At 39.0% G+C, this 130,130-nt stretch overlaps 2 protein-coding genes across 8 annotated transcripts; both read right to left on the reverse strand.

Moving 5' to 3' along the window:
• Positions 1-1,517: 1,517 nt before the first annotated feature.
• LOC311096897 (transmembrane protein 132D) lies at positions 1,518-31,684 on the reverse strand. The gene is made up of 9 exons (XM_084136312.1): positions 31,328-31,684; positions 27,243-28,116; positions 19,914-20,060; positions 17,241-17,415; positions 15,134-15,277; positions 9,933-10,138; positions 8,486-8,756; positions 8,093-8,284; positions 1,518-3,239 (listed from the first exon to the last, which is right to left on the reverse strand). Exons 1-9 carry the CDS (start codon positions 31,368-31,370, stop codon positions 1,824-1,826), a joined length of 3,468 nt encoding a protein of 1,155 aa, XP_083992438.1. The 5' UTR covers positions 31,371-31,684; the 3' UTR covers positions 1,518-1,823.
• A 6,012-nt stretch (positions 31,685-37,696) lies between these two features.
• On the reverse strand, positions 37,697-113,540 carry rimbp2a (RIMS binding protein 2a). 7 transcript variants are annotated; one of them, XM_084137682.1, is made up of 26 exons: positions 113,322-113,540; positions 102,828-102,956; positions 97,402-97,545; positions 76,115-76,198; positions 69,338-69,427; positions 67,831-67,953; positions 65,983-66,087; positions 64,285-64,335; positions 63,772-63,792; positions 61,120-61,297; positions 60,226-60,374; positions 59,262-59,341; positions 58,682-58,791; positions 54,957-55,757; positions 53,572-53,723; positions 52,129-53,019; positions 50,536-50,664; positions 50,261-50,407; positions 50,059-50,167; positions 49,108-49,233; positions 46,097-46,266; positions 45,843-46,011; positions 44,919-45,016; positions 43,317-43,388; positions 43,089-43,238; positions 37,697-41,449 (listed from the first exon to the last, which is right to left on the reverse strand). In XM_084137682.1, the coding sequence occupies exons 2-26, from the start codon at positions 102,951-102,953 to the stop codon at positions 41,261-41,263; spliced, it is 4,464 nt and encodes a 1,487-aa protein (XP_083993808.1). In that variant the 5' UTR covers positions 102,954-102,956; positions 113,322-113,540; the 3' UTR covers positions 37,697-41,260. The 7 variants fall into 7 exon arrangements, with proteins under 7 accessions (XP_083993808.1, XP_083993807.1, XP_083993809.1 ...); XM_084137681.1 differs by having other exon boundaries at positions 102,828-102,959; XM_084137683.1 differs by lacking the exon at positions 63,772-63,792 and having other exon boundaries at positions 102,828-102,959.
• Positions 113,541-130,130: the final 16,590 nt, after the last annotated feature.

The following is a 130,130-nucleotide window of genomic DNA, read 5'->3' on the forward strand; positions in this document are numbered from 1 at the left end:
ACTTATCGCGAGAGAAAAAAAGACGTTTTAGTCGCATAACATCGGTTAATGGAAACGCCGTCATTTCGCAATAGTTTTTTATCGATATTTAGATAATAGCGCAAAACATTTGCGCAAATCTGTAATGGAAACGCGGCTATTGTTTACTCACCCTCAAGTTGTTCCAAACCTGTATGAGTTTCTTTGTTCTGCTGAATACAAAGGAAGATATTTGGAAGAATGTTTGTAACCAAACAGATTTCGGTCCCCATTGACTACCATAGTATATATTTTTTCCTACTATGGAAGTCAATGGGGACCGAGATCTGTTTGATTACAAACATTCTTCCAAATATCTTCCTTTGTATTCAGCAGAACAAAGACACTCATACAGGTTTGGAACAACTTGAGGGTGAGTAAACGATGATAGAATTTTCATTTTTGGGTGAACTATCCCTTTAACATTGACATAAAAATATGTTTTTATTTGTTGTTTTACAAATATATTTTACTCCCTGCTAAAAGTAAAGAAATTTCTCTACACTATCCCCATTAGCACAGAACTGCAAGTCATTTTTGGTGAAGAACAACTCCTAATGTAAAACTTTAACATTTAATTTGGCTTGCAATATAGAATAATTGTTAAATGCCAATTATGCTGTGAAATTAGATGCATAACACAAAGGTAACATGTTTGGTGGTGTACTTCCACTGTGGAAGAAATGTGTGGCTATTTTGGAGATGACTCCCTCTAATCTACAAATCTACAACAGTCCTGAGGTGCCTAGTCCAAGCTATTTCTCCACATGCAATGAGGGGAACGCAATTTCAAGATTTGAAGCAGTGTTCACTTGGTGAGAGATAGCGGTTCTTTTGCAGTGGAGGATGATGGCAGTCATTGCAAAGCTGGGGTTGGTGGTCTCACAATAAACCAGAGAGGTATGTTTGCAGCAGAGTTTTTCTTCTTTTCACTCCAAGCTGTCACTGATGAACTGAACCACAGCACGGGTCAAAGACTAGATAAAGGCCTCCGAACCAGGAAACAATCAGAAGGCGTGTGGAGCATTATAAGGAGCTGTACTGCTGCAATGATAAAATGGATGAAAACACATATTAATACAAAGAGGAACCCTATGCGTCAGCGTTAACGCATAGAGGATGTGATATAATGAGCACAAATCAATGTGTCATTAAAGACAACTACAACAATAGAAATCTTCACAGTTAGACACTTTATTTGACAAATTCATAAAAGCAAAAAAACAAAACAATAGTTAACACTGAAAATTGGGGCTATGATTGGCAGTGCAGTTATACTCAGAAGTAAAAATGTAATTTATTCTTATTTATTATTAAATAAGCTCAATATTATACAAGTTTGTATTTTTATAATACATTTCAATCATTATACATTTCAATTATTTAATTACATGTATTTGCTTGTTTAAACACAATAAGGGATTCACAATATAGAACAAATTTCATAATATATTATCAGCAGTTTTATATTATATATATATTTTTTTTAAATATTTGTTGTGATCTGTTTCTAATGATTTTAATAATAATACAAATATACAAAAGCAGGAAAGTAAAAACTTTGCAGAAATATTTACATCAAATTTAGAGAAACTTTTCAGACACGCATACACATAAGCAGGACCTTATTTGTGAAAAACCATTTCTGTGTTAAATTGTTCATAAAACATTCGCATATAAACTGTCGTATTCAGTTCAATGCAGCAATTTATGTAAGAATGGATTTCTAGACAATTTACACAGAATGCTTGTGTTTCATGAACGAGGCTAATAGAGCTTTTGTATAAACACAACCCTGTCCTGTGTCACACTTTTGACAATGGTGTAGCCACAGGCCATGGACCTTCTGGAAGAAAGCCATTGGACTCTGTGGATTCCGATGTCTGACCGAACACTTCCACTGGGCTGCAAAAATGTACATGATTGACTCTTTCGGTCTTGCCATTTAACCCACCCTGGCCGATACTGGCAGCCTGAAAACCTCCAGCCGGTTGGCTGTCCCAGCTGAAGTTCTGGCCGATCTTCTTGAGAGCAGCCAGATTTTTGATGTCTAGAGTAGCGAAGGTTGTGAACTGGACTTGATTCCTTTTACTTGTGGGAGAATGTAGAGGTTCGCTACGAACGGGCCTTGCCAGCAGGGTGGCTGATCTGACAGCCATTGGAGCCATATGAGCCATCGGATCCCGCTTTAGAGGAAGTGTGTTGGTCCTTCGTCCCAGAGTTGCAGTTCTCTCCTCACCTGCAATGGCTGGGATCTCCCTCGACTGGTTCATCTCTGGGCCTTTGCTATTTTGCATCTGAATGGCTCTTTGCATCTCCACAGCAGCCTGCATGTCCTGCTTGGAGGTTGTTGCAATCGGCGCAGCTCTGCTTTGCTCTGCAACAGTACCCAGGCGTACCCAGTGATGTCTGTGCTGGGATTGACCCTGGCACTGAAGCGGAGACTTCTTGCTGCGTGATCTCGCACTGTTAGTGGCACAGTGAAGCAAGACGCTGATAACGGCCAAGCAAACTAGTCCTACTAGCGTGTAGATGCAGACTTCTATGTCTGTAAACACGCTAAACATCTGTATCAGATCGGTCTCCACTAGGGGTGGTTCTCGCTTGGGTTCCTCCGGTGGTAGCGGGAAGTTGGGGTTCTCAAGAAGGTTTCCATAACCATTCTTTATTGGACTTCTGGGGCTTATGGTGACTAGTGCTCTGTCCGCGACGGGCTTGGTAATGAGATTTTTTTCCATACTGTTTATTGACTTAATCGTGGATACGCCACCTCCTATTGCTTCTTGAAGATTGGGTTTGGTCGCCGTTTTGATCGCACTTGTGGAGCTCTCTTGGATAATGGTGTGTTGAAGCATGTTCAGAGTGGATGTAAGGACCAATTTGGAGTTATCATCATTGGCCTGGTCGCTCTCTTTCTTGCCAGTCCCTGCAAGCTGTTCATCCGGCGGGAATTTCACCTTCACCATGCCTCCGCCCACAGCTAGTTTGCTCTTGCGTTTGGATTTCTGACAGGCCTCACAGATAGCAAGCTCTGCTCTGACCAGTAAGCCCTGTCCCTCGGCTTCAGCGACCACAACAAAGACAGACCCCGGTGTCTTCCGCACAGATGCTACCCTTGTGTCCAATGAAGAAATAGTGAGAGAATAACCACTGGGATCGTACAGATCAAGAGGAGTCTGGGAACCATCACTGAACTTCAACCAGCAGCCAACCACCGCCTCCTGTTGTATAAAGTTAAAAAATATTACTTAAACGTTACATAAAATTGGAACAAAATTGAAACCATCAAAGCTGGTAAACTTGGAAATAATTCCCAGTTAGCATGATAGCTTGCACAGTATCTCAGAGACACAACCATGTTCATTTAAAATTAAGTAGCCCTTTGGCAGGATGTAGTATATGGCCTAAAAAACTCCATGCATGGAGGTCCATTTATCCAAATGGATCAATATTTATGTGCTTGTGTTCAAAACTCAATTTGCTTAGCCACCAGTGCACAGTGTAGAGTAGGGCTGCTCGATTATGGAAAAAATCATAATCACGATTATTTTGGTCAGTATTGAAATCACGCTTATGTAACACGATTATTTCACATGACTTTGGGAACGTGTTGCATTTATTAAAAAGACACGGTAACACTTTACAATAATGTTAATTAGTTAACATTAGTTAATGTATTAACTAACATGAACTAACAATGAGAAATACATTTGTTACAGTATTTATTAATCTTTTTTAATGTTAGTTAATAAAAATACAGCTGTTCATTGTTTGTTCATTTTAGTTTACAGTGCATTAACTAATGTTAACAAATACAACCTTTCATTTTAATAACGTATTAGTAAATGGTGAAATTAATATTAATTATTAAGTATTGTTCATTATTAGTTAATCTTAACAAAGGTAGTTAACTAATGCTAATTAATGAACCTTATTGTAAAGTGTTACCAAAGACACCTTTCAACAATTCTTAAAAAAATCGAAATTTGAACATTGATTGTACTTTTTGAACTATTAAAATAAATAATATATGACAGATAATACTTCAATGAGTATTTTAATAATTCCCGCTGGTCTACCACTTATAATGCGGGAAATTCCCCCGCAAACATTGATTCACTTTAGCATGTAGATTGTATGAGTAGCCTAAATGAATCCACACAGATTATAAAATCAAATCAATCATTTTAAAACTTTCTCCAAGACGCAATTTCACAAACTGCGTGAGTGTTCAGCGGTGCTGCGTCTTCTCTCTCTCTCTGTCTCTCAAAATGCGCTGGACAAGGCAAGCGTCGAAACTACACATTCGCGTTTAGGAGTCGGGACATGATGGAATTGTCACTTATACAATCGGGCCAGCATTGCATTGTAACTAAAGTTTATCATTTTCACTTCTTTTTAAGTTTTATTAGTTTAGACATTCAAGCTGAGAGAGTTTATGGCATCGGGAGGGACGGATGTGCGCGTGCGCGTGTCATTCAGAACACAAGACAAAATAAGAGCATTCTTTCAAAACAGAACATGGCACAATAATCGTTTTTACTCGATTATACTATTTTGGTGATCGTTGGGAGCAAAAATCGAAATCGAAATCGAAATTCAATTAATTGCACAGCCCTAGTGTAGAGTATTTACAACAACGAGCTGTGGCACAATAGCCCAGAGCTGTTGGCTTATAGCAGGGGTCCTCAAATAGCGGCCAGTGGTCCAGTTCCAGACCATGGCTTGGTTCCAACTGGAGCAACTGTTTTATATTACATAGGTTGTTTATGGTAATGATCTATCGGCGCTACATCCTCTAATATTTTTATAAAATGAGAAAATAAGAATGCAGCAAATACAATTATTTTATCTGTCATATATGACTTTTGATCATATACAGATAATTTTTTCCATCAACATTTAGCATTATTTATTTATTTTAAGACAAATAAAACTTTGAAATTACTAGTTAACTTGGTTTTCTGCTCATGATGAGAACGTTTTGATTATGTACATTGTTTGTTTGTTTTAAGTAGATACTTATTTTAAGCATAAAAACAGGAAAACTCTGAACCCCCATACGGTATCTTTTCTGTCACGGTATGGCCTTCTGCCTTACATATGTATCTAAATGTAAAAATAATAATAGCCTGATAAAACATCTGATCTTATCGTTTAATATTCAGACCGGACCTCTTGGAACTTTAATTGAAATTCTCTGGCTTATACAGTATAAGCAAATGCCACAGAACTGTCCTATATTCTGGGGTGAAATACATTATACATTGCCTGAGGAGCACTGCTTGCAAAGCCCATCACAAGACAAATGAGGCCTCTCGCTGAGTACTAATAGTTTGATATTGATTGGACCATGTTATGCCAATCAGACATGGCACTGGGGCTAGCAGTCATATAAAGGAATTTAGAGCACTGCTGAACCCAGTGTTCTCTTGTTCCTTATACCTAATAATGTGTCTACACCGGACGCGACCGCTGTCGCAACAGCTAGAAGCCATCACTAGAAGCGACAAATTGGCCGTTGCAAATTAATTTGTCCTTCTTAGTAGAAGTATGTCAGAAATAAAGCAGGGCATCATGTTACTGTCTGGAATTAGGGGCCAAGCACCAAAGGTGCGGAGGCACCTATTGTATCTGTTCCCGTTCTTCTTCTTCTTCTTCCGCTCTGGGAGTCTATGGCAGCCCATAGAACCGCTTGCGGGAAAGTTATGAAATTTGGCACACTGATAGAGGACAGTCTGAAAAGTCACCATAGCAAATTTGGTGTCTTAAAACCAATCCCTCTAGCGCCACCAACTGTCCAAAGTTTCACTCATGTTTATGCTAATAACTTTTGAACCCTAAGGCCTATCAACAAAATTCTTTTGTCCATTTATTCCCTGGCTCAAGACGATTCGATTGTACCCTATGAAGTCATTTTCCGTCAGTGAAATTTTTCCGCCATTTTGGATTTTCCGAAAAACCTACTTTTTCTAACTCCTCCTAGGCCGTTACTCCGATTTTCACGAAAATTGAACCAGATCATCAGGTTATGGAATTCAAGTTGATTCGCTTAACCGTTTTCAATAAACGCACGAATAAATTTTACGTAGCGCTAGGAAAAACAGTTGTAAGGCTGTATCTCCGCAACGGTTTATCGTATTCAGACCAAACTTGGTACATGTACTCACAAGCATGACCTGAGGCAACATGCTGCGTTTCGGCGCAGCGCCACGTACTGGTCCGGAAATATGAAAAATGGCTATTTTTGCTTTTAACTTCTGAACAGTTTGTCCAAAAATCATAAAATTGGTCTCGTTAGATTCAGGGCAACATGTCGAGTCGACTGATGTCCAATTTTACCATATCGGCCATTTTGACTGTCGGCCATTTTGAATTATGTGCTAAAATGCTGTATTTTATGAACGCATGAACGGATTGTTACGAAACTTGGTATGGGTAATCAGCATGATGTCCTGAAAGAACCTGAGAAGTTTCGAAACAGTGCCACCTAGTGGTGAATTTTTTTTTTTAAATGCTTATAACTTTGGGTGTGGTCGACTTATTTTAACGAGACTCATCTAATTAGACTCCTGAATCCTTGCCGAGTCCTACGATCCCAAACATGCTAGGTTTCGCCTTACGGTTTGTGTAGCGTTGTGATTTAGCGCTTAAAAAACATTTGGCTATATCTTCGAAACCGCTAGTCCGATCGAGACGAAACCACAGTCAGAAGTTTGTAAACATAGGTCGATAGCTAGATGCCAATGCCCAAATGCGAAAATATTGATGTTTAGGGTTAGTAAATTCCAATCAAAGTCATGTGTCAGTCATTTTTTACGTGTTTTTTTCATATAAATGTCTATAACTCTAAAGTGAATTGAGATATTTTCACCAAAATTGACACACATATGTATGGGCTCACTCTGAGGACGGATAAAAAAATTGTGGGACTGAGCGTCTTGGTGGCGCTATAATAGAACAAAACATGAAATTCCCATTGACTTCTATACAGTTTTGTGAAATAAAATGCTATACTTAACAAAAGCATTGGTGTAATATTACGAAACTCAGAATGTGCCATCAGCACCATCCCCTGAAGGTACCCAAAATATTTCGAGACAGTGCCACCTAGTGGTCAAAAGTTATAACACAATTTCCAAAAAGGCTAATAACTTTTGAATAAATCTGGCTATTGAAATGCCACTGGTCTTAATAGATTCCTTGGGTCAAGCCGAGAACATAGATACCAAGTTTTCCTTATTTGGCCGAACTTCCTGTCCGCCATCTTGATTTCAAGTCAAAACCTACTTTTTCGAACTCCTCCTAGACCGTTTGTCCGATTTTCACCAAAACCGAATCGTATCATCTCCAGAACGTGCTGACTAAAAGTTATGGATTTCGTGTCGATAGACGAAACGGTTTTCGTATAGCGCAGCAGCAAAGTTGAGGCATGATGCTAATAGCACTATTCAGGCTTTATCTCTGCAATGCCTTGACATATTGACACCAAACTTTGTATGTGTCATTGTCACTTCACTCTGACCACATTACATCAGTTTTGTAACTGCGCCACCTATTGGTCGAAAGTGATAATCCATCAAATCATATTTTTAATTATTGTTTCTATGATTTTTCAGGCATTTTGCCTTAAATCCTCTTTAAATGTCTTTAATTGCTCATTGTTGCAGTTGGTCTGACACTTTCACACATGTTGGCATGTCTTGTCGTCTTATTCTGCTTGGCCCCGGTAATGGCTGCTTGCAGCTATATTTTGTTCTGTTTTTGTAGCGTCGCTCGCGTCTGGTGTAGACACGGTGTTAATGGTCAGTGCTTACTGTAGATAGTGAATAACAGGTACCTGAGACTAAAGATACTAAAACAACTTAATGGGTTATGCATTTCTTTAGTAGCTAATATGCCAGTGATAAGCTTATTTTCAATGAAATGGAAATAAACAATATATTGACATATTATTCTATTACATTTTTACTTGTCAACTCTTATATAAATGTATTTATTTGCATTTTGATTGATCAGCATATAGTTCCATTAATAAGATTGACAGCCAATGTAGCTACAGTACATGAATTACCTGCTTGGGGTAGTGTATGATCTCCTGTGTAGTTGTCTTGGCAACGATGGCCCTGTTGCTTCCTGGGCTGAGCTGGAGGTTCAGGGAAAGGCCAGAGACCAGCTGCACACCCAGCTCTGTTATACTGACTTTATCATCCAGAACCCGGATTATCCTCTCAGCCAGAACCGAGTCGGACAATGGAGACATCACCTGGACAACAGAAACCAAACCTAGTATGACATCGTATGACATTTATTTGTTTTACAATAAAAAATAAAAAAAACCAATTCATCTACAAGCTGTCTGTATTGTCACTGATAATAAACACACACTAAACTTTATTGTCTTAATGAATAATGAACATGGTGTAACACTGACAGCAGCGGGCGGCGCTGTCATTATCAGCATTACCTGCACAGTGGTGACTCCCACAGCCTTGCCTGTCAGAACACTTCCTGCCTGCAGGCGTGCAACACTCGTATCCTCAACTCTCAGAAAGTAGCGCACCAGCCACGTCACATCCACCTGCCAATCAGAGCCGAGGAAGTATGTGGGAGATGGGCTGCTTGGATCTGGCGAGTCTGCGGTGAAGACCGTAAGCACTCGAATCAAACTGTGCTGATACTGCAGCATGCAGCCTCGGCCCTTCCTCTCATCCTCTTCCTCTGTGTCCCAGCTCACCCTGAGAAACATGCAGAGAAAAGATGAACAACTCTTTCCCTCACTCTCCTGCTCTCAATATATTTTTTCCTGCTATCTGCTATTTGACTAGGCTCAGCAATCGCTCATCTCTACATTATAATGAAATTCTCTGCAATGTCATAAAAAACTGCCAGGATATCTCTGTGGAAAACATTCTCTATAGTAATCAGAAAAAGTGCTAGTAAAAAAATAAAAATAAAAATAAAATGAGAAAATAAAAATCCCACCGCAACTCAAGAATTCAAAATTCAAGAACTATTCACAATATGAATTACGCATTAAAAAACTATTAACAACACCAAAAACAAAAGACAATAAAACAAATCTTAATAATATTTTTTTTTTATAACCCATATTTATTTATTTATTTATTGATAATTATTTATAATCAATTTATAATAATCTCTCATCTCTACATTACAATGAAGGTATAATGAAAACTGCCAGGATATCTCTGCGGAAAACATTTTCTATTCTAATAAGAACACTTCGGAGCAGCTTTAAAGTGGAAAAAGTCCATATGAGGCGAAACATCCAATATTAATATTAATATTAATATTAATATCAAATAAAAGTTCTGAGCTAGTTTGAGGAACTAAAAATCACACCGCAATTAAAGAACTCAAAATTCAAGAACTAGTCACAATATAAATTACACATTAAAAAACACAATAAACAAAATAAATGTTAATAATTAAACCCTTTTTTTAAGAAAACACATTTACCTATCTATCCATCTATCTATCTATCTATCTATCTATAAAAGCAGGGTTTTAAGCTTTAAATATCTGAGATAATTCAAAATAGGAATTGCACTCAGATATTTATAATCATACTATTATGGGGAAATAAAAGTAAACTACTTCCTGAATTCCTGACTGTTGAAATACAAATAAATAATATTTATTAACAAATCAACTACTTTTTATATTTATTTCACTTATTAAATTCTCTGATACAGATTTAAATATGTTACTTACTAATATTTGTCACAATTTAAATGTATTTAGATGTACATATATGTATGTTATTGTACATTTGATCAACTGCTAAATGGTTCTAAAATGGTTAAATGTTGACAAAAAATACCAACTATGTAAACCTTATGAAGTTTGTTGGGACATTGTGTCAGATTGGAATTATACTCGTCACTTGCCTTTTGTTCCCTGTGACAGGAACTCTCCAGCCTTTGATTTGGCTGAGCTCTGGATCGGATATCTCCATCTGCAGGGGGAGTCTAGGCATCCACACGCTCACCTCCAGCTGAATGCTCAGGTAACTGTAGGTGAAGTTCACCATCGTCCGAACTCTCCCACGCGTCTCCTTGCCGTTGACATACACAGCATCACACTTCTCAGACACCTGTGTGGAAATATCATTTTAAAGGTTCCATCCATATTTTACACTTTTCTGGAGTTTTATTTTAGGTTTTGATGTCCTTAAGAATATATATTTGCGCTATAAGTACCAAAAACTTAATAATTGATAATTAATTGAAACTTAATTAAAGCTATGGTCTACGATTTCAAAGATTGTTCATTATTAATAACCTCGTTTAGATGCTGGTTATGGTTCTACAGTACAATCCTAACAATATGAAGAGAAAAAAGAATGAAAAAAATCCATTCACTCTATTGGGTGTACAGCTGCAGAGAAGTTGACCAATGTAAGCTGTCCGGCCGGACAGCTTACATTGGTCAACTGCTCTCATCCAATCCCCCGCTCCACTTGAAACTCCACGTGGCGCTCGCGTCTCCACCCCACCCCGCCCCCCTCCTGCGACATGAAATTTTGCGGGCAAGCAGCTGACAGTCTATGGTAGCTAGCAAAGTAGCATCAGCTCAGCAGTGGAGATTTGAGACTGAAAACCGACGCTGACACGGCTGACTTTTTGTTGAGCAGGTAAGCATTTATTTATACTTTTATGGTAGGCCTAGCGGGTTTCTGTTCGAGCCGATCGGAATTTGAACAAGATGCGCTGTTTACTACCGGTGATCACAGCTTGACTGAGTGACGTTGTTCTGGTCGTTTCCCGGTGGGAGGGATCAGGTAGCACAGAGGGGAGGGGTGTGTGTGTGGAGGGGCGGGATGAGTTTTTTAAAACTTCCCATCCGTCTCAGGCTTTCTCGACCGATTTTCAACATCGTAGACTACAGCTTTAATCTTAATATATTTTTACAGCTCCTTTCTCAGGAGCTCTGCTAAGAACAGGTCGATTTTGGCCTGCCTAATTAATACTCATGAGCCTCTCTTCTGATTGGCCTGTTGTTTTCTGAGTGACGCACGGCCAGGCCAACCACAGGTAACTAGGGTCATGTATGCTGTAGCCTGCTGTGGCTTGGTGATGCTCACTCACAAGTAAGGTAAATAAAACACCTGTAATGATGGACATTGCAAAGTAAAAATGTTATCTGGCCTTGCATGTTTGAGCTGGACTCAGACTCCGAATCGGCGACGACAGGAGACAACCAACAACCTCCTCAAACATGTGTACAAAAGGATGTTTCAGAATGGAATTTAATTTTTATTTTTTTTTTACTTTCGCCATTATTGTAAGAGTATCGTCACCTTCCTAAAATAATTGCCCAAGTAATTTTTTCAGGTTTCTCAGAAAACACAAAAAAGCTGAAAAATAACTTCAGAGGTTGAGTAGATTTTCTTTCTTCTTGATGCAGCTGCCATCTTGAAAAGCTTGTAAAATTGCCTAAGTCTCATTGTCTTTTGACTTAGGCAAAATAAAACGGCCTAAGTCACACTCTTGACATAGGCCATTATACTACAGCAGTAGAATTGCATGATCTGTTCAACTAAGGATGTGGGCGATTTTGAGATGACTTGTGCAAAAAAAAATCATTTTTGTCAAAAAATTACTTAGGCAATTATTTTAGGAAGTTGACGGTATTATAATTACCATTACATCAATGCTGCACGCAGATTTAACGTTAACGCTAATTTAAACTGTCTGTAAACAAACTCAGACTTTTGAAATAACGTTAAGTTACACTAAACGTACGTTTCTGTTAGCAAAACAAAAGACACAGAGACTGAGTAAACTCAATCTCACCGTCTTTAACTCAATAAAAACAACAGGGCCGGTGTCTGTAACTTTGAATATCTGTTGGAAACAAGACAAAATATGCTGTTCGTTTTCCTATCAAAGCTTGTGGCAACCATAGACTGTACAAAACAACACGCCAGCATCAACTTAGCAACAAGTTAGTGTTACAAGGTCACCACATTCAACTAGACTCAACAATTCCTTGATTTATCTGGATGCCATTACTGATTTTTGACCAGCTTTCTTTGCTATGAGCGCTTCGTGATGCCTCCTATAAAATCTGCAAGAGCATTCTGCACAGCTTCTGTTTTCCGGGCTTCCAGCATTCACAGTTAAACTAGAAATTTGTCTTCAATAAATTAATCAATAAATGGGTTTACGTTCACAGGTCTCTTCACAGTTTCTCCACTAGCTGACAATAGCTTCCTATATCACAACATCAATTTTTGCAAGTCAATGTTCCCCTCCAAACTTCTACAGTCAGAAAAAAAAATCACTTCATTGTTTCCTTGAAGCCTCATGACACCTAAATCTTTGTATCTAATATTAGAATGTTGTATTGTAGAACTTGCAGAGTCTTATATTACTGGATAAATTATTGTGGTGAGGCATATAACGCCTGCTAAAGGAATAAATGTAAATAAATATAAAAAGATAAAGATGCTTTATGGTAATGCAGACATGAGCGTCAGTGTGGTATAAGGTAATGGGCCCTGTGTACATTGTTCTGTCTCATTAGGAAAATCTATGGGCACTGTTGCATCACTGTTTCATTCATCCCCAGTACTTCGAAGACTAATTTATAAACCACAGGGCACGTGGTCTGAACTCTGTGCCATAAAAATCTTTTCAAGACAACAAAAAAGACTCCTGCACATCCCCTTTGTGTTCAAGGCAAATTAATTTATTCATGGGGTGGGTGCAGTTAAGGTGTGCATGTGTAATAAGGACACATGACAGTGCATGGGTTTGTGTGCATGTGTGCAGTCATTCCTTGTCTGTCTTTTACCAATGAATAAGTCAGTGAGTCCCTCCATTTATGTTTTAAGGCTTAACCCTGAAAAGACAAGCTCAGGGGGGCACTGGAGATTCGTTTTTACATCTTCAGAAACTCACAGTGAAAGCGCCAATGTTTTAGGTGGAAAAACTCCAGAGAATGATCCAGCAATAGTAAAAAAGAGCTCAAACTCTTCATTATAAGCATGCAAAAAAGAAGGCTGTTATCGAGGGCACAGATTAGAATAAAAAAAATAAAAAACAAGTTCAATGAGGGCTGAGGCTACGACTAAGGCTTAGGCTCTCATCTGACGAGGTTTGTTCTCACAGGTTCGATGCTACATTCAAATAATCAAATTATGTAACTACGCATATTTAAAATAGAAAAAGAATTAGGCTTACCGACTTCCAAAAGACAGGGAAATATTTCTATATCTTTTGTTATAGACGTCAAAGGTCCACTCAAACTCAATCAAACAAAGTCAAAGAGAATACATTAAATATGGGATCCCTTGCAAAAAGTACAAACAGAGAGAATGTAACCATGAAAAATGATATTTAGTTAATTTTCCTATTCAGCCTGTGTCATGCTGATAATTCTGCATATTGTTTGGCCTATGCAGATTATGGTAATATTAAAGTGCCCCTATTATGCTATTTTAAAGTTTCCTAATGTTGTTTTGGAGTCTCCTTCAACAGGTTTACATGCATCAAAGGTCAAAAAACTTTAATCTGTTTAATCTCCTCATAATATACATTTGCACATCATCACATTTTCAATGATTCTCAAATGACTCGTCAAATGAATCAATCTCTCTAAATGCCGCCTTTCCGCTAGCTCTGATTGGCCAGACAGCTCAGTCTGTTGTGATTTGTTTACCGCGTTTTTCAACCCATCGCAAGGACGACAACAAGCAGAACGTTTCATGGTGATACACTACTCAGTTTGAGGTACATTATGAGATGTTGCAACTGTAATTCCTCACCATCAGCATTAGCAAGTGCATGTCCATCAACAAACCATCAACAAATTGGAGTATTTTTCCAATTTATTGCAGTGAACACGTGGAAACTGCATCAATAACCGTGCATGTATGCATTACATTAGCCAAGCTCTAGCGTGAATGACTGACATACATGTTGTAAAACAAATCTGGCTCCATGCTTAATCTTTCCTCAAAGTTGAGAGAATGACAGACAATCTGCATTAATAGACACAGTTATAGTGGCCAACAAACTGATTAGCAGAAGTATTTCAGTAAGACAGTGATAACGTGAGTAAGCCAGTTAGCAGGAGACCTACACAATATAAAACTCAAAACTAAGTATTTTGAACACCATCTTTCAAGAGCAAGAGGTTTGCGAATCCTGCATTGAACTCTGAGATTTGAGAAGCAGTCGTCAGTGAAATAATGGGAACGCAGCAAAAGTTTAGGATTCTACTGCTGTGATATCATGGTAAAGATGAATTTTAACCACTGATTCTTCACATGCTCACAAAAAACTGGCTTTACCTTCACATTGTAGAGCACAGCGTCTTCTCGACATGATGCTATCCAGTATCCACAGGAATCAGCTGCGGGTTTGAGGTTCAAGTTTTCCCTGGTGTCTGCACGCGCAATAAGTGGGCGGGCAATATGCTAATGTTTCATCTTGACGTCACAACGAAACGGCTCATGACTCGTTTGAAAAACAATTCATTTCATTGACTCAGAGTCGACTCTTACTTTTGAAAGACAATAACTTTATATACGGTGCACTTTTAGATTTAAAACATTGCAAGATGTTTTCATTCACTTAGAGCTATGTTACACACTACATGAAAGGTAATTTTCAAAAATCCATAATAGGGGCCCTTTAATACATTTCTTTGAATGTACAGAGATTTTTGATTACTTTTGTATGATAAACAATTTTGGTATTGTGTCCAATACAAGATCTTGGTCCTGAGGCAAAACCACTTAAGAAGAACTGCCCCAGAGAATGACCTGGCAATAAAAAAGGGCTCAAGCACTTCATAATACGCAGGGGGAAAAAGACAGGTGTCTGAAGCACAGATGTGCTTTGGGTAAAAAACACAAGTTCACTGAGGGCTTTCGGGTCAACGTCTGTCTCCCTACTGGTTTTCTCTTTTTTGGTGATGAACTAGGAAGTGGTGGCCATCTAAGCCGACTCCACTGACCCTTCTCTTCCAGTTCTAATAGACATGTAATTCAGAAGCACAGTAAGGCTGCTAATAGGAAACACACAGAGTGTGAGATTTCTGAAGCTGTCAAAAGTGGCCTGACCTTGACAATCATTACCTTCAGGACATCCTGGTCTGAAGACCTGCAGCGAGAAGAGTTAGTGATGTCCGTGATGGAGCCATCAGCCTCAACGCCCAAAACTTTCACAGGCACAGAAACCCTCTTACCAGTGAGCACTGCTGTGTTGAGGAGCTCCGTGTCCTGGAAAAGCACAACAAAGAGCACTCAATTAGCACTAAAGACGTGCAAAACTACATTTTCAAAAATTACATGTTCAGAAAAAAAGGCTTAAAGTTGCAAACTTTTGATATCTGTCATGTATTCTACATTGTTGGGTTACATATTTTTTATTTATTATTGCAACGCTAATTATAGTCAACAGAATGTTTAAAAGGGACCATCAAAAAAAAGTGTTACCCACAACCCACTGTTGTTTCAAATTCTGCTGAATTGTCATAACAACATGATCTACAGTAGATGTCTAAAATATGAGATTTTGTTGAATATGCAAAAATATGATCTGTAAGAATCTAATGAAAACTACACACCAATCAGTAATGTTTGGCATATACAATAGTTTTCCAACAAAAGTGTTTATGAATTTATGGTATAATGTATAATAAATTGTGTTTGTAAATAAAAAGTAATTATAATGAAAATACAAAATATAAAAATATGTATAAATATTTGTAGCAAATACTTTGCTAAACAAAAAAAATGGAACCCATTTTTGTTGTTGGGATCAAGAAAATGTTGTCAGGGTAGAAAAAAGTATGAATATGTATGGCTGTAGTGCTTTAAAGGAGTTAAATTTGAAGAGACTGAAGAAACTGTTTAACAGCACACTAATTAAAGCATCTAAAAAACAAAACAAAACAAAAAATATATATAAACCAGTCTATCCCACTAATACATCTCACAGTGTCCCATGCCTAATTAGCACTGAAGTTTGTACATATGGAAGAAATCGGACGCACTTTAAAAATAAATAAATAGGCTAATACTAAAAACAAGCACTCTCATCATCTAATAAGCTTAATCTCCTTTTGGTGGTGAGTAAAATCTTAAACGGGTCAAAAATGTCAAGGCAACAATCGTGGATCAGACAAGCTCTGTCTGAGTTTAATACCCTAATGATTATCTTGTGCCATTGTGATGACGAACACACTAGGATGATTGGGTTTGAGCGTAGATTTAACTTCTAGACCCAACAGATGTCCACGAGCATCCTCCAAACGCAACACAACAGATGCTGACTTTGATTTGAAAAGTTACCGGCAAAATCCCACACTCTTATGGCGGTGTTATTTCAGAGACAGGGTCATGCTGTGAAATAGACTGTTCCAGTAAACAGATTTGGCAGCTAGCCGTATAATGGACGTTTGATATCAATGAATAGTCACAATCTCTTTTGGTTTTATTTGTCTAAAAAAAGCTATATTTTTATATTTTAATGAATGCTGAACTGAACTGCATGTGGATGGCTTTGGGAATTATGTGCATGTCCTCATAAAACGAATGTCAGTTTCGTTAGGGTATATTCTGCAGTAGTTTGACCAACTGTAGGGGTGATGATAGGAAGAGATCAAAGGGTGAAAGAAGTGGCACTGCGCCTCTGGACAATTAACACACGTATACACTCACAAAAACACACAGACAGAACAAAGACACATAAATAATTTATAAGGGCTGTCATTGTAGCTTTATCGTCAAAGGATTTTACACAAAGCATGACAAATACTTGTCACACCAATGTGATTTCATGTCCACGTTTCACCGACATCCTTACAAAATGTTGACCTCACAAAACAATAGAAAAGGGATTAGATCACCCAAAAATGACAATTCTCTCACTTATTCACCCTCATGTCATTCCAAGTTTTGTTCTTCACAATTGTAAAATAACTTTACATAGATCTTTCCAAACAATGATAGTTTGTATAAAAAAAATATATTTGTATTTATTTATAAATATATATTTCTATTTATGTTTTCTCTGTATAACAGAAAATTTAATTCCCAGATAACTCCAGGTTTTCTATAACTGTGGGGGGATCCTGCACTATAAACTGTCATTGTATAGAGAGATCATGCAATAATTTCTAAAAAGGTTCCATGTATTAATAACACAAGTTGATCGAAGGTAAAAACAAACATTCCCAACCGTGATCAGAGGTGCTATTCCCACATAGTCTCTCTGAATAGTGTAAATCCTCATGGTCCCTTCATCCCGTATCATGTTTCCAGGCAGCTCCAGTCGCCACGTGATCATCTGGCTCTCTAACTGGTCACTTTGCTCCTCCGTCTCAAAGTCAAGTTGCAAGACCTCCAGCAGACCTCTGTAAATAAAACATCAGAACACAGTCAGTTCCCAGTCTCTGCAACAATTGGCTTAAATTCGCTTCCTGGGACAACAGAGACATATTGAGTCAAAGAGGATGGTGTGGAATCTTAATAATGAAAGCACAATCAGTTATCAGGAGAGATGGAGCATCTCATCCACTTCAGTAGCATTAAAACACTCAGCATTCTAATGAGAGTATCAGTAGGTTCATCGCAGGAGCATGATTCAGCTCACAACAGGTCTTTCAGCTGGAATTTGCTTTGATAAAGTGCTTTTATATAACTAACAGAAAGGCAAAAATCAAACGTTTGTACAACTTATAGTTCATGCATTTCTATATGGCATGCAGTAACTCTCACAGTAAAGGAAATTTTTAAAGCATCATAAAGGGGTAAACAGCTTTTCCTCAGAGTGGACACATCCTTAAAGATTTGATTCAAAACTCCCCATACCTTTATATTATTGTCTTAAATGAAATATATATATAGACCATGTTTGAGTCATCAGGGGTGAAAGGTCAAGTGCATGAGACATGTCCCATCATAATTATGCTGTATTAAGCGTTTTCTGACGCAGTGGAATCCTCTCCATTCGGCTCTTCACTAGTTAATGTGGAGACCTCTGTTCTAATCTTGCAGATCGTGCTGGTCTTTAAGCTGGTCAAACATACTGATGCACCAAATATGATTAAAGTAAAGTGGGTCGTAAATGTAAAACGTGGAAATAAGGGCTCCGGAGAAAGTAGTCAGGAGATACCGCTTGCTGAAGGGCAGCTGGTGACAACGCCATGTTGTAAAGGGTTTGATCTATTATAGTTTCAAAACAGTGTAAAATACGATATAATCAACATAATATAATCACATGATTCAGTGAACGATTGAAATAGATTTAGCTCAGGAGATTTTGATTCTGTAGTAATTTCCTGTTAAAACGAGAAGGTGAGGCAGGATTGTGCAATACTGATACATATAAGCGCAAGATGAGTAATCAATCATTTTAGTCCATTATTGTTCCAAATTTTGGGGTCAGTAACTTTTTAAAAATAAATGGGTTTTTTTTTCAGCAAGGATGCATTAAAATTATCAAAAGTGACAGTAAAGACATTTATAATGTTATAAACGATTTCTAGTACAAATAAATGCTGTTACCCAAAATATTAAGCAACACAATTGTTTTCAACATTGATAATAAGAAGCAGTGTTTGTTGAGCACCAAATCAGCATATCAGAATGATTTCTGAGGGATCATGTGACACTAAAGTTGTTTTAAATTGTAATAATGTTTCAAAATATTTCAGATTTTACTCTATTTTTGACCAAATTAATGCAGCCTTGTTGAGCATGAGAGACTTCTTTCAAAAACATTGTAAATAATCTCATCGACCCCAAACTTTTGAACAGTGCTTCAAAATCTGCAACAAGATTATTTTGCCAACTTAATGCAGTACATTAGATGACTTCAAAGTTAACATACATTGAATAAAACTCCAATTTAAATTGAATGGGGTCTTTAAAAATAATAAAATTAACTAATAAATCAAGTATTTATAAGAGTGATATCCCTTTTGATTCCTGTAAATCTGAAACCATCTATGATAAATGTCAGGGTGGACGGAGAACTTCAATATTGACAAAAAAAAATTCTTAGTGTGCAGTCTGTTACAAGATGCTAGCTATAGAACTAGTACATACATATACAGTATGCTGCTATAGTATAGTACATGATACACACTATAATCTGCAATAATAATGACAACCCATTGCCATGGACACCGAACAAGAATCAGTGAGACCAAGAGAAATACGACACCCAGATGGAGGCTCTTATTAACAAGATGCTCACAGTTTTCAAGACTCATTTGAATTGGATCCAAAAACACTCAGAACTCTTTATATGAAATCCAAGCCAATCGCTCACCTGCTTAGATACACAGAGGTAATATGAACTCAAAGCTCATTCTTCTTAATAACAGTGGAGGAGTTATGCGTTTTCTGTGGATACCAGCAGCTGAGGTGATGAAAAGATATCACATTTTTATGAAGTTATTTTCAGTCGCTTTCCACATGAATACCTACGTTACAGAATTGATGCGTGACATTAATCATGAAATCGCAATGTGGCGAGTTTTCCTCTGAAGCTAAGTGTCTGTACAGGTTAAACGCAGTTAAACTGCACCTTTTTAACCAGAAAGAGAAGGTTTTTAATTTTCATTCAAAATACCATCCTGCGAAAGGCGAACAGGTTGCCCGAACATCTGTTAGTACCTGAACAATGAGGGGGGAAAGAAATTAGAAGAGTGGGGTTTTTTGTCAAAAACTAATTTTGCAATCTGTCACTTAACTCTCACAGTTTCAGAGGAAACAGACCCCATCTGGCAATGTGCAAGGGCAGAAAAAGCTTTTTAGCGATGAAATGCCTTTGAAATGTGAGCTAGCGAGAGTCTGCGGCTGAGTGGTTTCTAAGAAAGACGAGGGTGATGCAGCGAGGGCTTGCCTTTTGCTAGCAAATGTGCGTTTCTTCTGGCAGGACACAGAGATGGTTTGGGTGTCACTTCCTCTCCCAGGTTCCAGAGTGATGTCCCACAGGTGTGCGTCGCTGGGTCTGGCTGTGCTGAATGACATGCCTTTTCTGGATGTGGCTCTGTGAGAAAGGACACACAAACACACGGATGACATCAATGGAAAGGTCTCAGACGCCCACAGTCTGCTTAATGAACGCCTGAAGCATATTGCACACAAAAATTAAAACAGCTGGCTGAAATAGTCAGTTGCAATCTTACTGGCTGGTGCTATACAACTTGCATTAGGCAAAAACTAGGAAATGAAATTGTGTTTACAATTACACAGGTACAGTTACACCACCATTCAAGTTTAAGGTCAGTAAGAAGAATCTTTTTTTTAATAAAAAATACAGTCATATTTATTAAAATGTTTGGGGTTGATACGATTTTTTTATGTTTTTAAAATAACTCTCTTCCGCTCAACAAGGCTGCATTTATTTGGTCAAAAATACAGTAAAAACAGTAATATTGTGAAACATTATTACAATTTTAAATACCTGTTTTACATGTTAATTTATTTAAAATGGAATTCATTCATGTGATGCAAAGCTGAATTTTCAGCATCATAACTCCAGTATTCAGTGTCAAATGATCCTTTAGAAATCATTCTAATATGCTGATTTAATGCTCAAGAAATATTTCTTATTATCATCAATGTTGAAAACAGTTGTGCTGCTTAATATTTCAATACTCAATACTTAAAACTGTGATATTTTTTTCTGGAGTCTTCTTTGAACAGATTTGATGAAAACACCATTTATTTGAAATAAAAAGTATTTTCTAACCTTATACAGTAGCAATCAAAATTGTTCAACCCCCCAGAGACTGTAACAATTTTACAAATGTAAGCTTTTTTTAAAGATACCATTTTTTTTTTAAATTGCATCTATAACAGTTTAGTGGCAAATTAAAAGTAATTGAGATATATATGTCATCATTATTCAACCCCTATTCAAAGCTGCTGTTTTGAAGTCAATTATTTCTATGGTATGAAACACAATTAAGCCTTTGGAAACTCTATAACAAAACTGAAGTAGCTTGTGCTGTTACACATACATACATTTAGCCCATGCATGTGCTTAAGCTGAGTAGCAAATATGGCCAAGTCAAAAGAGCTCTCACAAAAGCTATGTTTTATTACATTAGAAAGTCTATGGCAAAAATAAGATTTCCAAAAACACTAAAAGTTCCTAGAGACACAACTGGCAGCCTTATTCACAAGTTTAAAATTTGTTGAACCAGAAAACCTTTGTGGGTGTTGAAGAAAAAACACAATATCATTAAGGGGAATAAAATGTTTGATCAGAGCAACTGAGAAAAACCCTCAATTTACTGCCAAAGATTTGCAAGATGGTCTGATGAAAGGAGGAAAAAAACATTTCAATGCAGAGTATAAGAAGAACACTAGACAAGCATGGCCTTCATGTTGGGACGTCTTGCCGAAGGCCACTCTGGACCAAGAAGAACATAAAAGGCCAAATTGAATATGCTAAAATTCATTTGGATATAGCCTACCTATGGAGTTTTGGAATAATGTTTTATGGAGTGATGTGACCAAACTGGAACTTTTTGGACCCATGGATCAGCAGTATGTCTGATGCAAAAAAAGGCAAAGCTTATGAGCAGAAGAACACCATCTCCATGGTCAAACATGGAGGTGGTCCCATCTTGATATGGGATGCTTTGCTGTTGCAGGTAGTGGAAATCTTGACTGTATGAAAGACATCATGAATTCTTTGAAGTATCAAGCCATTTTGGCAAAGATGGCGATGCCTTCGGTGCAGAGACTGAAGCTTGATGATCAATGGACTTTCCTGCAGGACAGCCATCCCAAAGTATACATCCAAATCTATTTAAGCTTGGTTCAGGGATCAGTCGTAGAATTTTCTTAAGTGGCCTGTACAGTCTTGATGGAATTTGAAGAAAGCAGTGGTAACGTGAAAACCAGAGATTATCAGTGATCTGGAAGCCTTTTCAAGCGAGGAATGGGACAAGATTGCAGTAGAGAGGTGACAGAAGCTTCTAAGCACTTACAGGCAGCGTTTATTGGAGGTTATAAAGGATAAAAGAATCTGCACTTTCTGCACAACTCTTGAGGATTCAATTTGCAAAAAATTTCCAGATTAGCAAAATTTTGAAGATTTGAAGCACAATTTATCAAATAATCTCAACATCCACGAGCAGACCTGTATATTTGGCTTTGTTTTTTAAAGGATATTTATCAAAAAAATCTGAATTTATTACTTCTGGATAAGATGCTGTACAAACTCGACCAGGGGCCAGTTGCATAAATATAGCCACTAAGTTAAGACTAGAAATTAGTTAGACCTAATCAGTCTTACTTTTCAGATTCAAATTAGGCCAATCCACCTTTTTATGTACCTAAAAAAAAAGAAAGAAAAAAAAGGCTGACCTGCGCATTGAAAGGTTGAGGTGGAAAACTTTCACCTCTCTGATGGACAGAAAATCAACACATCTCAAGCCAATCTGCACTGACATCCCTTTCCATTCAACCTGACTCATGGCCACATTTATATAAAAAATAAATAAACAAACAACATGTACAAACACGTTAATGGTTGTCGAAGGAGATATAAATCCTGTTCGTAAGACCTGATAACCACGGGTTGAGGTCAGCCGGCATGGCTCTCAATTCCGTTTCACTTGCCAGTTATAAATCTTGGCTCAATCTCTGTTGCAGAAAGCGCGATTGCACATTTAACAATGTTGTATTCATCAAGGGTGTAGAGCGAGTTTGCCGCTCTAGAGAATTTAATCTCTCTCTCTCCTTTGGCTTGGGCCAACACAACCACATGTCCACCATTCAGTTTAAAGACAGAGCCAAATGCTTCTTTTCTCCTCTGTTTTTTTCCCTGTATCTCTCGGCTTTAGCCACCAGCCAGACAGTTCGTCGGTCCCTCCTCTCCACTGATGGGACTTAGAGACCGTGGAATCTTGCCACGTGAGAATCTCCCAGACATGTGCTGGAGTCAGGCATCTCGGGAAGTGGGGCCATAGAGGAAACAGGTCACGGTGGGAGAAGTAGAATGAGAGCGGCTGACAGCGTCGTGACACACTGCATTATCTTTCCTCAACCCCTCATCTATTTCTTTTCTTTCCGTTTCACTCCACACACTTCAATTCTGCCTCAAAAACAACAGACTCTCATGCAGCGGATATGATTCATTAGCAATGTGCACAATGAGCCTGTGCAATTATTGACACATGCAGATGTGCATTTAAATGATTATTTGGTAAGACTTTACAATAAGGTTCCTTAGTTAACATGAACTAAGAATGAACAATACTTCTTCAGCATTTATTAATCTTAGTTAATATTAATTTCAACATTTACTAATACATTATTCAAATCAGAAGTTGTATTTGTTAACATTAGCTAATGCACTGTGAACTAACTTGAACAAACAATGAACAGCTGTATTTTTATTAACTAATATTTACAAAGATTAATAAATACTATAACAAATGTATTGCTCATTGTTAGTTCATGTTAGTTAATACATTAACTAATGTTAACTAATGAACCTTATTGTAAAGTGTTACTGATACTTGATATCACTGCTGATATCAGTTCACGTCGCATGTAAATCTCTAGGATGGGGCCAGTCTATCAACCCCTGGGACTTAAGGGAGAGGGATCAGAGTCTGTCTTGACCCATTTTGTATTGTCATCATCTTCAGGGTAGGCATGCAATTTTTAGAGACAGATGACGCCCTCGGTTGGATAATCCAAACATTTTTAATTCCAGGGAAATGAAGAGAAACAATGAAAGCTTGAGAGGAAAATAAGAGTAAGTGGGAAAAAAGAAACTGCAATACAGAGAGAGAGAAAAAGAAAGAAAGAAAGAAAGAGAGAGAGAGAGAGAGAGAGAGAGAGAGAGAGAGAGAGAGAGAGAGAGAGAGAGAGAGAGAGAGAGAGAGAGAGAGAGAGGGAGGGAGGGAGAGAGGGAGGGAGGGAGGGAGGGAGGGAGGGAGGGAGGGAGGGAGAGAGAGAGGGAGGGAGGGAGGGAGGGAGGGAGAGAGAGAGAGAGAGAGAGAGAGAGAGAGAGAGAGAGAGAGAGAGAGAGAAACACTGTATGCATGAGTGACAAAAGAATTCAGTCAAATCTATAATGAGGATCTTGATGGAATAAATCTCTGACACAAAATCAAAGACAGACGAATATTGATGTGGAGCTGCATGGTGCTGCCTGCAGGATAAAATACAGAATAGAACAGAATAGAATAGAACAGAATAGAATAGAATAGAATAGAATAGAATAGAATAGAATAGAATAGAATAGAATAGAATAGAATAGAATAGAATAGAATAGAATAGAATAGGTAATATTATATGTGAAATGCAATGCTTAACAGATTCATAGAATGGCAGATTTTGTTGTCTATTCAAATATATGAATGAAACATTTATCTACAGTACATACATGTACATTAATGATCTGTTAAACAGTAGAATAGAATCACTTCATATTAATTAATAAGAAATATTAATTCAGTATAATACAAATATTAACTAATGCATAACAGATTAATAGTTTGTTAAAATATATTTATAAATAATATTTTGATTACATTTACCTAATAATTATAATGAGCAATATTTTTATAAAAAATATTAATGCATATTTTTAATGCAAAAATTAAAAACAAAACATTTATAAAATGTAATTTAATGAGCAGACAACAGAATAGAAATAGAACGATTTCATAATAACATTCATTATTAGGTAATATTTTATAATACATATTAGGCTACATAATGCTTGGGTCAATAGTTTGTCTATTGAAATATATGGTAGAAACAAAACATTTCTATATAGATATATATATGAATAATACGTTAAGCAGAACAGAAAAATAACCACTTCATTGCATTCATTAATCAATAATTCTATTTTAAAAAATATTTTATTTATAGATTAATGATTTGTTGCAGAATATACTAAAATAGAATATAATAGTTTTGATAGAACAAACACTGTTCTAATAATAATAAATAACTGTGTGTATCCTATATTCTGTGTGGTGTAAAATAATTGTAAATAAAAGTTATTTTCACATGTTTTTTTGGGGGGGGTTTTGTATTAGAAATCCTGTTTGTTGAGCTGCACAGGACAAGGCACTCCATAACTTGTGATGTCTGATGGAAGTTTTAGCTAGACTATGTAGTCCTGATAGCCTCCAGTTGAAATAACTTTCTGGTAAAAAGATAGAAAATCTCTGAAGGGTTAAAGACTTCACTAATTTTCAATCAGCGTGTGGATTATCTATCATAACCTCAGGGGTCTGGACTCAATCTTGGAGAGAGTAGTGAAGTGGGGCAGAGATTTTTCCCTGGATAAAATCAATCTCTTCGGGATTCCAGCCTTTACCTCACTTTACTGCTAACACTGAAAGCGAATGTCCATTTGAGCCAGGGCCGGGGGCAAAGTAAACCCTATCAGAACCGAGCGAAGAGCCGCAAGGATATTGGGGGCTCAGGTGGTATATGGGGCTCAGCTGCCGATCAAATGTATATCTCAGAAGTAGGATTTCTCAACTACCCAAAATAACCAGCACAATTCAAAGGGAGATTTCACACTAGAACTTTTGGCCAGAGTTTGGATGATGTGAATGCTGTTTTCCGAACTCGAGTGAACACCCACGAACTGTTCCCAAGTCCGCATCAAAAAGGTTCATGTGAACTCCGGCACAGTTCACTGTTGATGTGAACCTCTATTGATGACGTCTGATTCAATAAAATTGTGTTTGTGTGCGTCTCACTCATTTTCCTGAAAAGCGTGACTGACGCACTGCAAGCAGAGAGAATGTATATGTGCTCGCCTTTAGCAGAAATGGACTCCCGCGTTCTTTAGAATATTTGCAGTCCATTCGTGGCAGATAGACGCAAGTGCCATTATGTGCTGACGATTTGAAAACAAAGCCAAAGGTTCAAAAACCAAAATATAAATGTGAGGTGAGCAATGCTATGCATTTTGCCGCCTTCTACTGCATTGTCATTACCATGCAACAGAGGTAAAGAGCTGCTGCTTTGATCATGCAAACACACCATGTTCAGTTCGGATCCAAATAACATAATATGAACACAATCCAGTGGGGGCAGGGGGAGGGGGAGCAATCGAACTCGAGTTCAGACCAGGCAATTGAACCAAGTGTGAAAGCACCCCAAGTATCAAATCAGTCTAACCATATTGTCTAAAGAAAATCTAAATTCAACTACTCTATTTGCACTAGTGCCTTACAATATGGGTCAGAATACAATTTACCTCATTAGTTCTTGAGGAAAATGCTTCCCCACAGTTTAATTTGCCTTCAAAACAAATGCAAACAAACTTCTAAGAAAAAGAAAAATACCTTTGGTCAAGAAAAACTGCCTGTAAAAGCAATTTCACTCATTTATTTGTTCTTTCTCCATTGATGTGGGGTTAGACTTAGGAAAATTTGATTGCAGTGTGTTTTGGTACGATAGAGCTCTCGCTGTGATATGTTCACTTCTGCCCAAAGGACTCAAGTAGTTATTAGGTATTTGTTTTCTTGCTCCATTAAGTTGATGCATTATTTATGGGGAGAGAAGCCACACAAACAATGCAATGTTAAGAAATGAATGCAGCCAAATAATTTCCCCATTATTTTGCCATTTATGGAAGAGTGCCTTTGAAACTCCTCCAGTTGGAAAAGTGAATTGAGCCGGCACAAGGTTATTACATTTGGGTAATCTGTATACTGAGTGGGACCGTTACATTCTGCCGGCTATAAACTGGCATGACTGTAGTGTTGCATACTTGTTAAATTCGAGCTAAGCGTCTTGGGCGTTTGACACATCTGTTGGCACTGTGCCACACTTCTATTCCAAATGGGACATCTCAATCCCCAATGCAACTCCTCTTCATCTGACCCAAAGTCTCTTCCAGGAAAACAGTTGACATTTGTTGTGCCTTCTGAGAAAACCATATAATCCTGAACAGAGTAAATCCAATTTCTTCACATTGCATTGTGTGTACAGATTTGTGGCAGAATTCCAGATAGCAGCAGTGAAATGATTATAGCCTGAAAGTCAGGTTAAATCTACCAGACATTTGTTTTTGCTATATTTTGTATATATAATCTTCTTTACTTTAAAATGCATGCACCCATTCTCATTAGAGGGATAGATCAACAAACAACCAACAAGAAGGCGAGTAAATGATTTTTAGGTGACTATCCCTTTAAATAAATTGGCAGATAAGATGAAATAAACCTACCTGAGTATGAAATGTTCAACCGGTGATGTACTTGATAGGAATACGTAGAAAGTGGCGGTGTCTGTGGTCTTCAGTGGTTTCGAGGACGTCTGGATGATTACGGCTCCTCCGAGACGCAAGCGCATAAACGCGGGGTTTCCTGGAGGTGATCGCAGGAGGTTTACAGTCCCAATCCTCTTCATGGAGGCTCCATAGATCTGCCGTCCCAAGTCACCATGCTGTGGACCCCTTCTTATTTTGCTCTCTTGCGGGACACACTGTCCACTGGGACTGGGTCTAATCTGATAGTAAAGTTCAGCAACATTTCCTCTTTGATCACCTCTCTGCTCCCAGCTCGACCTGCCACCTCCAGGGTTGAACCACGCTGGCTCAGGCTTCAGGTGCACCAAGCAGAAGCCACCATCTGCTGAGATGGAGCAGCTGTCCTTGACCTCCCTGGATTCCCAGAAGGCGTATGCTGTAACACAAACGTACCCTACTTCATTCTGCCCTGGGACGTTTTGGATCGGCCCCTCACTTATATCATCCCTATTTCCGGTCGCATAAAACAACACATACAAGGCAGGTGTAGATGACCGTACTTGACGGGCCAGTATAAACGGTCGGATCCTGGGGCCAGTGTGGATCATATGCAGTGGTATAGACTGCTCCAAAGACATGGGACCATAGCTGACATTGATTGCCGGCTGGCCATTCAGTCCAGTGAGGATGAAAGGTTGCCTTTGTGCCTGCAAGCTGGAGTTGTCCATTACATCCTGACTTGTCTCTCTGAGAAGAAGATAGTCTGCATTGATGATTTGATAGTTCACACTTGGAAGAACAGCGAGAGGGGACAGTGAACTTGGGTCATCTGACAATTCCACAACCTTCATTCCTTGAGGACACAATGAATCAAATTAGATTAGCATGGCAGAAATACATACTTATGAAGAATGAATGGTATTTATTAATGGTAAATGTTGTACACATCACATGACCCTACTGGCCTCTAGAGTGCGTATTCAAATAAGTGGTTTTAAACTGGTTTTGTTTAAGAGACCTGATTAGACATCAAGTGACGCCAACACCAATACCATAATTGTTTATCATACAACGTGAATTGCAATGTTTTTTTGCCAATAATTCTCTGCACAAAAACATTTTGGTTGGCACAAATCATGTTTATCTCCATTGCGTTTGAGGCCATACCTTATACATTTCATAGTTTTCTTCATGGTTTTAGAGGATGACGGCAAATCACACAACCTGTCAATGTTGGCATGGGCCTAATTTAGATGAAAAAATACTCATTTGAGTTAAAGCATATCTATTTTGCTATCCTTATTTTGTATGATTATTTTATTATTTGCATTTCTTCCTATCTGCAACTCTATCAAAACAGATCTGAAATGCATTTTTGAATTCACCGGTTGTGAATGACTGTTCTATAGGAATCTGTACTCTTAAAATCTTTCATTCAAAAACACTGTAAAAGCAAGGTTACTTTCACGTAATATTATGCTTGGTAAATATGCTATCAAAATGTTTTTTTATGTTTCTAGACAGCTATACCTCAGTGATCTTGCAATTGCTACATTGCAGAGTTGTATTTCGAAGAAGGTCATTTGCTATATGGCATTCCTCCCTCATTCAAATTCAGAGTAAAAAAAAAAAATATATATATATATATATATACACAATGATTGGTCTAAACCTGTCAGCAAAAACCTATCATTCTGTTGCTGTTTGAATGTGCTCCCCAATGTGCTAGTCTATAATCTTTTCAGAAAACATTTCCATAGACGTCAAGCCCACAAAATGTTTTTTGTTACTTCAATAGCAATACTTCAATAGCAAAAAACACAACATTTGCCCTCTTGGAGATGATTTGGAATAAAGCAACGCAGGGGGAGGCAAAAATAGTCAACATCACTCTGATCAGGTGTACTGTGTGTCCAGACAAGCAGCTTGTCAAATCACTCATCTTGCTTATGCTTTAACCTTTACCTTTTGACAGGCAGAAGGGGCTACACTGCCTTCTGATTGCTAAAGTGCAGCATTGAAAAGCTGAAGGTTGATCTTGACATGCTGTGCGTTTTTGGAAGAGTTTGTCAAATGCTGGTCTTTGTGTCATACGCAAATTTGATTGCTATTCTTAAAAGAAAATCTTTTTAGTGGAGCAACAACAAACCACAACAATTTGAGAAAACCTTGATTATATTTGTATGCATTTAAATATATTCTGCTGAAATAATGCACATATTGTGTTTCCATTATATAGGGTATCCGACTAGAGGCTAGTGTTTACTACGCTAACACTTAATCTGAGAAAAAGGCTTCAGGGTTTTTTGATCAAATTTTTGATTGATTTGATTTTTCACACTCTGTTTTCTCTTAATCTGAGCATAGCAGAGTCAAACCCATCTGTCACTGCACATATCGTGTCAGAGACCTGATTTTGTAGTATAGCCATTACTGTTTTACGCTCTAAAAGCTAGAAGAGACGGTATGCTATATATATATATATATATATATATAGTAATATAATAAACTAGAAAATATTTTATCGAAATAAAGTGCTAAATAAAAGTGACAAAAATGACTAATGGCTGACAAAGGGGTAACCAGAGATTGTGAAAAAAAATGTGCACTTGTATAAAAGCTCCCATGCATAACTCCCAGGATGACACTTGAAGGTTGTCAACTTCCAATTAAAAAAAGAACATATGTGACCCTGGACCACAAAACCAGTCACAAGGGTACATTTTTTGAAATTGAGATTTATACATCATCTGAAAGGTGAACAAATACGCTTTCCGTTGATGTATAGGATAGGACAATATTTGGCCGAGATACACCTATTTGAAAATCTGGAATCTGAGGGTGCAACAAAACCTAAACATTGAGAAAAATGCCTCTAAAGTTGTCCATTTATGTTTGCGATTGTGCTGTATTCACTCACAAAAATAAATGTTTTATATATTTACAGTAGGAAATTTACAAAATATCTTCATGGAACATGATCTTTACTTAATATCCTAATGATTTTTGGCAGATCACTGGGATGAAAAAATACAGTATGAATTTATAGATAACCAACCCCTCACTTCTGTCAGTAGTCAAATCTACCTTCATTTATGTTTTAGGTAACTATCACAAATCTAACTGACAATAAAGTTCAGTAAATAAATAAATAACCTACTGGTAAATTTCTTGTTTCAGCATTAATCCATGTGATAAATCATCCTACTGGCATCCAATTAACTGACTTGTATAGAAAAAAATAGGTGTCAAATAAACAATATATTTGAATCTCAGACTAGGAATCTCATGTGCGAAAGTGGTGTTTCAAAGTAGGTTAATGGCTGAGCCCAAGGGGGGAAAAGGACTAGTGTCAGTGCAGTGTCTAAGAACATTAGGCCAAACATGACTGAGTTTGCACAGCTCAAACTAGGACTGAGCCTCTGCACTGATGACAAGCCTATTTGTCAGACTCTCTCATTTTTGCTGCTTTTGGCATTACTAAAAACTCAACAGCATATCATTTTCAAATTAGGAGCTTTCCAAGTAGGGGTTTATTCAATGTAAATCAAGACAATTGAAGAAAAATTCCCTACTCTCAGTTTCACTATTAAAAACCAGGACGCAGACTTCAAAACAACTGTGATAAAGTCTGAATTCCACTATAAAATAATCCACTTAAAGTAATAACTAAGCAGCTATATTTGCATTATGCAGTTAATTATATAAGCAAATTGTAATTAAATCCATATTTACTTCTTATGCAAAGTAATATTTATAGCCATGAAGCTTAAGTAACATTTATATTAATGTGCTCAGCTGATGCTTGCTGAAGTGCACTTACAAAAAGTTACCTCCAATAAAGTTCAAAATTCAGGCTGCAATTAAAATATGCAAATAACTGATATTAATGCAAACTTATTCAGAGGTCTTTCATACTCTCACAGATTCTGAAATCATCCATGATAAATTAGAAAACATGGCTATCTGTGGCCGAACTCTACCTGGATAGTCTGATACAGGATAGTATATGAAATTATGTAGAAATGTCCAGCAGCAAGAAATGACGATGTGAAAGGTCTTACCTTCTGCACAGGATAGGCACAACGCTAGAACCATCACCAACATTGTGCTCGTCTGCACAAATCAGTCCAAACTGGAGCTTAAATGACTTAAAAAGCCTAATAATAATAATAATAATAACAGTAAAAAATAAAAGTAGAAAAATGCACATGTAAGGTTTAAAACTATTTCCAAAATCAAGGAAAGAAAGTGACCATGGTGCCCTCACATGACATGGAAAGTAAAAACAGTTGTCACGGTAGACAAGGCTAAAACTGGATCACTGATGAGTTTGAAATAAATAAATAAAAACGTGTAAAAGTTCAAGATTTGCGCTGTACCGATTCACGTGCTGCTGTTTCTGGACCTCACGTTCATCTGAGTCTGAACGATTAGATGTCACGAGCGTAATCCCCCGCAAATGAAATAGGCTACATGTGGCTTTATGGTGTCTCAATCTCGCCTGTCAATGCTCTCTTCACTGTCATGTGTGGACGAACAATCAGCAAAATCCTACTTAAAAGATGATGTTTAAACGAGCGACAGACCATTTAAATCATTTTACAGCCTAAGCAATGTTTACTTATTGTTAGGAATAAGCTACATGAATATAAATAGGTGTTGCATGGTAATATAGGCTACTGTTGCGCGTAAGTGATCCAAGAGTGAAGTGTGGGGTATAAGATTAAAAATATGTAAATATTTAATAAATTAAACTTTGTGTCCGGATGGTTGTTCAAAACGTACTTGCAGTTGTATTGTGCAGCTCACACACAAACACTTCAGTCTCTTCAGATGAGTGTTGTGGTGTAGCGCGCAAGCGGCCCCTGTTGACGGTCAAAGTAGTCGTAAGCTAAACAAATGTGTCTGGATTGGAACCTATTTTTTACAGTCTATGATTGGAACACACTTCAGCTATGCAGTACGCACAGGAAAACTGGACAGGCCAGCGCAGCGTCAGTAAAATAAAAGTAAAAGTTTGCTTAAAGTGGTTCATTAAAATAAATAAGTGTTACTTGTACTTTTGCAAATTGTGGACTGCCCGAGGCTAATTCGTGTAGGCCTAGTGGAGAGGAGACACATAGCCTACCTTAAATTGTAACATTTCCAATGTTGGTGCCAGGAAAGAAATACAGTTCGCGGGCATTTTGTTACACGAAGTTGTCACAATGGAACAGTATTGAATAGCCCAGCCTTGCCAATGTGTCTAAAACATTTTTTGTTATGACTCCCATGGTTACTGCGACCTTTTTATTATGTCAAAGAGTATAGAAGTACCTATACTCTTTGATTATGTTTGACGACGAGGATGTATTTAGGCTATTTTAAATATAATCGACGATTTTTCTTTTTTAAACATCCTAGTTCGACTAGCGACACTCACTGAACTTCAGCCAGTTGAGAAATAATAAGACAAAATCATTTAAATACTGAAAAGTCATACTTTGTTATATTTGTTATATATAGACTAGTGTTTATATTTAGCTTTTATTTTCATGAAAATTGAAACATTTGAGGGTGAATCTGGGAAACAATTGGGCTAATTAAACAGCAAAAATTAATGAGATAAATCAATGGAGATAAAAATTAAAAATTACACTACAAATATTGTCATTAATACATTTTTGAACATTTAAAATTCATACACGTGACAGCAACCTGACATTTATATATATAAATCTTATATATAATTTTATAAGAGTTTGAGGTTTTTGAAAACATTATAGGCCTACAAAACCACTGTGCTGAGTAATTGGATGTTTGACTCAAATGCTTAGTCACTGATGTATAGCCCTTGAAACAACTTATCCGTGTGACAACTATTTCTCATACAGCTTTAGTCACATATTGAAATACCTTCGGTAGAAGTCAATGCATCATTATGACATTTTAGGTTATATATTCCCCAAGAGGTATTTGTTAGCTTTTCACTTTATATTCAGAGTCAGTGTGAATGAATAAACTCCCTGTGATTTCTGACTAAAGAAGATCTCACTAAAGGGAACGTCATCAATCTCCTGTCAGTCAGAACACACAGTATAACCTGTACCTTTGCTGCTTTGTAGTGCTTGATGGCGTCTTTCACCAGTACGAAGCACGATTTTATGTCCTGCCTTTTGATAAGTGCCACAAATTCATCTGCAAGGACACAGAGTACCATCCGTTAATGCAAAGAATAAATCAAAAGGCAGCCCATGCCAAATACTGTGTGAGAGGCTCGATTTAAAAGTTACCACTTTGTGCAAAGGTACAAAGTTATGCAATGGATATTATGCATTTATCTTGTGAATTTCAACATGCAGCTGCATTTCATCTGGATTTGAATCAATTCAGTACTAGTAGATCCCTCCAGTTGTGATGCCTTTGCTGGAATGCTTTTGAAAATGAATTTTCCCCCATGGCCCAGTTTACATTCTGTTATCATATCAGCCCCATCTGCTCAGATGTCCAGATGTTAGCAGTGTGAGACAGACCACAGCCGTGATACTCAAAGGTGAACAACAGCTTAGTAGCAATAATATAAAATGGTGGTCAGTAAACTGACCCGCCAGTGAGTTTGACCCATTTTGATGACCTATTCCATTAAGATTTTTGTGTATGTGAACAAACCACATCAGCTGCACTACAATTTACTTGAGCTTTTTATCTTGATGAGGATCGTGTGATGATAGGTTGCCACAGTAACACAGAATGACAGTAAACCTACTTAGAAAATGAAATATACCACAATGGCCACATGTATATCAATCTTACCAACCCCATGACCGACTCCATGTCGCTAAATGATTATACACCACCCTTCACACATAAATCACATTCCGAGATGTCACCGCCAATATGCTGTAAGAAAACTTGCTTTTTTTTTATTTAATTTTTTATGCGCTATACAGACAAGAGCAGAATTTGGTAAAACCGCTGCTCAAGCCTCTTTAAGAAAAATTTGAGAAGTTGTATATTTCAATGCTATGCTAAAAAATCACCCAAGTTTGAGGGAATAGTCATAAAACAACAAATGTGTCACTTTTGGCAAACGGCGTCCGTCAATCGGAGCAGTGGGAACTGTCCTTTGGAAAAGTATGGAGTTTGGGAGCCTCAGTCAAAGCCTTTGTGACGTTGATCTATGGATAAAGTTGAGCAGAGGCGCTCTCGCTCAGTGTGAGTTGAATTTCTATGCAGGTGATGAATGAATGCGCTCTGCAGTGCATGTCGTGGATGTATATCACTCTGCTCCATACAGGATGGAGAGATAAGTTACTGCTAACCTGCAATGTCGTTCTACACCTTCCCTCAGGAAGGGGTCGTGAGCTCGGCTTGCTTCCATTACACAGACACAAATTTGCTGAAAGTTATTCTAGTTTTATAAAAGGTCAGCCCTGCAAATTCCCGATCAGATCTTAGGTGGCATGAGGCAGGCGTTTTCCTTCCGAGTAGAGCTGTAGAGGACATTAATTGCGAACAAAGCCTCAAGCACTGCTTCAGTGTACTTCAGTGTACAGTGTAGTCTCAGCACGGGCACTGTGGTTCATTTAAGGAGACTCTCCCGTCACAGACGACTCAGTCAAAACATATTCATGAAAAATGTGCGCCATTGTGTCCAACCCTGACCTATCCAATGAGTTACCTGCATTGAACACACCTCTGTCATTCAGGGGTCAGTTAGACAATGCTCTCTGAAAAGAAGCTGCTTTACAGCCTCTGAAATATTCACGAAAAAGCAGCAGGAAGATGAATGGGCGCCTGTGTCCCAGCTCAGGGCCCTTGTTAAAAGAAGGCGTTGATCGAGAGGTCAAAGCCGGAGAGAATTTTAAACATCCATTGGCCCAGGGCCCCCCGGGATCATTACAGCTCACTCCTGAAAGGAAGGAGAGCCGAGCCAAGAGCAAGAGAAGCCTAGCGCGGTGATATACGAGCATAATCATTTCTCGCTCTCCTCCTTTTTTTCTCTAGGCAGGGCTGGCCCTCACTTCATCCTCTTGAATTTCGGTACAGCATATTCCACTGAAACCTCTGCAGCAGGCTCAAGCACTTTCTTTTCCTCTCAGCAGTCTTTTTAAAGGGATAGTTCAACTCAGAGTTCTCTCATTACTTTTTCACCCTTATGCTGTTTCCAAACCTCAAAGTGGTTATTTTTTTCCCCATGGAACACAAAAGTAGTAATGTAAAAACGTCCATATAACAAAAGTTCAATTCACCCAAAATAAAATAGCTCCATAAAAGTAGTGGGGGAAAGTATAAGTCCGAATTTTAGCCGTTATTCATAATCTTGCCGTCCCCTGAGGGTCAGCTATTACACAATTCACAATTTAAAAATGATGCTTCTTATTTGGTTACTTCACATGCAAGATTCAATGTGTTTTGTCATCAACGCAGCATTTTTCTAATATGGACATAGATAAACTAAATAGTGTGGTAAATGTTTATGATGTTATTTTTTTAAGATTATTTATATTATTTTAATCTAAATTTAATAAAATTTAAAATTTTGGTCTCACAAAGTTATTGTTAGATTTCAGAAGACAATGAATCATATTTGACAAATCATATAGGGTACAACGGGGCTAAAGGCGCACCGGGGTAAAAGGCACATTTGATTTGATTTTCCTCTAAACCGCTATATGGCACAAAAACTTGCCGCAGCACTTTCCAAAACATTCTCAACTGGGGTAAAAGGCTAAAGGCTGTTGGGGCTAAAGGCACAATAATTAACATGATAATAAATACATTTATAATGACCATCATATTTAAACATATTTAACATAAAATATATTTTATTGTTAATTCATTACATTCGTATAAAATTATTTTCAATGCTTTAAGGATCTACTTTTTTTTTAAAAATCTGTATTTTCTAAAATGAACATATTTTAATGACAGTATATTTATTGAACAAAATGTAATTATTTTATTTATCAAAATGAACAGAAAAGAGTACAAACTTTGCTAAAGTTATTGTTTTGAACAAATATTATCTTAGTATTAAAAACATATTATTTTAGCTAAAGTATTTATATCAATACTGTGTGCCTTTTGCCCCATGCTGGTGATCCTTACCCCATGTGTGGGGTAAAAGGCCAAACTTGCCACCTCATACAATTATAAGATTTTTAAACAAAATCTGTTGCTCCATCAGTGTTCAATTCAAGCATTTTTTTTCTGCAATCACACACTATGGGAGTAGTGAAAAGCACATTTTTCTTAATGTGCACCTTTATACCCCTATATATAAATACTTTTACATTTTTTTAAAGTATTATTATTTATTTAGCTGTTTTGATGCTTGATAGACTCTGCTGGTCACTGTCGTTGTATGAAAAAAGCAGCAACAATTTTCCAAAAATATGGAAAAGTCATGGAATAGCTTTGGACTGGTTGAATTCATTTAACTCCCCATGTTTGTTTACTACGTGCTTTTAATTTTTAAACATTAGTGTTGTTGTTGAGTAACACCAGTTTGATCCTAAGAAGGAGGATGACACCTCAGAAATTGATTAACTAGATGATTATAACCCGTCATTAAGTGTGATAAATGCAGCTCTCGGATGTTGACAGAGTTGAATATGGCCTGTCAACATCAATCTTCACCCAAAAACGCAGCAATATTAATTCACTCACCTTACCCATGAAGCCTGATGGAGATATGAAGATATTGAAGCCACTGCTGCCACCTACTGGGTTGTCGCTGTATTAATTGTTGTGTTTGCTGTTGGGAGACGTGCTATGTGATTTGCCATGAAAAGTTCAAGTCCGATATTGAAAAATATCACATTTATTTTCATAGAAAATGTATATTTTACACAATTCTACACATGCACAGCCACACAATTGTCCATATCAGTAGACCAACGAGTCCTTTTTTCTCTCTTTAATTCACAGAGCGAACACAGAATTGCCGACTTGAGCATCTTTTCTTGAAGACACCAATGGATAACACTTACACTGTTGAATATTAAATTTGAAAGCACTAAAAAAGTCTGTAAATTAAGTATAAACATTTATAAATTATCTACAAATGGAGTACAAAAGAGTAACCGAGAAATGAACACATCATCCAGTTACAACGAACACTCGGGATTCATGATAATAATAGAGATATTTCTGTTAAATGAAAATATATGTAATCTCTTTTATTTATTTTTCTTTTGGCAAAATGATGTTGCAAGCTATACAAGCAGCTGAACATTTCATACATTCCTTTTTGGCTATCCAACTTTTTATTATTATTATTATTATTATTTAATTAGAATTAGAACCTTCCATGTTTTTTCTTCTATACAATAAATAAACTTAATTCACCCCAAATGAATGTCATTTTTATATATATATATGTATATGTATATGTATATATATATATATATATATATATATATATATATATATATATATATATATGTGTGTGTGTGTATATATATATATATATATATATATATATATATATACACATATATAGGCTATATTAAAATGCTTAAATACATTTAAAGCTGCAGTCCGTAACTTTTTTGGGTTAAAAATTATCCAAAATAAATTTTTGAGCAAGTACATAAACAGCCAGTGTTAAAAACTATCTCCTTGCCTTAGCTCGATTCAAAACGGTAAGCTTGTAATAATGTTTTTAATTCCAGGATGGATTTCCTGGAATGGATTTCCGCGGGAAATTCGAGCATGTCTTTGCGTCATTAGGTCACATCTGTACACATAAAGAAGGAGTCTCGGCTAGTAGGCTATATTGTGTGTGAGGATGTTGGAGGTGGAGATTTATAGCCTTTTCTCACAGCACTTGATATAATTAAACTTATCAATTTGATGGCGGATCCAGAAAGGTTCAAACGACAATCACCAGTGACAACTGGAGATTCACCCGTTGTAAAATGCAAAAGACGTCGGAGTGGCTACAGAAAAAAAGAGACTGCAACCGGGCCCATGCGAAAACAAGGATAAATATCCCAAGGGCTTTTGAAAGGTGGCGTGAACTCCGTGTTTTGAAGGGGTTCAAAACGGATGCAGAGACGGCTTTTTTTCTGCTGGACAGGTAAGACATAAGCGATCGTTAGATTTAATCAGCACGATTTACTGCAATGCTTTTTTCCCCTTAGTTGGTCAGAACAAAAGTGGATGTTACTTACTTGTTCAGATGATATTTTCTGGTGAAAATTCTTATGTTGGTCATACTTCCAAAAAGTAGAATCTGTGATTGCGACTGACAATTCTCCTCAAAACATTGGATTCATCCGCGCTGTGCCGTGCCGAGGCACAACGCACGTAAAGTTGATAATTCTGTGAATAACTGCAATTGCAGATTTCAAACAGACATGGCGACAAAGAGGGAAAACTACGGACTGCAGCTTTAAGATAATCTTTTTCAAAGATTTAAAAAACTTTCTTTTTTTCTTTTTTTTTTAAACACACAGTAAGTACCCTGGATCAAACCATTCAAGAGTGCAATCTAAACCTAACCGGCCACATTATTGAGATTCCACCAAATGTTGGCACAACTTCGCATTTCCAGTTGTGGGACAAGATGTTTTGTGTTAATGCAAAATAATTTGCCCTTAATATAAACTACTATTATAGCTTGAGACAGCTGAGCCATCATAGGTAGTTTTGCCTGAGGGTATTTAACCTGTATTTTGGTAGCTGAGAATGTGTATTATATGGTCCTCAGCAAAGAGACTATCACAAAAAGTTTGTCTACCATAGCAAGCAAAGACCCCAGGAAAAACAGCCAATGATAACAGCAGCAAGGATATGCCATTTAGGCCTATAGATGATCTCATTATATCAGCCCAACCTATTTGTGTAAACCAGTGTTAAAGGGATAGTTCACCCAAAAATGAAATTTCTGTCATCATTTACTCACCCACATGTTGTTCCAAACCTTTGCGACTTTCTTTCTTCTGCAGAACATAAAAGACAATATTTTGAAGAATGTTGTGAAGAAAACAGTTTTGGTTACCATTGACCTCAATTGTATGACAAAAAAAAAGATAATAATTTCTCAAAATGTCTTCTTTCATGTTCCACAGAAAAAAAAATGTAATGAATGAGTAAGTTATGACAAAATTTTAATTCTGGGGTGAAAAAAAAGGGCCATTCACACAGAACGCGTTCTTGCGTTTAAAACTAAATAAATAAATAAAAAAATTAAATTCCCGGGTTTTGTCTTTTAACCTGATGCAACGTTTTAAAAACGTGGCACTCATAAGCCAACACTGATAAAATACGTTCAATTTAATATGTAACATTGGAAAAAATTTCCATTGTAAAAAAAACATAGCCTTCAGAAAGTGGAATTTAAAGGATAGTTCACCAGAAATGAAAATTTTGTCAGGACCACTATCATCGAATACGATTGACAATTAGCATACAGTTTGGATTGGTGGTATGGTTCTGTTCTGGGCAAGAACTCCCTGCGCATCCATGCATGGATAAGAGCAGCAATAACCCCCCTTAGGGTAAACAGAACAGAACCAACATGAATGTATTGCAGATATCATTAATGTCAATATTTTAATATACAGCATAATTCGAGAATTTAGTCTGATTCAATGCCAATTCCTGACTGACGAGAGGAGGAGCTGGGGATGGAGGAGGGTAATTTGCTCCTGAGAAACGTGATAGCTGCTGATAATACTGAAGGAGCTTATATATGTATACAGTGATAGACGTCTATTCCTATAGGTAGACGTGGATCAGCTGAGAGTCAGCTGACGTGTGCTTGACTAACGTGACCTGCCAGAAATAACGCTACTTTTTTTTGTCATCACTTACTTACCCATAAGTTGTTCCAAACCTGTACGAGTTACCAACATTCTTCAAAATATCTTATTTTATGTTCAACAGAAGAAAGGTTCACATGCAGGTTTGGAACAACTTGAGGGTGAGCAAATGATGACAAAATTTTCATTTTTTGGGCGAACTATCCCTTTAAGGAGACACCAAGACACAATATTTGCTTAAATGTTTCTTCTTGAGAAGACGGAACCACCCTTATTGACTTTAGAAAGGAACAGAAAACAACTTGTAATTAGCAGCACGTCACATTATCACAAAAGTTTATAACAACATTTGTCCCTTTTAAGTTTAAGGGGTTGCACGAACATGGATGCAGAGGGGACACACTCCATTCACCAAAACACACACAGATTGTGCGATTTGAAAGGCAAACACAGAAACTTTCCATTGTATTTTTATAACTTCAGAGTCATTCTCGTGATAACCACGGGATAGGGAGCAAGCAAAAGAGAGAATACTTGGCAAAGACTGATGTATGGAGACATCAGATGTAGGTAATATACTGTACTTACTGAGTTTAGATGAAGGCCACAGCAATGTTTAAAAGGATTTGCTCATAGACTGTCCTGGTCAGTAATGCGTTTTTGCACATTGCCCATCTTTCTAAAATGGTTTTAAATGGAAATATATTATTTTATTGTGGTCCTTTTTGTGTTTCGGACTAATGCACTTGATATGGTCTGGAGGTTAGCATATACTGCTATTTGACGCACAACGTCAGGCCATATTTGAAGTGCTTTTTGAACCGTTTCTATTCATCACTAAATGCAATACCAAACATTAAAATCTGAGATTAAATATTTAGCTCAAAATCCAGCACTTTGATTTTAAAAATGGAAATAGCAACGGAAGTAGGCTAATTCTTTAAATATAACATCTTTTTGTCCTCTACATCACAGTATGGAAAGATGCTTTTATTCTGACAGCCAATTAGCAAACTCACTGACATGTGAGTGACATCTTTATACATGTCATTCCTTTTCATCTGGATATTAGATTTATTTCATAATGTGAACGTGGCATGTTAATGTGAAAGTGTTCTCTTTTCTTTTCTTTTTTTTTAAATCCTAGTTTTTATTGACACATTGGGGATTGGCTGTTTCCCTTTTGAGATAGAAATCTGTATGCTGTTGTAGTCATATGAATTTGAAATCAAACTCATACTTTTACTTTGAGAACTTTTGGAGCAGTTTCTTCCCCTTAGAGAGCAGACCTTTTTTCTTTTTAGACGCCAGGTCTCGTGGACCCCTGGCTGGGCTCAGCGGCCTGACTGGGCCAACAGGAAGCAAAGGACGCACAGTGGGAGAGGCAGGTCTTCCAGGGGCCGGAGCTGGCACTGTACTTTCCACAGGCACCTAATGAAACATCCATGGGGAAGGGAAAATTGTGGGATATTACACAGCAGGTCTATCTTTTGCCTTATCATCTGCCTTCTTCTCAGTAGCAGAGCAGCAGAGTTTTAAAACAAATGATTTGAAATGTGCCAAGAAAGTAAGAGCAAAAAAAATATATTACTACTCAGATTGGAACTCTAGAGAAAAGGCAGATAATATGGCTGGTTCCTGAATTAACTCAACTGTGTTATTAATTTTTTTTTCTTTGCTGCTATAAGAAAGATAAGAAATAGTCCTTAATTTAATTTCTGTTTGAAATGTTATTAGAAACCTCTAAAAGTCAAGGGATCTTATATTCTATTAAAGCATCAAAATAGACACACAGCACAGAAACCAACTGCAGATACCATACAAGTCTAATGCACTGGCATATTAAGCAGAAAAGTCTGTGTTTTTGAAGATAGAAAAAGGAAAAGAAATTTGAAAAATAAATAAAATAATAATCTGAATAAATGAACATTATTAAGCAGATAAACCTGAAACAAACCTTATCTTTAGATGAAAACATATAAATATGCTACATATAAAAGCAGTATGATAGAAAACTCCAAATAGATAATTTAGCCGTAGAAAGTCCATAAAAAATCTGCATAAAATCCCTTGCATGAGACTGATCACTGGTATCGCTAGTTGCTTAACTTACCTAGCAAGACCAAAGTCTGCTAGGGTGGGAAATGAACAATATTCCTCAGCTTTTTTCTTTTTTGGCAAAGCCGGTGGGGAAAAACGGAAATTAGAAAGCAGCGACATCATAAAAAAAAAATCCAAAACATCAATTATGAGGAGAAAAAAAAAAAACAACACCACGTACACATAAATGAATAGAAATGTCCACTAGCAAAAAATACATATTTGTCTCAGTTTTTCATTTATTTTGATTTATTGTAATTACATCATGACTGTTATCATTTTAGTCTCTCTGGAAGAGATGAGAATGAGTAATATTTATATGTTCTGCTAGTTCATATGATCTGAAAAATATAGTTTTTTTTGACAATGTGCAATATACAAAAAGAAACAAAGCCTCTTCAAAGAAATACAACATTTGGGGTAATGTAGTTTACTTTTATATAAAAGCTACAGGTCTGTTCTGAAAAAAAACAAAAAAACAAAAAAAAAACAGGCATGCGTCAACTACGTGAGTTTCCAAATCAGTCTTTTAACAGGGTCGCAAATCATGAGCCACGGACCCTATGGACTTCACAAAGCACTTTGACTAATGCAAACAGCTTCACTTAAGTAGGGTTTTGTGTTTCAGTGCAAAGATGCTTTATGCTTTATTCAAAGTCCGGTGCAGGAACAGAATTTGGCCTTTTCCACAAGTCCTCTGGCGGCTCTACGAACATTCGCTCTCTTAAAAGAGTCACGTTCGTACCTGTCTCTCTATGTTCTCAAAAAAAAAAGGCTCTGTTTGTCTGTTTGCAGTGGGCTTTGCTTCTCCCTTTCCTAGAGCAAGAAAGGTTGGACTGGAAACCACCACCACGGTCACATAACGAAAAAACAAACAAGCACAAGAAAACACAGAGACGGCGAGTGGACCGAAACTCAAACGGAGGATGAATGGATACAGGGCCTAGCGCTGAGAACGGCGATGGTGTACCCGTTTGGCCTCTGGGCGCGGAGCCGGTACCGGATTGGGCTCGTCCTGACCGTGCTGGGAGGGAGTGTCCGTCAGATAGACCTCCACGTCATCAGGCACTTCTTCAAGAAAGTTGGATGGAACCAAGCCCCGATGTCCATTCAGCTCACCCTGAGAGTCAGAAAAACGTACAATGCCGCAGGCTCAGAATAAAACAGAGTGAGTGGTCAGCGCAACAATGATACTTACATAATAGAAGCCATCTTCATCTATATCCCCAAAAACAGCAATGATGTCACCAGCACAGAACGTCAGTTCAGCCTGCCACAGAAAGCACATGATCAGCAACTATTCACAAATGCATATCCAGCAGATTGAAAACCTGACTATATATATGTACAGTATCTCACAAAAGTGAGTACACCCTTCACATTTCAGCAAATATTTTAGTATATCTTCTCAAGGGACAATACTATAGAATTGAAACTTGGATATATTTTAGAGTAGTCAATGTGCTGCTTGTATAGCAGTATATATTTACTGTCCTCTGAAAATAACTCAACATACAGCCATTATTGTCAAAATAGCTGGCAACAAAAGTGAGTACACCCTAAGTGATAATAGCTGTATGTCGTTTAACCATGCAAAGCCACCTATGTCCTATTCATCATGTTCATGTTTTTGTCTGCTTGACAGGACCATATAAATTTGTGTATCTTGTATTAGAGCAGTTACAATTTGTGCTTTGAGTACAATTCTCTCATACTGACCACTGGATGTTCAACATGACACCTCATGGCAAAGAACTCTCTAAGGATTTGAGAATTAGAATTGTTGCTCTCCACAAAGATGGCCTTAGGCTATAAGAAGATTGGTAACACCCTGAGACTTAGTTACAGTACAAGCCAGGGTCATACAGAGGTTTTCCAAGACGGGCTCCACTTGGAACAGTTTGCATGGCCGTTGTCCCAGAAGGAAGCCTCTTCTGAAGCTGGCTCACAAGAAAGCCAGCAAACAGTTTGCTGAAACCAACCCGTCCAAGAACCTGTCCAACCTGTACTGGAACCATGTCCTGTGGTCTGATGAGACTAAGATAAACTTGTTTGGCTCAGATGGTGTCCAGCATGTGTGGTGACGCCCTGGTAAGGAGTACCAAGAAAATTGTGTCTTGCCTACAGTCGAGCATGGCGGTGGTAGCATCATGGTCTTGGGCTGCATGAGTGCTGCTGGTACTGGGGAGCTGGGCTTCATTGAGGGAAACATGGATTCCAACATGTACTGTGACATTCTGAAGCAGAACATGATGCCCTCCCTTCAGAAACTGTACCGAACGGCATGATAACGACCCCAAACACACAGGTGGTGAAGGTGATGGAGTGGCCAAGTATGTCTCCAGACCTGATCCCGATTGAGCACCAGTGGGGCGTCCTCAAGCGGAAGGTGGAGAAGCACCATGTGTCTAACATCCTGTGCAGCTCTGGTGAATTCCATGCCCAGGAGGATTAAGACAATGCTAGATAACAATGGTGGACACTTTGGACACAGTTTTGACATGTTCACTTAGGGTGTACTCACTTTTGTTGCCAGCTATTTTAACAATAATGGCTGTGTGTTGAGTTATTTTCAGAGCAGAGTAAATATATACTGCTATACAAGCAGCACATTGACTACTCTAAAATATATCCAAGTTTCATTTCTATAGTATTGTCCCTTGAGAAGATATACTAAAATGTTTGCTGAAATGTGAGGGATGTACTCACTTTTGTGAGATACTTTATATATATATATATATATATATATATATATATATATATATATATATATATATATATTGGAGTGTGTGTTTAACACCTCAACATCCACATTTGGGGAGCTCTCTCTGGGGTCGTAGTCGTACAGAGCAACCATTCTTCTTGTGGCCACTGGGTGGCGACCTCTCCTATTTTGTTCTGATGGGAGAGAGAATCAGTTTCTTTGTGGGATAGGCAGGCTATGTATAAAATAACATTTTGACTGGTTAGCATGATCCAGTTACTGGTAGAAAGCTCTGCACTGATGACCATAAAAGTAGCCATGTATTCAATATAATCTAACAAAGTACAAAAAAAAAAGTTTGGGGTCAGTAAGATGTTTTTAAATACATGTATACTTTTAAGGGCCGTTCACACCAAGTACAATAACTATAACGATGACTATAAAGTTTTAATAATTGTTTTAATTGTAAGAGAATAGGGAAGTCCACACCACAACTATAATGATAACGACACAAGTTATGTTAATTGCCAAAACAGAATCTATCCTTCTTTAAAGAGCTCAAGCATGTAAAGTGGCAAATGACACAACTTGCTCATGATAAACAGAGCATTTTCGTGCGTTGGTGGGTACGCTAATACAGTTATCATTATAGTTATCATCCTTGGTGTGAACAAACCTTTATTTAGCAAGAATGTATTAGGCTAAGTTTAAGAAAAGTGACAAATTCTGTTTCAAATAAATGCTGTTATTTTGAACTTTATATTCATCAAAGAATCCAGGAAAAAATTTATCACAGTGTTCACAAAAAATATTAAGCAGCACAACTATTTTAATTTGTAATAATATTTCACAATATTATGTTTTAACTGTATCAAATAAATGCAGCATTGGTGAGAAAAAGAGACTTATTTTAAAAACATTACAAAATCGTACCAACCCAAAACCTTGTAACAATAAGTTTGCAAATCTTTAATATTTTTGTCATTAAGTTTAGATAACTGTGACAGGAAAAACACCAACCAATTCTGTCCACAGGGGTATTGAGAGGGAGAAATCCTTGTTTCATGAGCTGCTCCATGGTCTCATCATCCTCAGCACGGATTTCCGACACCATGTTACATGGAATAAGTCCAGACCTACCTCGGATCTCCCCACGATAAAAGCCATCATTATCCTTATCGCCATACACCTTAGACACACAGACAGAGGGATGCTGAAACAATGGAAGGGCCATTTAACAAGTGATCATTAACTCCATCCGAGCAGTAGCCTACCTTTATTATCTGACCCTCTTTAAAAGGGAGTTCCTCATCCGCTGCGTCAGGGTTAGGGGACATGGACAGAGGGTCATAGTCGAAGAGGGCCACAAAGATTCGAAACGGCTCCTCCTGCTCAGATTCATCATAGTATGGAGGAGAACGCCGGCATCGGTCCCTGTATCCATCTACAATGAGAAAGATAGGTAAAAAAAAAACAAGTTGTCTAGTAGACAGATTTAAGTGGCACCATATTATCCTTATACATGGATAGTTGGAAAGCCGTGTTCTGCAGTATGAAATAAACCCTTTTTTTTTATTTTAACGATTTTTCAAATTATTGTATATTTACTGTTATGCTACTTATATTAACTGAGATAAAATGTATTATTTTTATTAATATTTGAAGGCATGCTCATAAAAAATCATTTGTCACTTTGAAGGTACATTTGACCAAACTGAAGGGAAAAAAAATCTTTAAAAAAAAGTCAGTAAAATTGTGATATATAATCACAATGAATAATTATTGTAAACAAATTATAAAAAGCGGTTGGGCTGCTTAATATTTTTTTTGTTGAAACTGATAAAAGATATCAGCATTCTTTGATGATGAATAGTACATTTAAAAGAACAGCATTTATTTATAATATAAATCTTTTGTAAGATAAATGTCTTTACTGCTGTGGTGTTAAGTATTTGAGTAAATGTATTTAGTTACTGTACTTAAGTATATTTTTGGCTACTTTGTAGTTTAGATAAAACAACTTTTACTCCCTACTTGACTACATTTTTTAATAAGAATTTGTACTTTTACTCCAATACATTTGTAATGAGCAATGCAATTACTTGTTACATTTCACATGGCACCTAACATTGTCAGCAGCAGTTTATTACTGCTACAAAAGAAGCGATATCACCATCTACAGGGCATTGAAGATACTATATCTTGTGCGTTTTGCCCTTGTTCACCCAAACTTGTCAACAAGGTTACTTTACAATGAATGCAAACGCATGGTAGTTGTGAATTGCGGGTGTTTCATTTATGGGGTGAGGACACGGCTCCAGCCGAAACCAGCACGTCCAGTACAAGTAGGCTTTGAATATTTATTTTTACCTAACATTATTTTATTTATTCGTTATATTGAAGAGAACATTTTAAAGGATATTGGTTTACTTACAGTATGCTCCTTCATGAGCACTTGAGCTTAACTGAGACTTTAGTGTTTGTAGATGTTTAAGAGGTTAAGTGGACGTTTAAGTGGCTGTTGTCGACCTTGATTCATTGCAATATTTACAGTAGGTGTTCAGTTTTATTTTGATTTTAGAAAAAGAAACATGTGATTGCTCTCCTCACAAATCAACTGTTTCTTGTTTTCACTGACATATCTCTTAGGAGTTGAGGACTAGTGCATCTTTGAGCCTACATTCAGGTACACGAGGTACTGTATATGAGTTTACTCATACAAGTAAAATACCTAAAGGGATAATTCACCCACAAATATCTTCTTTATATATATTTATATTCATATTTATATTTATATATTTTTTTTTTTATAAAAATATATGTCTGTCATCATTTACTCACCCTCAAATTGTTCCAAACCTGTATGAATTTGAACAAGAATATACAAAATTTACAAAACAGTATACAAAAAATATACAAAACATATTTTGTGTTCAGCGGAAGAAAGAAACTCATTTAGGTTTGGAACAACTTGAGGGTGAGTAAATGATGACAGAATTTAAATTTTTGGGTGAACTATCCCTTTAAGTACTGTTAAAATCAGATACTCTAAGACATTTACTCAAGTCATATTTCACTGTAAGGTATATGTACTTTTACTCCAGTGTGGTTTTCAGGTACTCTTTACACCTGCTTTACTGTCACTATTAAACAATTTAATGCATCCTTTCTAAATAAAAGTATTAATAAAAAAAACCCATTCTGACTGAATATATTAATCTCAATAGCAAAATGTGTCACAATCAACCTGAATTCACCCCTATATTCACCCAATATATATATATATATTTATATATATATATATATTAAACCTGGTCCTGTAATACAGCACCATACACAGTAGGCATGACTTGATGGTATAAGCTTACAAGACTTTTTAAAGGATCCAGAGGATATTTTGAAGCAAGTAACAAACAGTATAAATATTATTATCTCCGTGTATAATAATGGAAAGTGTGAATAAGCATGCAATTCAGTCCAATGGAGTGAAATTACGCTCCATACTTGCACAATCCATTTATTTGCCAAACACATCTTGGGTGGGTTGAAAGAAACAGACATTTTTTACAGTAATATGATGGCTATGATGTGTGTCACTGTGTGTGTTTGCCTGTGTGTGTGGGTATGTGGCGATTGGGAGTGAAACACCCATATGGCAGCCAATTACAGATGAACAGCAAGCCAAACATGAAGCTCCTGACAGGCGCACACACAGACAGAGAGAGAGAGAGAGAGAGAGAGGGAGCACGCAGTCTGAGCTACTGTAACCATGCAGAGATCTGGATCTGAGAAAGACCCATCAGATGGGGCAAATTAGTCCCGGATAAAACTACACCTGTTTCCTTTTCTCCCTGACGCATCTACGGAGCTGTGCTAGATTGTGATTCCAACATGCCCAATGTGCATTCCACACAGTTGCCTTTGCAGTCGATGCCAAGGAACCGTTTGCGTTCTCTTCCTGGTCAACCATTACCTATGTACATATTTGATGGCATTCGTTCGGCGTAAGATGCCACCCTTTAACTTTCACCATTCAGTCATGCATGGCCAAAGTAAAAGAATGAGAGTGGTCAGGTTGAAAAGAGGGAGGTTTGGCAGGCATCCATTGGTGGGGCAGTGCAAAGGGGGAGGAGCATTCTCTGTGCAAACATGTTGCTAATGGCTATCTTACAGCACCACTTCCAACACAAGCTTCCATCTTGGTGCAGTCCAGTGCAGTTTCATGCGTTTGGCCATTTTCTTTCTCCTCGGACCCCACTCTAAATGCTGCAGCTTCAACACGTACCATAAGGCGGCCTGCGTCCCCCGTGCCTCCGGGAGGAACATGTCCTGTGCCGCGCTACACTGCCATAGTAAACATCCTCCTTGACGGGAGAGAGGTTCCCTTCACTGTTACTCTCAGTGGTTATCTCTGAGGGAAACACCAATCAAAGAGTCGTTATACCATGCGAAGGCTTTTCCGCGTCAACCTCCCCAGGCTGGAGACACCTAACTACACTGGCATCTCTATGGGAAACCTTGGCTGCGTCCGAAAGCTTAGGCAGCTGACTTGTTGCCTTGCTGCCCTATCAGGCAATGACTTTGCAGGCAGCGTTTGCGTATGAAGGTACCTCCCGAAACTTGTGATTTCGGACGCACTTTTTTGAAGCAGCATAACAGTTTAACGATCTACAACAAAATAGAGAGAGCTTTGGTGGTAACTAAACAAATATTTAATTACAACAATATTAACTTCTCACTAGAAATGACATCAAAAGTGGAAAAAGTTGGTCAAAAACATACATTTACACACAAACTGACCACCAACCGCAACTTTTTTATTTATAAGCTCAACTGTCACAGAATTGAACGCACAGGATTGTGGGATATTATCTATGCTGCCTTCAAAAATGTATCAGATGAAGGTATCCCAAAAGACTGGATGAGACACGATCACTGGATTCAGACATGCCTTGTTGCCTTCCTACCTCTATATTGCTGCCGGCAGAGCCAGCATTTTTTAGATTTCGGACGCAGCCCTTAAGAGAGACGTAAAGATTCAGAAAGGGTTATAATGGCTGAAAGCAACAGGATATGGTTATGGTTGGAACACACAGTGGTGGTCTGGTACACATTGACAAGCTTATGGACGTTTAACAGTTCAAAAAGAGACAATGTGGAGCAGGAGGACAGACAGGCCCTGAAAGCAAGTCTTGGACTAGGAGCTGGACCTGTCTCTTACTAGGAGAGCACTGACCAATGGATGGGACCGTGAGGGGTCGGCGCTGAGGTTGAGGACCTCGGTGAGATGGCTTCCGGTATGAGTCCCGATCCAGCTGACTCGAAGATTGAGTGCTGCCTCCGGTCTTGAATCGGGAAGAAAGCAAGAAAGTAGTTACAGCCATGCAAACCAGGATGTCATTGGGATATTGTGAGATGTCTTTTGCTTTCTGCGATACCTTAAGTGCATTGTGGGAGTTTCGTCGCCTGCCTTCTTCGTGCTGCATTTCAGAATACAACTCCTCCTCGTCCTCTTCCATGATGTCTGAGAGGTCCGAGCCTCGACTGCTGTCCGTATGATACTCCTCGCTGTGACTGTAATGAGACTGTGAAATGCAGATTGTGAGAGAAAATGACAATCCAAAGCTAATACAACAAACCAAAGCATTCAATGCTGACATTCGCCTCTTATGCCTGTGGTTGTATGGTAAGGCAATCACTTCAACTGCCATACCTGCCTGCCCAGCTCTGAGCCCCTGAGGAAGTCATCCACAGATGCTCCTCTTCTGCAGGCCTGATAGCTTTCCTCATCCTCTTCCTCATCTGAATTTTGAGAGTAAAAGCCCTGGCTTCTCCTCTCCATCTAAATATATTAAAGTACTTTCAGAAGTCTTAATAAAGAGATCTGACAGTAACGCTGAGGTTAAGTACTGACAAAATATCTAATCTTCTGTATGTTCATGAACCCATTTAAAGAGTTCTCATTTGCACATATTAACCCTAGAATGCATAAACAGGTCAAATTGACCCGATAGGGTGTTGTTATTTGATTATTTTGATTAACTGATATTTGATGTATTCCTCTTAAATATTGAGCCTCAGCAAAACTATATGTGCTCATAGGATCAGAAAAACTACCCCAAGTCTTCATAAAGGGGGTCAAAATGACATCCTATTCTAACTTACCATGGGTTTTTTGTCAATAATAATAATAATAATAATAATAAAATTCATCACATTTGTCTATCCACAAAATAATCTATAAATAAATTATTATAGATTTGCTAAATAATCTATAAACAAAATAATCTATAAATTAAAAGTTGCCAGTAAATTCAAATTTCTCACATAAACACGGTGGTTATAGTTATTAGGTATATTTAATTACTGTTTTATTGTGTATGTACATGGAAAAGAACATAACAGAAACATTTAAACATGCATATAATCATATTCATAATACTGTTAAGTATACACTGTAAATATATAATAAATTTCATTTAAATAATTTAATTACACTTAAAGCGATAGTTCACCCAAAAATGATCATTTAATCACCCTCTTGTGGTTCCAAACCCATAAGACTTTGGTAAATATTTGATCAATATATATATAAGACTTTGGTCACTTTTTATGATGAACAGATGTAACTAGGCTTCTATTCAAACACACATACATAAAGTGCATCACATTTGGTAAACACAGATGTTTGTTTGTGTGTGTGTGTGTGTCACACCTAGTCATTGGTTCTTGTGCATCATGCATACACGTTTGAGTTTTTGTGTTTACCAAATGTGATGTGCTCTATGTGTGTGTCGATCATTGTTTAGATGTAAATAAAATCCTAAATTAAATTTGTTCATCATATATAAAGCTGTCATTTCTCCTTTTAATATTTGGCTTACCGTTCGATTCATATGAGTTCATTTTACAACGTCTTTTTGGATCTTCTAAGTTTTGGTAACCTGGAGTTTCAATGGAAGGACAGAAACCACACAGGTTTCATTAAAAAAATATCTTAATTTGAATTTCGAAGATGAACGACATGGGTTTGGAATGACATGAGTAAATGATGACAGAATTTTATTATTTGGGTTAACTAACTAAGAATATAAAAATCTAAATAAAATTTAAATAAAAGTATAAATTAAAAAATAAATAAAATATATAATAATAATAATAATAATAATAAAAATAAAAAAAATGACTCCAATATGGGTCGTTTTGACCCCCATTATTCATGTAGGTTTTTTTGGGTCATGCATTCTAGGGTTAAGGTTGGTTTGCAACCACTGTACATTACATGCTTTTTGCTGACTTGACTCACCCGTCCACTCTCTGCAGCCACTCTTTGGGCTGCCTCTCTGGCAATAGCCTTGGCCACAGTGTCAGGAATAAGCGTACCCCTGGGCTGAGGGAGGATCCTTTGAGGTGATGGGGAACGGCGGTTCGGGCAGGCCGGGGCATCCAGGGTGTGTCCGTGTGGCAGGCCTGTGGGCATGCCTGATGGGGAGCAGCCGGGCTCCCATGGCTGAGGTGGGCCCCCTCCATGATTAATCATTCCTGGCCCTGGCTCTTTGGTTTCCAGCTCTCTGGCACTTAGTGGTCTTTGGGATTGGGGAAGGGCCAGTTGAGGAATGTGAGGCTGGGGCATCGGGATAGCTGGCTGGGGATGGAGCATGGGTATGGGCGGCTGGGGTTGGAGCATGGCCATGGGCTGCTGGGGTTGAGGCATAGGCATGGGCTGCTGGGGTTGGGGCATGGGCATGGACGATTGAGGCTGGGGCATTTGCATGGTGTGCTGAGGTTGAGGGATTGGGTGTGGTTGTAAAGGCTGGAGGTGGGGTGGAGAGGGCTGTGTGGGATGGGGCATGTGGTGGGGATGGAGGTGAGATGGGGGCTGGTTGGGTCGAACGGTGAGGGGTTGGAGATGGCTGGGTGGTTGAGGTCCAGGGTGAGGTGGAAGGGACCGTATTTGGGGATGGGGAGGCATCGTTTGGGACTGCTGGGGTGGGAGAGAGGACTGCATGTGGTGAGAAGGAGGGAGGGCTTTAGGAGGAGGCACCAGCAGGTGGTTTGGAATGACGGCGACATGGGAGTCTTGAGATTCCCCTTGTGCTGATAAAGTCCTGACGATAACTTCACGGGCCTCCAAGCACTGTAGACGGTTCAGCTCTACTGCCACATAGTCTGCCATTGGATACAACACCTCAGCGATCTGAAATGGCATTAGTTTTAGCATTAAGGTGCAGTCACATTTACCATGGTTCAGTTAATTTTTCATGGGCAAAATCCAGTAATTTCAGTAGGAATCCACTCAATTAGGAAAGATTTCCCCATGCAGATTTCGCAAAGGGATTAAGTTGATCCAGCAAATTTGCTGCGTTGAGCAACAGAAAGCTGATTGCTTTGAAAGTAACTTCTGTGTGAGCTGTGCTTCGTACAACACTAGTGCACTACTGACAATAGACAATGGACATTTTTTCCAACAATATTTCACTAATTTGACTGGACAAAAGTTTAGAATCAACATTCTCATTAATCACCCAAATAACATAAAAGAAAGACCTTTAAAATTCATTTCACAAAAACACCAGAAACAACGAATTCAGATGTTTGGAACTACCCTTCTCCACCAACAGGGGGCATCAGTATGACTTTTTGATAAAAATAGGTCTTGATGACTTTTAGCCTCCATGCGGCCAAGAACTGTTGTGTCACATACTGTAAATGTCACTACTGATATGACTGCTGATGCACACATACTTACCCTCTGACCTTTAGTGCACACTGCATAGCCAATGACACTTGCACCATTGGAGGTTCCCATAGGTGTCATTAGAGGGGGCTTCCAACGCACTTGAAGGACCCCTGGGGCGTGTCCACACTGGACCTGGACTTCTTGAGGCGGCAGAGGGGGTCCTGGGGAGGGACAGATAGCAACCAGATATTTACAGTAATAAATGCATGATATTTAGAAAGGATTGCGTTCACTGGATTAATTTGCTTGAGCTCAAGTTTACAGTAATATGGTCATTCCAACAGCTTCACAGCTGAATAATGGCACAAGGGCACATATTACTTCCAAGTATCTCAGCTAATTAATTAATCCAATTAGCCTCACTAAATCTTTTTCTGTTGCCTTCGACTATTTTAAGTGGAGTGTTGTGCTAATCAGAACAACAAAAATAGCTGTTTTCTGTCTATCTCAGGGAAGACTGTGTTTGCTCTGTTTAGGTCAGATGTGAGTGTCAGCCTTAGTGGGTAAAAATACTGATTTTCTGATCTTCATTTAATAAATCCTGATGTCGATTCTTGTAATGCCTAGATCAGTATTTTACTCTTTGCCTATTTTCAGTGGCTGTGTGAAAATCCGTTTGTTCAGCAGCACTTTCTGTAACTGCATTCTACTGAGCTAACTTTACTGTACACTTTAGAACCTGTTAATGTAAAAATAAAATAAAAAAAATGATAAGATTATTTTCCTAATGTACTAAGCTAGAAGGTTCCCCGTAATAGTGTTCCAAGCAATCCTGCTCCCCTACTGCTCATTTTACCAGAGCTATGAATGTGTTTTCACCGTATGTATTGAATGTGATGCAATCAAAAACTGTAGCCTATATTGCAAAAATAATGGACTTTCTTTTTAGTTATTCTCACAGGCTGCAAAATCAAGCATTCAACAGTCCACCTCAAGAACAATTTACTCGTTTTTTTAAGTGAGTCAGAAACATATAGTGTAGGTTGAATAGTGTAGTTCAATTCACAATCAAATTACTCTTATGAACTGGTTCTTTCAAGTGAATCCAAAACACACAGCAAAACATTATAGTCTGATTCACAAACAAATGACTCTTTTGAACTGGTTCTTTTTAGTAAATCAAACACAAACAGCGCAACAGTGTAGTTTAATTTACGAACGGACGACACATATCAGCAGGTTCATTAAATAAATAGTTAAAAAACAGCAATATCAGAGTAACATTAAATAATACCTTATAAATGAAATACACTCAAAATAATCACAAATAAATCAAATTGGATCTGATATGAATTTGTGGATCACAATCTAATCTAAAAAACAAAAGTCATCCTATGCATCTCAATCGCTCAACATTGGCACGATATCTGAACAATATTAGAGTTGAAACTTGCCTGCAGCCTGGGTGCAGAACTCCACCCCAGCCTCTCTCTTCTCTCTCTGCTCCAGGGGCATGTGCCAGGGCACCTGGTGAGGTTTGGCCAACACTTTTACCTTGTACACTGTGGCGGCCTTCAGGTTCACAAAACGCAGTTTGTAAGAGCACGGCTTGACTACAGCATGCTCCACACCATCTAAGTGCACAACATGTGAGTAGTTACTATTACTGGGCAGCCACGAAAGTTCAGCGGAGTCCCGCAAGATGTCGTCCATGCGCAGGCTAGTGGGGGCCACCACAACATTGCGGCCCACCAGCAAGGTGCAGCGCAACTCATCGGAAAGACCCCTGTCTGTCACGCTCTGTACTGACACACGGTAGGTACAAGCAGCCAAGTCTAGCTTCTCAAGAAGCAGTTTGGTCCTGCCCCCAAATGGCACAGAGGAACGTACTTCCCCATCCACTAAGATATTGTAGCTGTTGATGTTGCCCCAACCGAGGGGCACCAGAGGCGCTTCCCAGGCCACTATCACACTTCTTGCCAGCTGTTTGATCAGGTTGATCTTCCTAGGGTAAGGCACGATGTTGTCGCCCAGCTCCTCTCCGTCCAGAGTGCCTGTCCCGTTGCTGCAGTGGCCGAGGGCATCACTGCTAAGGCTGTCCAGAGGAGCAGCTCCATCTATGGCAGTCAGGCTCAGACAGCTCTGCTCCAGCCTGCCCTGCTCCTCTTCTCCATCGATAGATGGCTTTTCCTTGTCCTGGACAAACTCCACAAAATTAGAGGGAACCAGGCCACGCTGCCCATCCAACAGCTCTCCTGGAACAAAGACAAAAAGAAAGATCTTATAAGCTGCAACAGATCTCATTACATAAAATGTAATTGTGATGAATTTTGTAAGAATGTCATTACACGCTGTCAGGTAATGCTTACTGATTAAATTCACTGTTACTTATCCATGTCTTATTTATCCTCTAGTGTCCATTAGCAAATAAGTTGTTAGGATTTTTTTTAGATGTTGGATGATTATAGATCTGGGGCCTCATGTATAAACATCTCAGGTCACGCATGTAAGCATGGTTCCCTGAGAAGTGAAACGAGACACCTAGAGGACACTTTGGGCATGGCCAGTGTCTGAAGCACATGTGAAAACACGACAATGAACTTGATATTGGCCGGCGACAGCCTATGACACACTAATGATGCGACTGGGAGTATAAAAGGGGCACCTTTAGAACAGGTCATCCACTTTTTTATCTGAAGGAGACATGCACAGGAATACCTGAAGCAAGGAGACGCAGTGTCTCGTTCCCCTTCTCAGGGAACCATGGTTACATGCATAACCTGAGACGTTCCCCTTTGAATGGGAACTGACACTGTGTCCCCTCAAGGACACTTTGGGGAATGAATGCCCACTCCGCCATGCTGAAGTGATGAGTGCCTCATCGGCTCACATTAAAGTCAAATACTCTAAAGGTGTACCCATCCCTGAGGTACACACCAGCGGCTCATGACTAATTCCCTACGGCCAAAGCTAGAGCTGCATACTCTATTAGAGAAAGTCCAGGCTTGCGCTAGGGCTGGGCGATAAAACGGTATCGGTATTTATCAACGTTACACCATTGTCGGTAACGATATAAAAAATGTTAGCTATAGCGCTCGATATTTTCATTAAAATGCGCGCCCTTCGCCCGTAGATCTTAGGGGCCATTCACATATCGCGTCTAAAAACGCGTGGAAAGCGCGGCTGTGTCGCTTTCTCCTCCTTTCCAAAGAGCTCCTTTCTCCTTTCCAAAGAGCCCATGGCGTCTGTCGTTGCCATGCAACCATGTACTGCGCTCTCCACATCATGTTGACTGAAGGTGCGCGTTCCATTCGAACGTGATTTTTTCTAAGTGGACTGCGAAGAGAAAGATGGCGCGACCACCACAACGTTGCCCAACATCAAATGGCAAACGTAATGAAAGCGGAACGAAAACTACGCTACTCATTATTTTGTGCTTCACGCTCAGTTTGGACCAATGTCAGTGCAGCGAGAGCTGAACTGCCACAGAATTTGCCACAGAAATAATAACATCACTGCGAGATCTAATGAGAAGCATTCAAATGTATCTGTTATTAATCGTAGATCTCTATTAGATCAAACAGCACTGGCATGGAAACCAGGAGAAACATTGTGCCTTGAATGAACTAGTTATAGGCTTTAAGTCCACAGATCAGCAACATTCACCATAGATTTACTGTAACACTAACTGTAACCATGAAAGTTTGGCAGGAATAGTAAAATGCTTTCAAGTATGTCACATTTTTTTCCAGCACTTCAAAACTCAAATATCATATTTAAATGTTATTTTTAATGTGATGACCAAAACATTAGGCAATAAGTAGATGTACGAAACTCACACTTATTTAAAAATCATTTTTCTTTTAATAAATTATTATTATTTTTAAAAATCATCCTCCCTTCCCTGCAGGGCTGAGTCAAAAAAGAAACTCAGTCCACAGGCAGAGCTCAAGGGTTTGGTATTCCTGAGAATACCTTTAAGGGAATGTCGTCACTGAATGGAGCTCTGAGAACAGAGGCCTCAGCATGATGCCTAACCACATTCTACTCCTAGGACAGGTTCCCAAGGAAGCTCACAGAGAGCGTAACAACTCAGAATTGCTATCCAGGTAGAGTCAGGGGAGCAGAGGATTACTCTAGTGATCCGGTTTAAGTCCAAGGAGGCTCACAGAGAGCCTAGCAGCTTAGCCCCTGGCTGAGCTCATGTGATGGAGGCCTCAGCACTACATCCTACACCTGTCAAGGAAGCTACATAATAGGGCCAGCAGCTCAGGCAAGCGGAGGCCTAACAACATTCCCAACCCAGGAGTACCAAGAAGGCTTACAGAGAGCCTGTAACCCATTCCCACTGCCTAGCTGAGCTCTAAGAACGGAGGCCTCAGCATGACGACTCTCTAAAGCGAGAGGAGGCCTAACTGTGCTCCACACTCAGGACAGCTTCCAAAGAGGCTTGTCTGGAGCCTAACTACTGAGAACTGCTGTCCAGGCGGAGTGAGGTTGGATGTTGGATGTTATATGTCTCTATAGTGAGAGGAGGCCTAGCAACTCTCCGGTTTAAGTGCAATTTTGATTTTGAAGTGACATAAAGCGGTGAAGTGGCTGAGCTGTTTACTTCCTTGTTAGCTGTTAACTGTCTCCCCATTAACGCAATAATTTTGTTAATTCAGACCGATTCGCGAACACAGAACACGCACAAAAACAAGAGGCAGGATTTATAGCACAAACCAATCACAACCAATCACAGTGCGATGTAGGCATTGCCTCCTCTAATGTGACTTTCCTCCATTCGTGCACAATTACCCCCTACCGCACGCTTTAGGGGGTCTGTTAAAAGTCAATAGCCTCAGGGGAGGCATGAGATACGTGGCGTCCTGCTTTAACTTTACCTGCTGGTGTCGCTGTTGGACAGTGATTTATACACTTTTTAGTGTCAAATTTTTTAATATTTCCATTGTTTTATTTTTGTAATATGAATTATTTTCTCATCCTATTTTTTGAGGAGGCACTGCCTGCCTCCCTTGCCTCCTTGGAGGAAACGTCCCTGGTGTGTGGAAAATTGCCTACGCACATTTCTACACCCATTTTGTGCGTACACAACGTTTATACATCAGGCCCCAGGTATTTTCTTAATTTAAAATTTTCAACATTAATTACACCTCTCACATCATAAATTAATTACCTTCATAAAATCCATCATCATCCATGTTCCCATATACGTACAAGTATTTCCCTGCCACAAGAGGGAGCTCTGCTTCTGGATGCTCATTAGGTCCATCATAGGGATTATAACTGACCAAAACACCAGACAGTGAGCGGGAAAGAAAACAAAGAAAACAGTAAAATACAAACACACATGTACAAGTATGCGTGTAATACATTACATACCTTTCACTACTGCTCAGAAAGTCAGTAAGATTTGTAATGTTTTTGTACACTGAACATTAAGACTGTTTTCTATTTTAATATATTTCAAAATTTAATTTATTCCTGTGATGGCAAAGCTGAATTACAAAGCTGATGAAACACTGCAAAAATAACTTTCCAAAATATTTCAGTAGACAAAAAGCTCCCGCCAATATAAGCTGTGGAAAATTATAAGTGATCTAGGAGCTTTATATAGCTTTTTACAGCAGATGTAAGTCTAAGTAAGTCTAAAAAAGTAAGTCTATCCCTCACAGTCTCGCTTTCATACCTGTCCCCAAACTTTTGAACAGTACTTATATATACTGTATACAGAGGGTAAGTGGTAAGAAAAGTACCTGTAGCGGGCAGTGCAGAGGCGGACCTGACCTGTGTATCTTGCCTTGGTTCTTGGAGCTGGTCTCACCTCATTATCCATCTGGACAGAGGAAATCAGCTGACACACTTGATCTTTATCTTTAAATTCCACACATCACAACATAAATGTACTATGGCAATGTACTATGAGAGTGTTTGTGTGAGGATCATTACATAACATCCTTTTATTTACAGTCCTGCTCCCAATGTGCACAGTGCATGCATGTGTTCATGGATGATCTGTTTCATGTATGATTAAGTGCACAGAGCGGAGATGATTATTACCTATTTGCACTGATGTCAATCACATAGCCAGGGAAAATATAAAGCTGAAGTGCGTAATTTCTATGGTGGTGATTGCATCACCAAACGGAACTGCAAAAACAATGACTGTTTTTAAACAGGTTTTGCCATTGGTCAAGAACTCACGCCATTGGTTGAGCCAATTTGGCCGTGTCAGGCTGGCTGAGACGCTCAAACAAACAGGACAATGTTTTTATAGTAGCATCAAGTCATAGCGTTTACAGTTTATTGGCAAAATAAACAATTTAATAATTTAAATGCTTTATAGTCGGGACAAAAGTAAATATTTTAACATTAAAACAATTACACTTTTCACAATTAATTGTTAAATGTATCTTTTTAGTCCACATTCCACTGAGACTTTAGATGCTTAAATGTGTGATTTAGTTTACACATACAGTAAACAATTGAATTTCTTTCCTAAAGCATCAGACAGTCTTCCACCCAAACATCTGATATGAGGTCATTTATGTATCTAATTATAGAGAGAGAGGCCAATTATAAAAGCATGAAATGAGCACATTTCTTCTCTCTTGAGTAAAATACAGGCAGATAAACAGATACTGCTATCTGCTCGTGGCAACCGGTTAACCGAATGATCACCGTGTAGCTGTGATGAGTGGTTGGCTGAGGGAGACAAACCTCTGAGAGGGATGCTTGCATGGGGCTGCTGGAGCGACTCTGGGTTTGCACGGTGGGTTTGACCGACAGTTGCTCTGACTTGTCAATCTTGTGTTGCTGTACTATGGACAAATCTGAGACCAGTGGAGTTCCGTCAGATCTCTCATCACCTGCAAGCATGAGTTATAATGGAAATCAATGACTTTGATCATTGAACAATAAGAGGGATCTGAACAAATGGATTTAAATAAGGCTGTGGAAAAAACATTAGATGAGAAGACAATTAAAAAGAATAGATTTTCCCCCTTGGGGGGTTTCTTTGTCTTAGTTTTCCTTGTCACTGTTTTGCCTGAGTTCTAGTAATTTGTTACTATGGTTTCTGATAGTGCATACCTGTTCCCTGTTTCTTTGATTCACAGCTTCAGTGTATTTAAGCCTTCAGTTTTCTCAGTTGTGTGTTCCGCATTAACATCTATGTTTGATGTGTAGTGTTTTCTGTTTTCTGAAGTTCTCCAAGTGTTTAAGTTTCCTTGTATATTTCATTCTGCGTCATGCATCTTGCTCTGTGGACTACACATGCTGTGACAGTATGAATACACACCATGGAAATAAATATATTCAATGTTGTTTACTGTACATACTTCTCGAAGGCACTTTAAAGAAAGCAACGTTAAAAAAACATGCTAATACTATGGAAACATCCAAAATACAGTGATCTGAAAAGGCATTTTCATTTAAATTAGAGACATTACAGGAAGGCCAGAATGGATAGAAAAATGTTATCAAAACTTCCCATGATTTTGAGAAAAAACTATGGTTCATGTGTGTGTGTGTGTTTTTTTTTTTTTTTTGGGGGGGGGGGGGGGGGGGGGGGGGGGGTACACCTCCAACTGTTTAAAAAAATGCTTTGCTCACTTTTCTCTGCCTGGTGCTGCAGGTTGTTGTAACTGTTGCTCAAGTTTTTCTCCTGTGAGTCAATGTCGAGCGTATCCTCCGTGTCTGACCCCAGGTGATATTTCTCCAGCTTTTTTGACAAAATATTGCACTGCTCACTCTGTGTCCGGCATTTCTGCTCTAAGTCATGAACCTTGACCTTTGAGGGACAGAGTAAGGAATACACAGGAAAGAATTACTCAAAAGATTAAATCAAATTGCTTGTATCATACATAGGAATAAATACACAGGAGAAATACACTGAACTGTAGCAGTGGTTCTCAAATGGTTTGGCTTCAGGAACCAGCAATATTACACAAAAATTACACCCAACAATATGCAAAATTATTGACAGGAAAACAGACAATTTTGTAAACACATACACAGCAGAAGTGTGATTTACCAGCCTAGCACATGGAACAAACACTGGGCCAAATACTGTATCATTAGCAAAATCCCTGCTATTAGACATATTACCCAGCATTGAATACATTTGCGACAAAATGCTGTAAAGTTTGATTGAATGCACAGCCTGTGACAATAAGAACATGATATGGGAATTGTTTTTCCCCTTTTAGAAGTTAATAAGCCTATTTATTGAAACAACACACTTTAGTGGTTAAAAGCGTGAGATGCAGGGCAGTGAAATGAACAAAAATAAAATCAGTCACTTTATTTTTCAAATGTAACTTTTAACTTGAGTACACTGAATTTAGAACGCTGTGTCATGCACAAGACGCTGCAAAAGGCATGAAACGCGAGCACAGCGGTCAAATGCATTCGTCTAGTGCATGTTTACATAGACAAAATATGGAAATGCAGTGCAGTGGAATGCAAAAAATGCGTTCTGTGTGATTATGAACAGATATAGACTTAGCTGCATTTGCATTTAGCATTGTTTTTTTTCTCTTGCGAACCACTTCTGGATCACTAACTACTGGTTGAGAACCACTGAGCTACAAAAATATCCATAGTTTATAAATATGACACATAAAAAAAATAAAAAAAGAACGACAAATTATCTGCTTGTGAATAGACACCTAGGATAAATTAATTTAATTTAATGCATATTATCAGGAAAGCAAATGAATAATGGCTTAACACAGCAACTGCATCAAAGCATGCAGTGAGAGCACTTTTTAGTGCCAAAGGCATAAAAAGGTTTAAATAAATAAATAAATAAAGAACACACACACACACACACACACGCACAGGTTAAGAGTATTATCTAATGGATCATAATACTTAAACTTTTCCACTGTCTGGCCAAATGTTCTCATTGCTTAACTGTTCTATTTTGTGCCAATCCGGCCCATCCGGTACGGATATAGTTTCATTTTCCCCTGTAGGGCTGATAACAGAGATCTTTGGAGTGTAATACAAATGAATCAGTCATTGCCTTGGTAATGCAAGACTCACAGACGATATGAGATGTAAACAGTGACTGCGTTATGGAGGATGATCAGATATTTCTTTTTATGTTATCATTAACTTGCGATAATTTCACTCAAATAGTGCACTTAGCCAGCTACAAAGAAACTGACAGCCAGGGCAGGCAACAGACAAAGTGACCAATCCTGAGTGGCGACGCATTCTACCAGCACGGTTAGCCAAAAGAAAGAAAACGGTTTGTAATTGTGCTGTGCCGAACCAAGCTCAAGTGGAATTATAACTGGACCCGTTCCTGACCATTCTTAGAACCCTTCGACCCGACGGTCGAAAAGCAGCCATAATTTCACCAGGTCCTAGTTTTACCCCAACAACAAAAGACCTGATGCAACAGCCTGTCACAGCCACAGGAAAAGATCATTTTGTTTGTTAAACTCTTAACTCTTCAACAGCAACAATTCATGGCCACACAGATGAGTGTAGCAGCACAGAAACTCAACTGGCACACAATAATGCAATGATTTTAAAGGGACAGGTCACCCTAATGTTGTTCTTACTGGAAGGTAATCGGTTAATAGTGACTTACATTTCAGTCAGTTCTTAACACAAAGCTATGACTATGGTCTCAGAAAACTGTGAATGTAGAGTATTCAATGCGTTTATAGTGCTTTTGTGTGCTATTTGAAGTAAATAGTAGGAGTAAATTCAAAATATATGGGTTTGGAAAGAGTAAATTGTGACAAAAAAAAAAACTGTTTTCTTTATAAATTAATATTTTCAAACCATGTAAGATTATAAGACAGTAGCCTATGTAAAACTATGTGGGAAAACGTATTTAATAGGCTACTCAATCAAAATAATAAACACAACTACAAGCCAAGTATACTTAGAATACTTAATTATACTTTTAAGTATATCTCGATCAAAAGATTGAGTACAAGTATAGGCCAAATATGCTTAGACTTTTCTGTCAGTATAAATCAAGAATACTTAAGTGCAATTTTAAGTATATTTCTGAGAAGTACATAAAAGTATATTTCTGAGAAGTATATAAAAAGTAGATCAAATAATACTTTCTTGTTTTTAGTTTTAAAGAAGTATACTAATAGCACACTTGAATAAACTTATTTTATTTTTCGTAAGGGGTGCCGTGGTCCATGTTGTTTGTATGTCTCTAATGAGAAAAAAAAAAACTGATATGGAAGGTTGCAAAAAAAATCTCTACATGAGTGAGAGTGTGTGTACCTGCATTTTGTCCATATGGCTCTGTTTAAACACAAAGGGAAAACAAATAAATATAAATCAGAATGACAGGGGTCAGAGATGAAAAATAACACAAAACATAATATTCAACTACGGAAAAAAAAGATGAACTAAATGTCTTGAGACAAAATTGCAGGGTATAAAACAATATTAAAGATGGGAAGAGGCAAAAATTATGAAGGTCATAAAAATTAGGAACCACTGGAAGGACGCCCCGTAGGGAACATACATAAGCTCTCCTCAGATTAAGCTGACAGTACGAGACAAGTAGAAGCTTCTCAGACCGACCCGACTGTCAGACATGGTGGTCTTTTATCAAGCACAAGAGGGATCCAGACAGGCCGAACCTGTCCCTTCTAAACTTATCAGATAATTGGGGTAGACAGGTCCTTTTTGCACGAAAGGCAGACTCTGCTGACCATGCTATGAGTGTAAATTAGGCTTTCATAGAAGGATGCCAAAGGACAGAACGAAAGGAAGTAGATTAAATTTTACCTCTAGCAGATGCACCACTTCTTCACGCTCTTTCTCAGTTTCAGCTTGAACCTGAAAATAAGAGATAGCGCATTTAGTTTAGCAGTATAAATGCGATTCCATTCACTCAAAACCCGACAAACTCAAACCTCAGAAAGTAACTGCAACGTCAGTAGGACATTATAATCTCAGAGTGATTCTGAAAGATTTGCCAAGATTTCTTTGGCAAAGCTACTTCATCTAATTTCAGACAGATTTATTGATCCCAGAGGGGAAATTCAGTATCTGAAGGGCAAAAATGGGAGTCAGAGTTTATATCAGTTACTCATAAGTGAGTAAAATTACAGTGAAAACTGTGTGTTTGTAGGCAAGCAGGAAATTGAGAGATACATAGACAAGCTATGATTGCCATGCGAGTTGTATCAGTAAGTCATTTGTGCATATATGTCTGTGTTGTGTATGTTAGAGAGGTGAAAGCTCTGTTGAACCCCTCCCCAGGGATCTGCACTGATGCGGTGTCTGCTGTCGGCTCTAATTGCTTTGTTTGCCTGTCGCTGCTCCTTCCTGAAAGGCCGCAGACACAAAGGAAAGCAGCCATGATCGTATCATGTGATTGCACTGATTTTATCCAGCCCTACTAAGCCAGAATATCTACTGCTTCCACATCAGACTAATTTCTTATCCTTACGTCAACTTCTGCAGAAAGACTGGAAAGGAAGTACGGCATGTCATAATCCTTAGATATAATAAATTATCATAAAATAATTGAACTGGTTCGACATAGTGATCTGTGCTGTGAAAAGCTTACATTTAAAACATTTTTGGAATAAAATGTCTGACTCCTTTGTTTAGCTATGGCTAATTTTATAGCTAGATGTTTAAAGAATTTTTAACATAAATTGACCGTTAAATGTTCATTTTCACATATCTCCATAAATTACAAAATCACAGTTTGTTTGGATATTATATATATATATATATATATATATATATATATATATATATATATATATATATATATATATATATATATATATAATATTTCACTAATATTTACCTTGATTTTTCTTTAGTACACTAACTTGTTAAACTTTATTAATAGAAAAATGTTGGTTGGGTTGGAAATTGCTGCAGTTGGTGATAAACAATTGTATTGAACAAAATGTATTAAATTTTCTATAAAACTATTAAGGCGCACAACTGATTCCAACATTGATATTAATAAAAAAAAATGTTGCCATGTGACACTGATATCACTGAAGACTGGAGTAATGGCTGACAAATCCAGATTTGCCAACACAGGAATAAATTACATTTAAAAATATATTAAAATAGAAAAGAGTCATTTTAAATTGTAACAATATTTCAAAATGTTCCTGTATTTTTTTTGTCAAATAAATGCAGTCTTGCTCAACATGAGAGACTTCTTTCAAAAACAAATTTTACAGACCCCAAACTTTTTAACAATAGTGTACACAATTAAATTGTAAATAGTTTATTGTTAAAAAAACATTGAAACACTTTAATATTAAATGTTTATGTCTGGGATGAGTATAAAACATTAAAATCAATAAAAGGAATTTGAAAAGTTAAATAAATAAAAATCACCCCCGGAACATAAGTGGCCGTAGTTTAAGAAACACCCATACTGTGTGTGCGTGCGTGTGTGTGTGTGTGTGTGTGTGTACAGACCGGTTTGAGGATCACTGAGGTTCTTACCTTCTGCAGAAGGCTGATCTCCTGCTGTCTGGAGTTGAGGAACACCAGGGCCTGCTCATGCTCTGCCTCCAGTTGCTGCCGCCGATCCGCAGCCTCTCGCATATGCTGAGAAATAGAAAAACAGAAAGAGAAAAAAGGGGATCGTGTTAGAATTAAGACGTGTTTGTAGAAACCCCTGCTTTCTTAAACATACAAAACAATTAATCACTGTTCTGACCTGCTGTTTTCAGGCTCTGGACAAAGATCTGGGAAACAACATCATGAATAACCACACAGGCACTTTAACAGACACATTAAGCGCAATAGTGACAGTGAGTGATGACACCAACAGCCATTGACGGGAAGCGCTTTGTAAATACAACATGTTCTGTGAAAATGCAGAAAACCGAGAATAAAAACTGATGAATAAAAATAAAAAAAACACACACAATGACTACTGTAATAGACCGCTTGGGTTCGAGTTTCTTTCTCCTTTATTTAAGATGAAGTTAAACCGGACAAGAATTGGACTGAAACATATCAGATGTGTTGTGAGGCTTAAAAACTTGAAGAAGCTTATAAGGTCTAAGATCCATCTTTTCTCTCACTGTCCCGCACCTCCATCCTCTTCAAGAGAATTAAAGCCTCTTTTCTTTGGTGACCTTGGTGGAAGTGTTTTAAGCACAACGCATACACACACCTTGCGCACTCGCATGCCTATTCAACTTGATGCTTTGCATAATCATTAAATTATGAGCTGAAGAGCTTCTGAGGACAGGAAACTACTCTTACGTATTTTGAAAATGTTCAAATGAACATTTAATAAACTAGAAAGCATAAAAGCATGAATTACATGAGTCATATCAACATATGTTAAAGGGATATTTTACCCAAAAATGAAAATTCTGTCATCACTGCCTCACACTCATGTCATTCCAAACCTGTACGACTTTCTTTCTTCTGCAAAAAAACCCACAAAAGCAGATATTTTGAAGAATGACTGACCAAAAATAAAAAAATGGAAAAAACACGAGGGTCAGTAAACGGTGAGAGAATTATCCTTTTCGGGGGAGACTATCCTTAAGAGCTTAAGATTTAAAATAGATGGTTTGCCCAGTGAACAGTTCAAATGAAATATTTCAGACGGAAATTCAAGAAGCTATTTTTTTCTTTAAAAGAAAATCTTTTATAACAGTCCTGCTGCTTTGCCTGGAATGATTATGCATTTCTGAGAAGCAAGAGAGAAATCTTCAGACAACATAAAAAGGAATTCTGACATTTTACAGAAAACAGTTTTCTACTCAACTCTACTTCTACTTTTTCTCATCTCACCTCATTTATCACATAGTCAATAATAAGAAAGGTAGGAGAGATAAATACATATTTATCCCATATTTATAGATGAGCAGTCGATTTCTTGTTATAAGAGCTTTTTTCCTTTCAAGATACATGACACAAGCAGTCAATAAGCCAATAAGTGCAGGAACACTTTTCATTGAACAATAAGTCAGCAGCATGATGCCGGCAGAAACAAGTCCGATATATGAAACATAATTATCTCAGCCGATATTGTTTTTTCCTTTAAAAGCAAGACCCTAACATTATGAAAGTTGATTGTAAACATTACTGATTGGTTTACTAGATATGATAAAAGCCGTCATGGGGGAAAAGGATTTTAATTATATGATAAGCATTCAGTTTACAGTATTTTGGTCAGTGCAAGCCAAGGCAATCTCTAAACTCTTCTAAAATGAGTAGTATTCTTAATATTAAAGATATTTAATAACATTTGCAAGATTAATTGTATCCTGGTTGGACTTGAATTGATAATCAATCGATTATTGGTTCAATATGCCACAATGATCTTACCTTTAGGACTCGCTCAAGGTTCTCCAGTTTGTCTTGGAGCTGAGCCTTCTCCTGCCTGGCCAAGTCTCTCTCTTGACTCACACAACCAAAGGCCTTTCTGAGCTGATCATAGTCTGACTTTACCTACAGAGATAAAGAGTTGGGGAGAGATGAGGATACATGAACTGTCTAAAGCCCCAAAAGTCCAGCTAAACTTACAATAATGTCACTTAAACAATGAAAAGCAGAGTTAACAGAGGAACCTTGGCCAGACTTCAGCTGTTGGACATTTAATAATGGCCACAACAAAGGGAAGCAAAACGGCTGACTCTGCATCAATGCTTGGATGCATTTTACAATGGACCGTGAGAGCACAGAATTAATCTTTTTGATAGATTATTTTAGTAGCTTTTTTCACTCTCATAAAAGGTGCAGTGATTCTTTGAGGCTTGAAACATAACGCTACGGCACTGTGGGCTAAATTATAAAAATGCAGGTGATTTGTATCTAAGGCAACAGTTCTAAAAATAAAGATTCAGTGTTCAGAAATGCGTTTGACTTTTACATTAACTCACGATGCAGGCAGAAGAGGGTCAACTCAGGACACAGTCAAATAAGAACCCCATCCACCAATCAAAATTCACCACTCAATATATCACACACTTGTGGCTGGCACACGCCCATACTCTGTCTCATTTATTAGGACACATTTCATCCGGCTCAGAGTCTCAGAGAAATGGGGAGGTTGATTCACATCTCATATCGATCTAAGATCGGTATATGAGATTGCGCCTGGTGCTGAAGCGTGTGACAAACCGACCCGTCCCACTTGGGGTTATTTACCTACTCTCTTCTGCCTTGTTAGCACCGCTGAATGCTGGGAAATGAGTCTTTGATCATTGAGGGAATGGGAATGGGAGCGGACAACGCTACCTGATTAAACAGAAGACATTTTATCTCAGACGCTTGTCTGGGGTTGTGACAGATGGCCCCTTTTTGTTGTTAGAGGAGAGGAACAGTCTGTGGATTATTCGGAGGGAGACTGCCAAACCATGGCCCGTCAGCTTGGCAAAAAGCACCGGTGAAATTGACACTATTAACACAATGAGTGCCATGGACTGCCACTCTCAGCGGTCCTGTGTTAGTACGATATCCACTCCTCAGCAGATTCACTACTCACATTGATACCCCTGTTCGGGTGTCACTGGATTTCCTTCACACTATGATAGAGTTTCAATCTTTCACTTTCTGTTGATCTCCAATTTGCACGCGGACACGTTTGTCACATCATGGAGGCCGATTTCAAACCATAATAAATGCATACAGGCAAAACCCCATCCAGTTTCATTGAGATAAATCTGGTCAAAACAAACAAGGCAGATATATTGACCAGACAGGGACACGATAAGATCAATACTTCCGATGAGATGCAGAGAAGAGCCCTTCGGGCACATGTTCTTAGAAGAGCCATGTAATGAGCAGCCATTGATCTGATGAGCTCGGCTGGCACGTGATGACCATCTCTTACCTTCTCGTACTGTGCAGCCTTCAGGATGTGACTAAGCAGCTCACGATTGAGCCGTTTTCTCTCCAACAAAGCATCCTGAAGCTCATTCTTCTGTCAAGATAAAAAAGAAAAAAAGGAGTCAGCTCATTCTATACATAATATATGACCAAAATGTTATTTCACAATATGAAACATTTTATTTCACAATAACGATATATCATGATATTGTTATTTTGTTAAAAATAAGTACAAAGAAGGACAAGTACAATAGAACAAAGATCCAAAGTAAATAAAGTTTTTCAGGCACAGTAGGTTTCTTTAACATGTAGGGCCATATCATACACCCGGCGCAATGCGGTGCCAGGCTCAACGCAAGTGTGTTCTGCTAGTTTCAGCACAGCGCAGTTATAATTTTCACGTCCTGCGCCAAGTTGTTTAAATTGCGCTCATCTGTTCACCCATGGGAGTGCTGGTCTGAAAACGAGGTGTGTTCAGGTGCATTGTTGGCTCGTTGCTATTATGAGGCAACTGAAATAGACTGCGCCATTGACCAAAAAAAACCTGGTCTAAAGTCAAGGGCGCAGTATTTTTTTGTTATTTAAAGGGCACATTAGTAATATGCTCCTATAGGCGGGTGCACAACGCACGTACACTCTGCTTAATATACAGGGACGTGTAACACAAACATAATAAATATAAATAATAAAAGGATTACAATGTAAAAGATTATTATAGTGTACATAAAGATATGGTGGAATCTGGCTTGTCCCGTAGATGGTCTTCTTGCATGCTTTAACCTCGCACACAAGCAGATCCGTTTCCTCTCTGGAGAAGCATTCAGTCTTTCTGCTTGAAAATTCCACCATGTAAATAGCGAATCCGCCATGGCACGAGCACAACTGGCTTTTAAAGGGAATGGGAGATGAGACTCTGATTGGTTTATTGCACGTTACAGCCAAAACACACCCATTACTCATTAAGAGAATAGGTAAAACCCTTTTAGACCATGTGCCGGGCGCGCTGACCATTTTTCCCGTCGTTAAACTAGCTAAGTGCACTTGCACCGTGCTTTAGACCATGCGCTTAGATTGTTAAAAAAGGGCCCGTAGTAATAAATACTACAGATGTCAATCAAATGTAAAAATAAAACGCTGCATAGTTTTCAATGTATGAATTAAATATAAAACTTGAAATATATAAACTTGATTCTTATTAAAGATACAAAAGTTATTCAATGAAGAGCAGTGAGTGATTAGCATTAGCAATGACACAGACAGCAGGTACTGTATACTAGGTTGCTGTCCCTTTAAGACATAATACACTGCTCTGCTATCTATCGAAAAACTGACAGTACCAATGAGAAGTGAAACTGCAGAGAAATACAATTTTGGACCAAGACATCTGGCCATTTAATCTAAAAGAAAAGTTAGATCAATATAGAAATCCTTTCAGACAACAGGATGTATATATGTGACTGCTTAGAGAACATACAAACACTGGGTGATGCTCTCAGTGATAAAACACAAATCTCTTTTGCCTGTAGGGACTGAAGATGGGTGCTCATTTTGCCACCCATAACTGACTGTGCTTAAAGAGCCACCAAAATCTCAAAACCTCTAACACGGCGTGTGTGAAAAATTAATCAATACTTCATGGAGAATGACACCATGCAGCAATTGCCACAGACCAGGATTCAATTTGTTGGTAGATTAACTTTTTAACTGAATTAAAGTAATTCATGCAGTTTTTGAAGTGTATAATTTCTTTTGCCACAAGCATCACAACATGAAGCTGCAAAAATATTTAGTGTTCTCAAACAGGTTTCCCAAACACTCCCACTCTCTGCGATTGGTCGGATAGTTAAACTAATAGCCATGCCCCAAACTCACAACATTGAGCCAAAATTTTTATGTGGGCTGGTTCAAACAAACCTAAATATTTTGAAATCTACAGAGCACCTATTTGTCTCTATGTATTAAGCTAGGACAGCATTTGAAAATGTAAAACACTACACACACTGGCGTTAAGCAATGTTTAGAAAAGGTAGAAAAAGGCAACAAACAATGAGAAAGAAAAGAGAAAGGCAAATCATCTCACATCTAAACAGGCAACTTGTATCTCATCACACTTTATCATAAATGCACAAGAACAAGCTTGGAAAGTCATTTCAAACACACTAATTTGACTGTTTAACATAGCCATCCATCTCTTGACGTTTTCAAAGTGCCACACCCTGACTGAACTCTGTGAGTGTCTCTGACTCAGCATCCTGTCCCTTCCTAGCTGGCTCACATCTCAAAGTATATCAGGTGGCAGGTTTGCTCAACAGCAACTAGAGGAGCATTTGAACTTTCTTGTCAGAAGCCCTGTCTGTCAACCACAGTGTCACCCAGGACATGACAGCTACTGCACACGAGGGCAGCGCACACTCAACTGCTAGCAAACGGTGACCACAGCACACCTACCATGAGATCACGTGTAGCATATCCGCATATACATTTGGGAACATTTCAGCCATCATGTTCTATTACCTCATATGAAAGGACAGTCCTTAACCTCTGCTCAAGGGACCTTTAAGAGACCACTGAACTGGCTGCACATTGAAACCTAGAGTTAAAAATGTGCAGTTATGTTCTCTGCGCAGTCACAGCTGATTAAACACAGCTTTAATGTAGCAAAGATTAGACTACCATGGGATTATCAACAGAAACTCTCACAGGGATGTAAGTGAAAGCAGCGGCACGTTTCATACCCAGGAATTCTGCTTTCGATTTCCATACGGATGGATCAAGCAGCAGAACGGCAAAAAAAAGAGGCGGTCTTGGGAAGAGAGAGAGCAAAAGCGTGCCACAAGAATGGACTAATTCAAGCAGACACGGCTGCCTGATCCCCACCCTCCGGTTTGGCCCCTGGTTTTGCAGCTGCTCAGAAAAGCTTTGCTCATCCTTCCAAAACATTCACTGAGATGAGGCTCTTTACATGGCCAACCACTGCAGCATTATAGATGTATATAGGGTGTGTGGGTGTTGTTATACAACCACAGACATACAGTATTAAAGGGTGGTTGATTACTTTTTTAACTTTAGTTAGAGTGTAATGTTGCTGTTTGAGCATAAACAACATCTGCAAAGTTACGACGCTCAAAGTTCAAAGAAAAGGGAGATATTTTCTTTTACGGAAATCACTTTTTATGGACTACAACAAACGGCTGGTAGGGACTACACGAGCTTCCTCCCGTGTTAGTGACATCATGAACCCCAAAATTTACATAAATCCCGCCTCGCAACAAAGGGCTCTGTATGGCTCTGCTCTCTGTGCCGGGAGCGGCTCATTTGCATTTAAAGAGCCCACACACAAAACAACGCGTTTTTACTCACCCTCAAAAAAGGACAATTTTAACATGCTATAAAAAATCTGTGGGGTATTTTTAGCTAAAATTTCACATACACACTCTGGGGACATCAGAGACTTATTTTACATCTTGTAAAAAGGGTCATTATACCACCCCTTTAACAGGAGAAACAGAGACTTTAGGGGGCAGGAAATCTGTGGGTCATGAACTGAGATTATTTATTTGTCATGCTAGGTTAATTTTATTTGTTTATCAAACATCTAAAGCCCTATTCGCACTGGATTAGTATTATCTGGGGTCCTCGTGTGATTTAGAAATTACCCACCCACATCTGAATTTAGTGTGGCGCATTTGCACAGGATAAGCAAAGTCTGTGATTTTACTTGAATTTACTGACTTATCTCCTGGATATGATGTCAATAAGCTATTGCTTGGGACATGTCTTGTCATTATAGGTCTAGCTGTATGATATACTGTATCATGAACAGAAAAATGTTCTTTACCGCATGCTGCTATACATACATGTCATCCATCTCCATCTAATCATTCTTTATGTTTTCGCTCTTCTGATGATTTTCAGCTTTCTCTTTCTGCAAATTACAGTTGTATGGTGTAGGTATAGCGATATGACTCAGTGCCCAAAATACTATCAAAACACTCCAATACAGCCTCCATTCTTTGCGAAAGATGGATAAAGAGGCGCACAGGAAACAAAAAACCTTGAAAAAATTATATACGACCCCGGTAGGTCATTTGCAGGGGAATTTTTACTTTACAAATTACAGACATGGCCGATTCGCACGGGATTAAGATCACAGACAACCTCTGCAATTATTACAAATGACTAGAGGTTACCAGGTAATACTAATCCAGTGCGAATAGGGCTTAACAGTGCTCACAAAGGGCAACATGCCTTGAATGCTTTAGACAAAGTCATGAGAAACCAAAATATACCATTTTTGTAGAAAGTGGCAAAAAAAATGTTTGTTTATTATAGCATGTCAACTTCCCAAAAGTATTTAATGTCAACTTCCCAAAAGTATTTAATATCAACTACCCAAATATCCATTGCTGTACCAGGGTACTGGCACTGGCTCACTATACTTTGACTCAATCTTACTAAAAGGAGTTTGTTCTGTGCACATTTCATTTAGCCAAAACACATTCAATTCTTTAACATGCAGCTTATAGTGGCAGATCTGCCAATCTTAGGTGACATCTCCAGTCTGTACCTGTAACAAACAGAAATCTTAGCCTCTGATCCTGCTGTGAAAGCTCAGGCTTCTCTCCCGCTGAGAGCAGGTGGTTTCCATGACAGCTACAGGAGGTCGGGAGGGAGACCGCATCCTCCCTTAGCCTGTCAGAATGCTGTCACTGCACTGATGTATATACCACAATAAACAAATAAGGCAGTTTAGATACTTGGCATTCAATTATGGAAAAAATGCTCATTAGACAGATTTGATCCTATTAGACAGCTGTTTGTTATTCAGAGCGACCATCTCCGTGACCTCTTGACATGTCATCTCTACAAGTCGCAAAACACGCTTCTCATGAAGCATGCTAATTAACACCCCCAGCTCATAAAAATTATTAGAATGAATCAACTGTTGGACTAGTGCTGTGGCGCTACAGTACTTTGATAGCAGCACAAGGGTTTTGAGCAGCATTATCAAATTAACATAGTTGACATTGAAGGATAAAGATGTTTTTTTCAGGGAATTTTAAAAGCACATTTGAGCGTTTGCCACCAAGCAGTATGTGGTTTAAGATCAAACATGCTATTCCTGTGCTTTTCCATTAAACACCTAATGGATCTCCACTAAGGAGGTGGTGTGTGGTAGCTTCATTCATACAGCAGTTGCTGGGTAACTTATGTGCCCTTTACACATGTGAAACCAAATATTTAAAATCACTGTCTTTCCTCATGTAGTCCATGGCTTTAACAGCTCAACCAGAAGTGTTTGAAAGGTTTCTGTGTCAAAATCCTTTACGAGGGAATATAAATCATTTATTTTTTAAATCATTATGCAAACCTTGCAGGATATGGACAAATCTATTCAAATGATTAATAATTAAGTACTGTATATCAATTCCAAATTTACTGTAACACGACTAAAGTACTGTGACACATCAAGGTTATGCTTTGAATCTGAATACTGGGGGTGTATTAATCCACCAACAATAATTCCTCAATGTCAGTAATAAATAATACAATTATTTTTTTAAATATAAAATAATAATAATAATAATAATAATAATCTAAATAAAATACTTTTTGAATATTTAGCAGTAACATTTTCAAATAAAATCAAAAGTAAAATCAAAAATAAAATAAAATATAAATTAAATTAAATTAATTTTTCCTTAAAGGTGGGGTAAGCGATATTTGAAAAACGCTGTTTGAAAGTTGGTCGGACCGACACAACTAGACACAATAACCAATGTGTAGCCAATCAGCATTAGGGGGCGTATGACGGTGGATGAGAGAGTACAAGCAAGAGGGAGATTTGAAAAAAGACTGTAGAAAGAGATGGCTGAGAGACATTACAAAAGAGAAAAGCTCATAAGAATATAACTGGGAAAAGAAGGGTTATGATCAGGAAAGAGCTTTATTAGCTAAAAGCTATATATTAGAAAAGCTTTCCAGCGCTGGAGAGAGCTAAGCGAGAAGGCCTGAAAAGAGATGCGAAGGTTGCTTTGATTTCGTTCCCTACGTGGGTAACATTGGTTTGTGTCATTGTTGGTCTGGAGCTGCTGTGCTGTTGGCAACTAACAACAAACTCTTGTTTGTATTTACTCTTGTGTATGTATGTTCATTTTTTGTGCTTCCTTGTCGTTCGTTCATCATCTTCACTTTATTTTTCGTGAAGCATTATTTTTTGTTGCGCTTCTGCTGCGATAAATAGACATCCACTCTTGCATTGCGTGTGTAATGGAGGCCAGCTAGTGAGAGCTGTGGAGGCTGATGACTGCTACAATGCAGGGTTACCAGCGATCAGGGTCCAAGACCGACTTGGAGCAGGGCGGTTAGGATTGAGAGTGAGCTTTGGAGGTGAAGCAATGAAGAGAGGGGTGTGTTTGTTTGGGTTGATTTCAAATATCAAAAATGTTCAGCAATGACGAAATAACATACTGCACCTTTAATTGAAGATTGGTGGGTTCAAAAAACCTGTCTGAAACAAGTTTGAAAAAGAGAAAAGAGACTAGCAAAGGTGCTCTTGAGCAACAGGATTGGGTGTGCTTTGTTGAAAGCATTAAAAGCTTTAGCAAGGACAGGCATTACAGAAAAAAAATACCCAAGAAAACAGCTAGAACAATCTTTAAAGTGTACAGATCAGTGTTAGTTGTGGTTTATGGTTATGGACTGCAACAGGAGAGAACACATATTTTCAAACATTATCAGCCATTACATTATGCACTGTGTAGCTTGTGCCGGTACTCACCAAAGTCTTACATGCTAATGCCTTGTTCTTCACTTCTCTCTCAAGGATCTGACACCTTTTCCTCCGATCGTTGACCTCTGACTCCTAAAAGCATGAAGAACAAGAACAAAGGGATGTGACTAATAATAACCGATTTAATTGAAAGGATTTAAATACATATTTTATGACAGAACATAAGGAAGATGATCAGAGTATTGTCGTTTAACAAAAATGAATGCATTGAAGCAGCTTCCAGATACTATAAAGGGCCTTAACCCTTGTGTTATGTTGTGGGTCAATTTGACCTGTTTAGATTTTATAGTTGCTGGAAATACTGGTTAACCTATGTTTTTTTTCTTGATATTTTGTGACTTTTTCTCATTTATCATCATGAACATGCATGCAAAGTTTCAACATGCTGGTGTTTTTTGACATATACAAACAAAATTACTGTTCCTTTCGTGATGTTCGCGGGTCAATTTGACCCGCATATTTTAACGCTCTAAGGCAGGGTTCACCAATCTCGGTCCTGGAGGGCCGCTGTCCTGCAGAGTTTAGCTCCAACCCCAATTAAACACACCTGAACCAGCTAATCAAGGTCTCACTAGGCATACTAGAAACTTTCAAACAGGTGTGTTGGAGCTGGTTGGAAATACTATTACGTTTGTGATGTTCGCAGGTCAATTTGACCCCCATAGGCTATTCAAAAGCAACTGTACAGACACAACATAAAAACATTTATTTTATGTATCAACTGGGCATCAACTCCAGTTCTAAAGTGTAAGTGTATCTAAAAGTGCTCTAACCCAAACCAAACACACTTGAAAAAGCTAAATCATGGTGTTCAGAGTTAATTGCAAATTACAAATGAAAATCTTTGACAGACGCAGATAGTAATATAAGCTCTCATTTATATATTTAAGATATCTGAAATATCTTGAGACTTCGACATAGACTGCAGGAAAAATTAGCTCAGATTAATTGATTAATTGTTCAGTTATGATGTTCTAAGCAAAAAAAACAAAACAAAAACAAAGTAAAGTAAAAAAAAATGTATATTCAAATATATATAAATATAATGTATATTCAAATTTTGTCAAAGCAAAACAGTTTTAAAAAATGGTTAAAAAACATTTTCATTAAATCATATCTTCAGATATATATTTTTTGGAATATTTGACAAATGTTGATATTAAAAGTTTACAGTTTGTACCTGAATCTTTGTTGTTTTTCATAGTGTGATTTTTGAGGAATTGTATTGAATCCAATGCGGGTCAATTTGACCCGGACCATAAGGGGAGTGCACAGAATTCCAACATAACACAAGGGTTAAAGGGATAGTTCACCCAAAAAATTAAATTCTGTCATAATTTGTTCACCCTCATGTTGTTCCAAACCTGTACGAGTTTCTTTCTTCTGTTGAACACAAAAGAAGATATTCTGAAAAATGTTGGTGACCAGACAGTTGACGGTAGCCATTGACTTCCATAGAATTTTTTTTCCTACTATGGAAGTCAATGGCTACCGTCAACTGTCTGTTCTTTACCGACATTCTTTAAAATATCTTCTTTTTAGTTCAACAGATGAAAGAAACTCATACAGGTTTGGAACAACATAAGGGTGAGTAAATGATGGCAGAATCTTCATTTTGGGGTGAACTAACCCTTTAATCAGGGAAGATGCCATATTTACTCTGGTACAAATGAAAAAATAAGAACAGATGCACCATATATATATCAGATGTTGTACAATTAATGCTTTAAGTCATGTCTAATTGTTTACAATAAAAAAGTTTAGGAAACCCATTTGAAAACAATCAACATCTAGGAATGGTCTGAAACATTTAAGACAATATTAGATGAGCTCTCCTGATGCTCAGCAGATTCATGATAAGAGAATCATGAGCTAATCCCAGTAACTTCATTCAAGGGCAGTAATACTTTAAGAATACTAGAATACTAGTAAGATAGGGCATGTTCCAGAAAGAAAGGTCTGGATGTGTGTGAGAGTGTTCGACGCCTAACGATGGGTGTTTTAAAGCAGTCATGCGTAGCATTAGGGCTCTTGAGACTGGGGCAGAGAAGGAACAGCTGGGAGCTCAAACCTAGTGGTGTGGAAGTAACAACCGTTTCATCTGTGTCAACATGTTACACAGCTGAGCTTTGCTAAACTGAGGGCTTTTTCACCCAAACCAACTACGTTATAACAAGACAATGCCTCCCATTAAATGAGATGAATGAGAAAACGCTGATCATTTATCTTGAGCTATTAACACTGAATGGTAAATCCTCCCGCTGCTCGAATGGCAAAATGACAGCATCACCTCTGGTAAGTCGGAGAGAGCAGTCAAAGTGCTACGCATTGCGTGCTCGTGTGCGTTTTACAGTGGGGGAGGGGACTCTGTAGTTGCTATAGAAACCTACTCATCCAGGTAGCAAGTTAACCGTGAGAACGAGCAGCCTATTTGGCATTCATTCACAATTCGCTGTTAAACGAAACTCACAGGGTACAGCAAACTCCCTTCACTTGGAAAATAGTCTAAGACTGTGCAAATACAAAATGGATAATGTGTAACAGGAAACCCTGAAAGGAATCACCATGACATGGTACATCTCACCAGGGAGGAAGTGCATCTCTATGGGAAGGAAATCTTGGGTTTCACCTTTCCATCTGCCCTATCATTAAAAGATATCATTATGCCTCCATTACCCACATCAATGGCGTTATCAATTTGTATATGTCTGTCTTATATGTTTAAATGGAAATTTTGTAGTCGACTATAGTCTAAGAAGACTAGTGAAAAAACGATCTGTAAGCGATACAATTGAAATAGCCTACTTAATCTATTAATCAAACAAATCAAATCCCATATTGAATGCTGCTAAAAAAATCATATCAATCATATACAAAGTGCTAGCCTTGCATTATGATCACTGTACTTAAGCGTTCACTTAATCAACATTAGCCAATAGACATACAGTATACTGTATACAGTTTAATTCAAAATGTTTCCCCTTTAAACCAGTATAAAATTTCATACCGGTATTGTCCCTCATTACTGGTAGTATAACAAACCTATATGCAAGCTTAATTGTTGACAAATAAAACAATGAAAATTTGACATATTCTACACAAAACCTTTTTAGTTTTCTTCCAAGTCAAAATACTCTTTAACCTTGCTCATCTTCCCAGTGGATATTTTCCTTTAGCCCGCTGCAAGCGACAGAGAAAACTAAAGCAGCAAATTCTGAGGTAAAATAAAATTTTGTTTTCCGCTCCAGATATACACTTAAAACGCAACATTAACATGATGGAAATTTGAATATAGCCTTTGTAAAAATATAAAGCAAAACATAAATGTGCAACAACAACAAAAAGTTGATTAGAAGCAGCAGTATCGTTTAGTCGACTACTTGACTAGACGGTTAAAGGTAAGAAATTAAAGAAACATCAATCTCAGAGAGCTCAGTGTCAAATGCCACAGAAAGAATTAATCGTTGCATTCTAATCTTTCTCATGACACTTTCTTCATGATCACAATCATGATACTAATGAACCCCAGAGATATATACATGAGGTGTGATGATGCCACAGTGCTCAGGATGTCAACATGGTGATTGATTTATTCTTGGCTCAGTATCCTGCTGTCCTGAGACTCTTCGTACCAAGAAGCCTCTGAATTGGTTATCAGTGAATCTGTGTTTTTAGCTTGCTAAGGCTATGAAAAAACCTTTAAAGGGATAGTTCATTCTATTTTGAGGGAAAAAAAATAAAAATCCATTCGATAAAAGTAAGTCAGTTGGGTTCAGTGTTGTTTTGGACCCCATTGACTTTCATTGTATGGACAAAAACAGTTCTTCAAAATATCTGATGATAAACACATTACAGATGTATGATCTGTAGTTGAATATAACATGCAAATATCTTGAGCTTGTGTTAACCACAGATCTTATTTCAGGCATTTACAAAACAACCCATTCTAAAAAACACTGACTTCAGAACGATGGAATCAGAAGTGCAAAAATGCTAACTAGTTTCTAGGTTTTATGACTCTTTCATGTATTATTATTTCTCTTAAAGACCCCCTGTGGTGAAAATCAAGATTTTAAACATGGTTTATTTGTCTATGTGGTGTTTTTAATATGCTTTAAGACAAATCATGCACAAATTCATCAGTCAACACCATTGCTGAGTATTTTCTCCTTGCAGTGTCTCAAAAACTCCCTACCTCCCTAATTCCTACCATCACAAAAATGTAACCAATCCTGTCAATGTGCTATCCTTATTTCTAGGGATGCTGATTTTTAGAAGGCAGCTGTCTGACTCTGCAAACGGGAACATGGTTTGTGTAACATTAGCAACAAATTATTAGCAGTTTGGGTTTGATAATGTAGTCAAGCCAAAGGTTTGCAATCTCACAAAGATCCATAATAATCAATAAAGTTGTCTACACTGCACAATGAATCTCTTAATTACATTGTGTCTACACTTTGTTAATGAGAGGTTTCGCAAGTATGCAGTGCAGTTCAGCGCTGAACTGAAATTAATTGACTTAACTGATTGGCCACTGAGCTCAAGAGATCAACAAATATGTCTGTTATTGGCTACTCTGCTCACCGCTGCAATAATATGTTGTAAATAGAAACATTTGACATTATCCAGAGTGCAAACACATATACGCACTGGAGCATTTACCAAACCTGTTTCGTAAATATGATATTACAGTATCAATTGAGGGTGCTCTTGCTTTTGTTTGAGGGTGTTCAGCACGCTCATGCACCCCCGTAGAACCGGACCTGCCTGTATGATTCTCTCTTTGTCTTCTTCTTTAAAATCAATTTCTTGTTTAAAATAAACAGTTGAAATAAACCAATATTTCCACTTGCCATTGTGTAGCATTTACTACAGTTGGCCAAGTGGATCAGATAGTCTGAGCTGCTGTGAGTGAGTGGAGGCGGGGACTAATTTGCATATTCATGTATCTGCATCAAATGAAACAATTACATTCAAGCTATTTTAAGGCATGAAGGCATTATTTTCACAAGAAAAAAAACATTTAAATATGGCATTGTGATTATCAAATTAGTTTTAACGGATACAATTATTGACTGCAGGGGGACTTTAACATTTATGTGTATTCTCACTAGAAATGGAGCACTTTGAATCATTATGATGGCAAGATAGCTTGTATTAGAGTATTAGAGTACTGTCATTTAAGCCTGTCTCCCCACTATCCTAAAAAAGAAACAGTGATGAATCTGGCTCAGACTCCAGGCACAGAGAACATCCTGACTGACTTTGAATTTACAGTAGCTTAATGTCTTAGGAAGATCTTTTTTTGCATGATAACTCTTGCAAATGTCCTGAAGTAAAGAGCCACTTAATTAAGTCAAAGACAGAGGACTTTACATTTCCAAAGGGAATATACAATGCAATACTAATGACGTACATTTAGAAAGACAATTATGGCTCTTGCTCTAAGTATGCATGTAATAATATCCACTTTAAAAGGTATAGCAGCATACGTAGACACGCTTAACTGAGATAATGTGCTGCCTGACATATTCTTGCAAACAGCAAATAATGTATTCATTCACATGACTGTCTGAGTGGATTGAAGGACCATGCCCGTAAGAGGACCAGAAGGAGAACACAGGGCATGGGATATTTTTAAATAAGTCAATAACTACTGAACAGCAAGTGTCACTCAGCTAAGGCGCGGGATTTGCTGTAACCATGACAACCGGCAAGATGCAGGGAGGCCACTGGCTGCCTAAAAAGTCTGACCCAGGACAACTTAAAGAAAGAAAAAAACACAGATCACAGTTTAGAAAATCTCCGACCTGCTGCCTGAATTCATGGAAATGCAGAAAAGTAATTGAATGTGCACATTCAAGACAAGAACAGGTGGCTTTTTAATACATACATGCAGCCCTGATCTGATAACATGCTTCAGAAGAATCAAAACTTGCGTTCTTGCATCATCCTTCATCATGCATCTAAAAGCATGAAAATACATGATGCATGAACTGGGGTAATACCCAGCTATGAGCATACAGAGAGAGAGAGAGAGCGAGTGAGAGAGAGAGGATTTACTATGCTGCACAGCTCCTCATGCAGAAACACACACTGGAATCCCCACAGCCAAGCTGCAGGCAGAGGAAGGAAAGTGAGAGAAACAGAGAATTGCAGCAAGAGGAGAAATGAGAAGAGGAAATATTTACCGTGTCAGTTCCCAGTTCCAAAGGCTCTAAACCTACTCAGAAAATATTATTTCCTTTCCCTACTGCACTCTTCCTCTCCTCCTCCGTCTTGATTCCTCTGGGCGTGCAAATGACAGACAGCGGTAACGGCGGCTCTCTCTCTTTCTCGATCTCCTTCTCTCTTTACAAGGCCTGCTGCATGCTGCAGAAGCAGAGGTACAGTGCTCCCCCACCATACGCTACGGTCCTCCCTGAGTGACTGATGCTGAGTGCGGGTGGAGGAGAGAGGAAGTGGGAGGGGGAATGATGGAAATAGGCTGTTGAGTGGGCGGCAACTCCTAAAACCATTAACCCCTCCCCACCGGTACCAAACCTCCATGCAGAACTGAAGCGGACACAGGAAGGTGGAGCTAATTAGGAAAAATCTTTAACATGAACCTCACAACCCCATCAGTAGGGCTCGACACCACACAATATATAAATATTATAGGTAACAACCTCTTTCCTTTGCCGTCTGCTGTAATCTGCACTGCTTTAAGGGAGTCCCACATCTGAGAAACCCTGCAGTCAGACTGATACCTCTGCTTGCGAACATGACTAGGTAAAATGAGGCAGAATGTGGCTTCCGGCTTGCTCTAAGAGTGAGGTTTATACACCACATAGAAATAGGAGTGTAATGGATATGAAGCATTATACCACAAAGCTTTCAAAGTGCCGATGAAATTGTGGGATTCTACATGTATGGGGGTGGCCTATATAGATTTCCAGTTAACGGGAATGCATATACATTACAGAAACAGTGAAAACAAGCACTTTAAATAATACAAATATGTAGAGATACAAGGATACTGTCAGAGTGAGCATGAAGTAAATCAACAAGAATAATGCATCTGCCAGCAAATGGTTAAAAAATATATGAAAATAAGGGTTTAAGTGCAGTTATTTTTTTATCAATATTAAAATATTGAAGAATGGACAAAGAATGGAAAAATAAGGGGCTGTTTACACGACACCGTCAACTAAAAACAGGTTTCAAAGTGCAAGTTTTTGAAAGCGGTCTCTGTGTAAACAACAAAAATGCGAATCTCTGAAGATGATGACGTCATGCACATGCGTATAACATGATCAGTCAGTGTTTCTTCGCCATCTAATGGCCTGGCAGCAGAATACAGCGTTTTTAGTTGTTTTCACGGATCCGTGTGAATGGGGATCATTTTGACAATGGTGTCATCTGTACGCGGAAAATTAAAAGGAAAAATGTCTCTGTTTTAAGCATATCGTTGTCGTGTAAACGTACTCTAAGGATACAAACTCAGTGCTGTATACACATGGGTGAACTAAAGCAGGAAACAAGATAACAAGCAACTTAACTACAGACAGGTGAAGAACATAGTCGGTAACTAAGCAACTAATAATTAGCGGAAACAGAACAGAACCAGAACACGAGCAAAAACCCACCCAAAACAACTTGTAACAGCATGTCGCAGAATGAACAGTGAAAATAGACTTTAATAAACACAAAGAGCTGTAACACTACACATAAACCAAAAACCATGGTTACTCAAATCTGGCCCTGGAGGGCAGGTAGGTGAGTTTGATCAGGTTTTGAGCTGTACTCTGCAGGGCAGTGGCCCTCCAGGGCCGGATTTGAGGAACCCTGCCATAAACGTTAACGCAGAACACAGAACTGAGAAAACTGAAGGCTTAAATGCACAGAGGGAATGTCATTAACAGAACAAGGAACAGGTTAGTCACTAATCAGAAACCATGACAACTAATCATTAAGTAGAACACAGGCAAAACAGAGACAAAGAAAACCATGACAAGAAATTAAACAGAACGAGAAAATTTAACTAAAGACATGACTGTGACAGATACAAATCTGGAGCTCTTGTATAAGATGCAGCAAGTGACAAAATGACATCTGCTCTTTGTCCCTAATGTGAATGAAAAAAACAGCTAAATAATACCAAAAATATAAATACTTTTTTTTTTTATGTAAATAATTAAAAAAACAGTTTCATGGCTGGTCTGAAAAATGTATAGTCTTTGTAAAATTATCTCAATTCACTTGCTATTGGCAGGTAAGGAAAAAAAGGTATTTACTACATTGGGTCACGGTCCAATTTCAGTGGTCACTGTCCATGTTGATAAATATATATATATATATATATATATACAGTGAGGAAAATAAGTATTTGAACACCCTGCTATTTTGCAAGTTCTCCCACTTAGAAATCATGGAGGGGTCTGAAATTGTCATCGTAGGTGCATGTCCAGAAATCACAATGTATGATTTTTTAACTATTTATTTGTATGATACAGCTGCAAATAAGTATTTGAACACCTGAGAAAATCAATGTTAATATTTGGTACAGTAGCCTTTGTTTGCAATTACAGAGGTCAAACGTTTCCTGTAGTTTTTCACCAGGTTTGCACACACTGCAGGAGGGATTTTGGCCCACTCCTCCACACAGATCTTCTCTAGATCAGTCAGGTTTCTGGGCTGTCGCTGAGAAACACGGAGTTTGAGCTCCCTCCAAAGATTCTCTATTGGGTTTAGGTCTGGAGACTGGCTAGGCCACGCCAGAACCTTGATATGCTTCTTACAGAGCCACTCCTTGGTTATCCTGGCTGTGTGCTTCGGGTCATTGTCATGTTGGAAGACCCAGCCTCGACCCATCTTCAATGCTCTAACTGAGGGAAGGAGGTTGTTCCCCAAAATCTCGCAATACATGGCCCCGGTCATCCTCTCCTTAATACAGTGCAGTCGCCCTGTCCCATGTGCAGAAAAACACCCCCAAAGCATGATGCTACCACCCCCATGCTTCACAGTAGGGATGGTGTTCTTGGGATGGTACTCATCATTCTTCTTCCTCCAAACACGTTTAGTGGAATTATGACCAAAAAGTTCTATTTTGGTCTCATCTGACCACATGACTTTCTCCCATGACTCCTCTGGATCATCCAAATGGTCATTGGCAAACTTAAGACGGGCCTTGACATGTGCTGGTTTAAGCAGGGGAACCTTCCGTGCCATGCATGATTTCAAACCATGACGTCTTAGTGTATTACCAACAGTAACCTTGGAAACGGTGGTCCCAGCTCTTTTCAGGTCATTGACCAGCTCCTCCCGTGTAGTTCTGGGCTGATTTCTCACCTTTCTTAGGATCATTGAGACCCCACGAGGTGAGATCTTGCATGGAGCCCCAGTCCGAGGGAGATTGACAGTCATGTTTAGCTTCTTCCATTTTCTAATGATCGCTCCAACAGTGGACCTTTTTTCACCAAGCTGCTTGGCAATTTCCCCGTAGCCCTTTCCAGCCTTGTGGAGGTGTACAATTTTGTCTCTAGTGTCTTTGGACAGCTCTTTGGTCTTGGCCATGTTAGTAGTTGGATTCTTACTGATTGTATGGGGTGGACAGGTGTCTTTATGCAGCTAACGACCTCAAACAGGTGCATCTAATTTAGGATAATAAATGGAGTGGAGGTGGACATTTTAAAGGCAGACTAACAGGTCTTTGAGGGTCAGAATTCTAGCTGATAGACAGGTGTTCAAATACTTATTTGCAGCTGTATCATACAAATAAATAGTTAAAAAATCATATATTGTGATTTATGGATTTTTTTTTTTAGATTATGTCTCTCACAGTGGACATTGACACCTACGATGACAATTTCAGACCCCTCCATGATTTCCAAGTGGGAGAACTTGCAAAATAGCAGGGTGTTCAAATACTTATTTCCCTCACTGTATATATAAATGTAATAGTTTCTAGAAGTCAACCACCATCTTTAATCTTTCTTAAGAAGAAAAGAAGCAGATATTTCATAGCATGGAAAAGTGAACAGTATAGGAGTCACTCTCCAGAGAGGTCTGGAAGATTTGGGAAAGTTAAAGTTACTATTTACATTTACTTTTATATTCTTGATAGATGCTTCCTTACAAAGAAGTGAAAAATAATAAAATAATAATAAAATATTATTAATAATAAAATAATAATTTTAGACAGAGTGAATAGATAAAATACCCATTCACATTTGATGTGAATATGAATGTAGCAAAGATCTGATTTATTTTAAACCCCCTTGACTGTAAATGTCTTTTTGGGATGCTTCAATTATATACTGCAAACAGACAACAGAAGGGAAAGAGAAGGGATATTCGCTCCAGAAACTAAACAGACTATCTTCCCTGAAGGTGTTTTGTTGTTTTTACGCTCACTTGTTGTGCCTCACAGTCACAGAGGCACGACTAAAAATATGAATTTACAAGCAGCAGGAAATAAATATTAATCCCAGGTTTTAGTTTACGGGCAGTGATTCATTTTGTTTTGGCAACTGGCATGCAGAAATCAATTGTGAAAATTGCTTTAAGAGAACCGAGGTCACAATATTGTTCCCCATGGCCAATCATGCTCATAATATATGACTTCCACATAATGCAGTGGGTTTTAGGAAATTAGGCATGTGATTAACAAAACTGTAATTTTTAGGTTTTAAATCAAACGTAGCGTCAGTTCTGGCATGTCACATTAGTCAAGCTCGCATAAGCTGACTCTCAGCTGATCCACGTCTACCTATAGGAATACGACGTTTATCACTGTGTATATATAAGCTCCTTCAGTATTATCAGCAGCTATCGCGTTTCTCAGGGGCTAATTACCCTCCTCCATCCCCAGCTCCTCCTCTCGTCAGTCAGGATTTGGCATTCTGATTCCCCTTGAATCAGAATAAATTCTCAAATCATGTTGTACTTTAAAAATCTTGAATTAATGATATCTGCAATACATTCATGTTGGTTCTGTTCTGTTTACCCTAAGGGGGGTTATTGCTGCTCTCCCTGCTCTTATCCATGCTAGGCTGCATGGATGCGCAGGGACTTCTTGCGCAGAACAGAACCATACCGCCAATCCAAACTGTATGCTAATTGTCAATCGTATTCGACGATAGTGGTCCTGACAGAAATGCTGCTCATTTAAACACATTTATAATATTTAAAGGGGTCATGACATTTATTTTAATATGTTCCTTGAGGTTCACTTATAATGTTAATAAAGCTTTTTGCACAAAAAAAAAAAAAAAACAGGAAACAGTATCAACACTCCCTCAAAATTGCATGCGAGTAAGTGTAACTTATCCCTATAAAACCGTAATTTACAGACAAACAAAGCATTATGAAAATTGTTTACTTACGGTTTGCAATGTAGCTGCTGTCATATCCAATAGACCTTATTCAAAGCAGTGCCATCTTTGATTTTTAACGGGAATGAAAGCGAGGCTGTGAGGGATAGATGTTTTTGGATTGTTCTGCTGACAAAACGCTGCAACAATATCTTTCCAATATCTTTCCAAGAAATTTCAGTAGACAAAGTAAAATTATAAGAGATCTAAGAGTTTATATAGTATGTAAGTCTTTTCCTCGCAGCCTCGCTGTCATACCTGTCATGGTGCTGCTCTAAATAAGGTCTATACAGCTGTTTCATCTCTCAACGAAAAGTTTCTTTGCAAACTCTCTATTACACTGCACCTCGTTTACAAAACAACCTGCAGTCATATTCTCAGAACAAACATATAATTCTCCGACGCGTTCCATGATGCCATTAAATTAAAGCATCCACTTGTTCTTGAAGCTGGTATCGTTCTGAAGTCTTTACAGAAATGAGCGAATGAGCGGTTTAAACAGGAAGCGTAAAGTGAACGCTCCTTTATGCTTCCATTTACTCTTCCATTTGTCCTCGTCGACAGACTCAAGCGCATAGAGAGTACATCAGAAAGTGAATGTGCTTCTACTGTATCCAGTGTAGACAGCGTCAGTGATTATAATGGGTTTTATTTGCTTTTGACGCGACATAACGCTTGCATCTGGTGTAGGCAAGTGTTAGCCGTCAAGCAACTTAACGCCAGTGGGCAGGGTCTATGGTGTGATGATGTAAAATTATTTGTCAATGTCTTGTTCTGGAGGCAATGTATTTGCCCGTGTGATGTCACAAATTTGCAGGATGTTTTAATGGTAAAGACATCTTATATGTCAAAAGAACAAGGCAAATTTGATTTCTCATGTCATGACCTCTTTAAAATCTAACTAAAGATATTGGTACCATATCAGTTACTAGAGATGTTTTAATTGATCAGTATCTATTTATATTGGATATTTAATTGTACATGGCCATTACCCTAGCCTGGCAAGCCAGACCTACATCAAGATGTTAGGTCTGGCAACTCACCATTGGCACGGCTCAGTCCGAGGGGTGGGATAAACGGTTGTCTTTCAAATTCCCTCTGCACGCAATAGGATGGCGCTACAACCAACCAGAGCGTTTTCACACCAGCGGAGCTAGTTGATAGATTAAACTTTTGCCGTATCTGGTCGGCAAAACTACGAACACATCTTCCTTTTTTAAAGCTGCAGTCCGCAGTTTTTCCTCTTTGTCGCCATCTCTGTTCGAAATCTGCAATTGCAGTTATTCACGGAATTATCAACTTTACGTGCGTTGTGCCTTGGCATGGCACAGCGCGGATGAATCCAATGTTTTGAGGAGAATGTGCAGCTGTCAATCACCACGCTGGTGTGGATACTGTCATTCGCAATCACAGATTCTACTTTTTGGAAGTATGACCAACATAAGAAATTTCACTGGAAAATGTCGTCTGATCAAGTAAGTAACATCCACTTTTGTTCTGACCAACTAAGGGGAAAAAGCATTGCAGTAAATCGCGCGGATTAAATCAAACTGTGCAAATTATACTTTGTTCTCAAATTGTTAATGTTAACAACATCAGCATTGCGTGACTACACAATGCCCTTCCGATATTTGTCCTTGTTTTCGCATGGGCTGGTTGCAGTCTCTTTTTTTCTCCGAAATCCGAAGTCTTTCACAACGGGTGAATCTCCAGTTGTCATTGGTGATTGTCGTTTTAACCTTTCTGGATCCACCATCAAATTGATAAGTTTAATTATATCAAGTGCTGTGAGAAAAGGCTATAAATCTCCACCACCAACATCCTCACGCGCAATATAGCCTACTAGCCGAGACTCCTTCTTTATGTGAAAAGATGTGACGTAATGACGTAAAGACATGCTCGAATTTCCTGCGGAAATCCACCAGTACCACTGGAATTAAAAACATTATTACAAGCTTACCATTTTGAATCGAGCTACGGCAAGCAGATAGTTTTAAACATTGGCTGGTTATGTACTTGCTCAAAAAATTATTTTGGATCATTTTTAACCCAAAAAAGCTACGGACTGCAGCTTTAAGAATGACTTAAGTGCCATTCTTTGTTCTCTTCTCAAAGAAAAGCTTAACTCCAAGTCCTCCAGAGTCACGGTCAAAGCAGATTCGAAAGACCGCTGTTCGCCAGCCGCAGCCGCCATTCTTTGTTTTCAAGTAGCAGGGAATTCACCAAGCGGCAACCTCCCTGTCTCTCTCTTGAAACCAACACGTAAGTGAATTAAACGGCAATTCATCAACTGGCCGCTTGAGGCTGGCTGCAAAAGTGAGTCAAATCTGCATCTTCCCCATGTTGAAATGCCCAACTTTACAGCAGAAAAAAACATGTTTACAGCCTGGAACAAAAAGTGGCTTCGGTCTATACAGCTAATTTTGCCCTTCATGGCAACTGTGAGGGGGGTGATTTTTTTTATAACTCATCCGTTTAAATTACAGTGAGGAAAATAAGTATTTGAACACCCTGCTATTTTGCAAGTTCTCCCACTTAGAAATCATGGAGGGGTCATCGTAGGTGCATGTCCACTGTGAGAGACATAATCTAAAAAAAAAAATCCAGAAATCACAATGTATGATTTTTTAACTATTTATTTGTATGATACAGCTGCAAATAAGTATTTGAACACCTGAGAAAATCAATGTTAATATTTGGTACAGTAGCCTTTGTTTGCAATTACAGAGGTCAAACGTTTCCTGTAGTTTTTCACCAGGTTTGCACACACTGCAGGAGGGATTTTGGCCCACTCCTCCACACAGATCTTCTCTAGATCAGTCAGGTTTCTGGGCTGTCGCTGAGAAACACGGAGTTTGAGCTCCCTCCAAAGATTCTCTATTGGGTTTAGGTCTGGAGACTGGCTAGGCCACGCCAGAACCTTGATATGCTTCTTACAGAGCCACTCCTTGGTTATCCTGGCTGTGTGCTTCGGGTCATTGTCATGTTGGAAGACCCAGCCTCGACCCATCTTCAATGCTCTAACTGAGGGAAGGAGGTTGTTCCCCAAAATCTCGCAATACATGGCCCCGGTCATCCTCTCCTTAATACAGTGCAGTCGCCCTGTCCCATGTGCAGAAAAACACCCCCAAAGCATGATGCTACCACCCCCATGCTTCACAGTAGGGATGGTGTTCTTGGGATGGTACTCATCATTCTTCTTCCTCCAAACACGTTTAGTGGAATTATGACCAAAAAGTTCTATTTTGGTCTCATCTGACCACATGACTTTCTCCCATGACTCCTCTGGATCATCCAAATGGTCATTGGCAAACTTAAGACAGGCCTTGACATGTGCTGGTTTAAGCAGGGGAACCTTCCGTACCATGCATGATTTCAAACCATGACGTCTTAGTGTATTACCAACAGTAACCTTGGAAACGGTGGTCCCAGCTCTTTTCAGGTCATTGACCAGCTCCTCCCGTGTAGTCCTGGGCTGATTTCTCACCTTTCTTAGGATCATTGAGACCCCACGAGGTGAGATCTTGCATGGAGCCCCAGTCCGAGGGAGATTGACAGTCATGTTTAGCTTCTTCCATTTTCTAATGATTGCTCCAACAGTGGACCTTTTTTCACCAAGCTGCTTGGCAATTTCCCCGTAGCCCTTTCCAGGCTTGTGGAGGTGTACAATTTTGTCTCTAGTGTCTTTGGACAGCTCTTTGGTCTTGGCCATGTTAGTAGTTGGATTCTTACTGATTGTATGGGGTGGACAGGTGTCTTTATGCAGCTAACGACCTCAAACAGGTGCATCTAATTTAGGATAATAAATGGAGTGGAGGTGGACATTTTAAAGGCAGACTAACAGGTCTTTGAGGGTCAGAATTCTAGCTGATAGACAGGTGTTCAAATACTTATTTGCAGCTGTATCATACAAATAAATAGTTAAAAAATCATATATTGTGATTTCTGGATTTTTTTTTTTTTAGATTATGTCTCTCACAGTGGACATGCACCTACGATGACAATTTCAGACCCCTCCATGATTTCCAAGTGGGAGAACTTGCAAAATAGCAGGGTGTTCAAATACTTATTTTCCTCACTGTATATTAAGCCTTAAATTTCTGCATAATTAAGGGTGTGTCCACTTTTGAGTGACAGGTGGATTCCCGCTGCTGGTCTACACCCACTTTAGGCTTCAAAAACAGTCTTCAGAAACCTACGGGTGACGTCACGGACACTACGTCCATATTTTTTTTACAGTCTATGGAATTTACGCAGAACCGTCACAACTCTGCCGTCATTATGTTAAGCCCGCCCACCGACTCTATACACGATTTGATTGGCCTGACTAGAGTTTGGTTTTTCCAGCTCGAAAGTCAACGGAGAGTTGCTAGACTACCCTGGCTGCAAAATAAATGTTGCTGCCGCTAGGGTGCGTCTAGATTTCTAGGCTACCATTACCCCTATTTTTACATAAATATTATCTTTGCAGTCATCTTAAACTCTCACTAGTCATCTAAATTAATATTTAAAAACAATAATTCAATAAAACTGTTAAATGTAATCTTTCGCGAATCTCAAAATGAATATACATTTTTCACATTGTACAATATAATGATGTAATGCCTAAATTCACAAACAATTGATTTTGGTTTTTTAAATTTTATTCATCATTTGTTACTAATAATTGTTGACACATCTGTATCAGCCAGAATTTGATTTTCGGTGCACCTCAAAATCTAACTTGAAGTACAGTATTTTTTATTTCAGACACTACTCAAACAAATATCAGCCTACATTCTGAAACGTTCTTAAGTTTATTGGTGTTTGCGTTTCAACACACAATTGGTATTAACGACAAGCATTGAGTAGGCACTTATACAGCAAGAGCTGATGCTTCCTGCCCTGGTCTAACTTCTGAGACGGGGATCTGGAATGGAGTGGACCTCCTGCTCCAAATGACTCCAGCGGTCGATGCAATGGAGAGGAAAATACAGTTAAGCAAGCAGCATGGCCCTGCTAAAAGATCACTTTCTGAGTCTAATTCTATTACGATACATGGCAGTGGCAACCCAAGTCAAGGCCCAACCCTTCTGATTTAACTCTCTGGCAACATCCTTACAGAAAAACACTGCATACTCCTTTCACTCATCTGAATTCTCTTCTGAAATATACTATGGCTCAGCTAATTAAGTAGAAGTGTCTCTCTCTGGGCCGCTATTACTCTGTATTAATTATCTGCTTTTGTCATTATACTCATGAATGTTATTATCATGAAACCAATTACACTACAGCCAGGCTTTTCCACGGCCTGCCTTTCTTCGCAGGACAGGCATTGCCATAGAGATAGGGTGGGCAGTTCCTAAGCGTGAGACTTCCTCTAGAGACAGAAGGTCATTCCTCACCACAGGTTCACTCTACTCGCTGTCCGTCAGAGATGGTCGCCTGGCAACCAGCCACAGGACTCGCACTGCAACGACTGTCACGGCATATTTGTCTGGTTCACCACTATCACAACTGAAGCTAATAAATGAAGAGGTGTGATCATTTAGAAACTGAACCAATGCCAGCCTTGGCAGACTTGACGTTCCCTTCTCTCCTTGAGATTCTCTGTTTCAGTTAAAGGACCTGAGGCAGGTTTGCAATAAAAAAGCACAGAAAATCAGATTTTTTTTTTAAGTTTACTTCAAAAGATTATTTAAATGAACAAACTCTCAAAGCAAAACACAAACCCACTATATTGGAAAATATGCAATATTACAAGTGTGTCAGGTATATGCTTTGGTTTGTTTTAGGGGCCGTTTACACTTTTTATGCACGTTGGGCGTTTATTTACACAACAACAACGTTTTGGGGCATGAAAATGCAAACTTTTGAAAACGTATTTAAAAGAGCAAGTTTTTGAAAACTATACAATTATTGTCTCCGTTTAAACTTAAACACAAATCTGTGAAAACGGTGATGGCATGCACATGCATATTATGAGTTCAGTGCTCTGTGAAAGAAAGCGTATGTGCGCAGGCGCGTTATTTTCCTTTACAAAGTGACATTGTCAACTACTGGCCTGGCATGCATAATTCAGCGTTTTTAGTAGTTTCGTGGATCCTTGTGAATGGAGATCTGTCCAAAGAAAACACTTTTCCATTTTTGTGTACATTGTTGTCATGTAAACCCTAGTTAAAAAAAAAAAAAACTATACCAAAATCTATTTAAAATACATTTATTTCATACTAAGTATACTTCAAATCCATTAACATATTTATTGACATATCACTTAAGACTTACTGATATAAAATTATAATTAAACTTTATCTGGAGTATTTCTTTATTGCACAATGCACAATTCTTAATATTTAGCCTAAAATGTTTTTTAATATCATTATTAATAAGGATTGTAAGATCTCTGTATAATATCATTCTTTAAATACAAGATATTTAAAGTGTACCTTAAGTATACTTGCAATAGTTCCACTTTAGCACAATCAAGAATACTACGTATATCTTTAGTTGGACTTTAGCACTATTTTTGCACAATTAAAGTGCATTTAGTTGCTCCAGTTTAGCAGTAATTAAGTATACCAGTTTAGTTAAGTAAACTAAAGGTACAATTGCAGGGTATTTTTTATTAAGTATGTAATATGTAAATGTATTTGTAGTATACTTAGCCAAAAGAAATGTTTTTCAAATACATTTTTGGATTTTCTTTTTCTTTTTTTTACTAGGGAATGTATCCTCAGTTTCAGTGTGTTTTAGGCCATGTCCACACTAATACGTTTTCATTTGAAAATGCATCTTTTTCTCTCCAAAGTGGATCAATTTGAAAACGCCGTTTTCGTGTTGTAGTGTGGACTGTTAAAACCGATGACGTAAGTTTAGTCATGTGACGCATATTGTACCAATAGATATTCATGTTTATACACGGTACTGTGCCTGTTACAGTATGTGCTATTCACTTTCACACTGTTGCCAAAATATGTTACTTTGCACACTCTATGGTAACATATGGTGACTGATTGCGACCTGAACGCATCAGTGAATGGTGAGATATTTTGCTAAATAAAATTATCCTGTCAGAAGAATTGCGTGATAACTTTATTATTTATTTTTCCGTTTGTGTCATCTCAGTGAGCTTTTGTGAGGTTTTATGCATGCACAGTAAGTTGAATTTAGTGATTTCAGGTGTTTTCCAAAAGTTTCTCATCCACACTGAAACGTTGGAAACGCTAGTGTGGAAGGAGAGCTTTTTTAAACGAAAACGGCGTTTTCAAATGTATCCGGATTAATGTAGACGTAGCCTTAGTTTGGTTCTCCCTTTGCCTGTTTGCCTATGTTCTTGATGCTTGTTTGTTTCTATAGTTACTGATTACCTTCACCATTCATTTAGTTATCTCATTGCTCCCTATATATTTTAAACCCTTAGTTTCCTCAGTTCTTGGTTACCTCAGTTCTTGGTTACGTGTCGTTTCTGATTAAAGGGTTAGCTCACACAAAAATTAAAATTCTGTCATCATTTACTCACCCTCATGTCACTCCAAACCCATAAGACTTTCGTTTATCTTCGGAACACAAATGAAGATTTTTTTTTTTAAGAAATATGATTAAAAAATTAAATTTAAGAAATATCTCAGATATTTCTGTTCGCCATATAAAGCAATCGAGTCTCTTCAGAAAATTTGGACTAACCCGCTTGATTCATATGGATTAGTTTTAAGATCTTTTTAGGAACTTTTTGAAGTGTCAAAGTGATGGTTGCATAGGCTGTCAATGGAGGGACAAAAATCACACAGATTCAATTAAAAATATCTTCATTTGTATTCTGAAGATGAATGAATGTCTTACGGGTTTGGAATGACATGAGGGTGAGTAAATAATGACAAAATTTTGGGGTGAACTAACCCTTTAAGTGGTTGTGTTTTTCTAGTATATTCCTGTTATTCTTCTGCGTGTTCCTTGTTAGATTGTTATTAAAGACTGTTTTTATTCTCTGCTCCTTTCATCGTTTTCTTTATCACAGCCATGCTGTAACCGTTTGCTCTAATACTCACACAGACCTATGTACATAGTTTCCCCTGCCTATTAATAATAAAAAAATTTAAGATAAATAATTGATGGTATATTTGCCTACTGTGATGCTGTTACATTCACTGTTTAAGTAACTGCCAGTCACATAAAAATAACACTACTTGAAATATTTCAACCATGACAGGTTTTAAGTGCAAAGTTGTATTTAAAGGGAAAGTTGTAATCTTTCCTCTTTCATCTTGTTAATATCCTGGCCACTCTTTTCAATAAAATGAAAGTAAATGGGACTCCACATCAAACTCCAAAATGACAACAACAAAAAAGTATTATAATAATATAATTACATTTGTCCATATGACTTATGTACTAAATTTTAAGTCTTCTAGAGCCATAACATATCATTATGTGAGAAAAGCTCGAACTTTTACAAAAGTGTGGGGTCAATAAAATGTTTTCATGTCCAGTCTCTTTATATTATAAAATATTATTACAATTTAAAACAACTGTTTTCTATTTTAATATATTACAATCCCGGTCTTTAGTGTTGAAGAAAGGGAAGGTGACAGACAAGTTCCGCTTCAGGTTAGGAGAAGAAGGATGCTAAAGTGTCCACAGCAGGCACCGTGGCGAGGACAGGGAGGAAGTGGAAGGCAGCTGAGGCAGTCCAACAGGCAGAAGCTAGGCTGAAGCACAAGGCTCTCCTCGGGACTGTAGCACAGGGCAGGGCTGGACTCAGAAGTTCAACACCAACCTGTTGCAACACTGCCAGTGAGAGGGAAAGGTCGAGGCTAGTGCAAGAAGAAGTGAGTGCTTCAGTGCATTAAGAACGAGCAAGCAAGGGTTGTAGCAATGAAGAAACAGGGTGCCTGTATGAAGTGGGAGCAATAGAGTGGAAGGTCATCTAGCATGATATATGGAAGTGGAACCTTCAGAAGATCAAGTTCTTGATTCAGGGGGTGTACGACACCCTCTTAGCCCAGCCTGCCTGTTTGTTTGGGGCAAGGTAGAAACTCCAGCATGCCCCATTTTCCAAGGCAGGCTCTCTTGAACATATCTTGAGCAGCTGCTCCCGAGCCCCGGGCGATGGCCTTTAAAAATAAATCATCCTGAGCCCAAACTTTTGAACGGTAGTGTAAGCCGCTATTAACAGAAAATCTTGACACCACCCGAAGCTCTCCTTTGAAAGATCATATGAGAAATAGTGATGCCCAGTTCATGAACGAATAGTTTTTTGTAGTCAGATCTTTTCAATGAATCAATTAATAAAGTTCAAATTGAATGATTTGAACAAATCGGACTGATATCCAAGTTCAGTTCACTAAAAAATATGGTTTTAATGGTGAATAGCCCCCTGGAGGGGAAGATTATCAGGAGACGTTTTCTTTAGCGTTACAAGGAAGAAAGTCATACGGGTTTGGAACAATATGAGGGTGAGTAAGTAATGACAGACTTTTCATTTTCAGGTAAAAACCCTTTGCTTCATTGCAATTGCTTAATTTTTGGTACAGTTCTAAAGCGTGTTCTAAAGTACGGCAAACTTTCTCAGCGGTGCTCAAGCTCATTTAAATTTGTGCATGTCACTTCCCATCTCCATTCAGCGGGACGAAATTGATCTGTTGCAACTGAGGCTTGTAACAAAAGCCATTATTATGGTCTGTCAGTTTTCCATTACCAACCTGTCCTCGCTCACCAGTGGGCTTGTTGCCAGGGCAACAGCTCCAGCATCACAGCACTTGGAACACAGCAGACAATTCAGGGACTTCCTGTGCATTTTGCCTTACAGAAAACAACTGTTGCTTTCACTCATTAAACTTTTCACCAGGGCAGAGGAGCTTCAGACAACATGCTGAAATCCAAAAGTGTGATTATTGCCAAAACCTGGATGAATAAGCAACAAAACCACACCCCAAACTGACTTACCAGGGATTGATGCTGCTGTTTCTGCTGTCTGAGAGTGGCTAGCTCTAGTTTAAGAGCTCTGTTCTTGTCCTCTAGGAGGCGGCAGCGATTTACATGGTGGGCTCTGTAAGACGCCAGGTGCAACGGCTGGACCTCCGGCTTCAGCTGCAGGGGAAGAGGACAGACAGGGCAGTGACTTACCAAGCAAACTTTGGGGGTGAACAGAGTGGACATGTTCCTGAATGTTAGAGGTGAAGTGTCATTTGTTCGATTATTAAATGATTCCCAACACCTATCCCAGAAGTGTTGAGTAAGGGTGTATTTACACCTGTCTTGTTTGGTTCGATTGATTCGAACTCAAATTCGTTTCCCCCATTGGTGCGGATCTTTTGGGCAGGTGTGATTACAGCAATCGCACGCGGGGGCGAACCAAACAACCGTACCGAGACCCAGCTGAAGAGGTGGTCTCAGTCCGGTTCTAAACGAACTCTGGTATGGTTCGAATTTCTGTCAAATGAATGGATGACATTAGCTCACATGTTGTTTTGTTTACAAATTTTGGTTCACTTGCAAAAAGGGCAGTGTGAAAGCAAACCACACCAAAAAAAAAAAAAAATATCAACATTGTATTTGGTCCGGACCAAAGCAAGTGAACTAACGGACTTTCCTGGTGTGAATACACCCTAAGTAAGTCACTTGTACACTGATACCTCTATTAAATGTAAACACTCATTTTCAGATGTTGTTCTGTTAATTTGGCTCAGTCAGTTGTGTGATTTTGGAGTGGAGCTATCAGACAGAAAACCTGTTTAAAAACAGTCATTATTTTTGTTAGTGCTGCAAAAATTACACAGTTCACCTTTAAATTTTAAGACAAGCAACAAACATCTCAAATTCATATTGAAATGATCAGTGTAAGTAACATCTTTAAAAGTGGGTAAATGAAACTAGGGCTTCCCCCTAATTGTCGACCAAAAGTTAGTCGACGAGAAGAGGCTTAGTGGACCAAATTTGAATTAGTCGGTTGGCCTCACCTTAAAGGGATAGTTCACCCATAAATTAAAATTCTGTCATCATTTCCTCCAAACCTGTATGAATTTCATTATTCTGCTGAACACAAAAGAAGATATTTTGAAAAATATATTATAAAATATATAAAGTTAAATCATGCAGTAAGCGCGGTACTAACTCTGTACTAATATGGATATATATTTAGTCAGTAACCAAACAGTTTATGGGCCCCATTGACTTCCTTAGTATTTTTTTCCATACTATGGAAGTCAATGGGGCCCATCAACTTGGTTACTGACTAAATATGCGCTATTATTAGGCGCATATCTGTTTGATAGTGTTAGTACCACGCTTACTGCATGGTTTAACTTAACATGCATTTCTCTCTATAGGCACATCCACTATACTGTGGAGATGACGAGTCAGCATTGTCAACTTTGCAGCTGACACTGACTCAGAAAACACCAGTTTATTAATAAATTATTAAAATGTTAGCAATGTTACAATATTATCTTTCTCAGCCCTGAAACTAGTAGACTAATTGCTTAAATGAACGACTACTAGTCTACTAGAAATTCTTTAGTTAAGGGCAGCCCTAAATGAAACTGCTGCTGTGGGTGTAATTTCAAGACTTCTAGTTAAACTCTTCAACTGCCAACCTTTTGGGCTGTAGAATCAATGCCAGAAACACAGCAGTTGCCAATCACACATAGGACTTTCATGTGTTTCAAAGCTCTCGCATCTGTTTTGTGTGTGCATGAGTGTCTGTGTGGATTTTACTGAGGGATCTTGCATAATCTCATAGAACAGTCTGCTGTATCACAATAGTAATACTACCAATCGCACGGTCACGTGTGCCAGTTCTCCATCTGGTTTGCATGCTACACTACATTAGCAGACACAGTCACAGCCAGTCAACCTATTGCCCCATCAGTACCAACCCAGCCAGAGCCAGCAGTGTTACGGGAACAAGGACTGGCAAACCAAACAGCTCAATATATTCAACTTATCATATATAACAAGAAGTCAGAAGCCCTGCAAGTGGGATGGAAGCATTAACCAGGGAGCTAATGAGCCATTGGACCAACAAATCAAGTTGACCGTCAACCCTCCCCACAGAGAGACATGTCCAGGATTCATTTGGAAAATGAACTGAAGAGAGACTTCTCATTCCAGCTGTGTGCCGACTGCCATGGGACCATGACAACTGCGATAGGAGTGGGGAAAAAAACAGCATATGGACACCTAATGTATGATCTAATGTGCATATCTACACCTAACCATGACCTTGACCAGCTACTCAGGATATCCGCGTGTTTGCAGCCTCTGGACTAAGCAGCAAGACATCATCACAATCCACCACCTGATTCCAGATGCTGCCAGGTCAAATGTCTCCTGGCACATCTGGATCATGCCATATTCTCTCGTCTTGCTTTGCAGTATTCCAGAGCTGTAACGATCCAGCGCACGCTCCGTTCTAAGCCATAGAGGAGCGGCATGTAGACATAACAGCACGGCATTTCACACACATTTGCTTTGCTACTGATCTCATTCATAACAAATATGATCTGTGTGTGCACTGTACCTTAACGGTAGCCACTTCCACCTATCTTTCTCCTCCTTAGCGCTCCCACTCCGTTATATCACTGGCTGCCAGGAGTGGCAGTGACGACACGTCTGCGGTGTGTGTTTGTGTGTGGCTCTGTGCTCATGCGTGCGAGTCTCTGCAGAGGCCCTGAGCTGGAACAGGAGACAGACAGTGTGAGAGCATCTACAAGCTCTCTAGGACTGGTGCAACAGAACGGTGCGTTCCCTTTCTTACTCCTCTCTCCGTCACACACACACGCTCATAAAGAAATGCGCATGCTCCCCGAGACGCTCTCCTGCTCTCATTCAGTATGCACACACAGGCTTTCTCTCTCTCTATCCTACACTTGCACACTCACACATGGAGAGCAGTGAAGTGTAGAGCCACTCCCATCACTGATGTGTAAATCATTTGCTTTTTTCATGCATTTCTTATGCTGCAAGTGCCAATTCAATGCATCTTATAATTTTTAGTATCGCTATGTGTATTATTTTTTGTAATTATTATCATAATTGGCTATTACAAATGTTAGCTATTTTGTGTTTTTTGTGTGAGATTAATCTGTATTTATATTTAATAACTGTCTATATCAGGGGTTTTCAAACAAAAATGATGATCCCCTTGTGGAAGCTATATCTAAAATATGTGTAAAATATTATTGCCATGAACTGCTCCAAGAACTTTAGGTTGAGGATCCACGTGCAGCCTTTATTTGGGGCAATCCAGAATTGTAATCCATAAAAACAGGCAATTGGTCAAAACATCCAAACAATATCAACAGGGCAGACAAGAATAATCAAAGAAACAGGCAGGAGACCAAATAAACCATGCGGTGTTGATACATACAAGACTTTGCAACGAACGTCTGAAAACACAAGGGTTATAAAGGCAGAGTTAACAAGGTAAATGAGACACAGCTGAAAGTAATGACATATAGCCTAATGAGTCCAGGCAAAGGGTTATGGGGAAATGCAGTTTATGGTGATAAAGCAGATGGAGATCACAGGCACACCAGCTGGTGCAAAAAATTAAATGAAAAAGAAGTTGTAAATAAATTATAAAAAATCATTTTAAAAAGCATATATATATATATATATATATAATTTATTTTTTATTACTTTATGATTTTTTGTAAATTACTACTTTTTATTATTCCCTTTTTAATGTATTAAATTGATTATTATTATGTCTTTATTATATTCGTAAACAGTGTTTCTCTAAACCTTTCCACAGAAACCCTTGTAGCACTAAATGTTTATAGTTACTAGATGTTGATAAATCATTACATCATACTACTGCCATCTATTCACCTGCTGTTTCTGTTGTTTCTCTTACCTGTGTAACAAAAACCCTGCACCCTGTTCATTCTCTACCTCTGTATTATTATTATTACATTACAACTATGACAATTGTAGCAAGACATTCCTCCTGGGTTTTTTTCTCTCTTTTTTTTCACGAGCCTTAAGGTGAACAGCATTTTTTATTTTTCACATTTGAAAATGAAGCTGTAAGTAGTAAGTAGACATACACTATGTCTAATGGGTTAAACTGCAAATTTCATAGCAACAAACCTAGACATGACACGACCTTGAAACATTTACATTTAATCATATAGCAGACGCTTTTATCCATAGCAACTTACAAATTAGGACAATAGAAGCCATCAAACCAACAATAGGGCAACAATATGTAAGTGCTGTGACAATTCCCAGTTAGTCCAGCACAGTGCACGTAGCAAGGTGTTTTTTTTTATTAAAAAGAATAGAATAGTAAGTGTTACGAAAAATATGCATCTTTAGCCATTTCTTGCAAATACTAGCTGCTCGGGGTGAGTTAGGCAGGTTATTCCACCAACAGGGAACAGTCAAGGTAAAGGTCTGTGAAAGTGATTTTGTACCTCTTTGGGATAGCACCACAAGACGCCGTTCACTTGCAGAATGCAAGCAGACTGTCTATCTCTCAAAGCCTCATGTTCATTTGTAAAATATTAAATATGGAGACTTTATATCTTCGCAATCAACACATGCGTCCTCTACTTTCACTATCTCCTTCTTTATGCAATTCATCTTGTTCTACATATGCCACTTGGAAACATACATGTTGGTATTGCTATCTCATCCTACTGCGATTTGTTTGTGTTATCTCAAGGAACAGAAAGGAGGAAAAAAAACAGTGGAGTTCCGCTCCATTCATCCCGCAACCACACTAGACAAGGGAAATTAAGTTCACCCTCTCGGAAAATCACACAGTTACATCAGATTTTAAGGCACACAGGGGTATTAAAAGGGATTACTTAGACAGTGTGGTAGGCACATCCTGACCATTAGCCACTCTTTGCGCTGAGGAAACAGGTCACGTTGGAGGCACACAAAAAAAAAAGAAAAAAGGAAACAGATTCCCAATACAGAATGTGTTACAGTCTCCTCTGCTCTGTTGCCAAGCAACCCCAGCTGCTCCTGTACTGCTGCCTGCCCTCTTCCCCCTCCTTCCCCCCATCCCTCTGCACTGGGGCAGTCCTCTACAAATGCATCAGTTTAAGATGGCATGTCTAGTCTCAAGGGAGGGGACTACCCGGACCAGGCTGCACTTCCAAGAAGATCCTGATAGGACAGTACATTGCAACCACACCCTCTGTCTGAATGAATCACCTGTAATTTTCTCACATGACACAAACACACTCTGCATTGGCTACAGTGCAGGTTCTTTACTCTGATTGGTAGATGAGGATGTGTAAATATAAATATAGCAGGATGGCGCCACCTTGTGCACAAGAACCATCATTGTTACTACAACTACTGCATTATGATAAATCTTAAAATTCATGTGTAAATGTAACAGGATTACTCACCTTATTTTGCGCACAGGGATGAATGGCATCTCGTGCTGCTATGAGTGACAGCTTTCGCTGGATCCACAGCAGTTCAGTCTGTGACTGTCTGAGAAGCCGCTCTACATCAGTCCTTTGACCTCGCATCTCCTACTACCACACAGTGAATTGGTTAAAAAAAAAACTTGCACAAACATAAAGTATGATTCTTTAAAAAAGTACATGGACGCGTTGGTCACACTTCCCAAACTGTAAAGTATCAAATGCATTGAATAAGATATTTAACGTCAAAACAAAATATTAAAGGTGCCCTAGAATTTGAAATTGAATTTATCTTGGCATAGTTAAATAACAAGAGTTCAGTATGACATACAGTGAGTCTCAAATACCATTGTTTTCTCCTTCTTATTTAAATCTCGTTTTTGAAAAACACCCCTGAAAAATAGGCGAATCTCCACATAACACCGACTGTGACGCAACAGTCGGGATCATTAATATGTACGCCTCCAAACATTGGCATATGCCAGTCTATGTTCAATACCAGGCGGAACTGCGCCACTTTTAAAAATTCATCATAACCGCGCGCGCGCGATCTGCTTGCAGTCGTCGAGATGGATGCATGTGTGTGGGAGAAATTTGGAGTTATCTGAAGAAAATATTGTGAAAGGCTTATTTGCGGCATGCATTTTTGTGTTGGATAGCCGCAAATGTGGAACTTCATCGCCGAGGAAGCACCAGGGAAGCACGCAGATAACTGTGGTAACAAAGCAGTTCTATCCAAGGGGGCAGGGATTTGTATTATTTTGAAGGTACCCCCGGACGCCGCCATTGGCTAACGGAACCCCACCTGCAGTTAGCATCCCACTGACTCCCATTCATTTTGGCGTCACTTTGACAGCGAATAACTTCACATCTGAGGCGTTTAAAGACTCCATTTGTCCATTATTTATTTAAGAAACACGACAATGTATAAAATGCTCCATTACCTTGTAGCTTATGTTATGGCCCTAGAAGCAGTTTTTGTAAAAGTAGGCTAATAATTGCGTCATAGCCACGCGACTCTCTGTCGCACAGTAAGAAATTACCGTATGGACAGGAGAAGAAGCTCGCGGGCAATCGGGAGGACCTGGAGGCAAAATGACAAAGTAATTAATCAGAACACCTACTAAAAGTTTTTCCTGCTCCTCGCTCATGGACAGCTCCTACTCACGCTCTCCGTCTCTGCAAGTTTCGGAAGGGAATGATTCAGATTTCCTTTGGCACAGCTACTAGAAGACAGACGGTTTGCTCACGTCACATCTACGTCGTCAAGCTCAGTTTGAGTCTGCGCAGTACGCTGGACCCCCAGGAAGTAAGAGTTTCTAATGGGCTTCACTTTGTCTCCGTTGAATCCAATGGGGTCGCTGTGTCCATTTCTTTTACTGTCTATGGTTCTATCGAACAGTATTTTTCAAATACTTCCGGCCCACCACTTCGAGCAATCCGCCATTTTTATTTCTCGCTGCAATTTTGTAGTCCAAGCTAAAGGATGCAGAAGATACGAGAGGGTAAGTTAAAATGTTCGGTTGTTGGATGTAGTAACCCACACGCTTCATTACACCGTCTAATGTAGATGAACTGCCGCACTTGTGACAGGCCGCATGTTTAACTGAAAGAACGAGCAGAGAGAGAGACCCGGTCGCGCGCGCGCGCACTCTCTCTCTCTTCGGAGCCAGGCGAAAGTGTAAACAAGACTTTACTGTCTCCAAACTAGACGCTGTCTTGCTCTCTCTCCCTCGCACATATTAATCAAAATAAATCGACACGGTGGTAAAAGGTCGGAAGACCAAAGTTTCATGTGTAAATACAGTAACACACCATTGCGATACATCCATATGAAGACGTTGTTCTGCAGGTTCGTCGTCTTCATTTTTATCTCTCATGACTCTGGCTCGAACATGTAAGGCTGGCTGGACAAGTCTTCCGTTGTTGAGATTTTGTTAATAACGTGTGAATAAAACGTTTCTGTGCCGCTAGATAATCGTATCTCTGCTATCAAACTACAAAAATGGCCGAACGGGGTGGAGTTGAACCATAGGGGAGTTGAACCGAGTGTCACCTCTGCAACCTGGAGAGGGGGCGGGGTATGAAGTGTCTCGACTCTCAATTGTATTTAAAGAGACCGCACCAAAACGAGTTGCTCTCAGACGCACATCAGAAAAGGGGCCTGTGGAGCTATAATAATGAGGAATTCAGACCCAAGCATTGCAGTTCCGCTTTATATAGACTAGAAATGTATTATTTATATGTAAAAAGGAATGATTTAAAAGCATGATATGTCTCCTTTAAGCGGGTCGGGTGCGGATTTTAATTAGTGCTTCTGTCGGAAAACGGGTCGGATGCGGTTTGAAGCACTGCGGGAACGGGCGGGTGCGGATTTACAAAATCGGACCCGTGCAGGACTCTGATGTACGGTTGAATGCCTAATCTCCATTGTCACGCTGGACATCAGGGACCTTTTTGCTTTAACTCTGAGCTACTGTTATGAGCCCGCAGTGAAATTTCTAGGGTTGAAAATGGACCTGTAAAACCATATCTGGACATTTTAAATGCCCTTAAATAAGCCATACCCTCTATGTAGATATCAGAGACAAAATTAAAACAGACCTGCCAACCTGTACGCATTTTGCGTAGCGAATACGCATTTTGACTTCAAAGTACGCTGGTACGATTTGTCACTCTAAACTACGCAAAAACCTGGTGACGCCTCTGTGCACGCGCTGTCCTCAAATCAAGCTACAGCAAAAGAAGAAGAGTTCGACCAATCATAGCGCTGGGTTCATTCCCCAAATAGCAAGCGGGGATGATTGACAGATGCGTAAGGCCTATCATTAAAAAGAGACTGAAAATCGACACCAATAAAGATTCCCGCTCTATCCCCCTTCCACTCCCGCGGCCGCCGTCTGACTGATTTCATATGCGAGGACAGTAAGGCACGGTACTTCTGACTCCTGAAGGTAAACGGCCTGGGGTCGATGTGGAAAGTTAAAATATTGTATTGAGTTAACTTAATCTTATGGATTCGATGATCACACAGATCGCATGGATTATCTTAAAGGTGCTCTAGGTAACTTTTTAACCTTAACTGAACAGCTTTGGAGTCAGTGGAATGGTTATATTACTTATTTCGAGTTGAATGGTGGTGGTTTCGCACCCCCCTGGTGCCCGAGAGCGGAAAAAACTCACTTGCAACTTTGGGCCGGCGGGTCGGCGTCAGGAAGTATCGCGTGATATCAGGTCTCGCGATGTAACGAATTGCTTGACGGCACTGCACACGTACACGCCCCCATTCAAGCACCGGCTAGCTATAAGCAAAGGGCAACGATAGATTGAGTTATGGCTGAGGCTGTAAAAAAGATGCAGAAAGCTAGGAAATCTTTGTCGGAGGACCAATGAAAGAGGAAACTGGATACTGACCGAGCAAGTCAGACTCGAGTAAATATCGGACCGGCTTTTTCAGAATGGGGAGAACTGAGAGAAACAGAAGCCTGCAAAACGGATGCTGATCCTGCTGTTGCACTTGTAAGTATCTTTGGAATAAACTGTGTTTAATATTTAAATTTAAAGTAATTGCGACCTCAGGATGTTTGCTATTGTCTGTAAAGGTTTTTATTATGATCGCTGTCTGTTACGGGCTTACTAGTACGCTAGATACTATAACTTTGATGTTAGCATTGTCATTAGCAAACACGTTTGATTTCTGTAGTTGTTTGGCCGTTCCTCTGTCGGTTTTATTTGTGTAACTTACACTTTTATTTTATGTCACTAAGTCAACGCATCTGATAATAGGCAATAAACATGTTGCACATATCATATGCACTTTCGGTCTTGTGGACTATGGCTGCGCGTGAGCGACGCGATGCGAGCGCGTCTGTTAAGTCCATGAGACCGTAGGGTGTCCCATTTGTAATTTTAGGTTTCAGAAGGGTGCTCGCGAGCACCCCCTCTGCGGTCAATATGCGCCCTCAATGCGCACTTTTGCTGAGGCCGTACTGATGCGAGCGCCGAAGCAGACTTCTTCCCAGCAGTCACAGCCATACTATGGTCACAGCAGCGTTACATCACGAAAGTGCGGAAGACCACTCGTAGGAAGACCGCGAGTGCTTAGGGTGCCATTTGGGGACTTCATGTGGACTTTCGGTCTCGTGGACTTAAATTGCGCGTGCTCGCAGAGTCTACGAGTCCGTAGGCCGTCCCATTCAGCATTTTAACGCTCTGAAGTGTGCTCAGCAGCGCCCCCTTTGTACCCTTGAAGCCATTTTTTATGACCGCGCAGTCAAGTACACGCGGTCACTAGGCTAAGGTCACCTTTAAGGCCTGGTTATACTCCAGTTTGGATGCGTACACGGACAGCTGCGGACAGCGCGGACTACTTGTATTTATACTGTCTGCTCAGGTGAACACGTTCCACACATGCGCAGTAGATCGGCTTGCGCTGTTTTAGCCTAGTGACCGCGAGTACTTGACCGCGCAGTCATAAAAAATGGGAGGCACGCGGATGTCCGCAAGGAGCCTCCGTTCACACCCTCCGATGACGATTTTTACGTCACGCGAACGCGGAAAGTATAACACTAGCTTTATGTGCACGCCACAGACTGTCCGGGCACTGCGCTTCAGGGTTCCGCCTTTTGCAAAAAGGAAGATTTTTAACATTTGTGAATAGATTCAGAATCGTCCACATCGCGACGCATCTAAGAATCGTTTTTTTTCCCCCGACCCCTAGTTCCCATATGAACGTCATAAGCAACCCAAACTCACAGCATATGCAGAAATGGCGAGCTGCTGAGACGCGCATCGAAGTCACAACCATAGTCACAACCCTATGGTCACAACCAAGCGTGACGCACAAGTGCTGAAAAGTGAAGCCAAAGCATCTCGATCGCCCCCCGGTGGCTGGTCCCAGTATAGGTCACAAACCCCGCCTCCCCATGAAGTCTACTGGACACGATGGAAATCAAATTACACTTCAAATAATATTTTTTCAAAGATGTTTTCTGTCATTTTAGATAGTTTTTATCACGCTGATTTAAGTTTAAGTGTTAAGTGTTGTAAATAAGTTTGGTCTTATTTAGTTATTTAATGCTATAAAAACGGGAATGTGACGTCATGATTGACTGCTGTGATTGACAGCTTCTCTAAACAAAGTCACTGTGGCACCAACTGACTTTTTTGGGGGGATTTTCGGGAGGAGATTGGAGCTTACACTTTAATTTCTACATGTCCATAACTGTTTATTTTACACAGTAATTTTTTTATTAACCGTTTCTGAGGGAGTGAGGGCAGGACCTTGATATCATGGCTTTACTTCCTGCTCACTACTGCGCAAAAGCAGGTCCCGCATTACTACTGCGCAGAATCAGGTCCCAAATTTGCGCAAGATATCAGCGCCATATTAGGACTTTGGCGGCTTCACTTTTCACCAATGGAAGAGAGTGAAGGGGCGTCATCCATCTTTTTTAACAGTCTATGGTCACAGCACAAAATAACTGAAAATATTCTCATAAGATGTCAGGCCACTTCTTCATTTCATCCCCCCACCGCGGGTGTGATAAATATTAGGCTAACCATCAAGGTGTTTAATAGTGTTTTGTGCGTGCTCCTATAAAATGGCTTCTTACCTACTGGCTAGCGAAACGGAAGTCTACTATTCTACTATTGAGAATTTTTTTTTGGATAATTCTCATTTTCATTTTCTCCAACAGCATATGGGTCAATGACGTATAAGGATTTTCGACAGGTCAATTTTAAAATACAAAAAAAAATAATACCTGTTGCAATTGTTCAAACAATAAGGATGTTGTGTACACCTAAATTCATTTAAAAAATTTAAGTGATTTTAGTGTTTTTTCATCTAGATGAATTGTCCGTAGCCTTAAAAAATGTCATGTGGTGCGACCGTGATTTATCTGAAAATTAATTAATTTCCTTAACATGCTTAAACATTTTTTATGTAAAAAAATTCTTAGTAATTAAAGTGTTTAGAAACCAAGTTTTGCATTTCTTTTGAGTTTTTGTAAATAATGATCTCGTTTTTTGTTTTATAATTTGTTTTATAATAAATGTTTTAAAAATATCATTTACTAAAGCATAATGTATCAGTGATTCATATTTCAGCCACAGAAATAAGATATTTTATTTTACATTTAATACAGTGATTGCTTTTATTGGTCGCACCACATGATAACTGGTCACTCCAAATGACACGAAGACCTTATATAGTTAAAAATCTATTTAAAGAGATCAATGAACAATACATTTTATACAAAAAAAATTGATTTAAACCAGATTTCATACAAATTTCACAGAATTTTCCTGAACATATTTTTTTTATATATAAAAATCACATCACAAACACAAGTGCACCATTTCTTTTAACTTGACTAAGAATTTCTTTCTAACAAATAATAATGTTATAGATGTAAATTATTTCATAAAATTATTGTATACAGGTAACATTTGGGGTCAATCGTTTTTTAAGTAATTAATACTTTTATTAATCAAGGACACATTCAGTTGATAAAAAGTGACAGTAAAGATATTTAGGCTATAATGTTACAAAAGATTATATTTCAAATAAATGCTGTTCTTTTGAACTTTCTATTCATCAAATAATCCTGACAAATAAAATGTATCAGTTTCCACAAAAATATGAACATTGATAATAATCAGAAGTGTTTCTTGAGCAGCAAATCATTAGTGACCCTGGATCACAAAAACAGTCAAGTCTCACAGGATATATTTGTGGCAATAGCCAACAATACATTGTATGGGTCAAAATTATCGATTTTTCTTTTATTCCAAAAATCATTAGGATATTAAATAAAGATCATGTTTCATATTTTGTAAATGTCCTACCATAAATATATAAAATATTTATTTTTGATGAGTGAATATAGCAATATCGCAAACATAAATGGACAACTTTAAAGGCGATTTTCTCAATGTTTCATTTTTTTTGCACCCTCAGATTCCAGATTTTCAGTTGTATCGGCCAAATATTGTTCTATCTTAACAAACCATACATCAATGGAAAGCTTATTTTTTCAGCTTTCATATGATGTATAAATCTCAATTTAAAAAAATTGACCCATGTGACTGGTTTTGTGGTCCAGGGTTACATATTAGAATGATTTCTGAAGGATCATGTGACACTGAAGACTGGATTAAAGATGCTGAAGATTAAATTTAGCTTTGATCACAGGAATAAATTACAGTTTACTATATGTTCACATAGAAAACAGATATTTTATACTGTAATAATATTTCACTCTTCTCCTATCAAGGTACTCCCCTCTTGCTGCAGGGTCAGAATTTTTTCGCTTGGCAGTGGCATCTGGTAAAATAGATTTAAATAGTGTTAAATAAATAAATAGGCAATAATAAATACACTACTAATAAATGCATAATTACTAAACTGAAATTACATGCTCTAATTTTTTGTTGTTGCATTTTTCTCATATTGTACAAAGAGTAAACAAACTTGAAATATATGAAGAAAATATCCCAAATTGCATAAAAATCTATTCCAAATGATACTAAATTAAAGTATTTTTTGTATATAAACTGTCAATTGAATATAAAAGCATAAAACTGCCAATCTAGGACATATATCTATCATGGAAAACAGTCTGCAGTGGTCGCACCACATGATATTTGGTCGCACCACATGATATTTTCAAATTCATTCAAAATTTACAGGCACAGAATTGGCCACCTAAACAAAACAAGCTAGCTTCCCAAAAAAAGGTCACTATGAAATTTATAATACAAATATATATTTGTAGAAATAACTTTAAAGCCACACCGCGGAACTTTTGCGGGCGCTAGGGGCGCTAGACCTGTAACTTTCACGTCTAGCGCCCCTAGAGGCCACAAGCGCCGCAGCACTGTCGCAAAAGTCTGCTCTATGAGTATATCAGAGCCTATGGTCACGTGATGGCCGTAAAGCGATACGTTCTCCAGGTCACATGACCTGGCCAACGACGGTCCGTCTTCTCCAAACTTACATAGGCGGTATTTCAAGAGGGCAGCCCCGCTCGGAGAATTAATAGTGTCAAACGCTGTATATTGGCCTGAGGAATCATTTAAAATAACTCGTATGCGTCAACTCTTTAGGTCACAAAGTCCGCGGTGTGGCTTTAATATAATTTTTTTTTTGAGGTCATACCACATGACATCCAAATGTGGCAACTACATACCAACCATTACAGAGGTTTATTTTTTTTCCAATTTGAGAGAATTACAAACCTGCTTGCTGCTTCCATGGGTCCTTGGTAAATTGGTATATGTCCTGTGTTTGAATAGTTTTAAACATAAAAGTCCCAATGGTCACACCACATGATATTTCATAAAATGGACATCATCGGACAAAGTTTGTTTGTATATTATGATGGAAATATAAATACAAATGCTTTGAATTTTTTTAAAGGATTACAAAACATTTTGGAAATCATGCCAAATAGTGCATAGTGATGTTTTGACACTTTAAATAACAAAAAAAAAAACAAATAAGTAAAGGTTTTTGATGAGTTAAAGTGAGTACATACATGGGAGAGGTACTTTAAATATGCAGTATCTTTTTATGCATTTAAACCCGTTTTTGCCTGAAAAAATGCAATCGGACAGAAAATGTAGGCGTCACGTCATTGACCCATATACCTATAGGTTATATTTTCTCCTACTTATATGCATATAGAATGGTGCATAAAACAAATTCATTAGTAAACAATGGGTTTAAATAATCATTGGTGAATTCCAAGTGATCAAGGGAGTTCCATTTAGACCTTATGCATGAGTTCTGCCAGTATAGCGGAATTAAAGTGGCGCACATTCGAGTCCACAAGACGGAGGAAAGTTAGCGAGAGAAGGGCATACAAATTTGGAGTGGAACGCAGCCCTGGTTTTCTTGGTGTATTGTAGGACTTTTTAGGGAGCAAACTTTTCAGTACCCTGGAATGATTTTGCAATTGAGAGAGCCCTTAAAATGGCCGACTTTCTGATCTGTGCCCTGACTACTGAACTAGAGAACTGATTTTGAGACACACCCATTAACTCTCTTGTTTTGTTCATAGAGTGGTGCAAGTATGACTTCACTTTGTAGGCCAAGTGGCCAACCGGCAGTTAGCATGACGCTGGTTCCCTCGACAAAAAAGTTTGATACTTGCACGTTTTGTCCATCAAGATAATTATCACAGATGAACACAACTTTTATGAATTTTGAAGCCTAAGTACAGTCGCCAGAAGTAAAAAGCTAAAGGTAGGCTAACAAACTACACCACAGTCCCACAATTTCAACGTCACCATCACTAAGCTTCCGACAACGCTCAGTTTTTATCTAATATACTGAGCTTATCTTTTCGGCATGATGACGTTTAATCTCCTTGACAGCCTCTGTAGTCCCATTTAGCCAATTGTTAGCAACCGCATTTTTCAAGACATGTAACAGCTTAAAAAAAATCAAGAGTGGGGTAATACTGATGGTGAAAGTGTCTTGAGCTGTTTTTCATCTAATATTTATATTTTATTTTATTTCAGCTTTATTTTAATTATATTACTTGTATTTCTGCAATATAGTGACATGGCAGAAAGAAATAGAAAGATTAGACTAGTATGCTAGAATGCTATTCAGAACTCTGCACTCATTGATATAAATATTAATGGAGGTGGCTAGGTGTGAGAAAGGACAGGGAGATCCCAGCTGCTTCGTGACAAGAAAACAGCTGCTCTTGCCCTCTGCCCTGCTCCCAAGACCCCTATTGAGACACATTACTTCTGCCTGTATTTCATCACGTCGCCACATCACGTTTTCCTTTTGCCATTAATTGTAATAATCTAGTGAAATGTTGTATGCACAAGGAGCCTGACAACAGCCGGTGCTCCACACAGAGATCTGATCTCACCATCATTGAGTCTGTCTGATTACAAGAAACAACAAAACTGAGACAGACTAAATCCAGAAGAACAGTGGCAACGTATCCAGAAAGCTTGAAGAAACCTTCCTGCAAAGCTACAGTAAGGTACTTGTGAAAAAAATGCTGTGAAGTGAGGATGCTTTCAAAATAATGTCATAAATATATTTTATTTTTCAGTTAACTTCTATTAACTGAATCAAATCAATATTTAGTGTGACCACCTTTTGCATATAAAACTGCTTTTGTCCTAGGTACACTTGCACATTTTTCAGGTAGCTTTGCAGGTATTGGTTTCTTAAAGAATCTTGATGTTGCCACAGTTCTTCTGGATTTAGTCTGTCTCAGTTTTTTCTGTTTCTTCATGTAATCACAGACAGACTCGATGATGGTGAGATCAGATCTCTGTGTGGATCATACCGGCTGTTGTCATCCTTGTGCATACAAAAATCTCACTGGATTATTACAATTAATGGCAAAAGGAATATTTGGACATGTAAACTGATATTTGTCGTTTTTTGTGAAAATACTAACGTGCCATTCATGGGTGTATTTTTCCTTTCCTTACCTTTGATGTCTGCTGGTTCTCTCTTCTTCTCTTACTGAGGCCCTTTTGAGAGCAGCCCAACTCAGTGCGGAGGAAAACCGCGTGTTCTGTTACATTCTGTTACCAGTACAGTAGAGTCGAGTGCAAGTAAGACCTTGACATTTTCTCCAAGGTTTAACAAGGTGTGAATGTGAGAAAATGTCAGAAATGAGAGTAGCATAGAGAGACTGCCTGTTCTCCATGGTGTGTATCTACGCTGAAAGATGCAGAATAAACCTGCTTTTCCTAACACAAACAGCAGAGACACAGAGTCATCTTCCCCTCCTGCCGCTCCCACAACAGTCACTACTTGCTGATTGACCATATGGCAGAGTAAAGATGGACAGAGATGAGTCAAAATGAGCAATGAAGGAATAAGGAAAACCAACAGACTTTTAGCTCCTTTGCAATGGATTGTTCTCACTTGTCTGATATTATGTTTAAACACCTGCAAGTCAGTTCTGCAGTATTCTACACAATGGCATCCGCTTTAAAAAGCTGTATAAAGCTCCTATAGATCACTAATAATTTTACACAGCTCATGTTATCTGGAGTTTTTTCTCTACAAAAATTTATTGGAAAGATATTTTGCTATTTTGTGTTTCGTCAGCAGAACAATCCAAAAAACACATTAAATAACAGTACAACACTGAAGAGATGTATGTCTATCCCTCAAAACCTTGCTTTCATTCCTGTTAAAAATCAAAGATGGTGCTGCTGTTAATAAGGTCTATGTTGTTTGCCACTTCAGCCTATAGAAAAAAGAAAACTTAATATGACAATTAGTCATAGGTCCCATGGCATTTTAATGTACATTATTCTGATAATTAAACTCATTTCAATGAGGCACAAGCGTAAATCAGCTATTCATATTAGATAAAGCACTGAAACTTTAATTTTTAACCGCTTTGTCGCACCATTTTTTCAGATCATTTATTGAACTCTCCAGCAAGCTGACAGTACCTGACTGTAGTTTGTGAGAAACCAAAAATCACAAAGAAACGTACATTTCGCCCTTCATTCAAGTCAACTGCTCGGTTCACGCAGAGTAACTACAGCTTAGAATGATTTGGCAAAAACCGACTTCATACAATAAAATACAATCTTTACAGTCTATGGTTAAGAATAAGGTGAATAAATGTTGGCTGTGCTGCACTGTTTCTTTCTCTCTGTTCATTCCGGTAAAAGGTCTACAACAGGTCATCTATTAGACAAAATATATATATATTTGTGAAGTTTTGATAAATTTGCAAATGTCTTAACAGTATTTCTATGTGAAAAAACACAATTTCTTTAGAAAAAAATAGCATTTTATGATTATTTACATTATGATTAGTTTTCTTGTGATTTTACATTGGAAAATTTACAGTATTTCTGTCATTTTTGATTTTTTTGTATTTCAAAAATACAGGAAATATCTGTAAAATAAAACAGTACAAATTCCTTTAAATTAATATTATTTTTTACAGTGCACAGCTAAGGGAGAAGACTGGTACTGGCAGGGTTCAAGTGAGGAAGTGCGTAAACCTTCGGACCTGTGATCTCACTGTACCTAATGTAACATTATAGTGATGTTGGGATGATTATGTATACATGTTTCTTGTCTTATTTATTTCAGACTTTTTATCCAGTTAGAAATTAATGCTTTGTCACATATCTTTCACAAGGATTTAAACGTTTGAAAATTTGTCTTTTGTCCTGTAGGAGGAGGCCTCAGGTCTTCTGAATTTTACCTATAAAGTGCGTAAACCTGAAGAGGACCTGTGGTCTGTGGTCAACATAATGTCACATTATAGTGATGTTGGGATGATTATTTATCCATGTTTCTATTTCTTTTGTTCAAAAGTGATCAAGAAAATGATTTGTCTTATTAAGTTTAGAGTGTGATTGATTTGTTTAAAAGGTTAGTTAAAAGGGAAAAAAATCCCCTCTTGTGCTTCCAGAAACATGACATATCCCAACTAGCTCATGCAGTCAAGATGATGGACCATGCAGTGGTTCAAAATATATGAGACATTACAGATGGTATTTAGAGAAAACATTTATTTTCACTGCTACACCATTTATTTTGGATTACTGACGGATGGACATACATTAAAAATGTTTAACAGCTTTATATCCAAATCTCAGATTTCCTGTACTGTGAGGATCCCGCTGATGAATTTCGAGGAGAGAAGGGCACTCTTCTCCCGCTTTGGAAATTTCAGTATGATAAAGCCAAAGGACTGTCTGTGACTGCCCTCTGCTGGTGAGTTTCATACTTTATTAAAACAATGTTTTTTTGAGTAAAATGGGAAGCACTTCTTTGAGTGAAGTGGGACGCACTTCTTTGAGTGACGTTTGTATTCGTTAATTTTTAGGAGTAGCCTACTGAATACAATTGCGAATGTCTGAATACAGCTGTGTCGCAGTGTACAGCCTGCTGGAAAAGAGTAAGCAGCCCATTTATAACAGCACAGCCAGCTCCGGGAAACACAAAGGCCCTGTGATGCAGGTATGGATGAGGATATGACCATGGAGTCATGGGTAAAATAACAGTAAACCATCATTACCTATGATATGAAAATGGAGCTGTATGTTCAATACAATGGTCGGAATAGAATACTACTCTTTACTAGTTATGTAATATGAATACTACTCTTACTAGTTCTGTAATATGAAGTATATGCAGTACTGTATAGGCCTACTGTGTTTGTGCAGTATGCACAATTTTTTTAAAATATAGCCTACTTGTATACAGTACACTACTGTTCAAACAAATTCTTTTTTTTTCTCAAAGAATCCTGAATTTTTTTTATCATAGTTTCCACAAACAACTGATAAGCAGCACAACTGTTTCCAACAGTGACTACGTTTACATGCAGCCAATAACCCGTTCAAAACCGGGATATTAGCAATAACCCGGTCGCGCACGGCCATGTAAACACCGGCAAAAACCTGAATATGCTCACAGGGTCGGCGCCAGGACATACGGAACGAGGGGGCCTCGTTGTGTCACTGGGGGGGGCATACCTCTCCCACCCTCAATAATAATAATACACCCACTTTTAATTAAAACAACAACAACAACCTCTATAAATCCATGATTGCTTGAATTATCAAGCACGTTAGGTGTTTTAGACGAATACAGATTATTCTGAATAAAGAGTAGAAGTTGACTGAAAAAAAAAAACTTAACGTCATGACGTACAGTCATATTTCAATCAATTACATACAAGCTGCTAGTGACGTAATTTATTTAATCGCCTGTCGCGAGTGAAAATGCAAAGTTGCAAAGCTAGTAAAACTAAATTAATTTACAAATATATATAGACTAGCTATATATATATATATATATAGGCCGCCTATATATATATCGTCGCTGTCGGGCGGAATCCTCGTATCTCTCAGGAAATTTAAAAAACGGCATTTTTTTTTAGTTATTAAACATTGTATCGTTAAAGTTGGTATTATACATTGCTATCCTATACTGTTGTGTACCAACATTTACACAACATTTCCCCAAAATCATGTTTAATCGGAGATACGAGATTTATGACTTGGGAGCAGGGAGATACGGTTAATTTACGCTGTCATTGTTGATAAGAATGGTACGGACACAGACGTCGCTGCTGCCAGCACTGTTCATCAGTCTGCGGTCGCGTTGAGCCTTTTGACAAGAGATAAGGCTTTAACAGCCATTCAAATCTAATGATTGTGGTTACATACATCTTCCTAAACTCCATTTTAAACGTTTAAGAGATATGAGTGATGCATACAATACCAAAATACTAGGCTGAAAATAGGCGGAAATTAATCTGCACGCAAACAAAGTCAGCGGTCGCGTTGAGCCTTTTGACAAGAGAAAAGGCTTCAGTAGTTAACCAAAGCTAACGACTGTGGTTACATACATCTTCCTAAACTCCATTTTAAAGGTTTAAGAGCTATAAGTGAAGCAGAACAAAAAACGATGAGCTGACTAACGTTAGGCTGTAGGCGGTAATTAGACCAGTAGACCTACCTTTTTTCTCCCATAAATAAAAACCTTGCTACTTGGGGTATTTTACATGCACAGTGCCAACTTCGAGTCAGTAAAATAATAATAAAAACAATAATTTAATGCTGGTATCCAAAACATTTAATTCAATTCAAGTATTATATACATTTAGATACATTTTAAAACTTCAATGCACACGTATAATAGCCTAAGCCTAGTGATAAGTAGACATTTAAAATACATCAATAACTGATATCATAGTTTAACACAGATAAAATCAGAGTTAAGGCTTGCTTTACATGTTGCTCGACGAGGACTTCTTAATCGTTGTGACTTTCAATCCTGAGGAGACAAAATGCCGCGAGGCTCCCGCCCCAGGCCGCCCGCCGCGGAGTGAAGAAGAGGTGGAGTTACGAGGATTCTCAGACAGTTAAAGTGTCCAATGGAGTTAAGAGATTTGCTCTCAAGCTATTTTCAACACTTTAGATTGGTTAATAATTTGTAAAAAAAAAATAACATTACCACGTGGCCAATAGCATCAATTTGTGGAAAAAATATGAAATTGACCAAATTTGGACATACGAGGTTTCCACCCGACAGGCGACAGCGACGATATGTAGTTAATTATATGTCAGGAATAAGAGGGCACAGTGGAACCGTCACCGTGCCTGTTGCTGAGTCTCAACGGATGAAATCGCGCTCCGAGGCAGGGTGGTGTGCTGACCAGAGGTGAGGGGGCACAGTAACCTAGGTGGCCGGGCCAGGCCCCCTGGGGCCCCCTCGTGGCGCCGACCCTGTATGCTCATATCCCGGTTTTTAAAAACCCGGATATGATCCCTGGGGTACCCCTTTTCTAACCCGAATATTTGGTCATGTAAACGCGTATCGGCATATCCCCATCAAAAGGAACATTTATTTGTGTTCTGCGCATGTTCTATTCACAAGGAATCTTGGTCTTTTGAGTAGAGACGGCGCATACAATAACCCGCGTGTAGTATACCGGAAGTAAACAAGAAGTAGAGGTAAACATGGCGAGACGCAGCACAGCACCACACTTTTGGAGCGAGGAGGAAAGCGCAAACAAAGGCGATCGCTATCTGCCCCGAACTATTCATTATCCGCGTGCTGCTGCTGTTGTTGTTGTCTTTGGATACAGGAAGAAGAATCGGAAATGACGCATATTGCGTCTTAAGGTTGTCCGTACGTCCAGACGCTAACCGTGCGTCGCCGTTTACATCGGGATATTGCCAATTGATTACAAATTCCATGTAGCAGTATACAGGAGTAACTCTCTCTGCTCACGCATGTAAACGGGTTATTCCGAATGTTTCAGAAACCCAAATAGTGACCTTAACCCGACCATAACCCGATATTTGACAGCTTGTAAACGTAGTCAATGATAATAAAAAGAAATGTTTCTCAAGCACCAAATCAGCTAATTAATATTAATATTGATTTCTGAAGGATCATGTGACACTGAAGTGATGGCTATTTAAATATAATATTTAACTGTACTTTTGATCAAATCAATGCAGCCTTGGTGAGCATAAGAGGTTTTTTAAACATTAGAATATATTACCGACCCCAGTTCTCATGTGTTGTCAACCTTTGAATGGTAATGTATTTAAATCAAATTAAATACAGATTTATTATTCAGTGCTTGAATAGTTTTTGTGATTGTCGGTTGATAAAAAAAAGTCTTGGCTCTGTGTTTCATTGTCTTCGTTACAGGTAAAGTGGCAGGAAGACGATTCGGACAGTAATCACAACTTCATCTCTGTGTCCGCTGATGGACGAGTGGTGTCTTGGACTCTGGTAAAGGTACAGAAGGAAATATCTAAGTGTTGATTCTAAAACAAGTCCTCTTTGTAAGAGGTTAATTGATGCCAATCATTTGGATTTCAGCATGAACTAGTCTTCACAGACATCATCAAACTCCCAGCCATGGACAAAGTTCCCGATGACCTTAAGGATGTCATTGCTACAGGTATGGACCACATTACTTTATTTGTTATAAACACATACTTCTCAAGCGAGCTTCTAATCAGTTCCATTTATGTTCATATCTGTTTTTAGAAATCACACAGAACAGAAAGAAACAATTAAAATGTCAAATGCCATAAAGGTGCTAATGGTGTAAAAATCGCATGCATTAATGTATTATCCTCACTAAAGATATTTTCTCTGTGGTTCTAGTTGGAACATCTTTGGACATTCATAAACAATATGACTGTTTTTCTTGTTAGTCGTATACCATCACATCCAATATGATCGTTTACACCAAGGACAGTCATACAATCATTCAGCCAAACATTGTTTTTATATACAGTATATATACTGTTCCCAAACAAACAATCACATCCAATATGATCGTTTACACCAAGGACAGTCATACAATCATTCAGCCAAACATTGTTTTTATATACAGTATATATACTGTTCCCAAACAAACAATCACCTTCATTAGAGCTGGGCAGAAGGAACAACACCACCGGCCTAGCTCTACGGGGGGGCTCCTTTCCACTGCTCGTGATTGGCAGCTTCAAGTCGACCTTGGAAGACAGCTTAAGTTCCCAGGCAACATCACAGCCACTTCTCTCCGCCCAGACATGGTGCTAACATCTCAAGTCAAGTCAAGTTTATTTATATAGCGCTTTTCACAATACAGATTGTATCAAAGCAGCTTCACAGTATTAAATTAAAATAATACATCAATGCTGAGTCTATCTGAGTCTACCAAGCAAGTGGTTATCCTGGAACTAACTGTCCCCTGGGAGGACCGTATTGATGAGTCCCACGAGCGCAAGAGGGCTAAGTACGCAGAGCTCAGCTCGGAGTGCCGGAATAACGGCTGGAAAGCTCGCTGCGAGCCAGTCGAGGTCGGGTGCCGAGGCTTCGCTGGCCTACTGCTGCGAACCCTCAAACTCCTTGGAGTGAAAGGACTGCAATTGAAAAAAGCCACCACAAACATCTTAGAGGCCGCAGAGAGGGCTTCTCGGTGGCTGTGGATCCGTAGGGGGGATCCGTGGAGCAACATGCCACTTGGACACAAGCCGGGGACTGATCACCCCCGGCTGGGTCGCCCGGGTGAGGGTGTATGAAGATTAAAGACCCGAAACACCCTATGACCCCGGGTTCTTCACTGATGACGTGTCCAAGTAGCACCAGAAGGTGTATTCAAACTCTAACCTACCTGGCACAGCCAGTGACCTCCAGGAAAGTCTGGATGACACCCATGAATAGAGTGGCGACGGCTGGAGAGACAGCAGACAGCTCCTAAAGACGGCAACCGGGGCAGGGAGGGCTAGTCCCCCGACCTGCAGCTCCTGAGAGGGAGCACCCACAACAAGCTACGAAGAACCCCACAGAAATATACCCCCAGGGATACCCGAGAGGGGGGGAGAATGAGCATCCCAATCGGACGGAATTACCGGTAACGACCCAAGCAAATGGACAATGGAATACGAGCGCAGTCTGTATTTGCGGCAAGGTCTGCAAAAACCTGAAGGGCCTGAAGATCCACCAGGCAAAGATGGCCTGCCTCAGGAGGGATCAAGTGAAGCTACGCTCAGGTACGGCAGCTGGGGCAGCAGTTACTGTCACGCCGGCTGCTGAACCTGGTGAGACGGAGGAGGAGCCGGGTCCGGAATCTCCCCACAGTACCCGGAACCTCCAAGCCCCACAAATCCCCCCACCAAGCAGGAAATCGGAACACCGCAGGGTGAAGTGGCCTGCCGCAAACAATAAGGAGTGGCTTAAGCTGGACGAGGATGTAGACAAGTGCCTGGAATCCATCTCAAAGGGCAGTGTCGACCAGAAGCTCCAGACCATGTGTACCATCATAATGAACATGGGAGCAGAGCGGTTTGGTGTCGAGGAAAGAAGAGGAGATAGTAATCCAGCGAAGCTCAACCGGCGAGAAGCCAAGATCAGTCAGCTGAGACAAGAACTAAAATCCCTGAGACGTCAGTTCAAGATGGCCAAGGAAGAAGAAAGGACTGCCTTGTCAGAACTCACAAACATCATAAGGAAGAGACTCATCTCACTGAGGAGAGCGGAACGGCACCGAAGGAAGGGCAAGGAAAGGGCTCGGAAACGCAGTGCTTTCATTGGCAATCCCTTCAGCTTTACCAAGAAACTACTGGGCCAGAAGCGAAGTGGCCACCTCGCTTGCCCGGTAGAGGAGATCGACAACCATCTCCATGCCACTTTTAGTGACACCTTGAGGGACCACGACCTCGGACCTTGCAGGGATTTGGTGGCGCTACCTGAACCAGGGACCCAATTCGACAGCGCTGAACCCACGCTGAAAGAGGTGGAAGAAGCCGTTAGAGCGGCAAGATCCGGCTCCGCTCCCGGTCCCAGCGGGGTCCCCTATAAGGTCTACAAGCAGTGCCCGCAGCTCCTCAGGCGTCTCTGGAAGATCCTGAAGGTGATCTGGCGGAGAGGGAAAGTCGCTGCGCAATGGAGGTACGCTGAGGGAGTCTGGATCCCGAAGGAGGAGGGCTCTTGCAACATTGATCAGTTTTGCATCATCTCGCTGCTCAGTGTTGAAAGCAAGATCTTTTTCAAAATCGTGTCCCAACGTCTGACAGACTTCCTCCTGAAGAACACCTACATTGACACCTCAGTCCAGAAGAGAGGAGTCCCAGGAGTACCTGGATGTCTGGAGCACACAGGGGTGGTGACACAGCTGATCCGGGAGGCTAAGGAGAGCAAAGGAGATCTGGCAACTCTCTGGCTTGACCTGGCCAATGCCTACGGGTCTATTCCACACAAGCTCCTTGAAACCGCACTGGTAAGACACCATGTTCCTGTCAAGATCCGCAACCTCATCATGGACTATTACAACAACTTCAGCGCGCAAATCTCTTCAGGCCAAGTAACATCCTCCTGGCATCAACTTGAAAAGGGGATAATCACCGGCTGCACAATCTCTGTATCTCTCTTCTCACTGGCCATGAACATGATTGTCAAGTCGGCTGAAGTGGAATGCAGAGGGCCCAAGTCAAGATCTGGGACCCATCAGCCCCCCATAAGAGCCTTTATGGACGACTTAACAGTGATGACAACATCTGTTCCAGGGTGCAGGTGGCTCCTCCAGGGGCTTGAACGGCTCATCTCCTGGGCAAGGATGAGCTTCAAGCCTGCTAAGTCCAGGTCTCTGGTCCTAAAGAAGGGTAAAGTGTCCGACCGTTTCCGCTTTGCCCTGGGAAAGACCATGATTCCATCGGTGACTGAAAAACCGGTCAAGAGCCTGGGGAAGATCTTTGATAGCTCCCTGAAGGACTCAGCTGCCATAAAACAAACCAAGTGCGAGTCTTGCCAAGAATACTCTGGCCCCTGTTAGTCTACGCGGTACCAACATCAACAGTCGAGGATCTAGAGAAGTCTTTCAGCCAGTTCCTCAGAAAATGGCTAGGGCTCCCTCGGTCCTTGAGCAGCATTGCCCTGTACGGCCATTCCACCAAGCTGCATCTTCCTTTGAGTGGACTATCAGAGGAGTTCAAAGTCACCCGCTCCAGAGAGGTATTGATGTACAGGGATTCCAGAGACACAAAAGTCGCAGCAGCAGGAATCCTCGTGAAGACCGGGAGGAAGTGGCAGGCGCAAGAAGCCGTCACTAAAGCTGAGGCGCGACTAAGGCACAAAACGCTGGTGGGCTCCGTGGCAACGGGACGAGCAGGTCTTGGTTGTTTTCCCAAGCCACGTTACGATATGGCTCGTGGAAAAGAGAGGCGCAGACTGATTCACGACGAGATACGAGCAGAGGTGGAGGAAGAACACTACACCAAAATGGCCGGCATGTCCAAACAAGGAGCGTGGACCAGGTGGGAACATGCAGATCCACGCAGAATAACCTGGGCAGAGCTCTGGAAAGCAGAGCCATTTCGGATCAAGTTTCTTGTCCAATCTGTCTATGACGTCCTCCCAAGCCCAGCTAACCTGCACACCTGGGGCCTGGCAGACACTCCTGAGTGCAAGCTGTGCCAGAAGAGGGGCACACTGGAGCACATTTTGAGCAGCTGCTCAAAAGCGCTAGGGGAGGGACGGTACCGCTGGCGCCACGACCAGGTGGCGCCACGACCGGAACAACGGCTGGAAAGCTCGCTGCGAGCCAGTCGAGGTTGCGTGCCGAGGCTTCGCTGGCCGCTCACTGCTGCGAACCCTCAAACTCCTTGGAGTGAAAGGACTGCAATTGAAAAAAGCCACCACAAACATCTTAGAGGCCGCAGAGAGGGCTTCTCGGTGGCTGTGGATCCGTAGGGGGGATCCGTGGAGCAACATGCCACTTGGACACAAGCCGGGGACTGATTACCCCCGGCTGGGTCGCCCGGGTGAGGGTGTATGAAGATTAAAGACCCGAAACACCCTATGACCCCGGGTTCTTCACTGATGACGTGTCCAAGTAGCACCAGAAGGTGTATTCAAACTCTACTGTATATATCGCATTGACAAATGCCCTGTGAATATCTGCAGTCTTGAGTCGTTTAGCATTTAAACTCTTTATTTTGACAGTCCAGACAGTTTTGTTTCTCATCTCATACCACGCTTTGGTCTGTATAACTTGTTTTGTTCTAAATTACAAACATCACATGCAAACACATGTTCTCCTTTAAAATTTCACTCCTACTGACTCCCAACATCCCTCCACTTCTACAAAACACACTCACACACGTTTACTTAGTTATCTAAATGGGGATATTCCATAGACTTCTATTAATTAATTAGTTATAAATACTGTAACCTAACCTTAACCCACACCCTGACCTTAAAAGAAAACTTTCTACTTTATTGACTTTTTACACACACACACACACACACACACACACTATTTACACTCACCTAAAGGATTATTAGGAACACCATACTAATACTGTGTTTGATCCCCTTTCGCCTTCAGAACTGCCTTAATTCTACGTGGCATTGATTCAACAAGGTGCTGAAAGCATTCTTTAGAAATGTTGGCCCATATTGATAGGATAGCATCTTGCAGTTGATGGAGATTTGTGGGATGCACATCCAGGGCACGAAGCTCCCGTTCCACCACATCCCAAAGATGCTCGATTGGGTTGAGATCTGGTGACTGTTGGGGCCATTTTAGTACAGTGAACTCATTGTCATGTTCAAGAAACCAATTTGAAATGATTCGAGCTTTGTGACATGGTGCATTATCCTGCTGGAAGTAGCCATCAGAGGATGGGTACATGGTGGTCATAAAGGGATGGACATGGTCAGAAACAATGCTCAGGTAGGCCGTGGCATTTAAACGATGCCCAATTGGCACTAAGGGGCCTAAAGTGTGCCAAGGAAACATCCCCCACACCATTACACCACCACCAGCAGCCTGCACAGTGGTAACAAGGCATGATGGATCCATGTTCTCATTCTGTTTACACCACATTCTGACTCTACCATCTGAATGTCTCAACAGAAATCGAGACTCATCAGACCAGGCAACATTTTTCCAGTCTTCAACTGTCCAATTTTGGTGAGCTCGTGCAAATTATAACCTCTTTTTCCTATTTGTAGTGGAGACGAGTGGTACCCGGTGGGGTCTTCTGCTGTTGTAGCCCATCCGCCTCAAGGTTGTGCGTGTTGTGGCTTCACAAATGCTTTGCTGCATACCTCGGTTGTAACGAGTGGTTATTTCAGTCAAAGTTGCTCTTCTATCAGCTTGAATCAGTCGGCCCATTCTCCTCTGACCTCTAGCATCAACAAGGCATTTTCGCCCACAGGACTGCCGCATACTGGATGTTTTTCCCTTTTCACACCATTCTTCGTAAACCCTAGAAATGGTTGTGCGTGAAAATCCCAGTAACTGAGCAGATTGTGAAATACTCAGACCGGCCCGTCTGGCACCAACAACCATGCCACGCTCAAAATTGCTTAAATCACCTTTCTTTCCCATTCTGACATTCAGTTTGGAGTTCAGGAGATTGTCTTGACCAGGACCACACCCCTAAATGCATTGAAGCAACTGCCATGTGATTGGTTGATTAGATAATTGCATTAATGAGAAATTGAACAGGTGTTCCTAATAATCCTTTAGGTGAGTGTATATATATGTATACGTATATATTTTTAATAAAGCTAAAAAAAAATAGCTAAACGGATGCTGCAGGATTTATGCTTTAAACTTGCTTGGTGGATCGAACAATATCCAGAGCAGCACCAACAGATAATTAAGCAGTTTAACATGAACAAGAGTGTTGTTGTATAAAACAGCATTTTTTTCATGGTAATTTAACCAATAATGAGTTTGTTTGTCTTTCACAGGGCTTTAAATACATTTCTAGCACTTTCCTAGAGGCATATGATGCACACTTCCTCATGAGTGTCCAGTGTGTGAGATGGAATCCCTTCTATTCCAACATCTTCATCTCCTGCGGCTTGGACTGGATGGTGAAAATTTGGGATGAGAGAATTAAGTATGAGCACTTATTCCCTGTAGCACTATATCTGCAGCAGCCTTTTCCAACTTATCCTTCAGTTGTCTTAATTGTAAATTTGACAAATCAATTAGACTGTCTATGTTCCGCAAAAAGACAACTTTGAGTTAATAATAATGAATGAATCTTTCTCTTGACTGCACATTTTGGGTACGTGTTAGTAGCCAGACACATTCAATTTACAACTGACTACGCCACTCTTGCATAAAAAAAAGAAAAAAGAAGGTGGATAGAGCTTTACCTTCTGAAGTGTTCATAGGATCTGCAATGGCAGGATAAGCAATTAGAAGTGTGTTCATATATTACAAGTTGACCAAAAAGATTTTACTGTAGACTTTTCAGCATCCTGTGACACCACAGACAACAATTTTGACTTGCCCCTCAGTTTGTGAAATCAAACATAGATTGTTTACATGACTGCATTTGCAATGAAAGTCTGGGGCAAGTTGTATAGAAGCTTGCTGTATTGTTAAAGCACTCACATTACCATTCAAAAGTTTTATTTTCTTGAAAGAAATGAATAGTTGAACTCACCAAGGATGCATAAAATAAATCTCTAGTAAAGAAATGTATAATAAGATTTCTATTTCAAATAAATGTTTTTTCCCATTAAATAATCTAGGAAAAAAAAATGTATCACAGCTTCCACAAAAATATGTGGTATTATAACCGTTTCAATCGAATAAAAAATGTTACTTGAGCACAAAATCAGCATATTAGATTGATTTCTGAAGTATCATGTAACACTGAAGACTAGAGTCATGGCCACTGAAAATTCAGCTTTGCTCACAGCTTTATTCATCACAGGAATAAATATATATATAATTTCATTTTCTATGTATATTAATTTTCCCTTACTAAAATAAATGTGTTATTTGATCTGTTAAGTTGATAATTAATCAACTTAGTCTCATGTTAACAGCTCTAAGAGAGTGGCAGGCAGCTCCCTGCACAGACATGGGCAGTGATATAAAGAGTATTGTCAGGTGTGGTGCTCAGACAAACGCCAGGAGATAAATTCATCTGTCACTTTAAAATGAGAAGCAGACTCCTTTCATTTGGATTATGTGGAACTATTGATTCAGACCCCATTCTCTTTTTTCTTACTGATTGTGACAGTCTTGCCCGGGGAAGTCCTGATGAGGTTTTTAAAGATGTCTCACTGTTATATTGTTTTGACTGAATAGTAGCTCATCTGAAGTATTCTACAATTCCAGTAACAATACATGTCTCTTCCAGGTCTCCTGTGTTCACCTTTGACCTGAGAGCTGATGTGACAGATGTGGCCTGGGCTCCATACTCCTCCACTGTCTTTGCTGCCATCACCACTGATAGAACCACTGATAGCCAACCGACCCCTCTAATACAAACAAACACAATGGTAAAATCCACAATATGATAAAATCCTCTTTTTTTTTACTTTTTTTTTTTTATAATGATAATAACAAAAAAGTAAAAAAATATAATAACATTAATAATACATTTAATAATCCCTCACCTTAAAATAGAAACTGTCTGGATACTTCCACTTAAAGCACATTTTTCATGATAATGATTGCTAATGAAACACAGTAGTAGGCTGACAGTGACTAAATAACTGTTATTGTGATCATTAGTGCAATCAACAAAAATAATTTCCTGCTCTTAAATTAGTAGATATCTATCCTCCCATGGAAACTAGAGTGTCTGTTGTAAGTAAATAAGTAAGAAAGTAAATAAAGATAAAAAAAATTAAATAAAACGTTTTTAGCCTAATTTTTGTAAAAGAACAAAGAGAAAAGGGTTCAGGACATAACACAGGCCTAATTTGAACTTACATAATGACAACAGCTCAATAAAGGCTATGTCACGAGCATCATGTGTGTTACCATCTGCTCTATTGCTCTGACATTGTCTTTAAATGTAATCCTACCTGATCTGGCTTGCTTTGGACTTCCTTCTGTCATCCTCAAGGGAAAGTCATTCTAAATGTGACAGATGCACAACAGCAAATATACTTTATATGTATTAAACGTATTGAACGTAAATTTAAATATCATTTGTTTGCCAGGCAATAAACATAGTAATTATTTTAATCCCGTTCATCCCAACGCGTGATCTCCGCTCCTCCGAAGCTGGTCTTTTAACTGTCCGCCAACTCGTTTAAGATCTATGGGTGATAGGGCCTTCTCTTCATTTGCTCCAAAACTATGGAACTCTCTGCCCTTTGAGATTAGGCAAGCGGAATCTCTGAGTGTTTTTAAAGCTTCCGTACTTTTTTAGGGTAGCTTTTATTTGATTTATTTGATTAACTATTTTTTTTCTTTACCATTTACTTATGAAACTCTTTTGATAACATTTTATATTTGTAATGTATATTTTGAATGTACTTCTCTTTTATGAATGCTTTTCTTTTATATTGTTGTATTTCTCTTTTATTTTTTATTTTTGTGAAGTGTTTTGAGATTTAACTTTTAAAGGCGCTATAGAAAATAAAGTTTATTATTATAAAGACAGTCTGAAGGTCTTTTTTTTCTGTTATATTATTTCCTGTTGAATTCAAACAGAAACTAAAGACTAGCATTTCTCTGGAGTAAAAAACATCTGCTTAAGTTGACATATCTCACTCACTCTCAAATTTATTTCCCTAACAACGCTCCCTGGTTAGAATTTGATGGATTCTATGAATAGCTGTAACCTTGAGCTACTTATTAGAGCTCATTGAAGATCCCTCCACTACATCTCTGTGGATATCTGAACATTAGCATTCTGCTGAGCAAATTTAGCAGATGTTCTTGCAGTGATTACCTGACTCATGATTGTTGAAATTTTACCTAATGATTGCAGGAACTGGAGAGTATTTAATTAGTGCAAGTGGATTTCTCTGTTGAGAAGCTGGTCTGGTTTGGTTTAGTTCATTACGGTGTTGATATGGTCAGTAATAGGAATGTCAGACAAATGTCATGTGAGAATAGAGCGAGTTCGCTACAGCAAAACAGGAAATAATACCTTGCTAACACTTCTCTCATTACCTCAGCCCAGTCGAGATGGAAACGTTTAAATGAGAGCTTCACACTGAGAAGTGTTTGTGATTGTTACTGGCACCCCTGGGTCAGTTCTCTCACTACCAGCAGCTGACTCATCTCATTCTCTTCATTTTTCTCTTTCGCTCTGCAGGAGAAGAAGGGTCAGGAGTTGCCGAGTGGGCTGGAGGTGGAAATAGCAAAGATGGAGCAACTGTTGAGCTTTTTTGAAGAAAAAAACTTGTATGGATATTTAATTTGTATTTATTAAACATTCATAATCTCAATTTACTGTTTATTTATTTTTTCTCTCTATTTTCATATGCATTTTGTATTAAAATTCTTCTTTCAGACAAAAAGCAGCACAATTCAGATTCAGACAAACCATGTTGCCTAATCCGTGGGTGAAATATGTAAACAGCATTCTGTTTAAAAAATTTTCCCTCATGCTGTCAGAAAGTCCCCCTATTAATTCCTCTGATGTGCATTTTCTGCGTACCGGGACGCTATCCCGACTGGAGGGAAATATGGCCACCTCTGTGTCGGTGGACAGTCCCGTAGTAGTCTTCTCATCACTGACACAGAGACCGCCTCTCTCAGATCAGCTGTCAGCCCCAGAAGACACTGCTCTGATCTGTGACCTGCGAAGCTCAGCGCTTCAAGGCCCTACTGCTGCTGTCATTATTTGTCACCCAGGGGTCCTCCTGATCATCTGAGCCTGTGTGATCAAGTGCGCCCTATACTTTTCAAACCTTTTATGTTCACAGATCAAGGACACAATGTGTTTTGGTGTTGGAGGAAGACTTTGACTCAAGAGCATGAAGGAGGTTTCTGCTTTGAAGAGTTCTTACTTTAAATGACTGCACAACATTACCATTGTTCACTTCCATCACCCAAAACCACCTGAAACGTTGAATTCAAGTGTTTGGAACTACCCCAGTATGACGTTTTGATAAAAATAGGTCTTGATGACTGAGCTTAACCTTCATGCTGTCATGAACTGTTCTGTCACATAAACATCACCAGATATGACTGCTGATGCGCACATCCTTACTCTCTGACCCTCAGAGCACACTGCACAGCCAATGACACTTCCAACGCACATGAAGGACCCCTGGGGCGTGTCCACACTGGACCTGGAATCCCCGAATTCAGGAAGCAGGGGGGGTCCTGGGGAGGGACAGATAGCCACCAGTTAGTTACAGTAACACACATGACATGCAATACATGATGTTCAGAAAGGATTGTGTTCACTGGATTCATTCGCCTGAGCTCAAGTTTACAGTAATATGGTCATTCCAACAGCTTTACAGCTGAATAATGGCACAAGTGCATCAGAACAATGTTTTATAATGCTTTC

Source organism: Abramis brama (genome assembly GCF_963993115.1).
Source record: "Abramis brama genome assembly, chromosome: 15".
In the NCBI taxonomy this organism is placed as follows: domain Eukaryota; kingdom Metazoa; phylum Chordata; class Actinopteri; order Cypriniformes; family Leuciscidae; genus Abramis; species Abramis brama.

Excerpts from the sequence above, each read along its gene's own strand:
- LOC311096897 (XM_084136312.1), bottom strand. The coding sequence starts at position 31,370 with ATGTTGGTGATGGTTCTAGCGTTGTGCCTATCCTGTGCAGAAG. Across the intron at positions 8,757-9,932 it reads CCTGTCACAGGGAACAAAAG|GGTGAGCTGGGACACAGAGG; the intron begins GCAAGTGACGAG and ends CATGTTTCTCAG. Across the intron at positions 8,285-8,485 it reads TGGGAGTCACCACTGTGCAG|GTGATGTCTCCATTGTCCGA; the intron begins GTAATGCTGATA and ends TCTGTTGTCCAG.
- rimbp2a (XM_084137682.1), bottom strand. The coding sequence starts at position 102,953 with ATGCGAGGTCAAAGGACTGATGTAGAGCGGCTTCTCAGACAGTCACAG. Across the intron at positions 60,375-61,119 it reads GCAGCACCAGGCAGAGAAAA|GTGATGAGAGATCTGACGGA; the intron begins GTGAGCAAAGCA and ends TCATGCTTGCAG. Across the intron at positions 45,017-45,842 it reads TACCCCTGTGGACAGAATTG|AACAAAATAGGAGAGGTCGC; the intron begins GTTGGTGTTTTT and ends CTCTCCCATCAG.